A 115,989-nucleotide genomic window follows, 5' to 3' on the forward strand; every position below is an offset into this window, starting at 1 on the left:
ATAGGTGATAACACAGAAGTGAAAAACACTTCGCCGAATCAACTTGAATTTCTGCCGAATACAAATCGGTGCGCATTAGGCACAGGTGTCGTATATTATACGTATCTGCTACGCGGTAGACGCTCATTTAATTACCCAGCTTCGTGGATTGCAAACGTTTCTAAGATCAAGGACGCCATCAAACATCGAATTTAAAGTGTAACGAACATTTCCAATAGTTCCGTTAAGAAAAGCGAAAGTTAAAATGTACATCCTACAAGTTTTCATAATTTCGGTTACAATATTTGCCACAATTGTCAACTGTGACCAGCCATCGTATCAGGTGTCGCTCCATGTGAACCTGCATCCCAAAGGACCGCCGGTACATTTGTGCAACGGTGAAATAATTCAAAGTCGTATTATTGTGACGACGGCTCGGTGTGTTCATTACAAATTCTCTCCTAACAGTCCTGCGGTTCCTCTGCCAGCATCTGCACTGCGAGTGATAGCAGGCAGTTCGACGGAATTTTACGACGAGCTAATAGTCGGTGTTACAGATGTGTTGGTGGCAAAGGATTTCAACTACACAACCGGCGAGAATGACTTGTCTTTACTTCGCCTGAGTAAAACATTGCCTCTGGATGTGCGGGCCGACATGAGTTGGATAACACTGGATGATGCTGCTAACTTTGAAGGACCATGTGTGGCCAATTATTATATAAGAAATGTGAGTAGAAACTGATTCTAACTACATATATAAGGGGAGGTGAGGGGGGCTTCAACGGCTTTTTATTCTAAGAACATTTCTTTCTGAGCGTATTATACATTCAGAGCAATGAGAAATATAAAGCTGACCATTATAAGGATTTTGTTCCATGATTAAACAATCATTTAGCCGGCGGAAAACCGATACGAACGTGACTACGAAAGAAAAACAGCATAGTGCATCAAAAAAAAAAAAAAAAAAAAAAAAAAAAAAAAAATGGAATGGTGTTCATCTTTTACATTTGCTATCGTATTATCATACATGCCCTTAGCGCGACGACAGTCTAAATCAAAGTTTTTGTTGTTAATTATAGATTTTGTGTTTTAAAGTGTTATAAGGGATTGAATTAGACAAATTGAAAATTAATAATTTTTGGGACTTGAAGGTGGTGATACATACACAGGATTCGGAGAGTGATATGCTGTGCAAAGATGCCAAGTTGCAATTTATCGTCACCTCAAGTGAGAATATTGGCTTTTATAAACCAAGGACCCTATATTAATTCCATGAAAATAATTTATAAATATTTTCAATTTCAAAGAACAAGAATCTAGCCACATGACAATTTGTGCGGTAGAAGTTATCTGCATTAAAAATTACATTATTTTCGCTTCTCAAATTGATAGCAAGGATATGTGCATCATCTTTCAAGCTGCTCATTTTAAGAATTTAAAAAAATATATATTTCAATCGATTTCAAATTAAAAGGATAGGTTTGAAAGGATAGAAGCAGTCAAGGTAATAGTTCAATAGAGGAAAAGGACTACTTTTTATTTGTTACTCTCCCCACAAATAAATGATGTACCCTAATAAAATAGTTAAACATATCGTAACATCTGTTGAAATTAAGACGAAGAAAATGCTTTTATGTCCACGAAACTGGAGACTTAAGACAAACTTAAGTCAGATTTTGTTATAGGAATTGTCAAGGTTTACAGCGTTACCTAAAATTCGACGTATTCGGTCGACGTTTTTCACCACACAAGCAAAACACATGTATTTATATGAATATTAACCAAATACGTCGTGCGCACAATATTTCAAAGTTGAATATTTTCAACATTGACAATTTCTTTTTTTTGTGTGTTGAAAATAGGAGTGAATGAATCAAAAATATTACGGTTGAAAATATTACAATTGAGTGAATTTTATAGCCAGTTCACAGAACCTTTGTTCAAGGCAGACAAAAAATTGCTACCCAGACAATCAAATCTTCAATTGATTTCATTTAATTTTTTCATAGAAAAATAAGTTTGCGGAACAGGCTTTTAAAAATTACCAATTTTTATAACGTTATTAGTTGTCAGATTTTTTGCGTATTTCAATAATACTGTCCATGGTAGAAGAATATAGGTAGACGCATCGACGCAGCTGCTGGGACAATGAACTGTCAAACCAATTTTGGAATTGAAAATGTTGAATGAAAAGTTATTTAAATTTGTAAAAATCGTTGAAAAACACGCATTAAAATAACCTCCACACGACGTTGTATTAGAAAACATATAAATAATTTTGACATATCAATGCTCCCAAGCGTTGATGCATTTACCTGTATTTTTCTACCATGATACTGTCATACAAAACATTTTACCATAGTGGGGAAGTTGAATACTAATTGCAACACTGCTATGGTTGCAACACCAAAATGCAGAAATTCGGAATGTATATCAATTAAATGCCTTAAAATGCCTTGCATACCAAGAAAATTGTTGTAATATGTCTTAAGTCTCCAGTTTCGTGGAATTAAGTTACATTAAAACAAATACCAATTTAATATTAAATAATTATTTCAAAGAGATAACTGAGGAATAACTCACTGAATAGTACTTATCACTTTCCAGGCCAAAAAACTGAGGATTTTTAAAACATTTATTCTGTAATGCACTGCAAAACCCCAATAGTCAAACGAATCAAATGATGCATAGCATACCTTTAGGCGGCAATATAATACAAATTATCAGTTTACTTTCTTTACGAAAAGTGTTCATTGGTAGTAGGCTTCAGCATAGAGAGAGAATATCCCAGATAAAAAGAAGGGAACTGACGAGGATTGGTGGCTCTTTTCGAAACCTAGGTATTCCCTGCCTTGCCCCCTGCTTTTATAATAACAACAATAATGGGATTAAGCCAGACTATTTTGCAACAACAAAATAAATAACTTAATCTATAGGATGAATGAAAGTATTTCGATATAAATAAGCTCCCCGAACACTGTCAAAGGAGAACTTGCATGTACACAAAATATATTTTATCTCTAAAATATACTTGGACATACTTCACAAAGTTTTGACACTCCACTTGGTTTTGTGACTTTTCGGAATCCTTTGAATTGTATTTCCTTATTCTTTGAGTAATTATTTGCTTATTTTCTTACCGTTAAGAAACTAATATATAGAATGTGAACCCAAAATCTTTGTTGAAGAAAAGTTGTTTGGATTTCGAAATTTCTTCCAAATTAGAAGGATGTACCTAAACGGTTGTGAATTATATTTTCGTGTCATAGATATGTCGCAGCATAATGTGAATTTTTACTTGAAAATAATTTTGGGCGTATTCCCTCCAAAATGATAAATCGTAGTAGGGATTGAAACTCCAAAGGAAGCTGCCAAAAACAAACCTATAGCATATTCCGAAATATGACTAGCAACGGGAACATTTAGACGAAGTAAGTTTTGGTGTTTTAGAAATGTTGATTTAGTTTGATTGGAGATTTGCACATTTCTTCATTACATTCCTTCCTTTATGGAAGGAAAATAAGTGGCTTGGGAAATTCTTTTTAAGTAGAAAATGTAAATTCACAAACAGACGTCATCGCTATTTCATGTGTTTGTAGAAGCTTTGTTGCACTATTTAGTTGCGACGTCATTAAAGGCGCGATAAGAAGACAACAGCAAAGTTAATGAGAACAAATGGATGATGCATTTTTGACATGAGCGATGACAGTTGCATGTCACACCATATAAAACTGTGATATTCTCTTATTAAATAGAAGAGATAAAACTGAAACAGAATAATTTAGAATACAAAGTATTCGCCCGTCATAAATTACATTCACAAATTAATATATGGCCGACCGATTGTTCTGTAAATAATCAAAACCGAAATTTATGGTGGTCTTGGTTACTAACTCTAACTCTACAGCACTAGATTATAGTTAATAAAAATAAAAAAAATAAGACAGCATTCTATTGAAATTTGCCTACAACATTTCTATATTTCTATATATTTTTCTATACTAAATTTTGACGTATCATGATTAAAGCATGTTTGTATTGCATCACACATCTTTTTAACATTTACGTTTGTACTGCATTGTTGAGGCTCCAACAATTTGACGGGTGACGTGTTGTCTCACTTTACATTGTTTGAACATGTGGCACTTCAAAAACAGTGCAGCGCGATGACTTATGGATATGTCCAATAAAACTGTAAACTAGTTATGACCGCATTGAAACAAAAAATCAAGTAACAATATCTGTGATTTAATAGATCCGATTATCTCTGATATTGACGGATATTCACGCGTTCAAGCCGTAAAAATTATTCTTTGATAAAAAAAAAAAACTTGAAATAATCGATGACCTCATTTTTATACCCTCCACCTTGGAAAGGAGGGTATATTAACTTTGTCATTCCGTTTGTAACATCCTTAAATATTCGTCTTAGACCCCATAAAGTTATATTCATAATCAGCGTAAAATTCTAAGTCGATTTAACGATGTCCGTCTGTCTGAAAATGAGATATATCGGTCTACGTTCTGGTATAGTCCCCGTATAACGGTATTCGGTATTTTGATGATTTATGCCACATTTTTTCACGGATTTGTCTGGAAATTGGTATTTGTAGGTCATAACGGGTCCCTGAGCGTGTGGCAAAACATTGCATGTATAGGTCCACGTTGTGGTATAGCCCCCATATAAAGGTACCTCCCGATATTCGGTATTTTAGTTTTTTTGCCACATTTTTTCACGGATTTGTCTAAAAATTGGTAGATGTGGGTCATAATGGTTTCCAGCTCCGGTGGCGAAACATTGCATGTATGGGTCCATGATTTGGTATAGCCCCCATATAACAGTACCTCCCGATATTCGGTATATCGATGGTTTTTGCCACATTTTTTCACCGATTTGTCTAAAAATTGGTATTTGTGGGTCATAATGGGTCCTTGTTCGTGTAGCGAAACATTGTAATTATAGGTCCACGTTTTGGTGTAGCCCCCATATAACGGTACCTCCCGATATTCGGCATTTTAATGGTTTTTGCCACATTTCTTCTAATGTTTCTTTTACCCAAAGGTGGAGGGTATTAAAAGTTAGGCCCGGCCGAACTTAATGTTTTTTTTACTTGTTTTTTGTAATACTATGATAAATATATGATACTAGCTGGCCCGGTCCGCGTTGCCGGTAATTTTAGTCTTTAATGCTTATTTTTTTAAGAATTATAATTCACAGATCGGGCTCTTATCAGGGGCACAATTTTGTATTATAAAAATTGATCCAACTAAATAGAAATGAATACCCATGCCAAAAATTACAATACATATCCACGTACCGGTCGATTTATTTTTCAGATATAGGCTTTAATTTGAGAGTTAGCACATCTATTAAAAAGTATACATCACCTGTTTAAAATAGTCATGTAAGAGTTCAGCTCAATTTTAAATATTGTACATTGTACAGAGTTAAGCAAATGAGCTGTAACTTGGAATTTCCGATTGCAGGCAAAATGATTTCAGAATAGTCGAAGATAATTACTCTTTTGCACCCATTAGTGGTACACCCGCTAAATCGTGAGTTAGAGTCCCCATAATGTCTATGTCTTTGATCTTAGTCAAATTCAAAGACGATAAAGACGCCAATCGGTTAAAAGCACTATAGATCGGTGGACCTGGGAGGTATTGTGATAGGGGCCTATACCAAAATATGCACCCATGTTGAAATTTTTGTAATTTTGTCTACCCCTAAAATAGCCTTAATACACATTTTAAGCCAAATCGATTGGAAAATATGGTCAAGACCCTTGAAATAGGCAAAATCAAAAGTTACCTTTTTAAGGACGCTACTCCAAAACATTGACCCAGATTGAACATCTTCTGCGAATAGGGTTTCTATCCCCTTATAAGCCAGGAAATAGCTGAAATCAGGGGACACCTTCATATGAGAGTTATACCAAAACTGTGGCCTATACTTATCATTTTTTGGAAGGATGCTTTTTTTCTTCTAAAAACCCAAATTACAAACTTTTGTCAAAATTAGTTTGAAAAATATAAAAAAATGCTTTAAGAAGTAAAATAAAACCCAAACCCCTTTGGGGATTTTGATCTACTTACCGAATACCCTGCACTTAGAATTTCGCAACCCCCTACTGTCATTATTCGGTATTGCGCATGGTCCCCCGTATAACGGTACCTGCGATTTAAGTATCCATATGAAAGAAGTAGGTCCACGTTATGATATGAGCCCCATACAGTTGTGTCAGTCATTTTTGTTCATTGCATGGTGAACGTCCTGGGGCTGGAAAGCTATATGCATATTTTTAGTCAGGAAAGATAGATATTTATAATCGTACTAGCTAACCCGGACCGCGTTAATGGCCCATAGTATTAGCGTGTAATGCATATTTTTAAGAACCTAATATAATAATGTAAATGGTTAGCTTTTCTCTTTAAAAAGCCTAAACATTGATAAACAAAGTTGGCTTGCAACAATAGTCAATGTACAAATTTGGTGGTGCTCATGCTTATTGCTGTTTTCCCTGTTTTGTGGTTTATTGTTGTATTCGTTTCTACTCATTTTTTTAGAGTGCACAATCAAATTTATGGTGAATGAAGGACATGTTGCATATACACATGTATATATGCTTTCAATTTTTCAATTTTCAATTTTGGAGTTTTCGTCGTCAGAATCGATAATAATTTCTAAATTGAATTTAACTACCATAAATAAGGTGTCATCGGTTTATAAAAGTTATAAACCCTATAAAGTATCTTAAAGAGTACAAATCTTTGTCGATTAAATTATTTCCGTGTACCTCTCCGTTCTCTATTTTCAATTACGATAGAGCCCACCAAATGTAATATGCGTCTCTCAGACTTAGCAGATATTATTCTTAGGATTATTGATGTTACAAAAGGTATATATTTGTTATCATAATTAGGGCTATATCTACCCTCATATAATATTATCTCCTAATATTCGTGGACTAAATGTGCTCCTATGTGGCATTGTATGATTTCAGTACATTTAAGTCTAGTCCTTTAACACTGATTCCCCATATAACCTGCCGGTTTGAGATATTTTGAAGGTCTCAAGACATTTTTGAGGTTATAAAACATTTGTTTTGCTGGGCCGATTTGCAAAATTTTTTATACAAACGTTAGTCATACTACCGAGTTATGTGTTTAAAGAAAAAATACTGACCACGCCTACATTACGCCCACTATTTCGATTTATCTAAAATCCTTATATTTGCTAAAATAATTAAGATATCGGTTTGAAAATTATTACACGAGATACTGTTAACTTTCCATCCAAACCTAAGCATTTAAGTATTTATTTGGGGCTGAGGAACTGACCACGACTACTTTTTGTCTATAGCTGGACGGATTTGAATATTTTTTAAATGTTCATTCTACCCCGAATTTGGTTTTATGCAAAGAAAAAGTGGCCACGCCTACTTTTTCGCACATTTTTCGATTTACCTAAAATCCTGATATTTGCCAAAATAATGAAGATATTTGTTCCATAGTTAGTATATGACGTACTCTTGACATTCCCCCTAACCCTAGGTATCTGCTTGGGTTCAGAGGAACTGGCCACACATACCTCTTTAAATGTTTATGTATAGAATTAAAAAAAACCCATAAAGAAAGTCCTAAAGTCGGACGGGGCCGATTTTATGATACCCTACGCCACTTTGCTAATTTAGTTGAGATCCACATAACAATTAAAAGTTTTTATGGGAGAATTCAATCATACACCCTATGATCATAATTATAATTTTAAATTCAAAGGACTAAATATGCCGAAGCATTTGTATCTTTTAAATTCGGACTTAATTTGAATTAATTAATTTGAAATCAGATAAAGATATATATGGGAGCTATATCCAAATCTGAACCGATCTCGATAAAATTTGGCAAACGTACTTTTCAGCTGATATATTTCCCTGAATATCGTTGTTACGGTGTGCATATTACGGCTGTGGGTAACAAATACAATAAATCGGATGAACAACATATATGGGAACTATAGCTATATCTGAACCGATCTTCACAAATTTGGCATACTACCTTCTAGACTCAATTCGGTCGTATGTGCCAAATTCCATCCCATTTGGGCAAATATTAGACGTTTGGTGCACAATAAAAGGCAAATCGGACAAAGATATATATGGGAGATATATCTAAATTTTAACCGATTATCTCCAATTTCAATAGGGTTCGTCCATATATATATGGCCAAACAAATATATATATATATATATCGACTCGGCACACCTCGTCTCATTACCACCTTCTGGTTTTCACAGAAAATTTGAGATCATTAGTATTAGAATACAACAGAATTTAAATATGCTTTCATCTTGTTTTTTTAATTTCAGTCAATATCGACGGTACCCAATTACATACAAACAGAGGAATTGCCATTGCTCGATGCAAAGAAATGTCAAAGCCACAACTTATATTCCCTAGTCAGAGATTACGACATCTGTTCCCTATACATGATCCCTCTGGGTTTAACCTGTCAAGTAAGTTCGCGATCAAATATTTTCTCGTGGGCTTCAGCATCTGAACATTTCGCATATTTACAGGCGCTCAGTACACTTGACCACCATAACGGAGACAGAGGCACTGGTTTGGTTTGTGAAAATAAACTGGTCGGCCTCCTCTCAACTATTCTTCCCAAGGAAAACTCAAGTGACACCCATTGTTCTGATGGTCCAATTAATGCTTTCTACGCCAATTTGGCACCACATTTAGGATGGATATTCGATGTAATATCCGACGAAGATCTAAAAATGTATGACAATGGAGAGTTCGTTTCCTCATTGCCCTATTCTGGCGAAAATGGATCTATAGAAGAACCCAATATATCAGGTAAGATGTTAAACAATTTTCAATTAAAGCAATCTCTTTAAATATTAAGGTATTCTTGTTACAGAGCCTGGCACAATCTCGCCATTGGTGGGCGACAATGTTACAAGCACAACCGAACCAAACGATCTACCCAACGAAGCGTCAAACCATGTCCACGGCTCTCTTACACTTGCGGTTGCAACATTTATCCTAGCATTATTTAGTATTTAACGACGCAAAGGATTCTTGATGATATATTAACTAAATATGCCAAATACAAACAGAAATAGCCAAATACATAGCCCCAGACGGCCTACCTCTTAGCTCACTAGCGTCACAGTCACAGTTATTATCTCTCAGGTGGTTGAGTAAATTCTTCGTAAACACAAACGTTTGTCTTATGATTCGTTTCGATGATGAGCGAATGCCTGGCGGGGTCTGACCTTCATTCTTGCCAAATCTTATCTCTGTTTTTCCACTTGTTCTTGCAGTTCCTCCCCAAACTATATGCTGTTTTTTATTGTCTTATTATCATCGTTTAGAAGAGAAGAAAAGGAGCATTATCGAAATGTTTATTTACCGAACGAATGGTGCTTAATTGCGCATTCTGTCACAGTAGTACGCTCGTTGTTGTGACATCTCCAACAACAATCACAGATGTCAAGCACGGTCATTCACATATCTTCGTTCATACACCGTTATCCAGTGATTAACGTATTCAGATAAAATGTTGTTTGTTGGAGAAACACACCCGAATTTGTCGAGATCGAACCTTACAATATCGTAAATAACATATTTATTGTTTACACAATTTAATAAGGTTGATTTGAAAACGATATCCTTTATCTTATCCTTTAGATACCGCAGTCTTTGATTCGGGGTCTGTTTCTGAAAGTGAATCCGACCGAAAAATATCATTCCAAATATGATTTTTAAATTTTTTATTTAATTAAAACCAAATATGATTTAATTTCAAACCATTAAAGAAAGGTCAAAAGTCGGGCTGGGCCGACTATTTGATACCCTACACCACTATGCATATTTAGTAGAGCTCCCGTAACAAAAGAATTTATATTTATTGGAATTTACGTGAAGTAGATCATACGTCGTCGTATAAAGAGATATATGGGAGCTATATCCAAATCTGAACCGATCTTTATAAAATTTGGCAGAGATAATTTTGGGCTGTATCTGATATCTGGTACCAAATATCATTGCCGTGAAGTGCGTATTACTCTTGTGAGGGACTTAAACATCAAATCAGGCAAAAGGAAACGAGATAGACCCATAGTTCCTTTTGATGATCTGCATTTGGGGTCGATTTGTGCATGTCTGTCCATGTATTTTTGTAAACAAAACACAGGTCGCATTTATTGGACGAACCCTATTGAAATTGGAAATAATTGGTCAAAAATTAGACACAGCTCCATATATATCTTCGTCTGATTTGCCTTTTATTGTGCGCCAAACGTGTAACATAAAGTTTTCATCCGATTTTTTAATTTTTTCCTCCGCAGCCGTAATATGCGCTCTATAACAATGATATTTGGGGAAATATATCAAATTGCGCTCAGAAATACATTTGCCAATTTTTATCGAGATCAATTCAGATTAAGATATAGCTTCCATTTACCAGATTTCAAGTTTATTGTGCACCAAATGGTTAATATAAGACCGAATTTAATGGAATTCTGCCTGGAAGAATTGTATATTGAATCAAATTTATAATGTGTGAAATTTGGTGAAAATCTGTTTAGATATAACTATGGGTCCCATATAAATATTTCACCCGATTCAGCTTTTAAGACTCTCGCATCCGTAACGTGCTCTCCAAAACAACAACATTCGATACCAGCTATCAGATACAACATAGAAATACATTTGGTTAATTTTATAGAGATCGGTTCAGATTTCGATATAGCTAAAAATTGCATTTCAGAAATGATCATAGTTGGAACGATTTAATTCTCATAAATGCCGTAGCTCTACTAAATATAGAGTGATGATTAGTGTAGAGTTGCTACTGCTTCATATTTGCTTTTTCGAATTAAAAATAAAATGATTCGGATTACAAGTGAAATAATTCGAATTTCCAATGGAATAATTCGTATACAAATAGAAAAAAGTTGAATTATTAATGGAATTCTCGAATTTCAATTAAAATTTTTACGAATTACAAATGAAATTCTCAAATTACAATTGAAATGTTTTAAACTAATAATGGAATTCTCGATTAACAAATGAACTGTTACGAATTACAATTAAAATGTTTCGAATTACATCTGAAAAAGGTGTAGAGGTCATAAGTTTCAAAGTAAGCTCTATAATTTTGTGAAGTGTTTGAAATGGACAGATATTATATTTGCTTATTCTATATCTTGAAGTTTCTGCACAAAACACACAAATGCTATGATGCAGCATCATGTAGTCGCTACGCTTATTTATACGGGAACCAATTCAAATATATAAAATCAATCAAATTACTGACTGAATTATTAACACCCGGGTGAAACGGTTGAAGCTAGAATCTTGAAAATTTGCATGTGGTTCAATGTTGGTGGGTAGGGGTGAGTTAAGGCTGGGTTTTGGAAATTCGGAATAAAAATGTACTAAAAAGCACTAAATTTCATGTTTGATATTTTGTGAACGAATGCAGCTGAAATCTTGATACTATATATATAAAAATCAATTGTTGTTCGTTGGTAATGGAATCAGTTGAAAACGGCTGGACCGATTTTCATAATTTTTTGTACAAACGTTCGTCATGCCCCGAGTCAGGTTTTTAAGTTTTAAGAAAACAAGTAAAAAAGCTGTAAGTTATATCGAACTTCACGAACTTCAAATGCGAAATTTGAAACAATTCCGATAAATAATGTCGCTAAAATCATCAAAATACCGAATATCGGAGTGTACCGTTATATGGGGGCTATACGAAGAAGTAGACCTGCACAGACAATTTTCTGTCATAGGCTGTAGTATTCATTACGAACTTCAAATGCGAAATTTGAAACAATTCCGGTAAATAATGTCGCTAAAATCATGAAAATACTGAATATTGGGGGGTACCGTTATATGGGGGCTATACGAAGACGTAGACCTACATGGCTTATTTTCTGACTTAGGATGTAGTATCCATTACGAACTTCAAATACCAAATTTGAAGCAATTCCGGTAAATAATGTGGCTAAAATGATCAAAATACCGAATATCGGGGGGTACCGTTACATGGGGGCTATACGAAGACGTGGACCTACATTGCCCATTTTCTGTTTTATGTTGTAGTATCTATTAAAAACTTTAAATACCAAATTTGAAACAATTCCGGTAAATAATGTATCTAAAATCATCAAAATACCGAATATCGGGAGGTACAGTTATATGGGGGCTATCCGAAGACGTGGACCTATATGGCCCATTTTCAATACCAAAAGTCCTGCAGACATAGTACACATTTGAGTAAAATTTTATCAACCTACTTCATTTCGTTCGGAAGCTAGAGTGATTTCCACAGACGGATAGACGGACGGACATTGATTAATCGACATAGAATTTTATGCTGATCAAGAATATATTACTTTGTGGGGTCTAAAATGTATATTTCGAGGTGTTACAAACGGAATGACAAACTTAATATAGCCTCCATACTATGGTGGAGGGTATAAAAATATTGACCACGCCTACTTTTACGCCCACTATCTTGATTTATCTATTTGCCAGATAAAGAAGATATCGGATTGAAAATTATTACACGAGATACTGTTGACTTTCCCTCCAACCCTAGGGATTTTTTATGACCACGCATACTTCCAATCTATCTATATACATAAAATAAAGTTGTGTTATTTACTACGATTATAACTCAAGAACCGCTGATCTGATTTTAACGATTCATACAAATTCGGAATTGTCTCTTGGCAGAAAAGTATAAAATCCAAAAAAAAAAACGTGTAAAAATGTGAAATTTGAAAATTTTCATTTTGACTTTTGAGGTGTACAATAGTAATGTTTTATTTTGCATGATTTTTTTCCATTTTGACTTACTATTTTGGAATGTACATTTGTAGTGTTTTTTTTTTGGAGTTCTAAAATGATGTGTAGTCTCTTTGGGTAGTATAAACAAAGACCTAAAATGGTAAAGACTAGACAAAATGCATTTTGAGCAAATGGTTTGTGTCTACAATACATAGAGTAACAGCAAAGACCTAAAATGGTAAAGACTAGACAAAATGCATTCTGAGCAAATGGTTTGTGACTATACTACCTTGAATAACAGCTCATGGCATAGGCATGTTAATATAAAAAATACAATTATAGGAAAGAATGACAAATAAAAGTTTGGATAATCCAAAATATTGGTTTCAAAATTCTATTCCATATACCTTCACAAATAATTGCATATGGCCTTAGCGGTTGAAATTGCTTAACATTTGTAACTATGTTGCTACGATATCATAACAACAGAGGTCTTTTTCACAGGGTTGCCATATTTTACTCTGTCTTGTCCTATCTTTATACTTCTATGTCTTTGGTAACAGCTCATGGCAGAGACATGTTAATATAAAAACCACTATTACAGAAACGGATATCAAATAAAAATTTGAAAAAATCCAAAATTTTGGTTTCAAAATTCTATTCCATGGACCTTTCCGAAAATTTGCACATTGCTTTGGCGGTTTAAATCAGTTAACATTTGTAATTATGTTGTTATGATATCGTAACAACAGAGGTATTTTCACAGGGTTACCATATCTTGACTCTGTCTTGTCCTATCTTTACACTTCTATGTCTTTGGTATAAAGCGACGAAAATTTTAAAGCGGCGGACCTAAATAGATGATGTCAAAATAATTTAACGTGGTCAAACCAAAGTTAAAAGATAATTACTTTTTTCAAAATTGCTAAAAATCAACAAAGAGCCTATTGCATTGCAAATACTCTAAAATCGGGAAAAAGGAGAACATTTTTCAATGGAACCAAATTTCAAAATTATAGTAAGGACCTTTAAACATTCGCTGTAAAAAACCAGCGAACAAGCTATTTTTTTCAATTTGTTTATTAGTTACTATGCTTAAAACTCAAGAACGTTTTGACGGATTTTCACAATTCATACAACTTTGAAATGGAATCTTGGCAAAAAAATGCGTAAAATATGCCAATAAAAATATAAATGAAAAAATCTTTTTGGCGTGAAATTTTTTCAATGTAAAAACTATTTAGAATTGTACATTTTTTATTGTCTTGAATTCTGAATGAATAATGTCAAAAATGAAATAGTACGCAATACGATGTTAAATGGCGAGCTTTCATTTCTGAAGTTAGCATTTAGCTTTCAACTCCAGGATCTACATCGTGCTTCAGCTGGAAGATGCGAACACATTTAAACCAACAAAAATAAACGTCAAAACGTTATGGGACTCATTTCAACACCTACCTACTTCGTTCACATGACAATAATCCGTCCCATGAGAACTCAATATGCAAAATTCATTGGGACTGCAATCAGTGAAATACCGAATATAAAGTGCGCAAAAATGAAGAAGGAAAAGGATTTCTATTCTTTAAGAAATTCTTCCTAAACTTTCACGATACATTAAATCGCTTTTGCAGTTTATGATGTGGGTCATAACCCCGGATAAGGATATAACCCGATTTCAAGTATATCTTACATTTTAACCAGATTTTCATACTAATTTCGGCAAATTTTGGTAATTTGGGAAGAAACCATCCTTGCAAAAGCTGATCACGTTTTGTATAACCATCATATAATTTAAGGAACCGGACATTTGTTTAATCGTCTTTGAATTACACTATGATAAAATATATGGACATTATGGTCTCCAACGCGCAATTTCAATGACAAACACTACATATTACTTTAAAAACAAGTAAAAAAATTAAGTTCGGCTGGGCAGAAATATTATTATCATCCACCTTAGGGTAAAGGAAACTTTTTGATATAAAAGTATCTGAATTCAAGCGTGTTTCACTTTAAACCTCATATACCAGAAAGACTGTTTGGATAATGCAGTTAACTTATCAAAAAACCATAAAGTGAATGAGGCCGTTATATGGGGCCATACTAAAACGGGAACCTCTGTGGACAATTTTATACTTCAACGATTGTCATCTATCAAACCTTCTAAAATACCAAATTTGAAACAATTGTGTGCGTAAATGGGACTATGATTATCAGCATACCCAATATCGGTAGGTATCGTTATATGTGTTAGCCAAATCCGAGGAGAAATGTGGCAAAAATCATCAAAATACCGAATTTCGAGAGATACTGTAATATGGGGACTATACCAAAACGTGGACCGATAGATCTCATTTTCAATACCAACCATTCTATACACAATACAAATTGTTCTGTTAAATTTTGATGCTCTACGTTAAATAATGTAGGCTGTATCGTAATTTAAACAAACAGACATACAGATGGACAAATCGACTTAGAATTTTATGCTGATTATGAATATATATATGTATATGTATATTTTATGGGGTCCATATATAATATAACCTCCTGATATAATAAGCTTTAAAGACTAAAATTACGGGCCGGCAACGCGGACCTGGCTAGCTAGTGTATATATATATATATATATACATATATATATATATATATATATATATATATATATATATATATATATATATATATATATATATATATATATATATATATATATATATATATACTAGCTGGCCCGGTCCGCGTTGCCGGCCCGTAGTTTTTGTCTATTATGCATATTTGTCAAAGCATAATTATTCACAGATATGACTGATATAAGTGTTCACGTACTGGTCGATTAAAAGTGTTTTAAAATACCTGTACCCATATTTAAGCCGTGGGCTTCAATATTTAAATCGTGGGCTTCAAAGGTGTGGATGTGCTATACAAATCTATTAAAAAGTATATATCAATCTTATCCCCAAGTAAGGGATCAAATTAATTTTTAGTCAAATGAGCAGTAATTTGGAATTTGCTGTATTTTGTACACCTCATAAGTGAGGGCTGAATGAATTAAGAATAGCCAAAGTTAATTAATTTTTTAAAGCCATTAGCACCACAGATTGTCCATTAGAGTTCTTATAAGTCCCCCTAACCATGTCGGTCTGTTTGTCCGCCAAAAGGTGGACTTGAGGGGGTACTATTATATGGAAAAATTTGTAGATATGTTCCAACTTTTGTGTAAGATTTTCAACCCCCAAATACACATTTTTAGCGAAATCCTTTGAAATATGGTAAAATCAGGAGGTACCTTTATATGGGCACTACTCCGAGACATCGACCTACATTGAAAACATTCTTCTACCCCTTATAATCCAATATGACAAATAGAGACCAAATCAAAAATATAGCAGAAAAACATAGCATGTCAAACTGAAAAAAATTTCGCGTGATTGAAAATGAGTAAAAATAGTTTTATCCACCATATTATCATATAGATGTATTTCCCAAACCTACGTTTCCAACCAATATTCTCTTGAGAGTTACAAATTCAACAGAATACAAAATTTTCTTTTCTGACCACACATTAGATGTGAAAGTGGACTTGTGGATACTCCAATATGGGGACTTTACTTAAATAAATACCTATGTGGCAATTATCTGTATGGTGGTTCCCTGCCCCAGAGTAGCATAAATACAATTATTAACCAAATGAATTAATGAATGTGGTCAAGACCAAAATGGGCCCTACTCTGAAAATTTCAAACTTTATGCGAAGAGGTTCTCTACCTCCTTAGAAACAAAGATGCCAAATAATGGACAAAATATTAAAAAAGTGACCAAGACATCAAAAATAAATATGAAATCGGGTTGTACCCTTATCCGTGAGTTATGATCGATATCATGACCTGCAAAAGCGATTTAAGGTATCTTGAATGTTTGGGAAGATTTTCTGGAAGGATAGAAATCCTTTTCTTACTAAGAGTCCCATTCGCTCTACTATTTTCCACCCTTTATATTTGGTATTTTTCTGATTGTACATTGGACGGATTATTGTGACAGGAAAGAAGTAGTTCCACGCTTTGAAATGAGCCCCATTAGGCTTTTTCGGTAATTTTTGTTTTTTCAAATGTGTTCACATCTTCCAGCTAAACCACGATGTCGGCCCTGGAGTTGAAAGGTAGATGTCAATTAACATCTTATTTCCCACTTATTTCATTTTTTGGTGAAAATTTGTATATAGTGAAAAATTATTCTTTATTTTGTTCACAAAAAATTTACTGAATTCAATTAGATAATACAAATTGAAAAAAATTGACAAAAGAAGAATAACACAATGAAAAAATCTTCAACTTGTTCGCTGATTTTTTACAGCAAATGTTTAAAGATCCTTATATAGTTTGTCAATAGAATGTACTTCTATTTTAAAATTCGATTCCATTAAATTATTTCGACATCATCTATTCCGTTTCGCCACCACATAATTCGGTACTACACTTCCATGTAACTCGCCATCAATTTCATTTCTCAAGAAATCAAGTCAATTAAATAAATTGGTATTAATATTTGAATTCAAAAATAAAATATAAAAAACACTACAAATGTACATTAGAAAAAGTAAGTCAAAATGGAAAAAATCATGCAAAATAAAACATTACTATTGTACATTTCAAAAGTCAAAATGAAAATGTTATATATCACATTTTTACGTGATTTTTTTGGATATTATCCTTTTCGGAGAGGAGACAATTCCGAATTTGTATGAATCGTTAAAATTAGTCCAGCGGTTCTTAAGTTATAAGCGTAGTAACTAACACAACTTTCTTTTATATATATAGATATATATATATATACATATATATATATATATATATATATATATATATATATATATATATATATATATATCTATATATATAAAAGAAAGTTGTGTTAGTTACTACGCTTATAACTTAAGAACCGCTGGACTAATTTTAACGATTCATACAAATTCGGAATTGTCTCCTCTCCGAAAAGGATAATATCCAAAAAAATCACGTAAAAATGTGATATATAACATTTTCATTTTGACTTTTGAAATGTACAATAGTAATGTTTTATTTTGCATGATTTTTTCCATTTTGACTTACTTTTTCTAATGTACATATGTAGTGTTTTTTATATTTTATTTTTGAATTCAAATATTAATACCAATTTATTTAATTGACTTGATTTCTTGAGAAATGAAATTGATGGCGAGTTACATGGAAGTGTAGTACCGAATTATGTGGTGGCGAAACGGAATAGATGATGTCGAAATAATTTAATGGAATCGAATTTTAAAATAGAAGTACATTCTATTGACAAACTATATAAGGATCTTTAAACATTTGCTGTAAAAAATCAGCGAACAAGTTGAAGATTTTTTCATTGTGTTATTCTTCTTTTGTCAATTTTTTTCAATTTGTATTATCTAATTGAATTCAGTAAATTTTTTGTGAACAAAATAAAGAATAATTTTTCACTATATACAAATTTTCACCAAAAAATGAAATAAGTGGGAAATAAGATGTTAATTGACATCTACCTTTCAACTCCAGGGCCGACATCGTGGTTTAGCTGGAAGATGTGAACACATTTGAAAAAACAAAAATTACCGAAAAAGCCTAATGGGGCTCATTTCAAAGCGTGGAACTACTTCTTTCCTGTCACAATAATCCGTCCAATGTACAATCAGAAAAATACCAAATATAAAGGGTGGAAAATAGTAGAGCGAATGGGACTCTTAGTAAGAAAAGGATTTCTATCCTTCCAGAAAATCTTCCCAAACATTCAAGATACCTTAAATCGCTTTTGCAGGTCATGATATCGATCATAACTCACGGATAAGGGTACAACCCGATTTCATATTTATTTTTGATGTCTTGGTCACTTTTTTAATATTTTGTCCATTATTTGGCATCTTTGTTTCTAAGGAGGTAGAGAACCTCTTCGCATAAAGTTTGAAATTTTCAGAGTAGGGCCCATTTTGGTCTTGACCACATTCATTAATTCATTTGGTTAATAATTGTATTTATGCTACTCTGGGGCAGGGAACCACCATACAGATAATTGCCACATAGGTATTTATTTAAGTAAAGTCCCCATATTGGAGTATCCACAAGTCCACTTTCACATCTAATGTGTGGTCAGAAAAGAAAATTTTGTATTCTGTTGAATTTGTAACTCTCAAGAGAATATTGGTTGGAAACGTAGGTTTGGGAAATACATCTATATGATAATATGGTGGATAAAACTATTTTTACTCATTTTCAATCACGCGAAATTTTTTTCAGTTTGACATGCTATGTTTTTCTGCTATATTTTTGATTTGGTCTCTATTTGTCATATTGGATTATAAGGGGTAGAAGAATGTTTTCAATGTAGGTCGATGTCTCGGAGTAGTGCCCATATAAAGGTACCTCCTGATTTTACCATATTTCAAAGGATTTCGCTAAAAATGTGTATTTGGGGGTTGAAAATCTTACACAAAAGTTGGAACATATCTACAAATTTTTCCATATAATAGTACCCCCTCAAGTCCACCTTTTGGCGGACAAACAGAACGACATGGTTAGGGGGACTTATAAGAACTCTAATGGACAATCTGTGGTGCTAATGGCTTTAAAAAATTAATTAACTTTGGCTATTCTTAATTCATTCAGCCCTCACTTATGAGGTGTACAAAATACAGCAAATTCCAAATTACTGCTCATTTGACTAAAAATTAATTTGATCCCTTACTTGGGGATAAGATTGATATATACTTTTTAATAGATTTGTATAGCACATCCACACCTTTGAAGCCCACGATTTAAATATTGAAGCCCACGGCTTAAATATGGGTACAGGTATTTTAAAACACTTTTAATCGACCAGTACGTGAACACTTATATCAGTCATATCTGTGAATAATTATGCTTTGACAAATATGCATAATAGACAAAAACTACGGGCCGGCAACGCGGACCGGGCCAGCTAGTATATATATATATATATATAGAAAAGAAAAGACGCAAATATTAGAATTTGCAAAATTAGAGCAAATTTATTTATTTCTGTGCAGAAAACTTTTTTTTTTTGCAAATTTTGACCATTTTTGGGGGAGGTACCAGAAGTAGTTAACGGATTTTGCCCATCTTAACACCAGACATTGCGTTAATATAAATATTGGGATGTGTGAAATTTGAAGGCAATCGGACTCTTACATCACATTTTATGAGAGTTGTAATTATTCAAAATTTTTACCACTTGTGGGGGAGGTACTTGATGGAGTGGACCGATATTGTCCATTTTCACACCTGACCTAGCACTGACACAAATATTAGGATTTGCAACGTTGAAGCAAAATCGGGTTATCCTTGCTCTTTCTGTGAAAAAAAAATATTTTTTGAAAATTTCGACCTTTTGTGGGCGAGGTACCAGAAGGAGTGGACCGATATTGCCTATCTCCGAACTCGATCTAAGTTTGACAGAAATATTACGATGTACCCAGTTTGGACCTTCATACTCCCTTCAAGAGTTATCGTGCGCACCAGCCAGACAGACAAACAGACAGACTCCAAATGTTCTGAAACGGATTTGATCCAAAGAGACCTAGGGTATAAAATCATTATTTCGACTAGGCACGTTTTGACCGTATCAAATGATATATACCCTCTGTAGCCATATGGCTGAGGATATAAAAACGGAATCGTTAACAGTTAAATTACCTACAAGCTAAGTGGATTTACTTGACACATTATTAATTAAAACAATAAGCACCACCTAAAACAACAACTATTAATTTATGCAGACCCCTTCCTCGTTGCTGCCAAATAGTTTTATTTAGTTTATTTTATTTTTTTTTTTTTTTTCAATAATTACAGGGAAAATCCAGCAAATCATGAATATGGAGCTAAAAACGGGTTATCGGCGTTTAAAAAGTTCCCCTCTTTTCCATAATTTGTTTTTTTTTTTTTTTTTTTTTTTTTTTTGAAAATTTCGAACTAAGTCATTTGTTTGAATCGAGGAAATTAAAATTGATAATCGGTCAATCGCTAAAGCTCTCATATATATGTTACATCTGATTTTGTATGTAAGTCCTTCACACCCGTAAAATGCACTCCACAATGATATTTGGTGCCAGCTATCAGATGCAGCGTAGAAATACATCTTTTAAATAAATCGGTCCAGATTTAGATATAGATTGCATATTCGGTTCATCCGATTTCACTTTTATTCTTCATCAAAAGGACTTTATCAGCTCAAATAGAATGGAGTTTTGGTGGAAATTCGGGTCGGATATAGATATTACATATAACGTGTTGTTGTCTGCCAATCGGTAGAAATCACTATAGATCGGCGGACCTGGGAGTTATATGGGGACTGTACCGAAATATTTACCTATGTTGACATTTTTTCTGTAAGATGGTTCTCTACTCACAAAGTAGCCTAAATACAGCAAAATCGATCGGAAAATGTGGTCAAGACACTCGAAATGGAAAAGCCAAGATACCAAGTAATGGCCAAATCAGTAGAAAAACGTGGCCAAGACCACGGTCATAGCTGAAATCAGGGATACATTCATATGAGGGTTATATCAAAACGTGGCCCAACCAATATTCTCTTGGGGGTTACAAATTCAATGGAATACAACATTTTCTTTTCTGACCACATATTAGATGTGAAAGTGGACTTGGGGATACTCCAATGTGGGGACTTTACTATGTGGCAATTATCTGTATGATGGTTCCCTGCATAAATACAATTTTTTAGCCAAATCAATTGATGAATGTGGCCAAGGCCAATATGGGCCCTACTCTGAAAATTTCAAATTTTATGCGAAGAGGTTCTCTACCCCCTTAGAAACAAAGATGCCAAATAAGATAATATAGAATAAGAATAGGATAGAAATCCTTTTCTTACTAAAAGTCTACGCTCTACTATTTTGCACCCTTTGTGTTTGGTATTTTACTGATTGTACTCCCAAAGAATTTAGCATTTTGAGCTCTCATTGGACGGATTATTGTCACATGAAAGAAGTAGGTCCACGCTTTGAAATGAGCCCCATTAGGGTTTTTCGGTCATTTTTGTTTGTTTAAATGTGTTCGCATCTTCCAGCTGAACTACGATGTAGGCCATGGATTTGAAAGGTAGATGCCAGTTAACATCATATTTCGCATTTATTTCATTTTTTTGTGAAAAATTGTATATAGTGAAAAATTATTCTTTATTTTGTACACAAAAAAATCCACTGAATTCAGTATGATAATACAAATTGGAAAAAAATGACAAAAGAAGAATAACAAATTGAAAAAATCTTCAACTTGTTCGCTGATTTTTTACAGCAAATGTTTTAAGGTCCTTACAAAGTTTGTCAATAGAACGTACTATTATTTTAAAATTCGATTCCATTGAAACATTTTTTTTTTAAATTTTTTCACGATTTGAGAGTATTTGCAATGAGATCTCTTTTTCGTGATCTTTTATCGATTTTGAGAAAGTAATTATCTTTTAACTTTAGTGTGACGGCGTTAAATTATTTCGATATCATCTATTCCGTTTTGCCACCACATAATTCGGTATTACACTTCCATGTAACCCGCCATCAATTTCAGTTCTCAAGAAATCAAGTCAATTAAATAAATTGGTATTAATCTTCGAATTCAAAAATAAAATATAAAAAAACACTACAAATGTACATTAGAAAACAGTAAGTCAAAATGGAACAAGTAAAAAAGCAGTAAGTTCGTCCGGGCCGAACTTTGAATACCAGCCACACATATACTTTGTTGGATCTAAAATGATTATTTCGATGATCTTGCAAAATAAAACATTACTATTGTACATTTCAAAAGTCAAAATGCAAATATTAGTATATCACATTTTTACGCGATTTTTTTGGATATTATCCTTTTCGGAGAGAAGACAATTCCGAATTTGTATGAATCGTTAAAATCAGTCCAGCGGTTCTTAAGTTATAAGCGTAGTAAGTAACACAACTTTCTTTTGTATAATAGACTAGCTGGCCCGGTCCGCGTTGCCGGCCCGTACTTTTAGTCTTTAAAGCATAATAAATCACAGATCTGACTTATGTAGGCGGCACAATTTTGATTATAAGTAATGACGCCATTATAATTACTCCAATTTTGATTATAAGTAATGACTTGATTATGAGTAATGACTCCATGACTAAATATAAATTAATATTCATGGCAAAAATTATAATTACCGTCGGTTTTAGATATTTTGAATAGCCAGATATTATTTATCAGCTATAGTCTTTAATTTGAGTGTTAAATACCTATATGACAAAGAACATCTATAATAGCCCCATGTGAAAATTCAGCTCAATTTTTGATATTGTAAAAATCATTCAAATGAGCTATAATTTGAAATTTGTATTTCCAACACTTAAAATCCCGTACTGTGTGGTATTCAGTTTTGTCCACCTCATTCTTGAAGGCAGAATGTTGTCAGAATAGCCAAAAAAATTACTGCTTTGCTCCGATTACCGATTAGATGGGCATTAATTGTTTGTCATTTAAATTTTGCGGTGGAGATCCAATAAAGTTGCTTTATAATTTCGTATTTTTTTCAATGAGTCCCAGATTGACATTTCGGAGTTTATTTCATATAGACGTACATCCCAAATCTACGTTCCCAACCAATATTCTCTTGGGGGTTACAAATTCAATAGAATACCACATTTTCTTTTCTGACCACACATTGGTTGGGAAAGTGGACTTGGGGGTATACTAATGTGGGGACTATATTAAATAAATTCCTATGAGGATAATTATCTGTAAGATGATTTTCTACCCCAGGGTTTTTTACCCCAGGTAGCCTCAAGACTAAGATGTGCTCTTTTCCGAAAAATAAAAATTTATAAGAAGAGGTTTTCTTCCCCCTTAGAAACAAAGATTTCAAATAAGGGCCAAAAATGAAAAAAGTGACCAAGACCCCGAAAATACCTTAAATTATATGAAGGTGATACCAAAACGTGATATTTTTTTGCAAAGATGGTTTCTTCTTAAATTATCAACATAAGCTAAAATTAGTACGAAAAATATGGTTAAAATGTAGAATATACTTGAAATCGGGTTGTTCCGTTATCAGGGGTTATGATCAATATCATGACCTGGCAAAGCGATTAAAGGTATCTTGAATGTTTAGGTAGAATTTCTATTTTGCATTCTTTATAGTCGGTATTTGACTGATTGCAGACCCAATGTATTTTGCATTTTGTATTCTCATATGACAATTTATTGTCATATGAAAGAAGCAGGTCCACTTTTTGAAATTAACCCCATAACGCTTCTTTGGTAATTTTTATACCCTCCACCATACTATTGAGGGTATATTAATTTTGTCATTCCGTTTGTAACTCCTCGAAATACTCATGTCAGACCCAACAAAGTATATACATTCTTGATCAGCGTAAAATTCTAAGACGATTTAACCATGTCCGTCTGTCTGTCTGTCTGTCCGTCTGCCTGTCTGTCTGTCTGTTGTAATCAAGCTATCTTTCGAACAAATTGAGATAGAAGGCTAAAATTTTGCACACATGTATATTTTGGTAGGCAGGTTAAGTTCGAAAATGGGCCATGTAGGTCCAAGTTATCATATAGCCCCCATATAACGGTACCTCCCAATATTCGGTATTTTGATGATTTTGACGACATTATGCATCGGAATTGTTTCAAATTTGGCATTTGAAGTTCGTAATGGATACTACATCATAAGTCAAAAAATGAGCCATGTAGGTCCACGTCTTCATATTGTCCCCATATAAAGGTACCCCCCCGATATTCGGGATTTTAATGATTTTAGCGACATTGTTTACCGGAATCGTTTCAAATTTGGTATTTGAAGTTTGTAATGGATACTACATCCTAAATCAAAAAATGAGCCATGTAGGTCCACGTCTTCATATAGCCCCCATATACCGTACCCCCCGATATTCGGTATTTTGATGATTTTAGCGACACTATTTACCACGGATTTTATTGATTTATTTATTTATTTTTATTTTTTTTTTGTGGAAATTGCCAAATTTGTACCAAGTGGTGGAGGGTATTAGAAGTTCGGCCCGGCCGAATATATATATATATATATATATATATATGTATACATATATATATATATATATATATATATATATATATATATATATATATATATATATATACATATATATATATATATATATATATATATATAAATATAAATATATATATATATATATATATATAAATATATATATATAAAATATATATATATATATATATACTAGCTGAACCCGGTGCGCGTCGCTACCCCTTTTGATTTTATATGCATTCAAGATTTTATTTACTTTATTTACTTAATTAAAAAAAAATATTGCACTACTTTAATGTGTTGATTAACAAAGTCGTTAAAAAAGCAGTGCATATTCGAAGGGTTTGTCCTTTGGATTAATTTATTTCATAGCAAGTACCAAGCGTGCAGAAAACTGCAATTTTTTGAAGTTGAATGGCATTCATATTGCAATTAGTGAATTCGATGTAGCAACATAATTCCCCGTAATAAGCGTATTTCAAATTAATTGTTGTGTTGTTTTTTAGTGTTAGCCTAAGGCGTTGTGGGTAAATGGTTCTTATTAAAATCATATCCCAATCTGATCCGATTTAAATATAATTTTAAAAAATTTTCTTTTACACCAAACTCTTAACTAATTTCCAATTAATTTGTCAAATTTATTATTGTAACCAAATTCCGCCACACATTCTGAATTTCATTGGTATCGGTCATATATATCATGTTTGGTGCATAACATGTATGAAATCGGCCGAAATATATATGTTAGCTATATCCAAACCTCAACTGATTTCAATATAATTTGACAATCAAATCTGCGCGTATTTGAATATAATTTGTCAAATTTATTTTTGTACCAAATTTAGCCACTCATGCCGAATTTCATTGGAATCGGAAATACGTATCGTGTTTTGTGCATCAAATATGTGAAATCGGCGGAAAATATATATGGGAGCTATATCCAAATCTAAACCGATTTTAATATAATTTGACTAATTTATTATCTAATCAAAATCCCGTTACATATTCCAAATTTCTTTGGAATCGAACATACATATCGTGTATGGTGCATAAAATACATGAAATCGGTCGAAAATATATATGAGAGCTATATCCAAATTTGAACCGATTTTAATATAATTTGACAAATGTATATTTGTTTTAATTTTCGCTACACATTCCAAATTTCATTGAAATTAGAGATACATAGCGTGTTTGGTGCATAAAATACATGAAATCGGTCGAAAATATATATGGGAGCTATATCCAAATCTGAACCGATTTCAATATAATTTGGGAAATCAATTTTTTAGATAAAATCTATCACACGTTTCAAATGTCATTGAAATTGGGGATACATAGCGTGTTTGGTGCATCAAATGCTTGAAATCGGCCGAAAATATATATAGGAGCTATATCCAAATCTGAACCGATTTCAATATAATTTGACAAATTTATTTTCGGATCAAATCCCGTCACATATTCCAAATTTCATTGGAAGCGAACTTTCATATTGTGTTTGAGGCATCAAATGAACGAAATCGGTCGAAAATATATATGGGAGCTATATCTAAATCTGAACCGATTACAATATAATTTGGCAAACTTATTTTTGTTCCAAATTCCGTTACGTATTCCAAATTTGGAGACTGTATCTTCAACCAATCATTAGATATGTGCATATAAAATCTAAATTTTTGGGAGGTACCTCCGATTCTGATGCTATATCTCCAGTTCCAAGTGGAAATTCAAAAATGTATATAGCCTATGTTACTTTCAGACGATGTTGCAGTATATATGGAAATTTTCAGGAAAATCTATTCAGCGGTTTTCGAGTCCATAAATTACAAACAAACAAACAAACAAACAAACAAACATACAAACATTTTCCTCTTTTATAGATATAGAAGATATATATAAAAAATATATATATATATATATATATAGATATATATAGATTGATAAATAACAATCATATATTATACAATTTGCATGTGTGATAATTTAGATGTGTGTGCATTTGTGAGTGTACAAAATACTTAATACATCCTTTTGGGTGCGGTTCAGAAAAATAGATAAGAACAATTGTGTGGCTGCGACTATATTTTAAAAATAAAATCAGAATCGTCAGGTTCTGTCTTTCTTTTATCATCAACATTGGTCCTTCGAGCCGGATCGAGAATTGAAACTACATCCAAAGAATAAGGCTGTTATTTCTATTCTCCTCACCGAATAAAGAATAGAGTTGACAATCGATGAGGGATATTAAACTCTATTCTCATTTACAGTGAGTTTTGAAACAATAAATTTTAAATTTGTATAGTATGTAATACATTCCTGTACCTAATACAGTTTTCAAGATATGACAATGACGATGATAATTTGTGCCCTTTAGTATACTTATTACTTCATCTTTATTCATTTTAATTTTATTAATATATTTCTTTTTGCAAACTTTAAATACTGGGCAAAAACCAATAAAGTGGAAGGTATTTCCAAGAGAACAGTTTTCATCGGTAGTGGCTTTTGAGTTAAAATCTAGCAATACGCCTCTAGCTTTTATGAATAGGCTGGTTGCACGCGATGAAAATTTTGCAGTAAGATTTGGAATCGCAATATAATCTAGCAGAGGGTACAAGTCATGGAACTGAGAATTTCGTGTTGCTATTTCAAAATCAATTCTTTCATTGGGGTGTAAATAGGTAATAACGTCTTTCCAATGGAAGCATAGTGGAATGCTATTGTTGGGATGAATAAACAGGGTGAGATGAAAAAACTGCAACCAATTTCAGACTCTCTCTAAGCCACTCTTCCGACAGCTGTTAAAATTATTCCAGTGACAGCTCATATATATTGTTTACAAGCGTACAAAAGTATTTTGGTGACAATTTTCTAGAAAAAAAGTTATTCGTGATGGAATTGTTATTTATTTGCTTAATTTATTGAATCTTTCAAATATTTTGATGAAAATAACTATACGTTTTCATATCTTACATACTATTATTTTTGATACGGGGGGCTGTCAATACAATCACCCTATATTTTATATTCTTTAATTATTAATTATTATTATTTTTTTTTCAAGATACCTATAGATTAGTGTTTTTGTGGGTTTGTGGATACAGTTATATCCGTGAATTAATTGAGTAGGTATTTGAGATTAGTTTAGATACAGTGATTTGCGGCCTACAGGAATAGTCTTAGGGATATAATGTTGTTTGTTTAGATAAGTTATATCTAATCATCTCGCGGACTACAGTAATGGTCTTATCGATTTCTTCACAGAAACGGCTTCCATTTTAGCATACTTCTACCTGTAGAAGTATAACAGTGGGCGAATTAATGAGAGAGTAAGACAAACATAAACTATGTGATAGAAAGAGAGTCACGTCTGCGCAGGAGTTGGCGGGCCAAGCTATTTGGGTGCTCGGATAGTTTGCTCAAGTACTTTCGGCAAAGTTTCTTTATTTCTTCTTCAACGGTAAGTATGTTTAGGTCCTTGTGGATGTTTGCGTTTCTTATGTACCATGGTGCACCTGTAATAGATCGAAGAATATTCGATTGTCTTCTTTGTAGCTTACTTACGGTAGAGGCACTTGCTCTGCCCCAGAGCTGAATGCCATAAGTTCAAATTGGCTTTATTACAGTCTGATATAATAGGACTTTGTATTCTAATTTAATAGAAGAACGTATATCATTTAATCACCCAAGATTGGGATTTTTTAGTTTAATTTGCGTGATTTTTGCGTCAATTGGTTGCTTCCATGTAAGCCTTCGATCCAGGTGCATTCCGAGATATTTTACGGTATCTTTCTGTGGAACTTGAGTATTGAAGATTTTTATTGTGGGACAACGTCTTAGAGCAAAAGTAACGTGTATGCACTTTCTTGCATTTACCGATATTCTCCATTTGGTCAGCCAATTCTTGAGAAGATCTACATGGTTTTGTAGTTTTGGCAGCAGAATAAATGCCGAATATTATCAGGAAAATATTCTGGAGGGTGTATAAAAGCCTTGGGCACGCAAACATTTTGGCCGCAGACCTTGGACATTACAATAGGACTCAGAACCATCGCACTCAGCAGCGCCACCTAAGAATGGTTACAAAATGAGGTTTCTCGCTTCATTTCCAGCGCACAATGGCCAACAAAATCTTCGGATACCAATCCGTTGGACCATTGTGTCTGGAGTATTGTGGAAAGCAAGGTTGGCACTAAAAAATACAAAAGTGTCGATCACGTCAAGCAAGTGCTTCGCCGGGAATGGACCAAAATGCAGCAGAGCAACATTCGGGCAGTGTGGGACGGTTTCATTGGCCGTTTGAAGGCCATAATTCGTGCCAAAGGTGACCAATTCGAAAAAATCTAAACTTATTCTAAAATTTGATGCTATTTCCGACCTTTTTTGCATTAATTCAATAAAATTACAAAAAAAAAAATGTAAAAATTATGGAGTTTGACTTTCTTGCAGTTTTTTTTATCTCATCTAATATATATTTCGGATGAACGCTTGTTTCGCACATCACAAGTTGAAGTTCCCAACCGATTTGGTTGCACTGATTGTGACAAATTCCAAGTGGAATTTTTAATATTAAGTCATGAATAAAAAACTCCAAAAGGGTTTCCAATTCCTAGATTTTTTATTTTTTATTCTTAGTAACATAAGCCTTCTGCAACTCAAAATATCAAAATTTGGCGAAGTTGAATGGGAAATGTGACTTAAAGTTATGCATATGCATATTGAAACTGTTTTGCCAGGCGAACTCACTGAGAACCAAAAATATAATGTCCGAACCTGGATCTAATGGACCGCCTCCAATACCAATTGCCCTATGCATAATACTAGCTTTCGATTTTTGACAGGCGGACATAGCTTAAAATACAAATAATTCTTCTGCAGTGGAATTCTTTAACTCATTTTTTGAGTTACCGACAAAAGTCCGTAAAATTAAAATGCTTATAATTTCAGAAATTAACGAAATGTTACAGTGAGTTAGGGACGAAATCATAGTAGTCGATAGACCTACCGATAGTTACCAATGTTTTTATATCAAAATTTCGGTTTTCACGGTTACCATTACGGATCACGAGCAGAATATCGGTGTCATGCGAAAGAGTAACATACACCACTTTTGACTACAGGTGATTTCTAAGGATTTCCTGTGTGCCCTATCTGAAGCATATTGAAAAAAGCTATGTAAAATTTGCCAAAAAGAAATAGACTCCTTAGACTTATATATTCTTACCACATTATGTACTTTATAACATTTTCGGTGACATTTTATGGAGTTCATAGAGAGATTCTAATAAGTTCTGAAAATTTAGGGCTTGGTTCCTTTAATGTTTAATCTTAAAGAGAACAAGTAAAAAACATTAAGTTCGGCCGAACCGAACTTTTAATACCCGCCACCTTAGGGTAAAGGAAACATTTTTATATAAAAATATATGAATTCAAGCGTGTTTCACTTCAAACTAAATGTGGCCATACCAAAACGGGAACCTCTATAGACAATTTTATACTTCAAGGATTGTCATCTATCAAATCTTCTAAAATACCAAATTTGAAACAATTTCGTGGGTAAATGTGACTAGGATTATCAAAATACCGAATATAGGTGGGTATCGTTATATGTGGGCTATAGGAAAACGTGGGATCAAATATTCAATGTTCTGCCACCGTGCTAGAACCCATTATGAACTAAAAATACCAATTTTTTTTTTTATCAAAATATCGAATATCGGCAGGTACCGTTATAATTGGGCTGTACCAAAACATGGGCATGCATATACAATGTTTCGCCATACGAGCAAGAACCCATTATGACCCGCTATTACCAACTCCGTGAAAAAATGTGGCAAAAATCATCAAAATACCGAATATGGACCTACACATAGAATGTTTCGCCACACGAGCTACAATCCATTACGAACTACAAATACCAACTTTTGTTTGTTTGTTTTAAAATATATATTTTTACATAATCTATTTATATAAAAATCAAATAACGTTCTTTGGTAGTTGAATCAGTTGAAAACGGGTGGACCGATTTGAACATTTTATTACAAATGTTCGTCTTACCCCGAGTTAAGTTTTTATGTAAAAAAATATTGACCACTCCGACTTTTACGCCCATTTTTTCGATTTACTTAAAATCCTAATATTTGCCAAAATAATGAAGACTCTCCCTCTAACTCTAAGTATCTATTTGGCCACGCCCATTTCTTTAAATCTATATGTATAAAGTTAGTGTAAAAAAGTATTGTAACACATCTACTGAGAACGGCTGGGCCGATTTGACTCAAATTTTCTTTCGGTTATTTATAATTACAGTGGAAAGTTTTTGCGAAAGAAATTTATGGGAAAAACACCTAGAAAGTCGCGAAACTTAACAAATCGAAAGTCGTTTTTTAATACAAAATTTTGTGTAGAATTGTTTCAGAATGCCATTGAAATTGAAAATTCTTATTGAAAAATTCCGAACAAATCGCGAAATTTAGCATATTTTTATATATGCCGTTACATGATTGTCATGCCAAAAATTTCAATTTTGATTAGAAAATACATCCCAAAGCATCAAACACTCAAAATCTTAACGTACTTTTTAAATTGCGGTTATGCCAAAAGGGAACCAATAGCTGACAATTATTGCCGGTATAGATGTAATAACCCTGAAAACGTTAAATGTCAAATGTACAGTTCATTCTGTAGAAATTGTAACAAAAACATGCAGAACGACGAATGTTTAGTGGTAGTATTAGAACTAAATGAGACGACATCCTAGAAATGTTGTATCAAGGTTCAAAAGTTAACCTAAATATTGCGCCTTAATTGCGATTGCGGACGGCCGCACACATAGACGGATATATAGTTTAATTGACATAGGATATTATCCTGATCAACAATACATAACATGAGGAGCACAAAACAATATACTTTATAACATGGTCCTCTACTTGTTACGAACTCAAAATCACTTTTGATTTGGAAAATGTTGCTAAGATCTTCACAGCACTAATAATTTAGGTTTGTAAAAATAATGAATATAAAGAGGTACTGGTGAATAGGAAATAAATCATAAAGTTTGACAAAGGAATATAACTTTGAAAATGCTTTTGAATCCTTCAAATACCTCAAATCGGCAGGTTATATGACTGAAATCTGTATAAAAGGAAATCATTTAAATAGAATGAGAGCTATATCTAAATGAGGACAAGTATACACCTTTTATAACATCAATCATCCTAAGAGTAATATAAATGCATGTACATACATAATCTCAAAGGCGCATATTGAATATCGTAATTGTAAATGAGGTACTGGTGAATAGGAAATAAATCATAAAGTTTGACAAAGGAATATAACTTTGAAAATGCTTTTGAATCCTTCAAATACCTCAAATCGGCAGGTTATATGACTGAAATCTGTATAAAAGGAAATCATTTAAATAGAATGAGAGCTATATCTAAATGAGGACAAGTATACACCTTTTATAACATCAATCATCCTAAGAGTAATATAAATGCATGTACATACATAATCTCAAAGGCGCATATTGAATATCGTAATTGTAAATGACGAGCGGAGAGACACACAGACATATTCTAATCGACAAAGATTTCTACACTTATACATACTTTTTTTTGATAGTTAAATTAAAGCCATGTAGCCAGGACACTTGAAACACTTAAAGAAACCGTTACGTGAATCTACATTGACATTTTTGCTGTTAGAGTTTACTTAAATTTAGAAATCATTATCGATTCTGAGGACCAAAACTTCAAAAAATTTAAGATATGGAAAATTTCCTTCATTCATCATAAATAGCGTACTCCTTAAATAAATGTTTTGAAAAGAATACGACAATAAACCGCAAAACAAGGAGAACACCGATAAGCTTAAACAATGAAAACCGGCAAATTTGTAGATTCGCTGCAGTTGTTATCCAACATTTATATCAAAGCTTAGGCTTTTTCAAAAAAAAAAAAAAAAAAAAAACTAAATGTTTTCAACTTATATTAGGTTCTTAAAAAAGCATTAAACAATAAAACCATGGGCCAGTAACGCGTTTTGCCCATGGAATTTAATTATTAAACGTTTTGGATTATATTTTTGAAAGAGAGGACATTTCCGATATCTGAAAATTGATGTAATAGCCAGCCATTTCTAAAATGAGTGTTGTAAAACTGATCTAAATAGCGTCTTCTTGTGAGTGTTTCCAAACAAAAGAAGTCATGGGCAGCTCCATATCCATACTTGCAACATATATGTTTTTTTAATATAATTATTTTATTAGTTTTAGTCTTTAATGCATAGTTTAAATAATTAATTAAGTAATAAAGCATAATAATTCACAAATCTGGCTCACATGAGTGGCACATTTTTATACCCTCCACCTTGGAAAGGAGGGCATATTAACTTTGTCATTCCGTTTGTAACATCCCTAAATATTCGTTTTAGACCCCATAAAGTATATATATTCATAATCAACATAAAATTCTAAGTCGATTTAACGATGTCCGTCTGTCTGTCTGTCCGTCTGTCTGTCTGTTGAAATCACGATACAGCCCACATTATTTGACGTAGAGCTCCAAAATTTAGCAGAGCTATTTGCATTGTGTCTAGGATGGTTGGTATTGAAAATGAGATATATCGGTCCACGTTCTGGTATAGTCCCCATATAACGGTACCTCCCGATATTCGGTATTTTGATGATTTATGCCACATTTTTTCACGGATTTGTCTTAAAATTGGTATTTGTAGGTCATAGCGGGTCCCTGAGCGTGTGGCAAAACATTGCATGTATAGGTCCACGTTGTGGTATAGCCCCCATATAAAGGTACCTCCCGATATTTAGTATTTTAGTTTTTTTTACCACATTTTTTCACCGATTTGTCTAAAAATTGGTATTTGTGGGTCATAATGGTTTCCAGCTCCGGTGGCGGAACATTGCATGTATGGGTCCATAATTTGGTATAGTCCCCATATAACGGTACCTCCCGATATTCGGTATTTTGATGATTTATGCCACATTTTTTCACGGATTTGTCTTAAAATTGGTATTTGTAGGTCATAGCGGGTCCCTGAGCGTGTGGCAAAACATTGCATGCATAGGTCCACGTTGTGGTATAGCCCCCATATAAAGGTACCTCCCGATATTTAGTATTTTAGTTTTTTTACCACATTTTTTCACGGATTTGTCTGAAAATCGGTATTTGTTGGTCATAATGGGTTCCAGCTCCGGTGGCGAAACATTGTAATTATAGGTCCACGTTTTGGTATAGCCCCCATATAACGGTACCTCCCGATATTCGGTAATTTGATGATTTTTGCCACATTTTTTCAGGGATTTGTTCGAAAATTGGTATTTGTTGGTCATAATGGGTTCCAGCTTCGGTGGCGAAACATTGCATGCATGGGTCCATGATTTGATATAGCCCCCATATAACGGTACCTCCCGATATTCGGTATTTTGATGATTTTTGCCACATTTTTTCACTGATTTGTCTAAAAATCGGTATTTGTGGGTCATAATGGGTTCCAGCTCCGGTGGCGAAACATTGTAATTATAGATCCACGTTTTGGTATAGCCCCCATATAACGGTACCTCCCCATAATCGGCATTTTAATGGTTTTTGCCACATTTCTTCTAATGTTTCTTTTACCCTAAGGTGGAGGGTATTAAAAGTTTGGCCCGGCTGAACTTAATGTTTTTTTACTTGTTTTGTATAAATGATGACTCGATTAAATAGAAATAAATACGTCTTTCAAAAAACCTGATCCTATTTTTCAGTAAGAGGTTTTATCTTTAGAGCTAAAAACCTAAATAATCTATATATATAAAAATCAATTGTTGTTTGTTGGTAACGGAATCAGTTGAAAACGGCTGGACCGATTTGCATAATTTTTTTGTATAAACGTTCGTCATACCACGAGTTAGGTTTTTAAAGAAAAAAATATAGACCACGCCCTCTTTTCTAAAATCTTATATTTGCCAATATAGAGGAGATATCGGTTTGACTTTTCATCCCCCTCTAAGTATTTATTTGGGGCTGAGGAACTGTCGTTTTCAGTACTTTTTAATCTATATCTATCTATTATTCAAAAGAAAGTTATGTTAGTTACTACGCTTATAACTTAAGAACCGCTGGACTGATTTTAACGATTCATACAAATTCGGAATTGTCTTCTCTCCGAAAAGGATAATATCCAAAAAAATCGCGTAAAAATGTGATATATTAACATTTTCATTTTGACTTTTCAAATGTACAATAGTAATGTTTTATTTTGCATGATCTTTTTTCCATTTTGACTTACTTTTTTCTAATGTACATTTGTAGTGTTTTTTATATTTTATTTTTGAATTCAAATATTAATACCAATTTATTTAATTGACTTGATTTCTTGAGAAATGAAATTGATGGCGGGTTACATGGAAGTGTAGTACCGAATTATGTGGTGGCGAAACGGAATAGATGATGTCGAAATAATTTAATGGAATCGAATTTTAAAATAGAAGTACATTCTATTGACAAACTATATAAGGATCTTTAAACATTTGCTGTAAAAAATCAGCGAACAAGTTGAAGATTTTTTCATTGTGTTATTCTTCTTTTGTCAATTTTTTTCAATTTGTATTATCTAATTGAATTCAGTAAATTTTTTGTGAACAAAATAAAGAATAATTTTTCACTATATACAAATTTTCACCAAAAAATGAAATAAGTGGGAAATAAGATGTTAATTGACATCTACCTTTCAACTCCAGGGCCGACATCGTGGTTTAGCTGGAAGATGTGAACACATTTGAAAAAACAAAAATTACCGAAAAAGCCTAATGGGGCTCATTTCAAAGCGTGGAACTACTTCTTTCCTGTCACAATAATCCGTCCAATGTACAATCAGAAAAATACCAAATATAAAGGGTGGAAAATAGTAGAGCGAATGGGACTCTTAGTAAGAAAAGGATTTCTATCCTTCCAGAAAATCTTCCCAAACATTCAAGATACCTTAAATCGCTTTTGCAGGTCATGATATCGATCATAACTCACGGATAAGGGTACAACCCGATTTCATATTTATTTTTGATGTCTTGGTCACTTTTTTAATATTTTGTCCATTATTTGGCATCTTTGTTTCTAAGGAGGTAGAGAACCTCTTCGCATAAAGTTTGAAATTTTCAGAGTAGGGCCCATTTTGGTCTTGACCACATTCATTAATTCATTTGGTTAATAATTGTATTTATGCTACTCTGGGGCAGGGAACCACCATACAGATAATTGCCACATAGGTATTTATTTAAGTAAAGTCCCCATATTGGAGTATCCACAAGTCCACTTTCACATCTAATTGGTGGTCAGAAAAGAAAATTTTGTTTTCTATTGAATTTGTAACCCCCAAGAGAATATTGGTTGGGCCACGTTTTGGTATAACCTATATATAAATGTATCCCTGATTTTTCAACTATTTTGGCCATTATTTGCTGTATTTAGGCTACTTTGTGAGTAGAGAACCATCTTACAGAAAAATGTCAACATACGTAAATATTTTGGTACAGTCCCCATATAGTCCCCAGGCCCGCCGATCATAGTGATGTTTACCGATTGATGGACAACAACGCGGGTATTGTTTAATCGTCATTGAATTTTTCTATGAACAAGAACATAGACTTTTTGTGGACTCTAATGCGCAATTTGAGGTGCTATGGTAATGGGTGTAAAAGTGTAATTAACTTTGACTATTCAGAAATTATTTTGCCCTCCTTCCATAGTTATTTATTTCTATTTAGTCGAATCAATATTTATATTAAAATTTGTTCACTTTTATGAGCTAGATTTGTGAAATATTATGCTATGCAAAATTTGCATTAAAGACTAAAACTACGGGCCGGCAACGCGGACCGGGCCAGCTAGTATAACATATATATTAAAAAGTATACATTAACGGTTTATAATAGGCCCGTGTAAGATGGTTCTCTACCCCCAAAGTAGCCTAAACACACACAAATCGATTCGAAAATATAATCAAAACCCTCGAAAAAGGTAAAATCATGAGGTACTTTTATATGAGCCCTACTTCGAAACATTGACATTGAAAAATTTCTGCGAAGAGGACTTCTACCAAGACCCTGGTAATAGCTAAAATCACCGGATACCTTCACATAAGAGTTATAATGAAGCATAGTCCTATACTTATAACTATTTGAAAGAATTTGGTTTTCTTTCTAAAATCTCAAATTACTAACATTTGAGGAATTTTAAAGGGGCTATATCACAATGTAAACCAACCTGACACATATTTTGTACAAATGATTCCTAATGTAACCCCTAGGACTGTATCAAATTTAAAACTTTATATTAACTTTTGCGGAGTATAGGGCAAAATATTTTATGCCCTTTGTGTATTGTTAAGCTATATAAAATGGACTCTTTAGATCCGGGAACTCCTCTTTTGGGATTTTTATTTACCAACCGAAAAATTTCCTAACACCAAGATTATCTGCGGCGCAGTGTAATTACTGACGATAGCGCATAGTGCCTGTATTACGTTACTTGTGATTTAAGGTTACTTTTAATGGTTCGGAAGAATTTTCCGAGTATATGAATCCTTTTCTTACTGTAATTTCAATTCACTCCACTATTTTGTATAGTCCGCATATTACAGTGCCTCTTCATATTCGGTATTTCACTGATTGATGTTCCAATGAATTTTGCATTTGGAGTTCTCATTGGATGAATTATTTCCATATCTAATCAAAATTGAAAATTTGGGCATGGCAACCATATAACAGGAAGTATAGTAAATATGCAAAGTTTTTTGATTTTTTCGGTTTTTTAAGAATTTTCAATTCCAAAAGGAATTCTGAAATAATTCTACACAAAATTCCATATCATAATCGAACAGTCAATTTTTTCAGTTCCGCGATTTTTCTCAAAATTTTCCTTGATGACAACGTTTCCAGTGTAATGACAAATAACCAAAAGAAAATTTGAGTCAAATCGGCCCAGCCGTTCTCAACAGATGTGTTACTATATTATATTTTCCTCCAGTTCCTCTGACCCCAAACAGATACCTAGGGTTGGGGGGGGAGAGAGTCAATACTACGTATACTAACTGTGGAACAGATATCTTCATGATTTTGGCCAATATTAGGATTTTCGATAAATCGTGGGCGTGGTCATTTTTTCTTTGCATAAAAACCTAAATCGGGGTAGGACGAACATTTAAATACAAAATATCCAAATAGTTCCAGCCGATCTTAACTGATTCAATTACGAATGAACAACAATTTGTTTATATATAGATTAAAAAGTAGTCGTGATCAGTTCCTCAGCCCCCAAATAAATACTTAGGATTGGAGGGAAAGTCAACAGCATGCCGTGTAACAATTTTAAAACCAATTTCTTCATTATTTGGCAAATATAAGGGTTTTAGATAAATCGAAATAGTGGGCGTAAAAGTAGGCGTGGTCAATATATTTTTTAAACCTAACTCGGGGTATGACGAACGTTTATACAAAAAAATTATGCAAATCGGTTCAGCCGTTCACAACTGATTCCATTACCGACGAACAACATTTGATTTTTATATATATTGAAGAAGAAGCTGATGTGAGACATTCCTTATGAGTCAAACTTAAAATCTCGGAGCTAGGGCTGTGATACCCTTTACAATTGAAGAACATATACTCATCATTAGTTGGAAAAGCATTCGCTGTAATGTAGTTAGTAAAAATAAAGGATTGCTATGTGAAATGTGAAGGATCGCTATGCGAATTGATTTGCGAATTAAATAACGTTTTTCACTTCTTTATCCAGAGAGAATATATTAAAACAATGATGCGTCCTTTTTATTAGGACTTTTAATTTTCACAGAAAATATATGAATAAATCGATTAAACAATCACAGGAGACTCCATATAGTCTGATTTGTTTTTTTTTTTTTTAATTTTTTCACATCTCAATATTTGTGTCTATTATGGAGTTAATGTGGAAATAATTCCACTATTTTCTTCTCTCCTAAAAAGTTGCAACAATTCCAAAAAAGTCATATGAGACATATACAAGACATATAAAACGAATCTGGTGTCCAAGCTTAAGTCAAGAGCGAGAATGGCAAAAGCGGGTTTCCGATTTTCTTCATACTTTAGATATCTCACCTTGACAATTATATTCACTTCTCGGACTCCAACTCTTATAAATTGCCAACTTATTCCCCACTAAACTATATTAGTTTCCCATAACACTCTTAAAGGAAGAATTCAATGTCTGATTTTTTTTATACCCTCCACCATACATAGTATGGAGGGTATATTAAGTTCGTCATTCCGTTTGTAACTCCTCGAAATAATCATTTTAGACCCAGCAAAAAATATATATTCTTGATCATCTTGATCTTCTGTTGTAAACACGCTACAGTAAAACGAAATAAGATAGGAAGCAAAAATTTTGCACAGATCCCTCTTTTGTCTGCAGGCAGGTCAAGTTCGAAGATGAGCCATATCGGTCCACGATATCGTATATCCCCGCATATAACGGAACCCCTCGATATTCGGTATTTTGAGGATTTTAGTCACATTTTTCAAAGAAATTGTCTGCAAATCTACACAAGGAGTTCCTTGTGAGTACTTTATCCCTTGAAAGACAATTATCTATTTAGGTACACGATATAGCATAATCCCCATATAACGATACCCCCGATATTCGGTATTTTGATGATTTTAGCCACATTTTCCAATGAAAATTCTACACAAGGAGTTCTTTGTGAGCACTTTAAGAGAATTGTCTATATAGGTCCAATATATCGTATAGCCCCCATACAATGTTTTTAGCCACATTTCCCAATGGAATGGTCTGAAATTCTACTCAAGGAGTTCTTTGTGAGCACTTTAGCCCCTGTATATCCCCCATATAAAGGTACCCGTCGATATTCGGTATTTTGCTGATTTCAGCCAGATTTTTCAATGGAATTGTCTGAAATTCCGCACAAGGAGTTCATTGTAAGTACTTTATCCCTTGGAAGAGAATTATTTATATTGGTCCACGATATCGTATAGCCCCCAAATAACGGCTATGATGTCGGTCTGATGATATGTCGGTCTCCTTCTTCGGATATCTCTCCCACAAAGATTCAAAATGTTTTATAATCACAGCTCTTATAAAATACGAACTTTTCCCCCACTATTGTTCAAGGTTCGTCCATTGCAATATTTGTACTTATATTAGAAAAATTGGGCACATAAATAAATGGTGATGTTAACTGATTTTATCTTTAGGTTTGTGGGTCATTTAGGTGCTTCTGGCTACGAGTGAGATTACTTCAGCCTTAAGTAGAACCACTCGTTATCAAATGTAGGTCAATCAAGTAATGGAGGTCATGTTGAACTTATAACCCCCTAAAATAAATATTTCAGATTGTTCATTACCAGTATTTTTTGCAATCACACTTCCTGAATGAATATCCTGAAATGGGACAGCTCTGAAAGGCTTAATATTGACTAAATTTTGGCAAGGACACAAAACAATGGTTTTGCCATTGCTATTTAGCCACTTACGACGAACTAGAATACTAATCAGATATTTTCGTTTTCCCCAAATTATGACTGTCTGGTTTGTTGGGTGGCTAAGATACAAATCATCTTCTATGAATGTACAGAACAATATTACTCATTATCAGTTTCTACAGCCCCCAAGTGTAAGCGGCCAAATTTCCTACAGGTATCGCGATTTTTATTTTGAAATACGGTCGTACAAAATTGACGCAAGTGATAATGAGAAAAAGCTCACCGTGGATACTTTGTGAGCGTAAAATACCCTCGTGTATATACATATGTATGTATGTATGTCCGTACAAACACACATGCATACCTCATAAACAAACATCTTATGGACTCAGCGGCATTCATATCGGCCAGCTAGTAAGAGGCAGGCAAGAGCAACAGCTACAAGGTGTGCGAGAAATTGAGCGAACCCCACCATCTATCCACGAGCGTTCGTACGCTTGTGGCGCTCTATTCGATCGACGTCTATCTGGCAAAGTTGTCTGTCGCTATCAGTGCTTGTATGTGAGTGTTGGAGTACGTGCGTGTGCGAGTGTGAATATCGATTGGCCTTAGCAGTCAGGCGGTAGCTTTCTGAGCAAATTTTGTTTGCCGATATTTTCTAGACAATCAGTTCTAGTCTGAGACTCGTTGAGCGAGTTTCTTTAATTGTAAAGAAAAAACATACAGCGGAGAATAGATACGTCACACGTCGCATCCGATGCTCTGCGACTATTCCATCACATCTGATACGATTTGAGTTGATTTGATTCGATCCGATCCGATACTTTGGCAAAACATAAAATTGCGAAGAATTGTTACGGAGCTGAATTCAATTGGCGACTGTGTGTTTCTTTCGACTGGGTTCGTCGCGTGTTCGGGTGAATGTGAGTGTTTAGTTCAGTTCAGTTTTCTCTCGAACGGGAGAAGTGGCGGCTGAGAGAGGCCATAGCTGATGTCAACCAAAAAATATATATTCCTACATACATACATATATGTATATGTAGGTATCTGAAAATAAAAAGAAAAAATAAAATAAAAATATTGAAATACCTTAAAAATGAAATAATACAAAAGTGATGTTGTCTTGCAGCCGTTGTTATTGTTGTTTTTATTACATTTAATATCAATATTGTTGTTGTTGTTGATTTCATTCAGAGTGTTGCTTCTGTTGTTGTTTTAGCTATATAGAATAAATAAATTAATATCACAAAAGAAAAGGTGAAGAAGAAATAATTGAAAAGTACGAAAGGAAAACAAATGCAAAGAGCCAAGGAATAAGAGAAATATTTGGATTGTATCCCCGCCTGTCCCCCATTGATTAGAGATTATCTAATGGCTAACTGAAAAACGCAAATAAAAAAACCTGGTGGTGATTAATACCACATATGGGATAGCTATTCTCACGAATAAAACTAATAATAATAATAATATAAATATATAATTTGGACGGCACCTATTGGCTGTTCCATCATCTAACCTTCCTGCGCGTTGGTCAATGAACGTAGGGAAATTTAGACAAGTGAAATCAAGAGTGACCGACCAGTGAGTGTTCTGAGTGAGTGTCGATTTTGAACAAATAAAACCATACAAGCGTACGCAAATATTTGCCAATTGCCTTACAACTCCAACACAGTCCCAGCAAATCGAATTCCACAATTTCCCTCTAGCGTTTCCACACAGCAGCGAAGCAAGCAACAAAAGCACGCAGATAGATTTACATCTACACCCCGGCAGTGTGGGTGAATGTCTACTATTTGGAATATTGTAATACAACAGGTAGGTACAAATACCATCTATGGAAATACACTCGAAATATAATGTCTGTTGTTTTTTTTTTTTCGAATTTACGGATGCCATTGTAGGGGATTATATTATATGTGTGTTATCGTATTCAGGCAAAAGAAAGTTTCTCTTTAATAAATAAGCTTAAATAAGCTTTACTTTTTTGGTTCAGTCGAAATTTCAGGGGTTTTATAGTGCCTGCTACTTTGTCAGTGAAAAGTCCACCATAACATTTTAGATTCGTTCCGACAATTCGTTTTATATATTTTTAGTACTCAAAATGTGCAGTTAGTTGAGTACATTTTTTTTATCAAAACTTCATATGTCGTACTATATTTTCAGACTTTCAAGGTTTTATATATCATACAAGTTTTTTCCTTTTTCGGAGAGAATAGGAGAAAAATGTTTACCTTTTACACCAAAAAGTCTTCAAAAATTTTCATTTTGAAGTTTATTGAGGAGGCATTAGTAAAACCATTGCACAATGGATCCACATGGAAATTTTCTGATCAACAGTGATCTCAATATCAAATTTCTGAATTTCAGTTATATATGTACATTCTTTATATATGTATATATATATAAATATATATATATATATATATATATATATATATATATATATATATATATATATATATATATATATATATATATATATATATATATATATATATATATATATATATATGTATATATATATATATATATATATATCACGCATATATTAGGGAGGAAACTGAATACATAAGTTAAGTTTGCTTATTTAAATTGAGGTCACCTTCTTAATTCTACCATGGGCTTTAGCATAGAATTGTAAAAATTCAGTTGCTTGATGGTTGCAGAACTAAAATAGAAAAATTTTTGCTGACATATGTAGGTCATCAGGCGATGTCTGTCGATGTCGATGATGAGCCTTTCTATTTCTAAATTTTAAATGTATTGGGTTGCATTATTTAACCAGTAAAGAAAGTCTTAAAGTCGGGCGGGGCCGACTTTATGATACCCTACACCACTTTGCTAATTAAGTAGAGCTCCACATAACAATTAAAAGTTTTTTATGGGAGAATTCAATCATGATTATAATTATAATTTAAAGTTGAAAGGACTAAATATGCCGAAGAATTTGTATCTTTTAAATTCGGAATTGTATTGCCCATTTGGTGCACAATTAATTTGAAATCGGATAAAGATATATATGGGAGCTATATCCAAATCTGAACCCATCTCATTAAAATTTGGCAAATATATTTCTGAGCTGTATTTGATATATTTCCCTGAATATCGTTGTTACGGAGTGCATATTACGGTTGTGGATAACAAATATAACAAATCGGATGAATAATATATATGGAAGCTATAGCTATATCTGAACCGATCTTCACCAAATAATGACATACTAGCTTCTAGACTCAATTCGGTCCTAAGTGCCAAATTCCATCCCATTTGGACAAACATTGCACAATAAAAGGTAAATCGGACGAAGTTATATATGGGAGCTATATCCAAATCTGAACCGATCTCGATAAAATTTTGCAAATTTATTACTGAGCTGTATTTGATATATTTCCCCAAATATTGTTGTTGCAGAGTGCATATTACGGCGGCGGTGGACAAAAATAACAAATCGGATGAACAATATATATGGGAGCTATAGCTATATCTGAACCGATTTCGATCAAATTTGGCATATTTATTTTCAGGTCTAATCTGATCGTACGTGCAAAATTCCATACTATTCGGACTGATATTACACGTTTGGTGCACAATAAAAGGCAAATCGGACGAATATATATATGGGAGCTATATCTAAAATTTGACCGATTATCTCCAATTTCAATAGGGTTCGTCCTTGGGCCAAAGAAAAGATCTTTGCAATATTTCATCTGGATCCGGCAATAAATGCGACCTGTATATGGACAGACGGACGGACGGACATGTATAAATCGACTCAGAATGTGATTCTATGCAGATCATCAAAAGGAACTATGGGTCTATTTCGTTTCCTTCTGCCTGTTACAAACAAATGCACAAAGACATATTACCCTGACCACGTGTAGGGTATAAAATTGCACACAATAAACAAATTCCACTGCAAAGAATCTTCATACAGAAGCCTAACTTTCAATATGTTCTTATATTTGAAGGCACCGTAAAAAGTAGTTTTTTCATCCGTTTTCGGTTGGGGTACCGTGACTAATTGTCTGATTATTAATTGAAATTTGTTTTTGTCGAAAAAAAAATATTGCAATAATAAGATCAGATTTACGGCCCTGCAATTTCGCTATCTTCTTATCAGTAAACCATATCTATTTGATAAAGTTTCGGTGACGAATTACCCACGGACATATTGATATTGAAGTGGTTTAATAATGCGAAACATTGCGGCGAAGTCGAAAATGGGTTATGGAAATGTACGAAAAAATCTAAAGATCTTCGAATATTTGAGTACTAAATTTCAATACATATCCGAAATTTCAGCCACAGTGTCAATCTAAATCGTTCTTTGTGTATTAGTATTCGTATATATAATATTTATAAAAAATATGCACATCCAACGAAGTAGCGATGCATCAAAGACGTTAATAATACAGGGGAAATATAGCCACTATCAAGATGGAGGCTTAATAAGCATTAAACACAATTTTATGCATAATTCTTCTCCCACAAATCTTGAAGCCCCCCAACGTCACACAGGCAATCTTTACGCTTCGACAGTTAATATATGAACTCAATTTCCCACCGAGAGACATTAAGACTATAATGTATTTGTTAGTATAAAATTGATTTTTATCCATATAATAAAATCCACGTTTCACAGTCTGAGGTCCCATCATTTATATATCCGTATCCGTATCTTTTTGCACAGTTCTTTCGCTTCCCATTTCAATCCGACTCTAGATAGTTAAAGACAACACAACAATACAAATTGATGATGTCATAGCCATTTCAAAATATCATAACCGAACAATGTATCTGTTCTGAAGAATGAAAACACAAAAGTCGTTTTAAAGGTAATTAACCTTTAATAAAACAACAGCAACAAACCATAGGTATCTACTTACGAGTACGTATGAAATCTGATGAGTGTTACGTTTTCTTTATTTTTTTTTATTAAATTAAATTGAAACAACCTTAATTGGTTGCCTTAATTGTGGGCCTGTAATGCATGTTTCGAATTTTCCAAATTTGTTTATTTTTATATTCAAAATTGTAAATTATCAAAAACAAAATATGGAAATTTTTTTCTTAAAAAATCTAGAATATTCGGAAAGTGAAACAAATATGTATGCAAGAACATATGCATGGTAGAAGAATACAGGTAGTCGCATCGACACAGCTGCTGGGACAATGAACTGTCAAACTGATTTTGCAATTGAAAATGTTGATTGAAAAATTATTGAGGTTTGTAAAAATTGTTGAAAGATACATATTATATTAACCTCCGATTTGCGTCTTCATACGACATACAAAAATCTACTTATTTTGGAGAAAACATTTTGAAAATTTTAACATATCAATGTTCCCAAGCGTCGATGCATTTACCTATATTCTTCTACCATGAACATATGTACACATATATATACACTATAAATAAAACATTTCTTCAAATTTGGTTAATAAATGCATTCCTGTCCTCTAAATAATGTCGTCGCAACATTTTGCGGGATTTATAAATTAGATTATTTTATCAGCCCTCTCCACAATTCCGTTTAATATTAAGATGTTTTTTCTTTTTGGCTTAAAACCAAGTTAACGTTACATTTTACCATGGTACAATAAATCAATTGTTTTATTGGTTTGACTTTTCATGTCGAATTATGTTGCGTTTGTGTGTGTATTGTTTATAAAATATTCAAATAAAGTTGTAACAAAATTTTGGTATGAACATGGCAGAATTACAGAAAGTAGAACAAAGCTACACCCCCCCCCCCCCCCCAAATACAATTTTTCTTTTGGTGCCCCTATTCTGTAAATTAAATAAAAAAAGAAATTGTTGCTGCTTAAAAAGTCTATTTGACATAATAAGACACCAGTACAGAGTTGCATTTTCCTGGTTTCTTTGAAGTTGAGCAACTGTTCTCCTTGAGCCATGGGTATAAACCAAATTAAAATCTATGTTTATAGCTACGTAGAATGTGATTAAAAAAACAAGTAAAAAAGCTGTAAGCTCGGCCGGGTCGAACTTTGAATACCCTCCACAATTTGCAACGAATTTGGCAATTCTCAAAAACAATGAAATCCGTTAAAAATTCTGTTAAAATCTTAAAAAATATCGAATGTTGCTGTTATATTAGGATCTATGCGATGACATTGTCATAAGATATTACAATATTTAAATGCGAAACTTGAAAAAAGAAATCTGTAATAATGTAGCTAAAATGATCAAAATACCGAATATCGGGAGGTACCGTTATATGGGGGCTATACGAAGACGTGGACCTGCATAGACAATTTTCTGTCTTAGGCTGTAGTATCCATTGCGAACATCAAATACCAAATTTGAAACTAATTCCGGTAAATAATGTCGATAAAATCAATCAAAGTACCGAATATTGGGAGGTACCGTTATATGGGAGCTATACGAAGGCGTGGACCTGCACAGACAATTTTCTGTCTTAGGCTGTAGTATCCATTGCGAACATCAAATACCAAATTTGAAACTAATTCCGGTAAAAAATGTCGATAAAATCAATCAAAGTACCGAATATTGGGAGGTACCGTTATATGGGAGCTATACGAAGGCGTGGACCTGCACAGACAATTTTCTGTCTTAGGCTGTAGTATCCATTACTTCAAATACCAAATTTAAAACTATTCCGGTAAATAATGTCGCTAAAATCATCAAAATACCGAATATCGAGAGGCACCGTTATATGGGGGCTATACCAAAACGTGAACCTACATGGCCCATTTTCAATACCAAATTCAATTCAGTCCTGCGGACATAACACACATTTCAGTAAAATTTTATCAATCCACTTCAATTCATTCGGAAGCTAGAGTGATTTCCACAGACGGATAGTCGTACGGACATCGCTAAATCGACGTAGAATTTTATGCTGATCAAGAATATATACTTTGTGGGGTCTAAAATGTATATTTCTAGGTGTTACAAACGGAATGACAATCTTAATATACCCTCCATACTATGGTGGAGGGTATAACAACTTGTTGCCCCTGGTTGGTCTCTTTCCTTGCAGTCATTGTATATATAAGATATAATAATTTACAAGGTAGGCCATAGATCAAATACAATTTGTTCCTGTTGTCATTGGTCTGATAGTAAAACTTAACTTCATCTTGTCCCATCTTCATGATTTTCTGTCTTTAGCAAGTGAGTTCAGCCTGGAAACGTCTAAAGAATATAGCTTTGATATATGTCTACCGTTTTTAATATTGAAAGTGATAAGTACTGATCCATCAGAAGGTATCCTTATATGAGAGCTATGCTAAACATAAAGATATCCTAAGTTTGTGGGATTAAAAATCAGAAACGTTGACTATAATTTTGGAAGGTACAAAAAGTTCGGTACAGATAAGTACTGTCGTTACGTGCTTTTTCGAGTTTAAAGACCTAATTATAATTGAATGAATTTCTTTTGATCTTTATATTATCCTATCCCAGCAAAAAAAAATCTGATCTAGTGTCAGTAACTACAAAATAGCATTTTAAGACCTTATTTTAATATGAGCATGTTATAGGAATTAAGTGCAAACAAAACTGCCACAAATGGAAGTTTAAAACTACTTTAAAAAAGAACTAAGGTTGAATTTGTGTTTAATTTCACCACACCCCATTCCTTGTTTTTATACCCTACACCACAAGGTGGTCAGGGGATTATGTCTTTGTGCATTTGTTTGTAACAGGCAAAAGGAAACGAGATAGACCCATAGTTCATTTTGATGATCTACATAGAATCACATTCTGAGTCGATTTATGCATGTCCGTCCGTCCGTTTGTCCATGTATTTTTGTAAACAAAGTACAACTCGCATTTATTGTCCTATCCAGATAAAATTTTGCACAAATCATTTGTTTGGTCCAAGGACGAACCCTATTGAAATTGGAGATAATCAGTCAAAATTTAGATATAGCTCCCATATATATCTTCGTCCGATTTGCATTTTATTGTGCACCAAACGTGCTATGGAATTTTGCACATACAACCAGATTAGGCCTGAAAATAAGTATGCCAAATTGTATCGAAATCGCTTCAGATATAGCTATAGCTCCCATATATATTGTTCATCCGATTTGTTATTTTTGTCCAATATTTTGGGAAATATATCAAATACAACTCAGAAATACATTTGCTAAATTTTATCGAGATCGGTTCAGATTTGGATATAGCTCCCATATATAACTTCGTCCGATTTACCTTTTATTGTGCACCAAACGGGATGGAATTTGGCACTTACGACCGAATTGAGTCTAGAAGCTAGTATGTCAAATTTGGTGAAGATCGATTCAGATATAGCTATAGCTCCTATATATACTCTTCATCCGATTTGTTATATTTGTTACCCACTGTAAGTGTAATATGCACTCAGTAAGGACGATTTTCAGGGAAATATATCAAATACGGCTCAGAAATATCTTTGCCAAATTTTATCGAGATCGGATTTGTATATAGCTCCCATATATATCTTTATCCGATTTCAAGTTAATTGTGCACCAAATGTGTAATACAAGTCCGAATTTAAAAGATACAAATTCTTCGGCAGATTCAGTCCTTTGAACTTTAATTTATAATCATAGCATGTATGAACTTTTAATTGTTATGCGGAGCTCTACTAAAATAGCAAAGTGGTGTAGGGTCGGCCCCGCCCGACTTTAAGACTTTCTTTACTGGTTTATTTTATTTTCTTGATAAGTAGTTTGAAACGGCGATCTTCTGATTGATAATCGGGCACACCATCCACTGTTCCGAACATTAATCGTTGCTCTTCGTACTTTTCTTATATTTTTTGTAGCCGAACGTGCTCACTCTGTACTGTCATTACTCATTATTTGGTATTGTAAAAGTAAGTAATGATTATTTTTCAGCTTACTGAGAATATAACGGGGAACATAGTTTTTATTACTTTTTGAGATGCTTGTATGTGATTGTCATTGCTATTAATGCTGGGATAATTCCCTATAACCAAAATGTCTTATATCGTATTGAAACTTGCTTCGAAGTGAATTAATTATGAGCTATTAAAAAATTTGCTCAGGGAATTGTTAATATGAATTCCACAAATAAAATAGCCCGAAATTGGCAGTGACATTTGCTCCAAAGAAAAACAAAAGTTTTGCTTGCTTTCAGAGTTCACATGCGAAGGTGACGAGTGTGTAAAACAAGTTTTGCTCTGTTACCTATCATTTAACGGTGACTTATCAATTTCCATGATATCATGGTAGGCCTGCCTGACCGTGTTGATATCGGTGGGTTTCGGGGGAATACAGCCGATATTATGGAGTTAACAATGGATGCCATTATTATATTGACGTTGCTACGTTGATGTGTGTGCATATGCATACATACGAGTACATACATATGTACACACATACGTTATTTAATGGATACTCTGATGTGTGGCCGGCCATATTTTACCCAAGAGGGAGACTAACTACTCCATAATAGCAAATTGCTGTGAAAAATCACAACAACACCAACAACGCTATTCATAGTAATTTGCCTTGTAAACGAGAGGAGAGAATTGCACACTGACTTGCCAACTTTTTCGCGCTTTACATTCCAAAATGTGTAGTGCTGACATAATCTCCCGAAAAAAGCCAATTCAAATGCAGAAAAAATACAAAACAAAATACAATATAGCAAACGACGACGAGACAACAACAAGTAAAACAAAACAGACACTGGTCGAATACAAAATAAATTATTTTTAAACATTTAATCATCAGCACGCGTATGTGGGTCTAGTCTGTTCGGTGCTTGAATGCCAAACAACGACATAACATCTAGCGGGAACCTAACCGATCTAAAGATGATGAAGCAGAAGAATGGCTAGAACATGGAAAAATAGAAAGAAGTCATGGCAAAGGCTGCTAACCATTTAATGTTCCAAAATTTGGAAGTTCCCAAGCAACGAACGGACGAACAAAGCAAAATGAATGTTTCACATAATGGCAACTTATGGCGGTGTTCGTCCAATTTCCCGCCACGCTCGTTACAACAATACAAATACACAGACACAAACACAAACACACACACACACATAGCTCTGTTATTGCTGCCAATCTTGTTAGTTTGAGTTCAGTACAGTTCCCCCATCCCCCACCCAAAAATTGAGCCATTTGTGATCGGACACAATGTTTTCATTATTCGCTCATTCACGTTTTATTTAAAAGATCCCCAACAAAACAAAAAAGAAAGAAGACAATAGAAATTGTTGGTAATATTGATGTTGTTGTCTGTCGCTTCTTTTCTAAACACAACAATTGTCAGTGCCCGCGATCGCTTAAGATCAATTCAGCGTTGTATGAGTGTGCGTGTGTGTATCTCTGTGTGCTTCTGTTTTATTGATTTACACAATCACAAAACAATTGAAACGTTTAATTAAATCTGCACATACCGCCAGCCAGCCTTCCGCGCTCTATGGCCCAACGTTTCCATTGATTGTCAGAGGGACCGCATCCATTCGTTCCAATTAAAGAGTGGACAGTGGATTCGAAATATCCATATTGCAAACAGTAAAAATATAAAAAAAAAACAAGTAAGCAAAGGCTACAGTCGGGCGGGGCCGACCGTTGAATACCCCACAACACTGTAATAAACCATACAGTTTATATAGGCGAGATACTCGAAAGAACTCCACAAGATATTGTGACAAATAATAAAAAAACATTATGTTTCGTTCTCTAATTTTCGAATAATAGCAACTTTAACGAATTTGCTCATTTCCAAATTATTGGTAGATGTTGCACGTAAATGGTCTTCCTAGATCTGGAACCAATATTTCCCAAAGACCTATAATCTCTCAGAAGTGGCAAAAGATTAACATTTATTATTGGTTTTTGACTGAAACGCATCTATATGAGATACAGACATTTGACTATATTCTTCAACGAAATCAGCGTTACCGAAATAGTCAGAAGTGCGTCTTTCCTGTATTTGTGAATTCTCCAAAAAGTCGCTGGAATGGACATTTTCGTATCTAGTCTACAAAAGTTGGCAAACTATTTCACACATTGAATATTTTTGGATGGCCATCTGAAACTGTTTGGCTTTTGCAATGTGAGGTAACCCCCATTCAAATGTGCATGCGGATCGGGCGATAATTACGACCTGCTGACAATTTTGCAGTTTCTTTGGTCCATTTCAACCCCTAAATATATAGCGATCATCTCCAAAAGGAGTAGGCATCTATTCTGACCCTCATATTATCCCCATGCAAAATTTCGTAAGGATCGGGCCATAAATGCGATCTGTATATGATATCCTGATATCCTAACTACTTAGTTTTGTTAGCTGTAGAAATATTACCAAATGTTTAATTCAAAATGAAAATATGCCAAAAATATGACAAAATTGAAAAAATATGAGAAAATGTTACAAAACCAATATTTTCATCTTAAGAGAGATATTTTTATGCGATTTTTTTAGACGTTTTTTCTTTCCTGCCAAAAGGCCATTCTGAATTAATGAGAAATGTCGAAATCAGTTCAGCCGTTCTCGACATATAAAATATCTTTCAAGCATATCTTCTTTGATAGACATTTATATCGCACATATTTTGCTATATATCCGATTTGTTGGATGTTAACATCAATGCAAAGGTCAGAAGTAACCTTGTCATGATTTCGTCGGGATTTAAATAATTCACGGTTTAATGAAAAATTTTGAATTTTTTTCAACACAAAAGATATGGTCTATTTTACCCGCTAAATATTATCCGATGACCACCCAAATTGGTAGGCTTCTTCCCCGCCCTAAACTCTAGCTACATGCGAAATTCCGCGTCGATTGGTCTATAATTGCGACCTGTATACCTACTGCAAAATCCGACATTTTTTCGGTATTTGGTCCATTTCAACCCCTAAACATTTGGCGATCATCTCCAAAAGAAATAGGCTTCTATTCTGACCCTAACCCCACCTTCGTGCAAAATTTCGTAAGGATCGGGCCATAATTGCGACCTGTAGCGTGATTACAGATTAACATGGATAGACGGACAGACGGACGGATGGACATACATAGCTAGATCGACTCAGCTCGGCGAGCTAGGAAGATCCATATATACTTTCCTATATGGGGAACCAATATTTCGAGGTGTTACATAAATTCTGGCCCAATCAAACTTATAATACCCATATTGGTAGGTATGTGAAGTCGCATGGCAGAAGAATACAGGTAGATGCATCAACGCTTGGGAACAATGATATGTGAATAATGTTTAAATGTTTCTTCAGAAACAAGTAGATTTGAATATGTTTTCCTAAACGACGCCAATTGGAGGTTGTTATGATATGCATCTATTAACAATTTTAACATATTTGAATAACTTTTCATTCAAAAATTTCAATTCCAAAATTGGTTTGACAGTTCATTGTGCCAGCAGCTGTGTCGATGCGACTACCTGTATTCTTCTGCCATTTGAGGTCGGTTGTCTTAAAGCACGTTTATAGTATTTAAAATTTAATGCACTGGCTTTAATGGAACTAGTTGGTTAATCTTGTTATCTCTTATGTTTACACACACTCATAGGATGATATAAATGTCGCTCAGCTGATGTTTGTTTACGCTCATACACAACCAAAAGAGATGGTAAGACATATCACACTTATATGGAGGTCAACATCAAAGAACTTTAATGATACAAATTTGAGGCATTTTGATTTGAAATTGTGTCAGGAATCTTTTATCCACAGCAATCAGAAGTTACCTCCGATATGAAGCTATGTCCTAATGTGGACTGAAATGACTCCAATTTTAATTTAATTTGTTTATTAGTGAAGAACGATGGTAATGTTTACCAAGAGGTAAGTCTGGGAATACATAGGTTTCGGAAAGAGCCACTCATCATCAGTTCCCTTGTCTTTTGTTCCATCCATACTAATTTCTAAATAGAAATAAACATTCATGGCAAAAACGTTTAATAGATAATCACCTACAGTCGGATTTAGATATTTTGAATAGCCTTAATAGAACTTCTACGATAGCCCCATGTGAAAACTCAGCTCAATTTTTGGTATTGTTAAGAACTTAGCAACATTTTCCATTCACATTAACTGTAATTTGGAATTTGTACTCCCAATATTTTGAATACCGTGCTGCGTGGTATTTAGTTTTGTCAAAGTCAAAGATAATTTCTCTTTTACACCTATTAGCGTAAGATCGGAATTTATTTATCTTGTCATTTGAATTGTGCTTTGGAGGCCCCATAAAGTCCATATTTTTCATCATAGTATAAATGACGATCAAAGAAATTAATATTCGTGATTTTTTCATGTTTGTGCCACAATTTGACGTTTCGGAGTTTATGTCATATAGACGTACATTCCACATCTACGTTCCTAACCAATATTCTCTTAGGAGTTTAAAATTCAGTAGACTATTAATTTTTTTTTCTGGCCACACATTGGCTGAGAAAGTGGACTTGGGGGTACACTGATGTGGGGACTATACTTAAGTTAATGCCTATGTGGACAATTATCTGTAAGATGATTCTCTACCCCAGAGTAGCCTAAATACAATTTTTTAGCCAAATAAATTGACGGATGTGGTCAAGACCAAGATGGACCCTACTCCGAAAATTGAAAATTTTATGAGAAAAGGTTTTCTACCCCCTTAGAAACAAAGATGCCGAATAAAGACCTAAAAAAGAAAACAAAATGTCGAAGACCCCGAAAATAGCTCAATTATATGATGCTTATACCAAAACGTGAACATTTTTTTTCTTTCTTCTCAAATTACCAATTCAATAAGCTTAGGAAAAGTTTCTGGAAGGATATAAATCATTTTCTTACTAAATGTCCAATTCGCTCCACCATTTTGCACCCTTTATATTCGGTATTTCACTGATTGCACTCCCAATGAATTGCATTTTTAGTTCTCATAGGACGGATTATTGTCATATGAAAGAAGTAGGTTCACGTGGGTCACTCATTTCATTTTTAATATTATTCATTTAGAATTCGAAACAATAAAAAATGTTCACTTCAAAATAGTATGTCAAATTGAAAAAAACACACACCAAAAAGATTTTTTTTTCATTTACATTTTTATTGGTATATTTTACCGTGATTTTTTTGCCGCGGCCATTCCAAAGTTGTATGAGTTGTCAAAATCCGTCAAGCTGTTCTTTAGTTATGCGCGTGGTACCTAACATAACTTTCTTTTATATTGTGAAAATTATTCTTTATTTTGTTTACGAAAAATCGATTGAATTCTATATTATAAGCCAAATTGAAAAATCATTTAAAACTTAATCGTACATTATATAAAATTGACAAAAAAAAGAAAAGAAAAACAATTGAAAAATGAAAAAAAAATCTTCACCATGTTCGATGTTTTTTTTTTTTTTTCACAGCAGAAGTTTAAAGGTTCTTGCAATGGTTGTCAATAGAATGTACTATTATTTTAAAATTCGATTTCATTGAATTTTTTTTTCGATTTTTTCCCGATTTGAGAATTTTTGCAATGAGATCTCGTTTTCTGCAAGGCGTTTAGGAACACGTAAAAACCTTTAAATACCAATTACAAACGGAATGACAAACTGATTATATGGAGGATTACTGAAAATGCAAAGGGTGTATAATTGTCACTACTTTGGGAAAACTGCCAATGCAGAGGATATGTGGTTGTCATTATTGCTAATGCTGAAAGGGGTATATACGCCTACTGACAGCTTGGTAGGCATTTCAATCCATCGATCTCTAATATGCCACTATCGCTGCATAATCACTGTGTTTTAACGTACATATACACAAACATATCGCACATTTTCTCAAAGAGAGTTGAAGTTAAGTTATCGATTGAAATCTGGCTTCTTGAATGAACGAAAATTCATTTTACAAATAACTCCATAGTCAACTATTTGGAAAGGGATCACAATATATCAGGGCTACATTTCCTGGTAAGATCCAGCATGGATTTGCAAAATTTAAGTGCTTTATAAACATGATATACTTTTTTGTTGATTTATGTAAACCTCCAAGTAAATAGGTGTTCTCTCCGATATCAACATGAACATAGAATTCAATAGAAGGACAAAGTAAGATTCGTAGAAGAAATAGAATAAGTTGACTCAAAACAAAAACACATTTTCTGAGTTATGCCACTCTTTGAGTAAATGAGCGAAATATACAGACATGCACCCGCCTCTGTTTACACTCTCTGACGAGCCAACGCATTCTGATTGTCAGCGCAATGGAAACGTGTTAGTGTTGTGTTGTTTGTCGATCGTCTTGAATTTCTCCTTGACTCAGTTTATTCGCTTTGCTCCCATCGTTTGTTCACCCGTTGGTGGCCGACTCTCTTCATTACAGAACTGCTATGATCGATCGAAAACATTCATTGTAAAGTGGGTCGAATGTCTAACTTTTTCCAAGTTCTAATGAAGATTGCAAACCCGCATTTTGTTGTTATTATTCATTAGAATTGAAAGGAAAGAATAAGCTTGGAAACATTACAGAGAATCGTAATGAATGTATGTTGATTAAACAAAATACACTGATCAGTGCTGTGAAAAGTGGCAATGCATAATAAAAATATTCAGGACTTCAGATCTTTTTAAATATAAACCAATGTAGTACTCTTTCCTGAAAATGTTATAATTTAAAAACTTTGGATGATTATTTATTGCAAATGGTTTACGCTATTGCTTCAAAGCACGGTGTGGTAATAATCAATTCAGCTATGCACATATCTTCCATATATATGTTTGTTCGGTTTCACACAAATATGTGTTACACCAATTGTCTGTCCAATCAGGAGAGTCTGTGGTACATCATGGAATCTGTGAACAAATTTGAACGGATATTCTTCAAAATGAAATGTACTTGTCCTTGGACAGGGAAATACATTATTATCAAACTTGTAAAAATGTTATAACGAACCGACACAGAGACGCACTAAATCGAATATAAAGAAGAATCCACGTAAGTCATGAAAGGTAACTGTGGATTATCTCATTTTGAATAATATTAGCACACTTTGAATAGGATATGAAATCGGTCTCAGTCTAAGAAGATCTATTACGAGAAGTGTGCCACACACACACAAACAATTCATAAATAAAGTAAAATTATTTCTTAACCAATTTAGTTGCGAAATTTTCAAACAGGTTGTTGACGATTACATTTAACAATCTTATGTCCATATGTATGTATGTGCTCTTCATTAACACCAAAGCGGTCTATATTCCCATGTAGTTGTATTTGCCCGTTGACATCTGGCCAAAATATTTACCACTTGCCAAATAGTTGGACAAAAGTCAAGAGCAATTTCTCTGTCAGGTGCGCTCTATTTGAATACGATTGGAAAGTTCACATGTACCGAGAATCACGAGATTTGAAAAACATATATAGCAAACATACATACGGATATCAGAGACGTGTTGGGGATTTAGGCAGAAGAACCAATCAGAATCTTATTGAAAGACATTCGGTATTATAGAATTCAAAACGGTATGTGTAGGCCAATTGAATATCCCTTTTGAGATTTAAATGTTGAGCTTACTAAATCGAATGGATTTCAACTGTCAATTCCATTGGGTATACGTTAAATGAAATCGACTCTCAAGTCCAGTGGATTTCAACTGCCGTATGGCAGAATTTTAAGTTAATAGTATGCTTATCAAGAGTATACCATTTTTTCATACATACGGAATTACGGATTATTTCCAAAAAAAAAAAAATAAATTTTATACTAAACTAGCTGGCCCGGTCCGCGTTGCCGGCCCATAGTTTTAATGCAAATTATGTATAGCATAATATTTCACAAATCTAGCTCATAAAGGTCAAAAATTTTTAATATAAATATTGATCCGACTAAATAGAAATAAATACCTATAGAAGGAGGACAAAATAACTTCTGAATAGTCAAAGTTAATTACGCTTTTACACCCATTACCGCAAAAAGTCTATGTTTTTGTTCATAGTAAAATTCAATGACGATTAAACAATGCTCGAGTTGTTGTCCGTCAATCGGTAAAAATCACTATAGATCGGCGGCCCTGGGGACTATATGGGGAATGTACCAAAATATTTACGTATGTTGACATTTTTCTGTAGGATAGTTCTCTACTCACAAAGTAGCCTAAATACAGCAAAATCGAAATCAGGGATACATACATATGAGGGGGGGGGGGGGGGTTACAAATTCAATAGAATACAAAATTATTTCGAAAGAGAAAATAAAACACAAAATTTTCTTTTCTGACCACACATTAGATGTGAAAGTGGACTTGGGGATACTCCAATGTGGGGACTTTACTTAAATAAATTCCTATGTGGCAATTATCTGTATGATGGTTCCCTACCCTAGGGTAGCATAAATGCAATTTTAGCCAGATCAATTGATGAATGTGGTCAAGACCAAAATAAGCCCTACTCTGAAAATTTCAAACTTTATGCGAAGAGGTTCTCTACCCCCTTGGAAACAAAGATGCCAAATAAGGGCCAAAATATGAAAAAAGTGGCCAAGACCCCAAAAATAGATTAAATCATACGATGGTTATATAAATATGAAATCGGGTTGTACTCTTATCCGTGAGTTATGATCGACATCATTACCTGCAAAAGTTATTTAAGGTATCTTGAATGTTTGGGAAGAATTTCTGGAAGGGTAAAAATCCTTTTCTTACTAAAAGTCCCACTCGCTCTACTTTTTTGCATCCTTTAATTTGGTATTTTACTGATTGTACTCCCAAAGAATTTTGCATTTTGAGCTCTCATTGGTCGGATTATTGTCACATGAAAGAAGTAGGTCCACGCTTCGAAATGAGCCCCATTAGGCTTATCCGGTCATTTTTGTTTGTTTGAATGTTTTCGCATCTTCCAGCTGAACCACGATGTAGGCCCTGGAGTTGAAAGGTAGATGTCAGTTAACATCCTATTTCGCACTTATTTCATTTTTTGGGAAAAATTTTATATAGTAGGAAATTATTCTTTATTTTGTTCACAAAAATTTCAATATGATAAAACAAATTAAAAAAAATTGGCAAAAGAAGAATAAGAAATTGCAAAAATCTTCAATTTGTTCGCTGATTTTTTACAGCAAATGTTTAAAGATCCTTACAAAGTTTGTCAAAAGAATGTACTATTATTTTAAAATTCGATTCCATTGATTCGATTTTTTCCGATTTGAGAATTTTTCAATGAGATCTCTTTTTCGTGATTTTTTAGCGATTTTGAAAAAGTAATTATCTTTTAACTTTGGTGTGATCACGTTAAATTATTTCAATATCATCTATTCCGTTTCGCCACCACATAATTCGGTACTACACTTCCATGTAACCCGCCATCAATTTCAGTTCTCAAGAGATCAAGTCAATTAAATAAATTGTTATTAATATTCGAATTCTTTTTTTTGAATATATATATATGAAAATATATATATAAAAAACACAACAAATGTACATTAGGAAAAAGTAAGTTAAAATTGGAAAAAATCATGCAAAATAAAACATTACTATTGTACATTTCAAAAGTCAAAATGAAAATGTTAATATATCACATTTTTACGCGATTTTTTTGGATATTATCCTTTTCGGACAGGAGACAATTCCGAATTTGTATGTATCGTTAAAATCAGTCCAGCGGTTCTTAAATTATAAGCGTAGCAACTAACACGACTTTCTTTTATATATATATAGATACTACACAAACAAATTCTACTTTTTTAAATAAAGAACTGCGCAAGAATTGAATTCGCTTTGAGAGAACTACTTTGTCCAGAGAGTACGGGAACGAAAAACAAGAGAAAATATAGAGATTAGATGGCAGTTCTTCAATATGAATGTATCGAACAATTAGACGCTGGGAACCATGCTACTATTTACCTAATTACAAATTTACCTATTTACAAGTTGTTTTAGTACAAGAACGGGCGTACTACATTAAAGATTCTAGAACACAATCAAGATTTGTGAAATTTGAAACGAGTTTTATCTAAAAAATTAATAGTAAATACAGTTGTGATGTATTTCGCCCAGAGATAGGCAAGATTACTGAGTTTTAGTATAGACAAGATAGCTTTCAAATAGGTCCATTTTCGCACAACAAAGTTTCAATTGTACTATATGGAAATTAATGGAATATGGAAACCCTTTGAAATTAGTACTCATTTGGCACACCACATGGCCCAATTATAAGGTCTTCCTTCGAGCGAATTAATCTAAAATCAGCTATTATTTTACCAGATGAAATGTCAAAATTCATGCTTGACAGACGAATTTTGTGGCGAATATGTTTGTTGTATTTTTTTGTATGTATAACACATGGTAGAAAAATACAGGTAGACGCATCGACGCAGCTGCTGGGACAATGAACCGTCAAACCGAATTTGAAATTAAAAATGTTAAACGAAAAATTGTTGATATTTGTAAAAATTGCATATCATAACAACCTCCAATTTGCGTCGTATTAGAAAACGTATAAAAATCTACTTGTTTTTGACAAAACATTTTAACAATTTTGACATATCAATGTTCCCAAGCATTGCGATAATTTTTTAAAAATTTTTTCATTTAAAAATTTTAACTTAAAAATTGGTTTGACAGTTCATTGCCCCAGCAGCTATGCAATGCGACTACCTGTATTCTTCTACCATCGTTTTGAAGTTTGTTTTTGTTGCAGCGAATTCAAATTTAATTGACAGATCGTCTGGTAATCAGCTGAGCTGGAAGGGGGACCTTATACTTGGATCATGGCACACCACATATATAAATTTAGATTCAATTTCAAATTTTCTTAAAGTATTTATTCACTAACTGGATACACTTTTAGCTATTTCGACAAATTGAACATTCACATGGTCTAGACACGAGAAGTTGTTTGAGAAAAAAAGACACATACACATGCACGTTCTGTTTTAATTATTCATTTTATTATTGGTCTCAAAGTCATTTATCAGCCTGTTTACTTTTATTGGCAACTCTCAAATGTTCAGTTTCGTACACACTGTAAACTGTGTGCTGAGCTGCTGTGCTGCTGAGCAAAGGTTTCTAAATATCGCTGTTTTTAGTTTGTATCGTTTTAGTTGATAAGCAACAAAACGGTTTCTTTATGGCATCAGCTTTAATTAATGGAAATTATGATGTTGTCTTTATGGCAATAATTGTCTGCGATGTGACGAGGAATTCTCTTCTTACTCGGCCTTCGTGCAATATTTGCAGTTTTTTTTTTTTTTAATTTGGTAAATGAGTGTTAAAGCTATGAGAAGATACAGTTCGAATGAATTGGAATTTGTAGTACCCCGCTGATGTATTCTGCAGGGAAAACGAAACTCGAAGAACATGAAATGAAATATTTGTGATCTACCCGGATTCCAAAAAGCGTCCAAATAGAATTTAACGCTTCTCCATAATATTTATACTTTATGAGATCTCAAGCGAATACTTGAACGTGTTACAAAAAGAATGTAGAATTTAAAAAACCCTTCCTTTTATGTAGCGACTGTATGATACCCTTCACCACAATGCATATAAACACAGATACAGATACACATTTATATTCGGAATTCGCCTGATCGTTATTAAATACGAAATACACTTGTAGAGCGGTCGATCTTTGAAAACTGATGGAACTAATCTATGGAAGCTATATCTTAAAAAGAATTGATTTCCTGAACGGATTACAAACCAATGCACAGACACCCGTAGTCGTATGAGTAACAATAGAACATAGCCCAACACCGAAAATCATACGCAATATTGTCTTTTCAAAGGATAACGAAGATGGAGCTTATCTTCCCTTAGCCCTCTACAAAAAAATTGAGACATTCTATTCTACCTCACTTTATTTCGAACCACGTTGTTTTTTCCACCTAATTGTGTATCGGAATTTTACTTTCGTTAAAATAAAAAAACAAACAAACAAAACACCACTTTTCATAACACGGAATAAGACATCATTTACATTTCAGTTTTGCATTTTCTTTTCATGTGTACGAGTACATCTCTCAATGATGGCAACAAAATTGATAAAAAAAAGTGTTAATTAATTCTCACAAATACAAACAAATACGTTTGTTATTACCTTCCACCACACACCGGTCGGTGGCTTGTCTGCTCGTTTATAATTGGCACATTGTGACGTCACTGCAATGGTCTGCTTTTATTCTTAGGTTCCAATCAAATTCGGTCTGATAAAGTTGTCGACGCTTGGTATGATCGAAAAACTGAAGAAAACAAACAAACACACACACACACACATACACGCACGCACATGGTTGGTGTTATCATGGCCGTGAAATACCGTGAATGTATGGAATTGTTTACACAACAAATCGAATTCAATGAAATTATTATTTCTTATTTCAAATAAAAAAGTAGATACGAATGCCGTCATATTGTTATTTTCTGCTGTAATTGTTGCTATGGACGTAATATTTAATAATTTATAAAAACTGCTTGTTATTATTCAAGTTCGATTGCTACATTTGTCCGTGTCCTTTCAAAACAAGGATCGATAACTTGGAAAACAGTCGACTCTGCATTCGTCAATTAGGAAACTATCATAGAGTGGGTATTCTCCGAAGAGCAGGATATTAGCAATAGAATAGAAAATATTTCGAATTAGGACTAAACAAATTGTTTCCAGTTAACTGTCTTGATTCGGTGTCTTTGTTGGATGTTTGTATAATAAGTTCAATTCGGCTGGACTTTGATTATTCACAGTGGTCTAAATTAACTATCGGACAATGTGGCTTTAATTAATAAGCATACAGTGATTCGAAGTTTCGGTTTGACAACTAATTTGTTCAAACACCTTGCGACCTATTCTTAAGACTTTAAGAAGAGACGCAAAGATACTAAATCGAAGTAGAAAGGGGAAAGATATAAAGAATACGCCAGAATGTTGGGACATCCATCACATTTTTCTCAGATCCGCGTCATGCTAGTTCATGTCAGTCCGTCCGTTCATGTATTCTGGTGAACAAAATGCAGGTCGCATTTATTATCCGATTGAGATGAAATTTTCCAAACAACATTTGTTTGGCCCAAGGACGAACCCTATTGAAATTGCTGAGTATCGGTTCAAATTTAAATATTGCTCCCATATATATATCTTCAACAATAATTATAGAACATTATAGAGTTTTTCGAACACATTTTCAAAATATTACATGGAACAAATATATACATTAAAATTATTGCGATATTTCCCATTTGTAACTCTAAACAGACATTTAATTTAATTTTTAAAATTATATTCTATTGAATTAGTTATACAACAACTGTAGGGTAGTGTCTTTACATGTATATTTCGAAAAATTAGAGCAAATATCAGAAATCTGAAGGAACACACCAAAAATCTTTAAAAGCACATTTATCCCAAAAAGTCAAAAATTGCATAGCCTGACACCGACGATATGGCGTTCTTTATAGTTCTACTACACTAGTTGTGATCATCCCAACCATCGTTCTATTAAGACTAATGGAATACCATTCTTTGTTAGAAAATTTTGGATAAAGTTAACTTTAACGTGGCTTAAGCCCTCTTCATATGAAGGAGAAAATGTCAAAAGATATATAATATCTCCTGCAACATTGTTTTAACAAACTTCGCTGCTTGTCGGGTACCAAAGACGGAGGCAGAAAGTTCCTGATTTCGAGTTTCCCAGCTTGAGCAAATGTCAATACATCCACAGAATTGTGGAAGTCTCCAAATAGGGATCGGTTCAGATGCCATTTCAACGCATTGTGTTTCCAAGGGACTCAGCTCTGTAGAATTTGTGCAAATGATTGACTCCTTCTGTTAATCCAGGATTTCTTATCTGCTCATCATTCTTACGTTTATAAAAATTGATTGGTCCATCACACCGGTCAACTTTTACTGTTGTTCGTCCGTGGGTCAAACAAATGATCTGTGCAAAATTTCATCTGGATCGTGCAAAAAATGCTATCTATACTTTGTTTACAAAAATACATTGACAGACGGACGGACATGCATAAATCGACTCAGAATGTGATTCTATGCAGATCATCAAAAGGAACTATGGATCTATCTCATTTCCTATTGCTTGTTACAAGCAAATGCACAAAGACATAATACCCAGACCACCTTCTGGTGCAGACTAAATCGTTGTTATGTTTTTATTTATTTTTCCTTTTGATAACTTGTTTATTCAATTAAAAATCAACCGGAACAAATACTGCGTTGCTAGTGATCATCAAAGTAAATTTGTTCTCTATTTTACCAAAAATATTTTTTTCCTATCGCGCTCACATAGTTCCATTAATGAAAGACTTATCGTCTATTAAACACATACCAACCCTATTGCGCATACAAGCGAATTTCGTTAGAAACAGAAAAGCATGGAACCAGTGTTCATGATATAGGGTAACCTATTTAGGTGTTGCTTTATCTAATTCTAAACAGTTGCTCTCGATACTAGCTATAGTGCGGAGAATGGATGAGAACTAATAAATACTTTTGACGAAACTTGTACTATTGCAAAACAACAACAAAAAAACACAATTAAATGTGCCACCCTATACAACACCATAATGAACTGGTTTAATCTTATCCATTGAAAGACACACCTTAATAATCATGCCTTTTGTCAACGACACCCTGATTTGCATTCCCCTCCAAATCAAAAAAAAAAAAACAATTAAAAAGCAGTAGGTTCAGCCGGGCCGAACTTTGAATGCCCTCCACCATTTGGAACGAATTAGGACATTTTCAAAAAATAAAATAATGTCATTAAAATTTCTGTTTAAATCTTTAAAATACCTAATATCGGAAATATGCCGATATATGGGGGGATAAACGATATTGTGGACCTATATAGACAAATCTATGTCTCACAAATAACTACTTGTGTAGAATTTAAAACAATTCCGTTGAAATATGTAGCTGAAATCATCAAAATACCGAATGTCAGGGGGTACCGTTATATGGCGGCTATACAATATCGTGGACCTATATAGATAATTCTGTTTCAATGAATAAAGTATCGCAAGGAACTCGTTGTGTGGATTTTCAGACAATTCCGATGAAATGTGTGGCTAAAATCATCAAAATCCCGAATATCGGGGGGTACCATTATATGGGGGACATACGATATTGTGGACCTATATAGACAATTCCCTTTCAGGGGGTAAAGTGTGCACAAGGAACTCCTTGTGTGTAATTTCAGACAATTCCGTAGAAATTTGTGGCTAAAATCATCAAAATCCCGAATATCGGGGGTACTTATACAGACAATTCTTTTTCAGGGGGCAAGGTGCTCCAAAAGAATTCCTTGTGTAGAATTTCAGACAATTCCGTTGAAATCATCAAAATCCCGAATATCGGGGAGTACCATTATATGGGGGATATACGATATTGTGGACCTATATAGACAATTCCCTTTCAGGGGGTAAAGTACTCACAAGGAACTCCTTGTGTGGATTTTCATACAATTCCATTGAAAAATATGGCTTAAATCATCAAAATACCAGATATCGGGGGGTACCGTTATATGGGGACTATACGATATCGTATATCTTCGAACTTAACCTGCCTGCAGACAAAAAGAGAGATCTTTGCAAAATTTTAGCTGACTGTAGCGTGATTACAACAGACGGACGGACAGGGTTAAATAATCTTAGAATTTTACGCTAATCAAGAATATATACTTTGTTGGGTCTAAAATGATTATTTCGATGAGTTACAAACGAAATGATGAACTTAATATGCCCTCTATACTATGTATGGTGGAGGGTATAAAAACGGTGGAACAATATATTTGTTAAGTAAGTTGAGATAGTGCGGAAGCCGTTGCATCAATCATCAACCTCTACTCTTAAATATTCCTGACTTTAAAAAAACGCCATCTATCGATAAGGAATTTGCTCTATAGAGTACATACACTCGGCATAAGCAACCTATAAGTTGCCTCTCAGTTTACCCCTACTTTTTCCGCTTTCCAATATTGTTGTTACATTTTCCAAAAATATTTGACACTCTTCTTTCAATAAGCCACGAACGATATAACGCTATCCAGATTTGATCATAATTCGTAATTTCATATAGTGGATCGTAAACCAGTAAGGAAAGGCCAAATATCAGGCTGGTTCAACTATATAATCGCTATGTAAAAGGTAAAAAATTGTCCAAAAGGCCATAATTTGTCTTTGTGGCGAAAGTGACAATTTTTTAATTTTTTATACCCCACAACACTATGTGTGTTTGATTGGTGTGTTACAAAAATTATGTAACACCTCGAAATATTGATCCCGGACAAAAGAATATAATGTATGTAATTTCCTATCTCGCTGAGCTGAGTCGATCTAGCTATGTATGGGATTAGGGTCAGAATAGAACCCTATTGCTTTTTTTCCAAAATATTTATGGGTTGAAATGTACCAAAAACAGAAAAATGTCCTGATTTTGCAGCTGTTCTACAGGTCGTAATTATAGACCAATCAACGCGGAATTTAGTATGGGGCTAGAGTTTAGGAAATAGACCATTACTCTAACACTAAATCGAGAATATTTTTAATCCCGCAAAATCACAAATACATTAAAATGTCTCTTCCGACCGTTACAGCGATACTGATAGCCAAGATATCGGTTACCTAGCAAAATTGGTACAATCCATGGTACAATGAAGAGAAGGTAGGTCAACTTTGAAAAAATTGCAAGTATAGAGGTCTACCTGTTTGGCTTGTAATGTCAGAATTACTATCAAAACAATAAAAAAGCAAACAACTTGTTGCATTGATTTTGAATAAATAATTTAAAACCGCGAAAACTGAATGAATGGTCAAAATTTCTTTTCAAAATCATCTTCTATATATCTCTTATGGTTTATTTCGCGACAAAAACTGTAAATTTTGTCGATGCATTCGTTGCAATAAGCATTTTGAAAACACCTGAATTTGAATATTTTCTGAACAATTTTTTATTATTGAAAAGAAGACACACACATAAGCAAATGAAGTTGACATATTAAGCCAGAAAAATAAAAAAATTTAAATCATATGGTAGTTCTGCCCTACCTTGAATTCATTGTACCATGGTACAATCTATATGTACAAGAAATTGATGTTAGTTATTCCGCTTATAAGTCAACAACCGCTGGACTGATTTCTCACCAATTCGGAATGGCCTCTTTGCAAAAATATGTCAAGAAAAAAGTGAATAATTTTTTGTACAATTTATTATCACATGCGATTTATCTGTATATATATGAAAATCAATTGTTGTTCGTTGGTAATGAAATCAGTTGAGAACGGCTGGACCGATTTGCACAATTTTTTGTACAAACGTTCGTCATACCCCGAGTAAGGTTTTTGAAGAAAAAATAATGACAACGCTTACTTTTACGCCCACTATTTCGATTTATCTAAAATCCTAATGTTTGCCAAATAATGAAGATATCGGCTTGAAAATTATTGCACGAGATACTGTTCACCTTGCATCCAGTCCTAGCTATTTATTTGGCCGCTGAGGAACTCAGTACTTTTTAATCTATATACATAAAAAAATTGTTCTTCGTTGGTAATTGAATCAGTTGAAAACGGCTGGAACGATTTAGATATTTTTTTTTTAATATTCGTTCTACCCCGAGTTAGGTTTTTATTCAAAGAAACAGTGACCCATTTTTTTCCATTTACCCAAAATCCTTATATTTTCCAAAATCATGAAGATATCTGTTCCATAGTTAGTATATGACGTAATCTTGACTCTCCCTCCAACCCTAGATATCTGTTTGCGGTCAGAGGAACTGGCCACACCTACTTCTTTAAATCTATATGTAAAACATTTTAAAAAGTATAATAACACATAGTTGAGAACGTCTAAGCCGATTTGATTCAAATTTTCTTTTGGTTATTTGTAATTACAGTGGAAACGTTTCATGAAAGAAAATCTTGAGAAAAGCCTCTATAAAAATAACGAAAATGAAAACATTGACTTTTCTATTTTGATATGGAGTTTTGTGTAGAATGGAATTTAAAATTCTTATTGAAAAAAAAACGGAAAAAATCGAGAAATCTAGCATATTTTCTATGCATCAAAACATTAAAAATCTCAACGTACTTTTAAATTGAGACTATGCCTAATGGGGAACTAATAGTAGCCAGTTATTTCCGGTATTGATTTCACAATACCGAAAACTTTAAATGTCAAGTTACAGATAATTCGGTAGAAATTGTAACAAAAACATTCAAAAGGACGACTTTTTAGTGGTATTATTATACCTAAACGAAACTGATATATTCTAACTTCCTAGGAATATTGTAGTTCAAAGATTAACCTTAAATATTTCGCCTTTATTGCGATTTCAACGATCGGCCGCATACACAGACGGATATAGTTTTATCGACTGGTAAAAACTAAATACTTTATAACATGATTTTCTAAAAGTTACGAATTCTAAAATTACTTTTGATTTGAAAACATTGCTAAGATCTTTATAATACTGATATTTGAGAATTGAAAATTTAATTAGATACGATGATATAACGAATATAAAGAGGTAATGGGGAATAGAAAATAAGACATAAAGTGGACTTTTTTTTGACTAGATATGGAAATAATCCATCCAATCAGAAGTTAAAATGCAAAATTCATTGGGAGTGTAATCAGTAAAATACCGAATATGAAGAGCACTGTTAAATGCGGACTATACAAAATAGTGGAGCATATTGAATATTTAGTAAGAAAAGGATTCATATCCTCGGAAAATTCTTCCGAACCCTTAAAAGTAACCTTAACTCACATGCAACGTTATACGAGGACTATGCGCTATCGTCAGTAGTTACACAGCCGGATATTACACTTGGAAAATTGTTCGGTTGGTAGATAAAAATCCCAAAAGGCGGGGGTAGAGGGGCTATTGAAAAATAGTTAATGTATACTTTTTTCATATATGTGATTTACTATTTAGGTTTTTAACTCTCAAATTAAAACCTCTGACTGAAAATAATTATGCTTTAAAAACTATGCGTTAAAGTCCAAAACTACGGGCCGGCAACGCGGACAGGTTCCGCTAGAATATTTTTGACTTACAATTTTGATTTGTACATTTTGTAATATTTGTTACAACCTAAAACACTTTGTGTTGAGCGTATTATATTCAGGTCGCAATTATCGTCCGATTCTCACGAAATTTTTAATGGAGGAAGGGTTAGGATCAGAAAAGAAGCCTATTGTTTTAAAGATGTGTAATTAGGGGTTCAAATCGACCAAAAAAAATAATTTTTTTCTGATTTTTTAGTCGCTCTACGGGTCACAATTAAAAACCAATCGACACAGAATTTTCCACGAGGAGAGAGTTAAGGACAGGGCTAGTAGGTCTAGTATTTTGGAAATTGTTTTTTTTTACGTGAAATTGTTTTGAATACAATTATCATATTAAGAATAACCTGGGTTCGCGTAGGGGGTATAGGACACACTCCAGAGGAGAACATTTACCGCTTCGGCCGAGGGCCTGCTATTTGAAAGAGTATAAAATGTTAGGAAACAATAACACATATTATGTGTAAAGATTAAAATATAAAGGTGCACGGCCTCAAAATAAATCCTAATATTTGCAGCAGTACTCGGTCAGGTGTTCTTCTTCCAAAGGGTTACAATTTTGATAATCATATCTCCTATAAAGTTTGAAATAGGAGCCCCATTGTCTTCAAATTTCGCAGATCCCTATATTTCTACCAACATAGAACGGACCACTCCTTCTGTTGCCTCCACCACAACGGGTCAAAATTTTGAATACTCATGACCCTCACAAAGTGCAAAATAATCACCCTATTCCTATCAAACTTCGCACATCCCAGTACGTCTGCATACACAAAATCTGATGCGAAGATGGAATGCAACACTTGGTGTTGCACTGGGTAATTAACAATGTCCGAAGATGAAAAGTGGTATTCACCCAGGAATTTTTTCCTAAAAAATTGTAAAAGCCACATGCTTGGGATTTATGGTCTTCTTCGGATTTGGGAGCAATTAAAAATATCCATTGAGCCAGCGTCACTATTCTTGCAAAGAAAACACGTTCTCTTATTTTCAAATTCACTTTCTTATTTTTATTTTTGAAAAATAACTGACAACTCATATGTGTATACATAAAATGTCAGTCGATATCAATGCGAAATGGACAATTATGACAAACTTGTAAACATATGATTTCATGACTTTACCTACTTAATTCTACCAAGGTTTGGACAAATGTTGAAATAATCTGTAAAATATAATGACATTTTTAATTTTCTTTTCAACAATCTCTTTATATTATTTTGCTCAGCTCTGTTTTAGGTTTATTGAAGTTTCAACAACGAGTGCCAGAGATCGAGCTTGAGAGAATTAGCGAGCTCTTATTCTTGAGCTGCCCTGATCTTGAGTAGAGCTGAACAAAATCATATAAAGATATTGTTTTGGAGAAAATCAAAATAGCCTTTTCATTAAATGATACAGTTTATTTTGGCTTTTTAAAGAGAGATGTTGTTTAAAGCTAATTTTTAAAGAGATTACATATGCGACCTGTACTTTGCATAAAAAAATACTTATACTGACGAACGGATCTGCGTAAACCGATTCAGAATGGTATTCTATATAGATCGCCAAACGATCTTTGGATCTGTCTCATTTTATTAATAATGTTGCAAACAAATGCATTTAGACTTAATACCCAATATCACAGTTTGGAGTAGGAACGAAAAACTAGTAAAAATCATCCAATCTGGCTCAGGTTGCCTTACTGTATTTTTAGGGCAAGAGATATATGAAGCGATTTCTAAGGTATTTTGCTAATCAGACCATAGTGGCCCAATCTAACACCCCAGACAACAATTTATTTGGTATCCTATATTGCAATCCACGACTTGTTCAAAGGTAAAATTAAATTTCTTTTTTTTTAATTTATTGAGTGAAAGCAAAAATTGTCGGAAATAACATCAAATTTTAGAATAAGTTTAGATTTGTTCGAATTGGTCACCTTTGGCACGAATTATGGCCTTCAAACGGCCAATGAAACCGTCACACGCTGTCCGAATGTTACTTTGCGACCATCGGGTGTTATGGCGGCCCTCACCATCACCTTGGACGGCGCTTGAGTTCTGTTGGCCAACAGAAGGTGCACATTTTCAGCTGACCTCTTTGGCAAGTAAACACGATCATTTTGTTTGTTTACAATCTGCTGGACAACGAATATTTTCTCATCGGAGAAAACCAAATTCGGCAGTTCACCACTGTCGGCCAAGCGAAGGAACTCTTTAGCTCTTTTGAGTCTATTTTCTTTCTGTTGCGGTGTAAGTTCTTACACTTTTAGGAATTTCAATGGCTTAACCACGAGCTCATTTTTCAATATTTGCCGAATGGAATATTGTGATATGTTCAGCTCACGAGCCATTTTTCGCCCACTGCGTCGCGGGTTTCAATCAAGTCGCTTTATTACTTATCGTACCTTTTGTACGCATGTAAACAATACAATCAGTTGTCACTGGAATAATTTTAACAGCTGTCGTCCGACAGAGTGGCTTTGAAATGACAGCAGTCTGAAGTTGGTTGCGGTTTTTTCATCTCACCCTGTATACGAGGGTTACTGCTTTACTTCTTATAAAAAAAAAAAAAAAACTTAAAAAAACTGAATATAAACCTTTTCAAATGGCCATCATTATTATTATTTTATCATAGCGAGTGTCGAGGGTCCAAATAATTTGTATCGTTCTGTAATCAAAATCTAACATCGATATAATTATTGATTGAAGTTAGTGATATATCCGAAAACATTGTATTTCCCTTCCCTATAATAATAGGCTTTTAATTTAAGAACGAATGCACTGTCCCTTCGAATTAATGCTTACTTTACATGCATATAATACAACTCATTTAGTAGGAAAAAATCGGTCCTCCAACGGTTAAGGGTTCTACTGTACACAAACGCCATTATAATAGTATTTTTTCCCATGATTGCGTCAAGTAAATATTCGCTTTCATATAATAAACTTATTTAGACGCTTATAATTGCTTCTCTACAAAAACAAACGTTGAAAGCATTCTTAATGTATGTATACGTATCGGCTTATAAAAAGATAACATTTTTATATGCATAGTACAGTATCAGAAAAACGACGTAGATATTTAACATATATAGTATGTTTTGAGAGGTATTTTGTTTTGTTTTATTATTTAATATACATTGTATATTTCAAAATGTCTAGTGAGTCCTTAAAATTACGACAAGTATACATTTTTCCAAAAAACATTTTTTTCACACTTGAAATTGAGATGGAGCAGATTTAATTTGCCACTTAAAAATCACTGCTACAATAGAAAAAAACGTCATTTTGATTTCTATTGGCCGTACCCTCACTTTACTTCACTTTTCCCCCGTTTCTTTCTGGAATATTCTATATCACAGTGACGTTTTTTCATACTTGGTGGTAAATTGACTATATTATTTTCCTACAAATTAACACCAAATAACACCTTGTCAAAAAAAAGCAAATAATAATTATGTTTGTCATTGGGAATCTTAACCACATGACTGTCGGCTTCGGTGTAGAAGACTAACCAAAATAATGTCAACTAACTTAATAAATAACTGAACTTATACAACCACACATTCAGATAAAAGCTAGTACACACCGCTATATATATATACATACATATGCATTTATACATTTTAAAGGGCTACCAATTTTCTAATATTCTAATCAGTCACTGGAAATATGTTCTGTGTCAACCGGTGGAATCAGAGCCATAAACAAACATTTTATTATTCTATTGTTGTCGGAAGAAATTTCAAATGAGGAAGATGTCCATTTTTGAACCAGTCATATAAATCGTGTTAACCTTATATGTATATGTATGTACACATGTACGTACTACTGCTTATAATTACAGTTCGTTATGTTTTCGAAATTATTACACAAATGCATATTAGAGGTATCATCATAAGTTGTTCAGTCGGTTAAATTAAAACCAGTAAAGAAAGCCTTAAAGACGGGCAGGTCGACTTTATGATACCCTGCACCACTTTGCATCAAAGACCTAAAATGGCAAAGACTAGACAAAATGCACATGGTTTGTGGCTATACCATCTTGAATAACAGCTCATGACAGAGGCATGTTGATATAAAACAAGTTAAAAAGTATAAAAAGCATTGAATACCCTCCACCATTTGAAACAAATTTGGAAATTTTCAAAAAAAATAAAATCCACAGGCTGTAGCATCCATTACGATGGGTATTGCACCTAAAATCGTCAAAATACCGAATATTGGGGGGTACCGTTATATGGGGGCTATATGAAGACTTAGGCTGTAGTATTCATTTCAAACTTCAAATACCAAATTTGAAACAATTCCGATGAAAAATGTCGCTAATATCATCAAAATACCGAATATCGGGAGGTTCCGTTATATGGGGGCTATATGAAAACGTGGACCTACATTGCCCATTTACTGGAAAAATAAGCATGTGTTCAAAATTTTAACCTTCTATCTCAATTCATTCGAAAGATATCGTGATTACAACAGACAGACGGACAGATCGACTTAGAATTTTACGCTGGTCAAGAATATATATACTTTGTTGGATCTAAAATGATTATTTCGATGAGTTACAAACGGAATGACGAACTTAATATACCCTCCATAGTATGTATGGTGGAGGGTATAAAAAGAATGACAAATAAACGTTTGTATAATCCAAACATTTGATTTTAAAATTCAATTCCATAGATCTTCCCAATTAATATTGAATTTCCGTAGCGGTTTACTTAAAATAAATAAATAACAACAGAGGTATTTACACCTGGTGACAATATTTTGATTCTGTCCTGTCCCATCTTTATACTTCTATGTCTTTGTTTGCATATTTAGTAGAGCTTCACATAACAAATAAGAATTTTTACGGGGAATTGTGAGTATTAAATCATACCAACTATGATTATAGTTACAATTTAAACAAATGCACAAAGACGTGATAAATACCCTGACTACCTTATGGTGTAGGGTATAATGAATAATAGGTGTGTACGATAACTTTTCAAGTAAAAATTTCTCAATAGCTTGTACTTAGAGAAAAACTGTCAGTAAAACCCTGCATAAAAACAGCTGTTTCGAAAAATCTACTTTTAAAATGTTGCGAAAACCAAATTAAAATGACAATTTTTACTGTGCGCAATTAGGTCTTTAATGGTCTAGAGCAATGAATGTTTATTATTTGAATAGTAATTAAATTATTCTATGAAATTTGTTAACCTTTTTGCCAGATGCTTCGGTGTAAATGTTTCATCTTTACCCGCTGCCATTAACTAGACTTTTGGGTTATCGAACAACACTTTGTAATACCTAAATACTAAATATTGGGTTAAGGTACACACCTAATGTTTTAGGCCAGTCTTTAAAATACATTAATTTGCATATGTGTTATCGCAAATTCGTATACTGTTTAGATACGTGACACTTCAAATTTTGGACATTGTTAATTTGACTGCCTTCTAGGGCTTCACCATATTCCTTATAAACATCATTTTCTATGGTTAATTATACATTTGGTAAAAGAATATTTAAGCTGGGTCACACAATTCCGCAATTTCTAAACAGTTACCATGGTAAAAAGAATACACGTAGATGCATCCACGCTTGGAAACATTGATATATCAAAAATTTTAAAAAGTTTTTTTTTATTTAAAAAAAAAAACAGATTTTTATATGTTTTCAAGTACAACACCAATTTGTTGTTGATAAGCATATTCTAACAATTTTAACGAATTTGAACAATTTTTCATTCAAAATTATCAAATTTAAAAATTGGTGTGACATTGCATTGTCCCAGCTGCTGCGTCGATGAGACTACCTGTATTCTACTACCATGACAGTTACACCACGCATAAAATTGTGTATAAAAGAAGTACCAAGAGAGTTTAGTTATTCCAGGCCGAGCTTTCAATGCCGTGCTCCATTAAAAAAAGGTACTGGCCTAAAATAAAACAAAGTCGATTTTGCCGACAGATGAAAACCCCCACCCTATGTCTGTTTATTTAAATATTTAAATTTATGTCTGTTTATTTAAATCTGATATCATGGCAAAACAATGGAGGTAGATGCATTTTGTAAAACGAATATTTCATACCTTACGCTTCTTATTCTGTCTATCTTAAAAGTCCTACTGAGTAAAATTGGAAGAAGCATACTCATCTTAGAAATAAGGCTAAGTCCACTATTTTTTGGAACTAATAGAATTCTTTCAGGTGCAAACAGTTCTCAAATGTGGGAAAAATTACGACATATGGGTTGCATTGGTCGCGAAGAATCTTTGGAAATTGAAGACATTGATGTTGATACGTGTAAGTAATATGTGCCCTTCAGATGCTTCATGCTTTAAGTGAATTGTTGCAATCAGTTCTATAAAATCGAATGCAGTTGGTTATGATCAATCTCATTTCTTAAAATTATATTTCCGATTATTTCAACATTCGTTTTACATTTTATTAATACAATACTTACTGTTTCCTGCTTCCCAACTGATTGGAAACTTGCCCGTGTTGTCCCTATATCTAAGGGTCGCCATAGTTTGTCAGACAATTATAGGCCTATCTCCGTACTTCCATTTTTTCTAAAGTTCTGGAGCATGTAATGAATACACAAATTCTTGAACATTGTCAACGTTGCTCAATTTTCAGTTCATGTCTGTTTACTTTCCGTAAAAACCACAACACGACTTTCTTATTTATATACATGACTAGCTGCCCCGGTCCGCGTTGGGGGCCCGTAATTTTAGTCTTTAATGCTTATTATATCCTCCACTTTGGAAAGGAGGGTATATTAACTTTTTCATTCCATTTATAACATCCATAAATGTTCGTCATAGACCCCATAAAATATACATATACAATATGTATTCATAATCAGCATAAAATTCTAAGTCGATTTGTCCGTCTGTATGTCTGTTTGGTTAAATTACGATACAGCCTACATTATTAGACGTAGAGCATCAAAATTTAGCAGAACAATTTGTATTGTGTATAGGATGGTTGGTATTGAAAATGAAATCTATCGGTCCACGTTTTGGTATAGTCCACATATAACGGTATCTCTCGAAATTCGGTATTTTTATGATTTTTGCCACATTTCTCCTCGGATTTTTCTAACACATATAACGATACCTACCGATATTGGGTATGTTGATAACCCTAGTACCATTTACGCACACAATTGTTTCAAATTTGGTATTTTAGAAGGTTTATTAGATGACAATCCTTGAAGTATAAAATTGTCCACAGAGGTTCCCGTTTTGGTATGGCCCCATATAAAGGCCGCATTGACTTTACGGTTTTTGATAAGTTAACTGCATTATCCAAACCGTCTTTCTGGTATATGAAGTTTAAAGTGAAACACGCTTGAATTCAGATACTTTTATATAAAAATGTTTCCTTGACCCTAAGGTGGATGATAATAATAGTTCTGCCCAGCCGAATTTAATTTTTTTACTTGTTTTTAAAGTAATATGTAGTATTTGTCATTGAAATTGCGCGTTGGAGACCCCATAATGTCCATATATTTTATCATAGTATAATTCAAAGACGATTAAACAAATGTCCAGTTCCTTAAATTATATGATGGTTATACAAAACGTGATCAGTTTTTGCAAGGATGGTTTCTTCCCAAATTACCAACATTTGCGAAATTAGGATGAAAATATGGTTTAAATGTAAGATATACTTGAAATCGGGTTATATCCTTATCCGGGGGTTATGACCCATATCATAAACTGCAAAAGCGATTTAAGGTATCGTGAAAGTTTAGAATAGAAATCCTTTTCCCTCTTATTTTTTGCGCCCTTAATATTCGGTATTTCGCTGATTGCAGTCCCAATGAATTTTGCATATTGAGTTCTCATTGGACGGATTATTGTCGTGTGAAAGAAGTAGGTAAGTCCCCGTTTTGAAATGAGTCCCATAACGTTGTGCCGGTTTTTTTTTATTTATTTATTTTTTTTTTTTGTTTAAATGTGTTCGCATCTTCGAGCTGAAGCACGATGTAGATCCTGGAGTTGAAAGCTAATTGCCAATTTCAGTTCAAATTATTTTGGATATTATTCATTCAGAGATCAAAACAATAAAAAATGTACACTTCTATATAGTTTTTAAATTGAAAAAAATTTCACGCCAAAGGGATTTTTTCTTTTATATTTTTACGCAATTTTTTCCCCCAAGATTCCATTCCAAAGTTGTATGAATTGTGAAAATCCGTCAAAATGATCTTGGTTATAAGCATAGTAACTAATAAACAAATTGAAAAAAAAAATCTTCAACTTGTTGGCTGGTTTTTTACAGCGAATGTTTAAAGGTCCCTACAAAGTTTGGTCCTTACTATTATTTTGAAATTTGATTCCATTGAAAAAATGTTCTCTATTTTTTCCCGATTTTAGATATTTTGCAAAAAAAAACACTACAAATGTACATTCCAAAATAGCAAGTCAAAATGAAAAAAAATCATGCAAAATAAAACATTACTATTGTACACCTCAAAAGACAAAATGAAAATTTTCAAATTTCATATTTTTACGCGATTTTTTTGGATTTTATCTATTTCTTCCAAGAGACAATTCCGATTTTGTGTGAATCGTTAAAATCAGATCAACGGTTCTTGAGTTATAAGCGTAGCAACTAACACAACTTTATTTGATATATATATATATATATATATATATATATATATATATATATATATATATATATATATATATATATATATATATATATATATATATATATATATATATAAACCCTAACTCGGGGTATGATGAACGTTTGAACAAAAAATTATGCAAATCGGTCCAGCCGTTTTCAACTGATTCCATTACCAACGAACAACAATTGATTTTTATATATATATAGAAGATGTTTCTTCAGTATTGGAAAGTTCTATATGTAATCCGTACGTTTTTGCATATGACATTTTTTGTTGTTCCAATCGTATTCTTTTGTAGAATCCGTGAATAATCCTCTTTCATTTATTTCAAATTTATTATTATCTAACAAGTTGGAAATTAGCCCTCCAATGACTTTATATTTTCATCAACGTAACCAAATTGCATCTGTTAAAAAGTATTGCAATAAATGGTTCCCCTATTGAATTTGTGCTTTCTATGAGGTGTCGTGGCTTAATTCTTGATTCTCACCTTAGTTTTACTGACCATATTAATGGCATTAATAGAAAAGTGTGCCTTACTTTGAGAAGACTTTATAGTCTGAATGATTTTACACCTTTAAATGTTAGAATACACTTGGCCAACTCTTTATTAATGTCCATTGTAAATTATGGCATTGACGTTTTTTCTGGAACGTGGTCTTATAATCTTGATAGGATTGAAAAATTAGTGCGAAAAATTGTTAGATATATTTTTCATATAGGTATCCAGGAGCATGTACGTGCTCTTCAATTAACACCAGTATTTCTAGGTTACAATTGTAGGGATTACATCAATCTGCGTACATTTCTTTATTTTTACAAGATAGTTAGAACCCAACCACCTCAAGTGTTGGTTCAAGGGTTTGCATTTATAAATTCTACACGTAACACACAAATTGATGCTCAATTAGAACGAACTTCAACTTTTGAACACTCCTTCCTAGTTCGTGTTTACCGAGTCTGGAACTGTTTTCCAAGTTCGCTGAGAAAATTTGGCTATTCTTACTTCACATATAAGAAGTTATTGAAATCGCATTTCAATGTTAAATGTGATGCATAAAATTAACTTGTTGTGGGATCCTTAACCTTACCTTTATTTTAATTTTACAATATTCATGTGGCTGGGTAGCCATGTTCATTCTTATTATTGTTAATTGTTACATTTGTCTATTCTATCATAGTTTAGCACTATTTTAAGTTAATCTTGCAAAACATGTATAATTGACCTTCAACGGCTTTCTTTGTATTGAAGGTAAATACATGAATTTGTAGCCCTCAAGAGAAAAAAATATTCACACATGCCGAGTGGGATATTTTATGAGCGAGCATCATGGAAAACAAGTCGCGAAATTGTAGATTTTCATACTTGTCCTCGCTGCAGCCAAATGAAGAATACTTTGATCATAATCAGGTCTCTCATTATGGTGGGGCTAATATTTTAGATTGTACTTTTCCTTGCATTTTATGAGAGTTATAATTGTTCATAAATTTTGACCCTTCATTTGTTTCACCTGACCGAAGTGTCATTCTAATGTTAACATGTAAAAAGCTTGAACGAATTATTTTAAAATTATTTTCTTTGAAAATTTTATACTTTTGTGGAGCAGGCAGGTGAAGGAGTTGGGCCGATTTTACCTATCTCCGAACTCGATCTAAGTCTGATAGAAGACATAAGTACTATGCCGTAGCAAATTTAGAATAAATCGGATACTCTCTTAGAGAGTTATCGGGCATACAGAAAGACTGATGGACTCTGACTGCGCTGAAATGGATTTCATCTAAAGAGAACTATTGTCGGAAACCGTTTTTTCAATGAGGCACATTTTGACCATGTGAAATGATATACTCACCCCCTGACGCCACATAGAGAAACCGTATTGATGACCAAACTCGATCGAAATCGATATTTGAATGAAAATTGTAGAGAAATTTTAAATTTAATATTTGAATGGTTTTCATTTCTCATCATAATCATATTTTTTTTAAATTCCGACATTTGCCCCAACGTGCTAAATATCATGGTTTGAAGTATTTAAGTGTTTCATAGTCTTTATACTGTTTTGTTTAATGTGAAAACTCCAATTGGAAAAGCTGTAACCTTACAAACTGACTTCTACCGATGTCAACAAGCAATTTTGATAGAATGATGAATTAAGAGTCGAAGACAAAATGCATATATACATTATTAACTATTTTATTTTTTTATGTAAAACTATAAAAATAGTATGTTCTTCTTACTGATAATTTTAGCTAGCTTAATTATATATTTGTTTTTAATTGAATTTCATCAGTTGAATGTACAAAGTAATACATATGTGCATGCCATACGCACACATTCTTATCATGGCAAATACACACACATACACACGCACTCACATTTATATTTAGGTTATTTAAATACTGACAGATAATCAGACCAATGTACAAAGACACCATCCATGAGTAGGAGCATCACGATCACTATTCCGATGATAAGACAAGGCAAATTAACAACAAAGTCAATATTTAATAGTCCAAGATTTCTATTGGAATACAACCAGGCGTTGTTGATTGTACAGAATTGTTGTTCGAACATGTTTGTTCATCGAGCGAGTATTTGCACGCTCGAAAATATGTAAATCCATTAGATTTATATCAACTACTTTGGCCTTTTTTTTTGGCAACAAAAAGAGAGCTACGATTTCACTCCATATTAAAGATTATACCACATAATTCGTTTCGTTGTTGTTGTCTATATTGCTGTTATATTTATTTTACTTTATTTATCGAATATATCGATTTCCTCCGGAAATCATCTTCAGGGATCTGTTTTACATAAAAACACAAATTACAAAATGATTTTAACAATATATAACACAATAAATAATATACATTTCAATGTAAAAGCTCATATATTCAGTTTAAACGTCACAATCAAACTAAGTTTTCTTTCGTCGGTTTTTGTGATGTAGGTTCCTGTAAATGTGAGCACCGTGGTCTGTATCGGTTTTATAATTAATTCGTATGTTATTTTATAAACCAATCCAATATAAATTTAAGGTTGGGTTTGTGTCCTGTCAATGTGCAATGGGCAGCTAGAGCAGTCTTTTGTTCGGGAGGCTTGTGACTTTTTTGATCTGACTTATGTCCGGAAAGTCTAGTTTTTAATTTTGTTTTTGTCGTGCCGACATATGCCTTTTAGTATACGTCAGCGTCATCTCCATTACATGTCACATCCTATAAACTACATTGCACTGGTCCTCCTTCTCAATTTTAGATTTTGTTTCATTAAACACACTGTCGACATTATTGCATGATTTTAAAGCTAATTGATAGTGGTCCTTATTATGGATGTTTGATTTACAATATCTTCTTAGAATCCCGGAATAAACATCTTTTCTTGTCTTGCCTCCTTATCATGGTCCGTTCTTGTGCGTAATCGGATATCAACACCACATTAAATATTCTAAATGCATTCAACCCGAGCATACAATGTACACAGGAAATTGAGAAAAATTATAGACTTCCCTATTTAAACGCAATAATAATCAGACAAGGAAGCAAACTTAAATTTAATTGGTACCAAAAAGCAACGGCGTCAGGACGATTGATCAACTTTTATTCTAAACACCCCCGACGAATAAAAATTAACACAGCGACTAATTTTATCAATAGTGTTTTCAATATGGGTGACGAACAATTTCACTCACAGAACGAAAGAAAAATACGTCAAATATTATGCCAAAATGAGTTTCCAAAAAGCACCATTGACGACCTAATTATACACGCAAGAACGGACCATAAAATGTAGGCAAGACAAGATGTGTAAAGCTGTTACTCACATCCCGGGATTCTCAGTGTTTTTATACTCTCCACCATACTATGGAGGGTATATGGACATTGACATTCCGTTTGTAACTGCTCGAAATACACATGTCAGATCCAACAACGTACATATATTTTTGATCAGTGTAAAATTTAGCGAGGTCCGTCTGTCTGTCTGTTGCAATCACGCAATCTTTCGAACGAATTCCGATGGCTAGGTTAGGTTAAAAACAGGGACCAGTATAAGCCTGTTGTTCGCTCTAGACTAAGAGGTTATTAAAAGAAGACGGGTAGTCTATAAAATTTGAAATTCAGTTGCCTTAACAAAATTCCTCAATTGTTTTATTTCATTTATCAAGATCTGATTTAGGTCTAGTATGAAGTCGTCCCCTAAGAAGTGGGTAACACTGGGCATTGGCAGAGAAAATGCTCCTATTTTTCGTCATCTTTCTCGCATGCCCTGCATATGCTGTTATCGGCGCGACCTATCTTGTACAAATGAACTTGGGCCTAGTTGCCCCTAAGGATGCCTGTTAACCCTCTAATCTCTTTCTTACCTAGTAATAAAAGATTCTCATTGTGGTCGCCCCACAGGATTTTTTTTTTTTGCTTTTCCCTGCGTCTTCATTGTTCCATAAGGGTATATGAGCGTTTCTTGCCCGCACGAAAAAACTGAATGTACTCTACTGGAAGACGAAACAGGACAATAATTATTGCAAAACCTTTGCTTGTATATTAACTCATAACAAGTAGCGTAAAAAACTAATATTTAGTTCATTTCATGTCATCGTTTGGTTTGGAAGCGTTCTATGGTGAATCATTCGCAAACGACTCAGCCGAAAGACATTAGGGCAAAAGTTCTGTTGGTGTACCCTTGCATTGAAAATTGTTTTTTAGTACACAATTTGTTTTTTAGTACACAACAATAGAAAAATAATAAATGAAAATAAAAAGTTTGTGACCTTGTGTGATCGGTAGGTTAATCGTTGTTTGTTTTGATACACTTCTTATAATTTCGCATTTATATGCCATGCCTAGATGCCAAATTGCTTGTATATCCCCACCTTGCGATTTTTCGTTATTCCATTTCAGAATAGCTGTATTACGCTGGCTCTAACATGATGTGTAAACTAGCATTTAGCTGATTTGGCCTAGACAATCGACAACCTAACCCTACCAAGACATCCGTGCAAGTCAAAAGATGGATCGAAACGCAGTCATAAGGCTAGTTTACACATCATGTTAGAGTAATGTGTTAAGTGAGTATTTCACATACATTTATAATCTACTTTTAAGCGCTCCCGACAATTTTTTAACTTAGAAGAAATGTTATACCCCATAAACGTTATACTAGGTAGAACAGATTGGAAAAGTTTTGAAAAACACAACTCTGAAGCTAGAGGCTTGCGACTTTGAAATTACTAACAATGCCTTTATTATTAGTAATTTCGCAATCACAAGTTGTTTTCTTCATTTGGCCATATTGTAATTTCAGAGAAAATTACCAGAAAGATTCTACTAAAAAATTGTATTGAGGTGATTGATATGCGCTACCTTGAAAATTATTGTGCCATGGCAATAGAATAATAGAGAATGACAGTCCATAGAAGCCCTTCTTCGAACAGCCTGTAAAATTGTACCAATAGTACGAACTCTGTCTTCGACCTGTATATAATTTGTTTTTTTTTTTAAAAAAAAAGCATGTCAGCAAAAGTTTTAATAGACCACGATGACTACACTATCGGCATAAATAGAAACAGAAGTGAAATTACAATGTTTCCTCTGAATTAAACTCAGTACATAGGAAATATAAAAAAAATATTTAAAAAATCGATTCATTTCAAATTATATATTTTTGGTCTACTTTTTGTCCATTGATTAATAGTCTACCATATCCACTCTATTTTTCAGAAATACCTGTAATTTAAAATGGGCAGCTTAAACGGCGATGTTGTGGTCATGCGTAATGGCCGATCCACGAGCCAGGTATCGATTTACAACTACCCCGAACACTTGAATCCCTTCTATGAAGACGAACAACATAAACGGCTGCGTTTTTGGAAAATTTCGAAAAAGGATGGCGAAGGACGTCGGAATAGTTTCTCAATTGGTAATCTTAGAGATATGTGGTGAGTATAAAAGACTAACAATAACATGCTATTCTACAGGGTGAGATAAAAAAAAAACTGAAACAAACTCAAACGGCATAATTTTTCATTTGTTTTCAAATTTTATTGAATGAAAGCAAACAATGTCGATAATAGCATCAAATTTTAGAATTACTTTAGATTTGTTCGAATTGGTCACCTTTGGCACGAATTATGACCTTTAAACGGCCAATGAAACCGTCACACGCTACCCGAATGTTGTTCTGCTGTATTTTGGTCCATTCCCGGCGAAGCGCTTGCTTGAGGTGATCGACACTTTGGTATTTTTTAGTGCCAACCACAATACTCCACACACAATAGTCCAACGGATTGGTATCCGTATATAAGTTTTGGTGGCCATTGTTCGCTGGAAATGAAGAGAGGAACTTCATTTTGTAACCATTCTTGGGTGGAGCGTGCTGAGTGCGATGGTGCCGAGTCCTGTTGCAATGTCCAAGGTCTGCGGTCAAAATGTTTGCGTGCCCAAGGCTTTAATACACCCACTAGAATATTTTCGCGATAATATTCCGTATTTATTCTGTTATGGCGGCCCACACCATCACCATGGACGGCGCTTGAGTCCTGGTGGCCAAACGAAGGTGCACATTTTCAGCTGACCTCTTTGGCAAGTAAACACGATCATCATGTTTGTTTACAAACAACTGGACAACGAATGTTTTCTCATCGGAGAAAACCAAATTCAGCAGTTTACCACTTTCGGTACGATTGTAAACAATATACTATGAGCTGTCACTGGAATAATTTTAACAGCTGTCGGACGAGTGGCGTAGGAATGACAGCATACTGGATTTGGTTGAAATTTTTTCATCTCACCCTGTAATTGCAAAAGAAATGTCAGTCAACTTCAAAATATTGCAGTTTCCTGCGCGCTTGGCATTTTCTATGAAATTAATAAATCCGAAGGAAAAACCCTTCGTGTATGCGAACTAAATTTGGTATGTTCATGCTATTCTCACGTTCAACTGTTCCTGGCATGTTCTCGCTTTGGTAGATCGCGCCATTTGTTTGTTTACGCATTCAAGTATTACAATAATTGCGTTTGGAATCTTGGCAAAAATCGTTTTGAATTCTGAATAAATAATATTAAAACTGAAATGAGTGCGCAATACGATATTAAGTTGCGATCTTTCATGTCTAAAATGGGTATCTAGCTTTCAACTAGCGAACACAAACAAAAATGATTTCAACCGATTTCGAGTTAATTGTGCACCAAATGGCCAATACAAATCCAAATGACCTGCATTTTGGTACATCCCATCGAATTAGGCTAGAAGCAAGCGCAACAAATTTGAAGATTTGAAGAAATTAGGTTCTGATATAGCTATAGCTCCCATATGTTTGTTTCATCCGGTTTGGTATTTAAGTCCCTCACATTCGTAATATGCTTACGACAACAATGATATTTGGTACCAGATATCTTATAGAGCTCGAAAATACCTCTGGCAAATTGTATCAATATCGGTTCAGATTTGGGTATAGCTCCCATATACATCTTAAACCGAGTTCTGGTTTATTGTGTAAATAATGGCTAATATCAACCCAAATGGAGTGAATTTCGGGTCGTACGTTTCCATATTGTGGAACTCGGCTCCGATATATATTTTTTTATATATAATCCTTCTCGAAACGATATCATGTACTCAGTAGGAATGTTATTTGGTATAAAAGATTATAAAGTCTCTGGATATGCCTCCCATATGTTAATTCCATCTGAAACCAAACTATAACTGCCAAATGTTGGTACGTGGTATGATGTACGTCAGATAAATTCTTTTGTTACCGCAGCCCTACTAAGTATGCATAGTGGTGTAGGGTATCATACATTCGACTTTTGACTTTTCCTTACTGGTTTTCATACTAATTTCGGCAAATGTTGGTCATGTGAGAGGAAGCCATCCTATCTTCGGGGTCTTGGACACTTTTTTTCATTTTTTTGGACCTTATTTAGCATCTTGGTTTCTAAGGGGATAGAAACCCTCTTCGCATAAAATGTTCAATTTTCGGAATAGGCTCCATCTTGGTCTCGACCACATACATCAATTGATTTGGCAAAAAAAAATGTATTTAGGCTACCCTGGGGTAGAGAACCATCTTACAGATAATTGTCCACATAGGCATTCATTTAAGTATACTCCCCCCACATTAGTGTACCCCCATTTCCACTTTCCCAACAAATGTGTGGTCAGAAAAGAAAATGTTGTATTCTATTGAATTTGTAACCCCCAAGAGAATATTGATTGAAAGCGTACATTCGTGATGTACGTCTATATGAAATAAACTCCGAAATGTCAAACTGGGAAATGTCAAATTACGAATATTAGAAAGTAGCACGGGACCGAACATTTGTTTAGTTGTCATTGAATTATACTATGATAAAAAAATATAGACTTTATGGGGTCTCAAAACACAAATTTAAATGACAATAAATGTAATCTCATCTTACGGCAATGGGTGTAGATGAGTAATTATCTTTGACTATTCTGAAATCATTCTGGCCTAAATTATGACGTGGACAAAACTTAATACTACGCAGCACGGCATTCTAAAAGTTGGAAATACAAACTCCAAACTACAGCTTATTTGAATGGAAAATGTTGCTAAGCTCTTTCCAAAAATTGAGCTGAGTTTTCACATGAGGCTATAACAGATGTTCTATCATTCTATATGATATAGGTTTTTAACACTTAAATTAAAGCCTATGGCTGACAAATAAAATCAGGCTATTCAAAATATCTAAAACCGACGGTAGGTGAACATCTGTTATAATTTTTGGCATGAATATTTATTTCTATATAGAAATTACTATGGAGTCATTACGTATAATAAAAACTGTGCCGCTTACATAAGTCAGATCTGTAATTTATTAGGCTTGAAAAAATATGCATTAAAGACTAAAAGTACGGGCCGGCAATGCGGACAGGGCCAGCTAGTTTATATATATGTACATAACATTTGTTAATCCTAATAAAATACTCATGTGTGCACTTAAGGTCAGTTTTTCATACCTTGTCATAAGTCATACATAGAGTGATTATTTCACATTTAACGTAGCATAATTTGAATCGCTCTCAACAATTCCATGGTAGAGAATATAGGTAGACGCGTCGACACAGCTGCTTGGACAATGAACTGTCAAACCAATTTTGGAATTGAAAATGTTGAATGAAAAACTATTTAAATTTGTAAAAATTGTTGAAAAACGCGAATTATAATAGCCTCCGAATGACGTAATATAAGAAAGTTTATAAAAATCTACTTATATTTGAAAAAACATTTAAATTTTTTTGACATATCAATGCTCCCAAGCGTTGATGCATCTACCTGTATTCTTCTGCCATGAACAATTCTTAAGCTTCAAATATTGCTATACGAAATACTTATACTGGGGATATACTTGTTTATAACATACGTCAATGCATATATGACACTAACCTGAGGTGAATGTTAGTTGGCCTTAAACTGAATACTTTTTCTCTATTCTCTTGCAGGTCTTTCAAATCGTTTAGTTTGAAAAAGAAATCTTCAACATTGGGCATTAACAAGACCTCTGAAAGCCCTCCTCCATTGCGGCGTGAAATTAATGTTGATAACGGTTGGAATTCGTTCGATCATCGTTTACGTGGCAGCGCAACGTCATCGATAAATGGAGATTCTTTCCAGCGGAATGCCACATACCGTAGTTCACTGCAAAATCTACCGTCCACAAACGTGAGTATTCCTTAACATGGCAGAACCATTGATTGGACTCGCTAAAAAACCAAATTTGTAAAAAACTTATATGAGTGTCTAAATGTTTATATAGTTAGGAGCAGAATGAACATATCAAGTTTTCTTTTTCAGGATCGTTTCGGTTTCAATCGCAACGATGATTATCGCAGCACCATACAAGTGCCCCGAGCAAATCCACGCTATAATCCGCAACAACAAAAACCCTATGTGAAGCCGAGAAGGTATGTTTATGGTGGGTCAGTAACACCACAACCATTACGAAATACTAATCTAGGTGGCGGTAAATACATATCGAACCAAGACATAGCCTTAAACAGATGGGGGTGAGTGGATCCATGCGATGATTGACGATGTCGTTAGTGTACCTTTTTGTCCACTGTGGTGTTCTCTGAAGTCCCAACAAGAAATCCATACACAATTTTTGTGTGCATTGTCATTTATCATTTTGTGTTGTTATTGTTTCTCACAACCGTTAGAGTCTTGTATATTAGGGTGTAACGGAAAATGTACTTGAAGTGATTATCCTTGAACTTAATTTCTTTGTTTGTCACGTCTCAAATGTAACTTTTTGTACTCCACCCAACACCCAACTGGGGCACATTGTGTTATGTATTTGTGCCTTCCTTTGTAACATGCGGAAGGAAACCTGATAGAAGCATAGTTCCTTTTGATGATCTCCATACAATTACATTGTTTCTTTTTTAAGCAAAGTACAGTTAGCAGTTATTATCCGATTGAGATGACATTCTTCAAAATGCATTTATTTTTTACCTCAATTTAAGTTTACCAAACGATTAATGCCACCCCAAATAGGTATTAGGAATTCAGCCTAGAAGAAATGTATATGTACTGTGAGGGTCAAGAAGGTGAGAACAGGTGGAGTGCGTGATCATGTACAGAAAAAATACACATACACAGATATACAACAAAAGTATGATAAACATTAAACGTTGGCTCTGCAAGAGTAGAATCTGCTCGATTTCGAGCGAATTTTGCTCCCACTCAAAAATGATAAAAAAATGATCACTCATATTCGAACGACGTCGAAAAATTATGTTTGGTCGATGTTTATACCCCCCACCATACAATGGAGGTTATATTAAATCCGTCATTCCGTTTGCAACACCTTGAAATATTCGTCAATGATCCAAGATCAGATGTCCGTCTGTTTGTCAATCGAAAACACGAAAAGTTTACATTATATGCAGGCTGATTTGTACTGAAAACGGTATCTGCCGATAAACGGTATTATTTCATAAACATAGTAGTGGAGGATATAAAAAGTTCAGCCCTGCCGAACTTAATTCGCACTCACTCTAATCCGGGTGAGTATCGCTCTTTGTACAAATTTTTCGGAGGTTTGGTTTAACCACAAATCATATACATATTTGCTATTTCAATCTCAGGGTCGGATAAAACGAGAATCGGGGTGAATAATGGCGCAAAAATCATGAAAATACGGAGTATCGGGAGGTACCATCATATGGGGGCTATACGAAGACGTGGACTTGCAAATGATTTTTCTTGCCATAAGTTGTAGTACCCACTAAGATACGAAATTTGAAACGATTCCGGTGAATAATGTTGCTGAAATCGTTAAAATACCGACTGTCAAAAGGGAGCTATACGAAGACGTGTACCTGCATGCAAACATTTTTGTCACAGGCTGTAGTACCCATTACGAACATCAAATACGAAATTTGATTTCGATTTAATTCCGGTTTCCGATTCCGTGATTACAACAGACAGACGAACATCGCTAAATCGTCTTAGAATTTTACGCTGATCCAGAATATATATATACTTTGTAGGGTGTATTATGAATATTTCGAGGAATTGCAAACGGAATGACAAAGTTAATATACCCTCCATAGAATAGTGGAGGGTATAAAAGAGTATAAATTCTTTTTAGATAATTTGTTGACTTTCAGTGGCCAAAGAATATCTGCTTATTTCTAAAATAAAGAATTGTTAGTCAGTGGGCCACTGATCAGTAATGGAGGTTTTTTGTAGTAGAGATGTAGATGTAGAGCTGAAAGTGGCGCAAGAGCCCATAAAGTATTTACTTCGTGCATTCGATTACTTTTGTCTAGAAGAACATTTTTCATATCGAGGTCTGACTGTAGACTTTTTGGGTTGGGACATTTATTACATATATCTTTATTATAAGTAAGTATTATTAACATATGTCTTTGTTTGTGTATTATCGCCCAAGTCCAGAACAAGCAAAATAATCTAATACCACCAATTAGAGGTGCCGATTTGAATCGATTGAACGGCATTCGATCGTACCGACTTTCAAGTTCAGTCGGTTCGCATACGGCAAAGAATAAACAATCCACACAAACACAGCTTTCGTCTCGACCCTTTGTCTCAATTAACGGCGATATGTTAATTATTGATATTCTACTATTTTTATCATATCTTCTGTTTCGTTTCGCCGCTAGATCGTCGCAGAGCAGCATGGTTAGCACAAACCCCTTCGAATCGGACGTCGATGATGACAATGAAGATGTCAATGCGTTGCAAAGTGTTAATGGCGGTTCTACTTCGACGCTTTCCAAAGCAACGCCACGCAAGAAGCGTCGAGCACCGGCACCACCCACTCCCGTAAGTATTTTGGTAAACCACTTGTCGTAGCTCGTAATAGACGGAACCCCACGCCCGCTTTTTAAAATGTCATCTGCTAATATACAAACATCTTTATTTACTAATCGTTGGCTTTTTTTGCAAAAATTAAACAAACGCACACACACACCAACACATGTGCTTTGCATTTTATTTAATTAATTGCTCGGGGCAGAGTAACTAAGTGGTTCCAACAGCAACCGCACTTGAGTTCAACAGTCGTTTCTGCTGTTTCATTATTTTCTTAGGCAAACACCAGAGTTGTTATTCTGTAATTGGAAGTATTTGTACAACGATAAAATTTAGTGCGGCGATAAGATATCGCATGGCATTTCTAAACTTAAGATGATAAAACGAACGCCGAAAGGTTCTCTCCGGCCGGTAGCCTATTTGGCAAAAAAAATAGTACAATGAATTTAATTAATCTAAAGAAAATGTAATTATTTCTACGTTATTACCCTCTTAGATCCATCGACAGCGTATCGGAATAAATCATTTCTATGATAAAGGAACACTCCGATTCGAACTTCTGTTAGATATAGCCGATTAATTAAATTATCGTTTGTCTACTCTTACCATGGTAAAATTAAGAAGGTAAAGACATTCAATCATATGTTTACAATTTTTTTCCAATTTTTTTCATTTGACAACATCTCATTGTCAAGCTGTTCATTTATAAATCCCATGGTATAATCATTGCAGGTAACAGCAAGTCCCAGCTGATTTTACTCTATAGTGATGCTGGTGTCAAACTCGATATGACGTTTTGTTATTTAATTCCATTTTTTGATAGTTATACCCTTTTTTGATATAAAATTTCACTGCAGGACAATGTGAACATATTTTTTGCCTAACAATATGAAAAATCGCCGTTGTACTTAACAAAACGCCAAAGGCGATGGTTCGGAAACATTTTTTGCGGTTAAGGAACAGCGACACCACGCAAAATATAGAATACTTTATGTATGTATGCTGTTGCTGTTTGGTTTCAACTTGAAAGGGATGTTGCCTTTTCCGCGATTTTCTAGCGATTGCTTGAAGTGTTGAGATATTAACAGCTAACAAATATACATTCAGGGGAATCAGGTGAACGCATTAAAATTAAATATTTTAGGAAGTATTCTTCTGCATTTTCAATTTAATAATCCAAATTCCAAAAATAAAATAATTTATTGAAAATTAATTATTTTGTTTATATTTTTGAACACATAACTCTGACACTTGCATTACTTACAAATTTGCAAATTTGTAGAACAACACTTGCTGTTACCTGTATTATTTTACCATGTATAAATCCATTTTACATGTACAAATCAGAGATGGAAACCTTCTTTCTATGAAGTGAAATTGTCAAGGTAAATTACAGAAAATATAAAGATTGGAATTACATTAAGGCATTCGTATTGTTTGGGTACTTCTGGAACTGAAATGCTTCGCTGCTTTCTTTTAAAATTTCCGTGAAAAATCAATTTATTTTTTAATTATTATTTATTTATTTTTTGTTCTATTATCAACAATGTCGCCGCTGTAAGCCGTCAAACGTCAAATTAAATAAAGCGAGTCAATAGAGACATTGACATAGAGTGGCTTTATTTAATTGTCATAAGTCGCCGGCCGGCTTTTTTTGTAAAAGAGCAAAGAACTTTAGGATGGCACTATGGGGGCGATGACATGTTTTTGGGTCAACAAATCATATTTCGAAATTAGTCGATTAAAAAAAAATTAATGGAAATACGTTCATAACACTCCAAAACAAAAAATTACAATCTGGCAACAACTCACGGTCCTATGCCGAGTTGTTGAAGATTCCATATCATGGTAGAAGAATAAAGGTAGTCGCATCGACACAGCTGCTGGGACAATGAACTCTCAAACCGATTTTGGAATTGAAAATGTTGTATGAAAAATTATTAAAATTTGTAAAAATTGTTGAAAAATTTATATTATTACAACCTCTGATCTGCGTCGTATCAAAACACATTAAAAAATCCACTTTTTTTTCATAAAACATTTTAACAATTTCGACATATCAATATTACCAAGCCTTGATGCATCTACCTATATTCTTCTACCATATTCCATATTTTCTTTTCGCCACTTCCTGACATATAAACTTAATCAAACCTTACATTGTTATTGGTGCCAAAACACTGTTTGCATTATATTAAGAATAAAAAGAGTAAAACACGTGAAAAAGAATGTAGACTAAGATTATTATTGTAAACAAGTAAAAAAACATTAAGTTCGGCCAGGCCAAACTTTTAATACCCTCCACCTTAGGGTAAAGGAAACGCTAGAAGAAATGTGGCAATAACCATTAAAATGCCGAATATCGTTAGGTACCGTTATATGGGGGCTATACCAAATCGTGCACCTACACATGCAATGTTTCGCCAAAGGAGCTGGAACCCATTATGACCCACAATTGCCAATTTTTAGACAAATCAGTGAAAAAATGTGGCAAAAACAATAAAAATACCGAATATCGGGAGGTACAGTTATATGGGGGCCATACCAAAACGAGGACCTATAATTACAATGACTCGCCACACGAACTGGGACCCATTATGATCTACAACTACCAATTTTCAGAGAAGTTCTTGAAAAAATGTGTCAAAAATCATCAAAATACCGAATATTGGGAGGTACCGTTATATGGGGACTGTATAAAAACGTGGACCTACACATACAATGTTTCGCCCCACGAACTAGGACCCATTAAGACCTACAAATGCCAATTTTTAGACAAATCAGTGAAAAAATGTGGCAAAAACAATAAAAATACCGAATATTGGGAGGTACCGTTATATGGGGGTCATACCAAAACGAGGACCTATAATTACAATGACTCGCCACACGAACTGGGACCCATTATGATCTACAACTACCAATTTTCAGAGAAGTTCTTGAAAAAATGTGTCAAAAATCATCAAAATACCGAGTATTGGGAGGTACCGTTATATGGGGACTATATCAAAACGTGGACCTATACATACAATGTTTCGCCACACGAACTAGGACCCATTATAACCCACAAATATCAATTTTTAGACAAATCCGTGAAAAAAATGTGGCAAAAATCATCAAAATACCCAATATCGGGAGGTACCTTTATATGGGGGCTATACCAAAACGTGGACCTATACATGCAATGTTTTGCCACACGCACAGGGATCCGTTATGGCCTACAAATACCAATTTTTAGACAACTCCGAGAAAAAATGTGGCATAAATTATCAAAATACCGAATATCGGGAGGTACCGTTACATAGGGACTATACCAGAACCTGGACCGATATATCTCATTTTCAATACCAACCATCCTAGACACAATACAAATTGCTCTGCTAAATATTGGCGCTCCACGTCAAATAATGTGGACTGTATCGTGATTTCAACAGACAGACGGACAGACAGACAGACGGACATCATTAAATCGACTTAGAATTTTATGCTGATTATGAATACAAATACTTTATGGGGTCTACGACGAATATTTAAGGATGTTACAAACGGAATGACAAAGTTAATATACCCTCCTTTCCAAGGTGGAGGGTATAATAAAAAATATTGTTAAACGTTGCAACACTCTTCTTGAATGAATGTGTCGTGTTTATATAGTTTTTGTTTTTCATTTGGAGTAGAACTTTCGGTTTAGGGCGGTATTTGGGAAGCAATATACATGTGGGGAAAGGTAATAATGCGTTCTATCATATTTAAGAAAAAAGTTTGCACCACTTTGCACTTTTCAAAAAACCCTCAAAAATTCATAATTCTTTAAACCATGGTAAAATTAAGAAGGTAAAGCCATTTCAAAAAAGCATTCCCATCTTTGCATTTTCTGTAATTTAGCTTGTCAAATTTCACTGCACGGAAACAAGTTCCCACCTCTGATTTTGTATGTACAATGGGTTTATAAATATATACTTTGACAATGAGATGTTGTCAAATGAATAATTTTAAAAAAAAATTGTAAACATATGATTGCATGACTTTACCTTCTTAACTCTTCCATGCTTTAAACATTTTGCTGGAAAATCAACGATAAATCCCACAAATGTAATAAACTAGATTTGAGCAATGTGTGAATTAAGCATTATCGACAAATATTTTACGACCATAAACAAGCATTTATGCACTAACAAATCTAAAGCGGCTAAGAAACAAAGAACCGAAAATCATTATTTAAAAGGTAATAAAATGGTATTTTTGCTTAAGGCAGAGTCTTCAAGTTACTAGCATCATCTGATCCGTCTTTATCAACTACATATTTAACGGGTATTGAAAAGGCAAAAGTCAGGCTGAGCCGAAAATATATTTCCCGACATCTGTGTGTATACTTAGTAGAGCTTCTGGTAAAAAATAATTGCTCATATTAGTTGTGTTCCAGTACTTTTTTAGTAGTAAAACTAGCAGAAGAGAGAACAGTTCGAAATGTCATTCTCATTTAGGTTTGCTCAAAAAATAAGGGAACGGAAAATTAGCAGAAATGCGATAAAATGTCAAAATTCAAAATTCCCAAAGTAAACAGCCTAAATCGGACTGGTGAAACCTTACTGAAAAGAGCGCCAACATTTAAAAAATGAGTATTGAAGACGATAAGTTAAAATTAATAATTTATAATAATAATTAATAATCTGATTCCTCATTCAGCCAGTCCTCTTCACTGCTGGAATCATCCAAAAGTGAATACATCAGTTGCTCCATATTTTCTCTTTTTGTTTTTTGCACGACAAATATTAGTTTTTCCTTTAGTTTTCAAGTTGATCATTTTCTTTATTGAAATGTATCAATACATTTTTCAACCTTGTTAGCCCTGCCAATTAAATGTCAAATTTACAATATGCACATTTCTGCTCGGCCAAATTCATGTAGCTAAAACAAGCAGAAAAGGGCACCACTCAGCGCCATTTTTTCTCGAGAGAGCTGCAAGTTTTGCTAGTTTTTGGAGTACGGGAACGCGTTGTAGCAGAATTAGTGCTAATTAGTACTAATTTGCAGGTTCTGGAACACAACTATTGTGTATTTGTTTGAAGTAAATAATACCAACAATGAACTTTATTGAATGCGCAATATGGCTTGCAATTGGTTGTAGTAACTCTCATACCAAATGACATTGCTTGGAAAGGTTCATTATGACTTTGAGAAGACTTATACATAAAATCGCATGAAACATATATGAGAGCTATATCTATAAAGAAATTGATTTCGTCCAAATATACCAGACTTTAATCTTGATGAAATTTTATTGTATGTTACAAGATAGAACCCACTTAGAAAACAAATAAAAAAGCAGTAGTTTCGCCCAGGCCGAACTTTGAATACTCTCCACCATTTGGAAAGAATTAGAAAATTTTCAAAAAATAAAATCCATTAAAAATTTTGTTAAAATATTTAAAATATCTAACATCGGAAGGTGCCGATATATGGGGGGGATATACCATATTCTGGACTTATATAGACAATTACCTTTCAGGGGTTAAAGTGCTCACAAAGAACTTCTTGTGTGGATTTTCAGACAATACCATAGGAAAATCTGGCTAAAATCATCAAAATACCGAATATCGGTGGTACCGTTATATGGGGGATATATGATATCGTTAACCTATAAAGAGAATTTTCTTTCAGGGGGTAAAGTGCTCACAAAGAACCTCTTGTATACAATTTCAGACAATTCCGTTGAAAAATGTGGGTAAAATCATCAAAATACCGACTATCGGGGAGTACCGATATATGGGGGCTATACGATATCGTGGACCGATATAGCCCATCTTCGAACTTGACCTGCATGCAGACAAAAGATCGTCTTAGAATTTTACGCTGATCAAGAATATATATACTTTGTTGGGTCTGACATGAGTATTTCGAGGAGTTACCCTCCATACTATGTATGGTGGAGGGTATAAAAATAACTCGGTTGGTGTATCATTTACCCAAAAATTGAGGGGAATATATTTGGGAGCTATGTATAAATCTGAACCGATTTCGACCAAATTTGTCTCTGATACCTCGTACAGAATGTCATTGTTATGGAATACATATTACGTCTCTGAGGGGCTTACATCTCAAGTCGATAAAACTTATGTGTGGGAGCTATATCTATATTCTTGCCGATTCAAAAGAAATTCAGCAGCTGTTGTTCTCATTATAACCAGCACTTAAAACGAACTTTGGAAAGCCTACCTCTTCCCTGTGATTTTTTTGCATCAAAAACATGACATCGGCCCCATAGTGCTATGGACCGATATTGAAACAAGTCAACGTTGGTTAGTTTAGGATAGAGGATTTCCAGTTACCATTTAGTTGTAACTACCTCACTCCAAGACTTTCGGACCATTGTGATCATTCTGCATGAAGGAATAAAGAAAAGGAAGAGTTAGTGGTTGGATAGAGGGTGATAGATCTTTGTAGATATAAGTAGAAATAATGGAGAAAAAGCATTTGAAAAGAGTTGTGTTTTAATACTGGTGCCAGAGCCAGTAAAGTCTTTTAGAGTAATTACAGATGATTATAGGGATTCGTGTCTGAATGGACACTGAGATCATGAGTCGAATGTTCCTCCATAGATGGTAGAGTTTCCCTTGATAGAGAAGGACAGTGACATAAAAGGTGTTCGATCGTTTCATTCTCTTCCTCATCCTCACACAGCCAGCAGTATTCGACATTAGAGTTATCCCATTTCGACGTCCTTAATCGGATGTTGCAAATATCAGCTAGCTGCTGATATCAGCTAATTTGATATCTTGCACCGTGATCCGTTGAAGAGTAATTCTAATGGTCTGTTGAAAAAACAAGGGGGAGGTTTTAACATATCGGCGACTTCAAGACCTGTTGACTGCGTTCCCATCCTTGCCAATTAATTGACCAGGGCCTCAATTCTTGTTCTATGAAAATGTGAAATGGAAACTTTTATAAAGGAAATATATGAACAATTTTATAAAAGAAAATATTTTTAATTTCATATTTTCATAGAACAAGAATCCAGCCCCAGGTACCCAGCAAAGCCGGATAGTAGTGCGTACATCTCATTTTTTCTACACTGCTGCATCAGAATTGATAGTTTTTAAAGCCGCTTGACCGGTTTAGTTATTCAGTTATTTCATTCTTCATTGTTTTATGATCGCCGGCTTCCGTGTCTTCTTCCATCTTCGATCCGTCTATAAATACCGGCAGACTCCTATACGATGCTACGATGATTTATGTCACAACAAAATCATCTTATGTTTTGATCGGTTTAACAAGTTGTTATTTTCATTTTTTTTTTTCATTGAAATATTGAGCTTTGGCACACACAGCAGATTTCTTTCATAATTAGTACTGGAAGTCGTCTGTTTTTTGTCATATATTCCTTTGAGTGAGCTCACTATCCTGCTAGACGTTACTAGACGTTACTGAATAAATAAGAAGATTTTTTGTTTTTGGCAAAAGTCATCGACTGCCTCTGCTCAGGATTACAAAGACATAGGCTCGTTCTTATATATTTCCTTTATAGTCCACTTCTGTTATCCCTTACTTTAAGAAAAGTGGAGGATAAAGTTTATCGGGTTTTCATTATTACATCTTTCCGTTAAATAAATAAATTTTTTACAGAGGTATGCCAAGCTGGTACTTCACAATGGCATCTTCATTTTACTTTAAAAATAACAAACAAAACGCAAATGTAATTAATTTCATGAAGTAAATCTATAATTCAGTTCTACAACATAAAATAAACGATTTACGTTGTCCCTTTTTATACCCTCCAACTTGAAAAGGAGGGTATATTAAATAAGTTGATTTAACGATGTCCGTCTGTCTGTTGAAATCACGATACAGCCCATATTATTTGACGTAGAACCTCAAAATGTGGCAAAACAATTTGTATTGTGTCCAGGATGGTTGGCAGTTATTTTAATAGAAAGATGTAATAATGAAAACCCGATAATGTGAACTTCAAAAACTGAACTATATAGAAGATATATAAGAACGGACCTATGTCTTTGATGATTACTCTGCAAGAGGTTTCTAAATGTTGACAGTTTACTTTATTCTTCCTTCGTACAAAAGAGAAAAAATCATCTTGCTAAACTTACTAAATACCCAGTCAGCATTTTTTTAAATTTTTAATCATATTCGAGTCTTTTTTGATCTGGTCGCGCGATTAAAATGCTGGAATATGAGCGCATTTTCTGATCATAATAGATAGTAAAAAATTTAATAAGAAAGTGAAAAACAAATTAAAAAATGAAATAAAAAAATGAAAAATCAAAAAATAAAAAATCAGGAACTGCAATCGGGCCGTTTATTTTTGCAACGTGGTCTCTAGCGTGAACAAAATGTTTTTTTGTAGGATTGTGATCATATCCTTGTCGTTCCTTGAGCATTTGAGATGACAAATATCTAAAATAAAATATGTACAAGTCTATCCATTTTACTAATTCTTTATATACGTGTTAAAAAGACGAACTTACTTTTGATTACTCTAACTAAATAACACTTTTCTGCACTCAGATTTACCCTGTCCCCTTCCAGCTGTATTGACAGGCTAATTTATCTGAAAAAACCTTTCGGTTTTTGCAATAAAATCTTTCTGGAAATAGATTATCAAAACATTATACATGTATTAAAAGTTTATAAAGTAGTGAATTAATCAATCAAATACCCAATTTTTTATACTTACAATTCAAGCTCTGTCTCATTTCTGCACCAACTCACGTTTCTGGGCATTTCTTTCATTTGTCTCATATTCAGTTTTACTTCTTTTTCAGAAAATTAAATTTTCTGCCTCTTATGCCATCGTTTTTATTTTAACCTTTTCTATTTTTGTAATTTAATTTGCTGACATTTTCTTTATAAAAATTAATAAATAAAAAAAGAGATAAGCGTGCACTTTTTTCATATTTTTTCACTCTTCAATATTATACACTTTTGCTGTTGACGCCTCCACGCACTTTTTATAAATAAACAATAATTCAACTTTTCGATAGTCAGTCCAGAAACAAAATGACCCTTGCATAACAAAACAAACAGCATTTATGCACTCATCTGTGCAAAATATAATCAAAAAATACATAATTTTGATCACTTTTCAAACAGCTGCAAGATCATTTTAAGACTAATCATTTTTCAATCTCTATATGATCACAATACGATAATAAATAACGGAAAAATAGTCACATTTTGCACATCTCAATGATTGATTTGCGATTCCCCTACATTTTGTTCTTGTATATTAAATTGATCTCTTTTCATTCATTAGAGAGAGTTATTTTTGAGTCGCTTTTCGATCATACAAGTCAGTTAATCATTTTTTGGTCATCAAAAGGAATCGAAGAAGACTCACCAAAATGATTTTTTCAAAAACAATCTTCCAAATGCTAGCTGGGTAAATATGATGATGCCTAAACTTGGCATCATGGGATGGCAGAATTCAAGCGCGGCTTTGTCATCCCTTTAGGATATTACACCAAATATGCCAAGACATGATGCCAATCTGCTTATCACATCAATCTCACATCATCACTTTTAATCTAACTGAAACATTTGAGATACATACTTAATGTCTGCACACTAGGCAATTATAATTGCCGCACTTGACCGTTTTTAGCTACGAGAGGCTGTTGATAATTGCAGGGGCTCTCTTATTTTCTCATCACTCTCATCCACGTGCACTTTTTTCATATTTTTTCACTCTTCAATATTATACACTTTTGCTGTTGACGCCTCCACGCACTTTTTATAAATAAACAATAATTCAACTTTTCGATAGTCAGTCCAGAAACAAAATGACCCTTGCATAACAAAACAAGCAGCATTTATGCACTCATCTGTGCAAAATATAATCAAAAAATACATAATTTTGATCACTTTTCAAACAGCTGCATGATCATTTTAAGACTAATCATTTTTCAATCTCTACATGATCACAATACGATAATAAATAACGGAAAAATAGTCACATTTTGCACATCTCAATGATTGATTTGCGATTCCCCTACATTTTGTTCTTGTATATTAAATTGATCTCTTTTCATTCATTAGAGAGAGTTATTTTCGAGTCGCTTTTCGATCATACAAGTCAGTTAATCATTTTTTGGTCATCAAAAGGAATCGAAGAAGACTCACCAAAATGATTTTTTCAAAAACAATCTTCCAAATGCTAGCTGGGTAAATATGATGATGCCTAAACTTGGCATCATGGGATGGCAGAATTCAAGCGCGGCTTTGTCATCCCTTTAGGATATTACACCAAATATGCCAAGACATGATGCCAATCTGCTTATCACATCAATCTCACATCATCACTTTTAATCTAACTGAAACATTTGAGATACATACTTAATGTCTGCACACTAGGCAATTATAATTGCCGCACTTGACCGTTTTTAGCTACGAGAGGCTGTTGATAATTGCAGGGGCTCTCTTATTTTCTCATCACTCTCATCCACGTGCACTTTTTTCATATTTTTTCACTCTTCAATATTATACACTTTTGCTGTTGACGCCTCCACGAACTTTTTATAAATAAACAATAATTCAACTTTTCGATAGTCAGTCCAGAAACAAAATGACCCTTGCATAACAAAACAAGCAGCATTTATGCACTCATCTGTGCAAAATATAATCAAAAAATACATAATTTTGATCACTTTTCAAACAGCTGCAAGATCATTTTAAGACTAATCATTTTTCAATCTCTATATGATCACAATACGATAATAAATAACGGAAAAATAGTCACATTTTGCACATCTCAATGATTGATTTGCGATTCCCCTACATTTTGTTCTTGTATATTAAATTGATCTCTTTTCATTCATTAGAGAGAGTTATTTTTGAGTCGCTTTTCGATCATACAAGTCAGTTAATCATTTTTTGGTCATCAAAAGGAATCGAAGAAGACTCACCAAAATGATTTTTTCAAAAACAATCTTCCAAATGCTAGCTGGGTAAATATGATGATGCCTAAACTTGGCATCATGGGATGGCAGAATTCAAGCGCGGCTTTGTCATCCCTTTAGGATATTACACCAAATATGCCAAGACATGATGCCAATCTGCTTATCACATCAATCTCACATCATCACTTTTAATCTAACTGAAACATTTGAGATACATACTTAATGTCTGCACACTAGGCAATTATAATTGCCGCACTTGACCGTTTTTAGCTACGAGAGGCTGTTGATAATTGCAGGGGCTCTCTTATTTTCTCATCACTCTCATCCACGTGCACTTTTTTCATATTTTTTCACTCTTCAATATTATACACTTTTGCTGTTGACGCCTCCACGCACTTTTTATAAATAAACAATAATTCAACTTTTCGATAGTCAGTCCAGAAACAAAATGACCCTTGCATAACAAAACAAGCAGCATTTATGCACTCATCTGTGCAAAATATAATCAAAAAATACATAATTTTGATCACTTTTCAAACAGCTGCATGATCATTTTAAGACTAATCATTTTTCAATCTCTACATGATCACAATACGATAATAAATAACGGAAAAATAGTCACATTTTGCACATCTCAATGATTGATTTGCGATTCCCCTACATTTTGTTCTTGTATATTAAATTGATCTCTTTTCATTCATTAGAGAGAGTTATTTTCGAGTCGCTTTTCGATCATACAAGTCAGTTAATCATTTTTTGGTCATCAAAAGGAATCGAAGAAGACTCACCAAAATGATTTTTTCAAAAACAATCTTCCAAATGCTAGCTGGGTAAATATGATGATGCCTAAACTTGGCATCATGGGATGGCAGAATTCAAGCGCGGCTTTGTCATCCCTTTAGGATATTACACCAAATATGCCAAGACATGATGCCAATCTGCTTATCACATCAATCTCACATCATCACTTTTAATCTAACTGAAACATTTGAGATACATACTTAATGTCTGCACACTAGGCAATTATAATTGCCGCACTTGACCGTTTTTAGCTACGAGAGGCTGTTGATAATTGCAGGGGCTCTCTTATTTTCTCATCACTCTCATCCACGTGCACTTTTTTCATATTTTTTCACTCTTCAATATTATACACTTTTGCTGTTGACGCCTCCACGAACTTTTTATAAATAAACAATAATTCAACTTTTCGATAGTCAGTCCAGAAACAAAATGACCCTTGCATAACAAAACAAGCAGCATTTATGCACTCATCTGTGCAAAATATAATCAAAAAATACATAATTTTGATCACTTTTCAAACAGCTGCAAGATCATTTTAAGACTAATCATTTTTCAATCTCTATATGATCACAATACGATAATAAATAACGGAAAAATAGTCACATTTTGCACATCTCAATGATTGATTTGCGATTCCCCTACATTTTGTTCTTGTATATTAAATTGATCTCTTTTCATTCATTAGAGAGAGTTATTTTTGAGTCGCTTTTCGATCATACAAGTCAGTTAATCATTTTTTGGTCATCAAAAGGAATCGAAGAAGACTCACCAAAATGATTTTTTCAAAAACAATCTTCCAAATGCTAGCTGGGTAAATATGATGATGCCTAAACTTGGCATCATGGGATGGCAGAATTCAAGCGCGGCTTTGTCATCCCTTTAGGATATTACACCAAATATGCCAAGACATGATGCCAATCTGCTTATCACATCAATCTCACATCATCACTTTTAATCTAACTGAAACATTTGAGATACATACTTAATGTCTGCACACTAGGCAATTATAATTGCCGCACTTGACCGTTTTTAGCTACGAGAGGCTGTTGATAATTGCAGGGGCTCTCTTATTTTCTCATCACTCTCATCCACAAAATGACAATTGTGCAGAATGAAAGTTAAGCTTAGTATGAAATAATATTTTTGTATTCTCATTGAATCATAATTCGCCTAATGAAAAGTTGTTGATATTGGTCTACGTTTTAACAATAGGCCCTTATAGCGGTGCTTGCCTATTTTATATATTTCGATTTGCATCTATACCACATTATTATGCCATAAGTCCCCACTACTGACAATAGTTTTTTTTTTTTTTCTCGAAATTTGTTGTGGTAGCAGTGTTAACATGCTCCGTTGTTTGTATTCTAATTAATCCGGCTCTTTCTCAATGTCCAGGTTTAGGAATTCAACAACCTTTATGGGCTGTAGCCAGAAATGTGTAGACAGCTTAGAATCTTGGATAGGGTCATCATTATTTTCCTTGAAAAATAATGGTTTGTAGTTGATGCTGCTTTTACCGCGCATAGATGAACACATGGGCCTGAGAGTGCCATACATTAGTCTAGGGAAATTTAATGGAACTGTCCTTAGCCCAAATTATTCATTACATAACCAATGCAAATATTAATTTTCACATATTCCATTTTATTTTTATTTTACAGTCAGAAAAGTCTTCAATGGCCCCAGCTATCGTAATTAAATCTAGTCAGGATGATTTGCCAAATGATGAGTTGTGTATCAGAGAGGATACGGATATTGCCAATCTCACGGCTGAAATTGAAAGTTTTGTAAAAAATAAAAATAACGACGACATTGGTCCAGTCGTCAAAAAGGAAACTAAAATAAGGGAGACGTCATCAGATGGCAACGCATCGAGAGCAGATACAGAGAAAACCGTTATAAAAACAACAACTGTAATAAGCACAACAACGACGAATCCAAAGCCCGAGCCCGTCGACAATACCAAAAATGTCAGTACTTCTAAAGATGGAACAACAGAAGATGGAATTAAACACCCCACCCCAAACAAAGATAACAATATTACGACGACAACAACATCAACAGCAAATGACCAGAAATCCGTGCAACAAATAAGCAATACAACAATAACAATTTCAACTCAGAAAAATAATGATACCAAGCTGGTGCTACAAGATGAGACAAAGGCCACAGCACAGGCAACGCCCATTGCTGAAATCCATGCCGACAAAGCGACATCTGTTGCCGAGACGCAAGCGATGGCACCAAAAGCCGTTGGGGAGACAGAAACAAAATCCGTTGAGCAAAACGTCACAACAACGCATACAGGCAATACAACCTCTAAGCCAGTTAATGGTCATGTAGTCTCAGCAGTCGAAACGGAGAAGAAGGTAATCATGAGTAACGGAGCCATACCAAAGAAACCCAAAAATTCCGAGGATCAAATCACATCAACCCAGGTCGAAAGTGTCCAACTAAAGATTGAGGAACCTCAGGAACAAGTCCATAAACCTTTACCAGCTCAGCGTTCTGCCAAAAACGAAACGGAGGTGGGTCATGTTGAGTGCATTCACGTGCATGTGGAAAGTCCAAGGGCAACACCTCGGGAGCATCATCCCAGCAAGGTGACCAGTTTCAAAAACGAGCACGAAGTTATAACCACAAAAACGCCCTTCGTACTCACCAGTCCACCGAGACAGAGGAAAGCCCCAGAAAATACCGAACTGACGAAAGAGACTACAAAGCTGGTGCAGAGTCCGAAAGCGACAGTCACGAATGATTTGCAAATACAAGAAGAGCCGCGCAAACCCAGTCCAGAGATTAGAGAAAAGCCTGCACTTTCACCAAAGCCCATGGTCGAGCGAGTTGGACAAAGTCACAGTTTTGCCGAGATACACAAACCCATGAGAAATGTTCATGCCAGACGACCCTCTCGTGACGAAATTGTGCCACCACCACCCTCAGTACCCTCGCAGCAAAGTTTGCCAAAGGAAACCGTTGTCGACTCGTCAACTTCTCAAGTGGTTGGAGAGCAAAAACAAACTCCCGAAGCGGCTGTACAAGTCGTAGAAGCTCAAACCAAAGATCGACAAAGTGAACTGCCAACATTCGCTTCATCGTCGACCCGAATCACAAACTCAGCCGAAGACGGCACAGGCAACGATAGTGCACAATTTGACGCCCTATATCGTCCACGAACACAAATGGAATGGAAGCGTTCAACCTTGGCCCCTCTGGAAACCAACATACCGCCTGAGAAGAGAAAATCTGTCAAAGACATAATCGAATCCATTAATCGCAGTCAGCGTCTTTTGCATGCGGCGGCCAACAAAGACTTCACCATTGTTAGTGGTCCCCAGACTGCTTCCACCAATGTCGACAGCAGCAACGAAAATCTTCGAATAATTGACGAAAGCCAAAGGGAAATCCGAAGGATGGTAAATCAAATGGAACATCGGGACAGAAGCAACGGTACGTCGACGTTCAATGGCTCGAACCCGTCATCAGTGTCACCACCGCCCAGCTACAGTGAATGCATCGCCTCTCAAAAGCTGGACAATGGTGAAATATTCCAAAAATGTACAGTCAAAAAAGAAGTCTACGACTATAGAGAATCCTCGCCGATTTCATCGAATTTGGATTGGAATCCGGTGCCAAAGCCGAAACGCACCAAGCCACAAAACGAATAGAAACCGACTTCGAAGACATTGTGGAACAATTTCAGGATCATGATCTGGATGAGGGGTGGGCAGGGTTGGTAAAATTCCAAATTAGGCTAAGGATGTTAGATCACTGAAGCACAACCCTAAATGTGCTTGTAGTTCTCAGAACTAAGTTGGTTAGAAATTTGTCAGATACATGATGTTGCTTGCAACACCTTCAACAACTCCCAGATTGGCCATTGTACTGCGTTTTCGATCGATCCCAAGTATATATATTTGCTAACTTACGCAGCAATGATCCTGTTATACATATGCGAGTCTAACGACTATAAACGTAGTCCCTAACCCTTAGGATATATACATAAATATTTATTTACCAAATATGCAAATATGTATGTGTGCAAATCTGCATTTGAAAATGCGAGGTATTATCCTAGACTAAATAAAGTGTTGACTCTATTTCACTTTTCCAAATTTCCATTTTTTGTTTGTAAATCATCAATTTCCAGTTTGTTATTGTTACTACTTTTATCAATTGAAATATATTAGTAACCTGAGTATTTTCACTACAATTCATATAAACAACATAAGCGACATCTGTCCAATCGAATTTGTATTTCTTTTCTCTATGTTCTTTGTTTAGTCTATGATATTGTTAATTTACAATCTGCATACTCGTATGTTATTGACGAGTAATACGAGTACATGCATATATATTTGCGGATTATCGTAGCCATTAATTTATCGGGGTCTAAATGCAATAACCTTTATCCTTAATTTATAATTGTATTGTAAATGACTTTGTTATCGCTGTGGCCGAGAGAATTAGTTTGGAACCGCAATCTTCTCTCACCCTGCGAGCGCTTATATATGTATACAACGATTCGTATTTTGTTTTTTTTTTTTTTTAATTATTTCAAGTCAATTTCAAATCTTGTGTACTTCATCTGTTGCCTTTGGACTTGCATGGCGACAACCTGTATTTCATAACAACGAATATCTAAATATGTTTGTATCCGAATTCGTAACGTACGATTGTGTTTTCATATACCTATGTATGTATGATTGTATGATAATCTATTTTTGTTAATGAATAAAACACAAAAAAGAAAAAAAAAACAAAATAATGAACAAATAGTTAACGATTGTTTTAATGACTTTCGTTTGTTTACATAAGACATTTTGGTACACAGGGGGATTGCCATATAATTCGATTCGATAGTAAAATATTTCGAGTGCGAATTTTTACTACCAACTAACTCGAATTCGCAAACACATATAGTCATATTCTACTTCCGGATTTGAAGTCATATTCTACTTCCGGATTCGATATGTCCCATTATCAGTACCAACCATCCTAGGCACAATACAAAATATTGTGCTCAATTTCCTTACGTCAAATAATGTGGGCTGTATCGTAATATCACCAAACCAACAGATATATTTAAATTGACTTAAAATTTTATGGGCTCTACAACGAACATTAATAGGAGTTACCAACGGAATGAAAAATTAAATATACCCTCCTTTCCATGTGGAGGAGCCAATTTCAGACAATAATCAATTTTATGATTGAACATCCACATAACTTGCAAAAGAACCGGTGTCCGGCAAAAATTTGTTCATACACCGCTCTTAAACAAATCGTAATAAATTTACTGCAAATAAAAAGCTTGTGAAAGAAGAGCAACCAAACACATTTTTTGAAGCGCGTGAAACCTAAATATTTCGTGTTCTTTCTGTTTTATTTTTGATTGCTGCCAATTCTGAATAGTACACTTGAAAATACTGCCAAAATAAATCAAACGAACGAATTTGGAAATTTAAAAACATAAAATCCTTAAAAAGTTCTGTTAAATTTTAAAAATACCGAATATTGTCGTTATATTGGGGTCTATACGACGTGGACCTACATAGGCATTGTTTGTCATTAGCTATTACCATATTCAAATTCGAAACTTGAAATAAACGGTGAATAATGTAGCTAAAATCATCAAAATATCGTATATAGGGAGGTACCATTTTATCGGAGCTGTGTGAAGACATGAACCAGCATAGACAATTTTCTGTCACAGGCTGTAGCATCCATTACCAACGTCAGATACGATATCTCAAACAATTTCGGTGGGTATTGTACCTAAACTCGTCAAAATACCGAATATATGGAGGTACTGATATATGGGGCCTATACGAAGACCTGGACCTGCATAGACATTTTTCTGTCACAGACTGTAGTTCCCATTATGAACTCTAAATACGTAATTTGAAATAATTCCGGTGAATAATGGCGCTAAAATCATCAAAATACCGAATTTTGGGAGGTACCGTTATATGGGGGCTATACATAGACGTGGACCTGGACAGTTGCATCCATTGCGAATCTCAAATACCAAATTTGAAACAAATCCGGTGAATAACGTCGCTAATATCATCAAAAAAACCGAATATCGGGAGGTACCGTTATATGGGGGCTGTACGAAGACGTGGACCTACATGGCCCATTTAACCTGCCTACTGGAAAAATAAACACGTGTGCAAAATTTTAGCCTTCTATCTCAATTCGTTCGAAAGATAGCGTGATTACAACAGACAGACAGACGGACATGGCTTAATCGACTTAGAATTTTACGCTGATCAAGAATATATATACTTTGTTGGGTCTGACATGAGTATTTCGAGGAGTTACAAACGGAATGACAAAGGAATAGAGGGTATAAAAACAAATAAAAAAGTTATTGAAGTTCGATAAAAATGCTGAAAAAATTAAGCATTTCATTGCTTATTAGGTAAACATTTATTAATGTTGTTTTTTTAAGGAAAATACTACAAAAATGTTCAACAAGAAAATAATGCTCAGTTCTTGATAAATAGAGGATAATCTGACGGGCCCAATGTGTGTCAGTCGTGTGATGCTTTACTATATTTTAGTTATTTGGGTAAATACCAAATATCAGAGGATTTTCAGAAAATTAACAATTGGTTTTGAATCTACTAATTGGTTGCTCAATGCAACATTGAACCGTATTTACACTACTTATAGAGTAAAGCCAATCCGTCGGAAAATCTCAAGGTAATTTTAATACCATCTTAAGAATTTTATTTTTTTTTTGTTACCATTACTTAGCAATGAAATTCTATTTATTAATGGATAGAGAATTTGTTTGTACATTTTAACCCTATTTAAAACATGATCTATATGATATTTAAAAGTTAGTTTTTTATCGAGCCAAATGCCAAGATATTTTACATTGTCTAACCATGTTATATTGTTGTTTCCTAAAACAAGGTTAATGTTGGGTACGAAACAAGATTTCCTTCTTTTTGTTAAAAATGTTGACTGTGTTTTGGTATAGTTTAATTTAATTCTCCATTTTAAGTAATAGTCACATAATATATCAATTGAATGTTGCACATTGCTTAATATGTCATGACTAAGTAGACCGGTATAAAAGATTCTAATATCGTCGGCATATAAAGCAAATTTACATGGACTTAGAGACGGCATATCTGAACAGTATAAATTGTATAAAATTGGTCACAAAACGGATCCCTGCGATACTCCAGCATGAATAGGTATTAAGTCTGAAAAAGAATTGTTAACTGAAACACAAAAATATCGGCCACTTAGGAATTGTTCGATATTTTTTATGAGGTAAGATGGAAAATGAAATTTTATAAGTTTATAGACTAAGCCTCGATGCCATACTGTATCGAACGCTTTCTCTATGTCGAATAAAACTAAAGCTGTAGACAGTCCACCATTTAAGCCAATACGAATGTCATTGCATAAACGTTACACTTGATGTATAGTAGAGTGACCGTCTCTGAAACCAAATTGTTCATTGGGGAGAATTTTCTTTTCATGGACAAATGCCGAAATCTTTTTTTAATAATCTTCTCTAATATTTTCCAAGCGTGCTTAGTAGGCTAATAGGTCTATAATTTTCTGTTTTTTTATTACCTTATAGTACCCATAGTTCCTTTTGATGATCTGCATAGAAACACATTCTGAGTCCCTCCGTCTGTTAATGTATTTTTGTAAACAAAGTACAGGTCGCACTTATTGCCCGATCCAGATGAAATTTTGCACATATAATTTGTTTGGCCCAAGGATGAACCCTATTGAAATTGGAAATAATCGTTAAAAAATTTAGATATATCCCATATATATCTTCGTTCCAAATATTATGGACTTTTGCACATACGATCAAATTAGGCCTGAAAATAAGTATGCCAAATCCTTTCAGATATAGCTATAGCTCCCATATTTATTATTCATCCGATTTGTTATTTTTGTCCTCCGCAGCCGTAATTTGCACTCTGTAACACCAATATTTGGGAAGTCGGTTCAGATTAGGATATAGCTCCCATATATATCTTTAGCCGATTTCAAGTTAATTGTGCTCCAAATGGGCAACACAAGCCCGAATTAAAAAGATACAGATGCTTCGACATATTTAGTCTTTTGAACTTTAAATTCTAATCACAGCTTGTATGATTTAATTCTCCCATTAAAACTTTTAATTGTGAGGTGAAGCTCTACTAAATACGCAAAGTAGTGTAGGGTATCATAAAGTCGGCCCCGCCCGACTTTAAGACTTTCTTTACTGGTTTTTATATCCCAAAGTGCAACTAATGGCACATTTAACGTGTCACGACCGTGGCCAAAAAACGCTGAATGGTTGATAGAAAATATATCAATTAGAAGGAATCTGAATTTTGGTAATGCAACTTGTTGCATTGATTTTGAATTAATAATTGATTACAGCGAAAACTGAATGAAAGATCAAAATTTATTTTCAAAATCATGTGCTATATATCTCTAAACGTTTATTCCGCTACAAAAAATGTAGATTTTGTCGAGGCATACCCTGCCATAAGTATTTTGAAAATACCCGAATTTGAATATTTTCTGAACGATTTTTGTATTATTGAAAAGAATACACACACATAAACAGTTAAAATCATATAGTATCATAGTCCTACCATGATACCATAGATAACCATTATTTTTATCATTTTTCAACTAAAATCAATAAATTATATAATGATAGAATATTTAAAAATTTAAAGCATCGGTCGCTAAAAGAGTAAATTGTAAGCATTCTTAAGAATTGTATAAACTTAGCTCCCATTTTGTTTGCCTATAAATGCTGACCATATAGTGTTGATAGTTTAGTTTTAGTTTTTCCCAAACAATAAACAAAGTTGGTAGGAAGAAATTGTAATCTGAGGCCGAAGGTTTTCAACTATTTTCATTTCTGCTCGTAAATAAAGTTGTCAAACTCCATTTTTTCAATTTTCTTTCTTATGTAAATATTTAATATTGTTTTATGCTACACCACTTACAATGATTGCTCTGTTCTAGTACCTGCAAGAATCTCCAATTTTGCATTATGTCTTTGTGCATTTGTTTGTAACAGGCAAAAGGAAACGAGATAGACCCTTAGTTCCTTTTGATGATCTGCATAGAATCACATTCTGAGTTGATTTATGCATGTCAGTCCGTCTGTCCGTCCGTCCGTCCGTCCGTCTGTCCATGTATTCTTGTGAACAAAATGCAGTTCGCATTTATTATCCGATTGAGATGAAATTTTGCAAACAATATTTGTTTGGCCCAAGGACAAACCCTATTGAAATTGGAGATAATCGGTAAAAATTTAGATATAGCTCCCATATATATCTTCGTCCGATTTGCCTTTTATTGTGCACCAAACGTGTAATATCAGCCCGAATATTATGGAATTTTGCACATACAACCAAATTAGGCCTGAAAATAAGTATGCCAATTTTATTTATTTGTTACTTACAGCCGTAATATGCACTCCGTAACAACGATATTCAGGGAAATATATCAAATACAGCTCAGAAATATCTTTGCCAAATTTTATCGAGATCGGTTCAGATTCCCATATATATCTTTATCTGATTTCAAATTAATTATGCACCAAATGGGCAATATAGGTCCGAATTTAAAAGATACAAATGCTTCGGCATATTTAGTCCTTTGAATTTTAAATTTTAATTTTAATCATAGCGTGTATGATTGAATTTTCCCATAAAAAAAAACTTTTAATTGTTAAGTGGAGCTCAACTAAATTAGCAAAGTGGTGTAGGGTATCATAAAATCGGCCCGCCCGACTTTAGGACTTTCTTTACTGGTTTTTTTTTTTTTCGATATAACAAAGGGAAAATCTGTTATCGCAGTAAAAACTTTTACATTCCTGTAGTTCTGGAATTTCTGGTGCAACTGCTGTCGGTAATAGTATTGGCTAAATCAGTTTCGGCCTCAGAGATATTTCTACGCACAGATGCTGAGCATTGCTACTGCCGCCAGCTGGAAATCCATGAATTTGAAATCTAAAGGATTTGTGTATTTCTAGCAGACTGCTATAATACTTTTGCTGTTGTTAGCATTTCAAATTTGAAGGAATCATACACATATTCTACGTTTTTGTGACTTTTTTGTTATTTCGAATGTTGACCTTTCGTGGAAGAGGTACTTTCTTCCAGAATATTTGAGAACACCAGCCTCGCAGACGGACAATCATCGCTACATTTCCGCAATTACAATGGGACTAGATCACGTTGATATTCCAAATTCGTGAGAGTGTTACAGTACGTTTATGTATATGAGGGTTAACCCACTGGATTTTGATTTAAATTGTCATATCCATTACTTTTACTTCAAATAAATCCTCTTGAAGTAGGTTAACCCTGCAAAAAGTTCTAACGTAAACATGGCATTATTGTGTTAAGAGTTTATTCCAAATTGTTATTTGAAACTATTGTTTTTAATTTTTTGGTTTTGGTTTTAGATTCAAAACCAACCGTAAATATTACATTTTAGTTTGTATAAGAATAGACAAATGAAAATATAGACAACGAAAAGTTAGTTTTGTCTTTTTATCCAGGTGACTCTCAATATGTTTCGCGTATTCAACTTGCTGATTTGCATGTATAAACAGTATGGTACTATACCGTAGTCTTCTGTACATTGTTTATTAATGTTCCGACGTGTGGTATACTACGATTTTGTAGTGCTCCGATTGCGGAACACTACGTTTTTAGCGCTCCGACAGTATCACTAGAATATTTTTAAGTGGTAGTGTGATACTTTACCGGTACAGTACAAGATCTTTGTGTACTGTTTATTTTCGAACGTTGAGAAAAATATGGCAAATAGAATGTTCAGTAAACTGAAAATTTTTGGTTGAAAATGTTATTCCATCGGCGTTTTTCAATAAATGGAACCTTGCCCTTGTGGTTAAATTCATTTAACATTGGTAACTATTGCTCTGTTCCAGAACTGCAAGAATGTAAAAGTTTTTACTACGATAGCCGATTTTCCATTCATGATCTCGAAAAAAATGCATAACTAGTAGATTCTTGCAGGTTCTGGAACAGAGTAATTTTTAGCAAAAAGAACGACATTGCTGGAAAGAAATTTTGTAAAGTTTATAGGAAATGGAACATTGATTTTGCACTTGCCAAGGGTTATTATTCCACAAGTTGAACTTTTTGAGGAAGACATAGAAACCTTCCAATATTATCCATTTTCGCACCTGACCTAAGTCTCATATAAATATTAGGATGTATATGATTTGGACTATATGGGGTACTCCCTTCATTCACGATGAGATTTTAATATTTTGGTTGCAAACAATTAAACTTTTGTAGGGAGAGTGCAAGAAGAAATGGACAGATATAGCCGATCTCTTAACTTATTTCAATTTTAGAGTTATGTACCAAATCAGGATATCCAGTGTTTCAGTGAGCACTATCCACACAGATGGTCGGGCATCATTTTATCGACTTTTTAAATTAATGCTTTTCAAATTAATGCGAGTGTGCAAACGTTGCTTGAATTTTATTTGATTTGTTTGCTTTGATTTGTTTGCTTATAAATGAAATGCCCCGATTTTCTCTCAAAAATACGATCTAAAATGTTCAATGCTTTAATGCGGGCCCCGCAATGTACATTTCCTCCAATCATTAATTTTGAAAACATTTCCCCACACAATTGATAGTCCGGCACACACAAAAAATGTAATGAGCTGGTACCATTGTACAATGAAGACAAGGGAGGGCATAACTACAATCACCTGAGTACAATTTGTTGTCTTGAGATGTGATAACATATACACAGTTTTTGTATGTGTATGTATTGTTTTGAATAATAAACCAAATAATTTTTGTTTTTGTTGTTGCAAAAGGGTCAGGCTTAATCCCTTTATTGTTGTTTTTATAACGATGGTATTTTAAAAATAACTTCTATGACAAAAAAACATGTTTTACCCAAGTGACGAGATCGCAAGCTCAATACAAGAGGAACCAAAGAATTAAATAAAACTATTAGATTATAAAAACAACAATAAAGGGATTAAGCCTGATTATTTTGCAACAACAAAATAGTATGGTATCCCGAACAAACAAGCCAACACTGTTCTATTAATAGACAAGGCACGGTCGACGCTCAGGTAGAACGAAAGCATAACAAGTGGAGAAAGATGAAAATGTTTTTAAGTGCGGTTGTAAGATTTAGAAGATTTTGCAAATGAATTTTAGTTTTATTTAATTCTTTGGTTCCGCTTCTATTGGGCTTACGATCTCGTCACTTGGGTAAAAAATGTTTTTTGTCATAGAAGTTATTATACCCTCCACCATACTATGGAGGGTATATTAACTTTTTCATTCCGTTTGTAACTCCTCGAAAAACTCATGTCAGACCCAACAAAGTATATATATTCTTGATCAGCGTAAAATTCCAAGTCGATTTAGCTCTGTCCGTCTGTCTGTCCGTCTCTTGTAATCATGCTATCTTTCAAATTAATTGAGATAGAAGGCTAAAATTTTGCACACAAGTTTATTTTTCCAGTAGACAGGTTAGGTTCGTAAATGGGCCATGTAGGTAAACGTTTTCATATAGGCCCCATATAACGGTACCTCCCTATATTCGGTATTTTGATGATTTTAGCGTCATTTTTCACCGGAATTGTATTAAATTTGGTATTTGAAGTTCGAAATGGATACTACACCCTAAGACAGAAAATTGTCTGTGCAAGCCCACGTCTTCGTAAAGCCCCCATATAACGGTACCTCCCAATATTCGGTATTTTGATGATTTTAGCGTCATTTTTCACCAAAATTGTTTCAAATAACGTATTTAGAGTTCGTTATGGGAACTACAGTCTGTGACAGAAAATTGTCTATGCAGGTCCAGGTCTTCGTATAGGCCCCATATATCAGTACCTCCATATATTCAGTATTTTGACGATTTTACGTACATTACTCACCGAAATTGTTTGAAATGTCGTATTTGACGTTCGTATTGGATGCTATAGCCTGTGACAGAAAATTGTCTATGCTGGTCCAGGTCTTCGCACAGCTCCGATATAACGGTACCTTCCTATGTACGGTATGTTACTGATTTTGGCTACATTATTCACCGTTTATTTAAAGTTTCGAATTTGAATATGGTAATGGCTTATGACAAACAATACCTACGTAGGTCCACGTCGTATAGACCCCAATATAACGGCTATATTTGGTATTTTTAAAATTTTAACAGAATTTTTTAATTTTTTCTTTTTTTTTTTTTGAAAATTTCCAAGTTTGTTCCAAATGGTGGAACTTACGTCTTTTTAACTTGTTTTTAAAACAACTTCTGGGGAGAATATCCCAGGCAAAAAACAAGGGAACTGATGAGGATTGGTGGCTCTTTCCGAAACCTAGGTATTCCCTGCCTCACCCCCCGGTAAACATTACCATCGTTCTCCACTAATAAACAAACGTTGTTTTTATAAAAATAACAATAAAGGGATTAAGCCTGACCATTTTGCAACAACAAAATACTATGGTATCCCCAAAACTGTTCTAAACCAAATAACTTTAAAAATTTTCTGTCGAAATACAAAAAAAATATTACAGCTTTTGGAAAAAACAAATGCTTCTATTTGAGGGTTAAAAAGAATTGTAATCGTATTAGGAACTCGATGCTGTGAAAAATCCACGGCATTCCATTCGTTAATTGCGATTTTCTTTTATATGAAAATATTGCGAGAAAAGTGTAAAATAAAAAGATAACTGGCTGCATTTGTTATTGGAAAATTTGAAGTTACAAGAATATAGCTTCACGGTTGTGTTTATTTAATTTAGTCATTCTGCCCTCCTTGTAATTATTCTACCATGGCTGGTGCCTTTACCTTAACCTTTTATTGTACCATGATTTTAACACGGTACAATAAGAAGAGCGTGCCCGACTTTTGCCAATTTGGTATTTATTGTTTTGAAAAATAAAAACGAAAAATTTAAACAATCAATGACTAAAAGAAACGTACACGTCGAGGAGCGCTAGGAATATTAACCAGGGCTGCCATGGAATTGAAATATTGGAAATATTGAACAGTTTGAATCATGTCGCATTTTACGCACTTTTTCCACGAGTTGAAATTTCCACAGAAAACTTGAAACAAAAGAGGCAATATTTTCAAAATGTTTGTATCGGCAGAAGAAATGTTTGACAAGTGTCTCTCCAGCAGAAATTAGAAATAGAAAAATACAAAAATATGTTCAAAATGTCAACATTTACACAAAAAGTTGAAAACATGAATGAAAATTGTAAAATTAATGATATAATAAATCTTTGGGAGAAAAACAAAAATTTCTTCTATTCATATTAGTGAGGATTTCATGTATTTTCGTATAAATTCCCATTAAAATCAACAAACAACATTATTGAAAAAAGGAATTATTTTACTATGTCTTAGGAATCGTGCCGTACCTAATTCTGAGAGCGAACAACTTAATTGAAAGTGCAATGAGATCATAGCATAAGCGGACAACGTATTGTATTTTCACGTTTCGAGCAGCCACAAAAAAATGCAACAATGTTGTATTTTCACCTTGCCTTTAGAACAGCGCTGCTCAAGAAAAAATATTTCTTTCCAGTCAAATTTCTCTTCGCTTATTTAAATCAAGAACAAAACAGTGTTAAGTCATTATTTATACAAATATTTTTTATCCATTTGCTTTATAAATTATTTTGGCAAACACTTATGTTTAAAAACAATTAAATGGAATCGTAATATAGAACGAAAAACAGAATTTTAATTTTCTCTTAAATTATCTCTTTTTGAGCAGGGCTGCTTTAGAACGTTTTGTGGGAAAATCGTGGTAAAAACTTTTACATTCTTGCAGTGCTGGAAAGAGCTAAATGAACTTTTATTTTTCTTGAATTTGTATTTGTATTTTATTTGTATCGACATTTTGGCAATGAAAGGATGTCAAATGAACACTTAAAAAAATTGTAAACATATAATTAAATTTCTTTACTCTTTGATTCTGCCATGG

At 34.0% G+C, this 115,989-nt stretch overlaps 2 protein-coding genes across 10 annotated transcripts in view; both read left to right on the forward strand.

Annotated features, from left to right (window-relative positions):
* LOC101891571 (uncharacterized) overlaps positions 1-9,155 on the forward strand; it is a 9,161-nt gene extending 6 nt beyond the window's left edge. Inside the window, exons 1-4 of the mRNA XM_005177995.4 lie at positions 1-706; positions 8,349-8,495; positions 8,559-8,844; positions 8,909-9,155. The exon at positions 1-706 is cut by the window's left edge and continues 6 nt beyond it. Coding sequence (XP_005178052.1) covers positions 245-706; positions 8,349-8,495; positions 8,559-8,844; positions 8,909-9,054 — 1,041 coding nt within the window. The 5' untranslated portion in view covers positions 1-244 and the 3' untranslated portion in view covers positions 9,055-9,155. The remainder of the gene's footprint in view (positions 707-8,348; positions 8,496-8,558; positions 8,845-8,908) is intronic.
* Positions 9,156-40,793: 31,638 nt separating this feature from the next.
* LOC101892793 (probable serine/threonine-protein kinase kinX) lies at positions 40,794-105,774 on the forward strand. Of its 9 annotated transcripts, XM_059128030.1 has the most exons (8): positions 40,794-41,393; positions 41,574-42,169; positions 49,153-49,203; positions 82,702-82,919; positions 86,447-86,666; positions 86,799-87,010; positions 89,135-89,297; positions 102,658-105,774. In XM_059128030.1, the coding sequence occupies exons 4-8, from the start codon at positions 82,720-82,722 to the stop codon at positions 104,662-104,664; spliced, it is 2,802 nt and encodes a 933-aa protein (XP_058984013.1). In that variant the 5' UTR covers positions 40,794-41,393; positions 41,574-42,169; positions 49,153-49,203; positions 82,702-82,719; the 3' UTR covers positions 104,665-105,774. The 9 variants fall into 9 exon arrangements, with proteins under 9 accessions (XP_058984013.1, XP_058984014.1, XP_058984015.1 ...); XM_059128031.1 differs by lacking the exon at positions 41,574-42,169; XM_059128027.1 differs by lacking the exon at positions 49,153-49,203 and having other exon boundaries at positions 40,795-41,397.
* The last annotated feature ends 10,215 nt before the right edge of the window (positions 105,775-115,989 follow it).

Source organism: Musca domestica, unplaced genomic scaffold (assembly GCF_030504385.1).
Source record: "Musca domestica strain aabys unplaced genomic scaffold, Musca_domestica.polishedcontigs.V.1.1 5, whole genome shotgun sequence".
NCBI lineage: Eukaryota > Metazoa > Arthropoda > Insecta > Diptera > Muscidae > Musca > Musca domestica.

Excerpts from the sequence above, each read along its gene's own strand:
- LOC101892793 (XM_059128030.1), top strand. The coding sequence starts at position 82,720 with ATGGGCAGCTTAAACGGCGATGTTGTGGTCATGCGTAATGGCCGATCC. Across the intron at positions 86,667-86,798 it reads AAAATCTACCGTCCACAAAC|GATCGTTTCGGTTTCAATCG; the intron begins GTGAGTATTCCT and ends TTTCTTTTTCAG. Across the intron at positions 87,011-89,134 it reads ATAGCCTTAAACAGATGGGG|ATCGTCGCAGAGCAGCATGG; the intron begins GTGAGTGGATCC and ends TTTCGCCGCTAG.